At 46.7% G+C, this 144,179-nt stretch overlaps 1 protein-coding gene across 3 annotated transcripts; it reads right to left on the reverse strand.

Moving 5' to 3' along the window:
* Positions 1-11,397: 11,397 nt before the first annotated feature.
* On the reverse strand, positions 11,398-115,042 carry MRM1 (mitochondrial rRNA methyltransferase 1). Of its 3 annotated transcripts, none has more exons than XM_069614692.1 (7): positions 114,988-115,036; positions 57,211-57,354; positions 43,692-44,569; positions 34,471-34,564; positions 14,276-14,396; positions 12,306-12,425; positions 11,398-12,209 (listed from the first exon to the last, which is right to left on the reverse strand). In XM_069614692.1, the coding sequence occupies exons 3-7, from the start codon at positions 44,543-44,545 to the stop codon at positions 12,169-12,171; spliced, it is 1,230 nt and encodes a 409-aa protein (XP_069470793.1). In that variant the 5' UTR covers positions 44,546-44,569; positions 57,211-57,354; positions 114,988-115,036; the 3' UTR covers positions 11,398-12,168. The 3 variants fall into 3 exon arrangements, with proteins under 3 accessions (XP_069470793.1, XP_069470792.1, XP_069470794.1); XM_069614691.1 differs by having other exon boundaries at positions 114,883-115,011; XM_069614693.1 differs by lacking the exons at positions 11,398-12,209; positions 12,306-12,425 and adding an exon at positions 13,507-13,735 and having other exon boundaries at positions 114,988-115,042.
* Between the last annotated feature and the right edge of the window lie 29,137 nt (positions 115,043-144,179).

Here is a 144,179-nt window from a genome sequence, read left to right on the forward strand (position 1 = left end):
AGGTGATGTTGAGATGATCGAGGACTTGTTCAGGAGAACGCGCCCTGATCAGCCAATAGTACAGGTAGGGGTAGACGTGAATACCCTCCTCTCCCGAGACTCGCTGCCACCATCAGTTTGGTGAAAACCCTCGGGCGGAGGTCAGCCGAATGGCAGAACTCAAAACTGATCATGAGAACCACCAACGGCAAGCCTCAGAGACTTCCTGTGCTGGAGATGGATTGGCACATGAAAATAAGCATCCTGGCTGTCCAATTACACCATCCAATCCTGGAGTTGGAGGGATCTGAGAAAGCGTTACCATCTTGAATTTGTCCTTCCTGAGGAACTTGTTCAAGTATCTCAAGTCCAAGATCGATCTCAGACCTCCATCCTTCTTGGGAATAGGAAATTTGGAGAGTACCATCATTTGTTCCTCTCTGCTACAGGTAACGGCTCTATAGCACCTTTCTCTAGAAGGGTCAACATTTCCTGCACAAGGAGCGGATCTGAAACCTTCAAATAACAGCTCCCTGGTGGATAGTTGGTCTTTAAATAAAGGAAAGGCAGTAACCTTGGGCTATGGTTTTTAATGCCCAAGCATCTGAAGTAATGTCTTGCCATTCTTTCAGCTACTGAGACAGTCTGCCTCCCACCGTGGTGTCGTGATTCAAGACCTCGGAGGTTTTGGGGTGGCTGGCGCAGTGGCTCTTGGTAAAGATGACCCTGCTTGAGTGGGCTTTGCACCTCTCCCTCGTCCAGCACAAGGAAATCTTTGGCCTCTTTGACTAGTCATTCCGCTCGCTCTTCCAACTGAGGAGTGTCGAAAAAGATCTACCCCTCCAAGAAGGGCCACTGGGGCGAAGGGCAGAGGCTGCCTAATGGCAGCACCCAAAGATTTGGCTGCCACCTTGGAGGTCTGAAGCTTCAAATCCTTTGTCAGCCTTGCTGCCGAAAAGATGAGACCCGTCAAAAGGCATGTTAAGGAGCCTAAACTGCACTGCTGCAAATCCAGATTTCCTTGACCACGCAAATCTGCGAATTACAGAGCTTGCCACCATGGCTCTGCTGATGCTGTTAGGAGAATCCAGACCGACTCGCAAATGGCTTCCTTGCCGTCCCCAACAGTGGCCAAGAAACCGTATCATTCCTCCCCTTCGGCAATATGCTCAGCCACCATAAAAACGCAGTGCCATAGAGGGGATGAAAACTTTGCTAAGGCACATGTGGAGTTGTCTTGACTTCCCGCAGAAAATACTTTCCTTGACCATGCATCTACCCTTTTGTCATCCCTATCTGGTGAGATGGTTGGATAAGCTGCTTGTCTTGAGGTTGCAGTTGTTGCCTGCACCACCAGACATTCTGCAGTGGGTGTTTTGCTAAGTAGTTGGGGTCACTACTAGATGGGCAGTATTTCCTTGTCAAGTTCTTGTTCACTGCCGAACTTGACTCCGGTGTCTCACAATTGGCACTCACCCTTTTTTGAAGAGCAATGTGGAAAGGTAAATGGGATCCTTTTGTGGACCTTTACCAAGTATGTCTGTTAGATCATCCTGCTCAAAGAGGAGGGCAGGTCTGCTCCATCCCAGGTAATCTACTACCGTAGACATCAATTGCCTGTATGAGGCATCTGCATGTTCATCGGACTCAGGCTAACCAAATTCTAATTCTAGTAAAGTGTCCACTCCACTGGCTGATTGCAGATTTTCATAAAGGTCCTTTAGCCTGGCCTCCCCAGATATAAAAATCAGGGACATTTGGTGTCCCATACTGTAAACCAAATGGCGCAACATTATCAGATGGCTCATAGTCCTCCTAAATAGGAGGCTAGTGACTCAAATGAATCCTTTCTTGGTAAAGGAGTGAATGTTTTCTCTGGTAAGGGCATCAAAGGTTTCACAAATTCTGAGCTCAAGGAGTTGATGTCTTCGATGAAGACGTTTGAATTAGATGGCACAAAGGGTTTCGATGGCACCATTGGTGTCGATGACGACCTCGCTTTTTGACTTGTGATTCGAAGGCTCCTTCAATAAAGACTCGTAGTATCGAGGCCTCGACAGCTCTCAATATAGATCTGGCCTTCGTCCCGAGCTCGAGGGTGCGCAGGATTTGGCTCAAGCCCTTTCCTTACTGGCTTTAGAATGCACGGTAGGAACATGGATTGACGAGGGTGTTTGTTTTTCAAAGGTGTTGAGCATTTCTAACCTGAATGCTTCCCATTCAGCAGGCGTGGAGGCCTTAGTGGGAAAGGAGAAGAGTCAGACGACGTTGAAGTGGGCAACTTATGGTGCCTCTTCTTCGACTTCCTCAATGACGAGGCATGGTGGGAGCCACTCCTTGACCTGGACCTTTTCGCCTTCTTTCTGTGAGGAGACTCGCCTCTCACATCGACAGAAGGTTTCTTCGATGGGGTGGTCAATGGGAATATTTTAGGGTGTCTACCTGCCGCCAACTTCCCCTTACGCTCCTTCAGAGCTTTTCCGGTCATTGATTGAGATTTCAAGCAGGCCGAGGTCTTGTGCTCCATACAGAGACACCACAAACGTACCCGATGCGGATCGGTTAACGACATCTTGAAGCCGCAGTCTTGACACTTCTTAAACCCGGTATTCGGGGTAGACGTTGTGGACATTTTAGCATTATTTGCTTAGGAAGGAACAAGTTACTTACCTTTAACTATTGTTCTCCAGCATGGGTCTGGCATGGATTCACATGCTCATGAATATTCCTGGTCGTCAGGCCAGGAATCCTCGGTAAAAGTTTCACTTACAAACTGTATTTCTCCTCTAAACCAATCACTGGCCTGTGGGTCATACTTCCCGCATACAATGATATGATCGTTTATTTATACAGCGCCTATACACAATGTGTTTCAAAGCGATTCAAGGCAAGGGAGGGAAGAAGGGAAAATACAATGACATTCTTAATGGCCATGAACAGAAAGGATGTGAAAATAACTATCGTACTCGGCCTGATGACATTTCAGATAGTGCAAGAGCTAAGACAGAGATGAGGAAGGGAGGGGGAGAGTGGGAAGGAAATGGAAACAGACAAGCCACTACCGTACTAGGCCGGAAGACATTTCTGGTAGAGCCGGAGAAAAAAAATAAAAAAATAAATAAAAAATAAAAAAAAAAGGTGAGGGAGAGGTGTGCATAAAGGAGGGGAGGAAAAAAACAAGCAACTTATCGTACTAGGCCTGACGACATTTACGATAGTGCTGGGGGGGAGGTGGGGACACAAGTCACAAGTGAGGGGGGGAGAGGAGGAGAGGGGGAGGAGACAGACGAGGTTGCCATCATACTAGGTCCAGGGACAATTCTGATAAAGTGCATAGAAGAAAGTAAGGGGAGGAGATAGGAAAAGGGAGAAAGGGATAGGAGGAGAGAACAGAGTGTAAGCGGTCAAAAAGAGTAGAGAAGCAAGAGGGGAGAGGGAATACAACTGCAGAAATCAGTAGTAACACATAATGTTGCAAGCCTGGATACAAGATGAAGATGGGAACAGCATGATTCAGGGCCACCATGAGAAAGGGAGACGCACCGTGAAGCAATGAAGTCCATAAAAGACAAATCCAGCATTGGCCACATGGTGAAACCATAATGTATCAGGACAGACTCCTGCAGAAGTAGGCAGGGGGGATGGGGGTGCAATGGGAGGGGAAGCAGGGTCGAAGAATCAAGCAACACCTGTGGGCGAGAAGGGGGCACAAGCGAACATCACAGGGGACCAGAGGGGCGGGGATGGCAATCCTCTCCCTGAGCCTCTCCTATGGCAGCCATCTCCAGATTTCGTAAGCACGTAAAGTGGCACTATGACCAAGAAGAGCTGTAGAGGTAAAGGAGGGAGGGTTTGCATGTGAATCCATGCCAGATCCATGCTGGAGAACAATAGTTACAGGTAACTTGTTCCTTCTCCAGCATTGGTCTGGCATGGATTCACATGCTCATGAATAACGAAAACATAGCAGTACAACATTACACAACCACGGGAGGGGTCAAGGCTGCACAGAAGCAATTATTCTTACCTCTGGAATAGACTACGCTCAAGAGAACAAGTTGCATAGCACTGCTTGGATGACTCTGAACTCCTCTCTGGAATCCCGGTTGATGCAGTAGAACTTTGTGAAGATGTGCATGGACCTCCACGTAGCAGCCCTGCAGATGTCCAGCACAGGCACACCAGACAGGAACACTGTTGTCGCAGCCATCGCTATGGTGGAGTGGGCTCTCGGACGGCCCAGCAGCGGTCGGGTCGCTAACCGATGACAGTGCATGATGCAGCTGAAGAGCCACCTGGAGATCGAAGCCTTGCACAGAGCCTTCCCATGGTTCACAGGACCAAAGTTCATGAACAGTTGAGAAGTCTTCTGAAAACTCTTCATGCATGTCACGTAGAACTTCAGGGTACGAGCAACGTCCAGTGAGTGCGAGGCCCTTTGAGCCATTGACGAAGGCTTCGGGAAAAACACAGGTTACACCAAAGGCGTGTTCGAGGTGGAAATCCGACGGTACCTTCGGCATGAAAGAGGGGTGCGTCCGCAGCACCACCCTCGACTCGTGGAAAGTTAGATATGGCTGCAGGATAGAGCCTGGATCTCACCCACACTCCTGGTAGCGATGACGGGCACAAGGAAAGCAGTTTTCACAAGAGGAACTTGAGCGGGACCGGATGCATAGGCCACCTCCCCATCCCCCATGAGCCTCATCAGCCCCACATTGAGTTTCCACGCAGGAGCCTTCACTGGCAGGAAAGAGTGAAACAGTCCTTTGAGGAACTCCTTGACAAGACGATGAGAGCAAAGAGAAGATATTCCTGGAGACCTGGTGTAGCGGGAGATAGCCCCCAGGTGCACCCGGATAGAGGCGTGCGGCAGTCCGGCCATGGCCAAGGACAAGTATAGAAGCATCTGCGGGGATGTGACCCTCAGAGGGATGATCTTCTTTGACCGGTACCACGTAGCAAAACGCTTCCACTTGTGCCCGTAGAACTTCAAAGTCAGCAACGCTTGGCAAGGACCTCCCTTCAGTCCGCTGGCAACTCGTATCATCCAAACTCTAGGACTGCAGGAGCCAAGCCATCAGGTTCAGCGATCCTGGATCATGGTGCAGGATTGCAGCTCCTTCTCTGGTGAGAAGATACGGGACTACTGGCAGTTTGACCGGAGGCGATGCTGAGAGGTTGAGACAGTCCGGGTACCAAATCTGCCTCGGCCATGCCGGGGCAATGAGTATCATCCTGCATCGGCAAAGTGAGCGTGTAGATGACTCTTAGCAGGAGAGGCAACGGCGGAACACGTACATAAATGGGCCTTCTCACGGGAAGGAGAATGCGTCCTCCAGTCTCCTCGGTTGGTGGAATCTGCTGGCAAACCTCTGGCATTTGCTGCCATTGCAAACAGATCGATCTGGGGCCTGCCACACTTGATGAAGATGCAGTCCACCTGGTCCTGCTGAAGTTCCCATTTGTGGCAGGAACACAACTCCCTGCTGAGTTGGTGATGGTGTTCTTTACTGCCGTCACATGAAAGGTGGCGAGGAACATCTCTTTTCTGACGGCACAGTGGCACAAGTCCTGCCTATCTTTGGAAAGTGCTGGAGATAAAGTGCCCCCCCCCCCACTTCTTAATGTAGAACACATTATGGTAGTGTTGTCCATGAAGATCCTCACCACCTTGCCCTTCAGAGATGGGAAGAATTACTTTAGGGCTCAGACCACTGCCCGCAGCTACAGAATATTGATGTGAAGATCCTTCTCCTCTGTCAGCAACAGGCCTCTGGCATGCAGCCATCCAGTGTGGGCTCCGCAGCCTTCCAGGGTCTGTAGTGACTGCTTACTGGGGGTTTCGAAACCCTGTGCCCCGGGCGTAATGAATGCCCCACCACCTTATTGCCAGATGGAACTCCTTGTCCAGCGTGATCGTCCGCTAACCTTCCGGACACCTGTATCCAGTGAGCATCCAGGAACTCTTGAAGAAGTTGCATCCGCAACCTGCAGAGCTGGATAAGGTAGATGCAAGCCGACATCCTGCCAAGCAGCGACTTGATCCGCACTGTGGCGGTCTTCAGTGACAGCCGTTGCACTTTCCCCAGAATGGCTGCTAACCCCTCTCCTCAGAGGGCAACGCTAGGCAGGAAACCGTAATTGAGACTGGCTCCTAGGAACAGCGTGTTCTGCGATGGTGTCAAGCAGGCCTTCGGATAATTGATGGAGAATCCCAGATCCGTCAGCAGCCGGACTGTCGTAGCCATGTGTCTGACAGCCAACTCTCGTGAACTGGCTCCGATGAGCCAGTCGTCGAGGTATTGGTACATGTGTATCCCCATGGATGCAGATGGCCCACCACTGGTGCCAAGCACTTCGTGAACACCCTGGGGGCTGACTTCAGGCTGTAGAGGAGGGCCTTGAAGTGGTAGTGCCAACCTTGTACAACGAAGCGTAGGAACATTTCCGTGATTTTTGTGAATGGGGGTGTGGAAGTAGGCGTCCTCCAGGTCCAGGAAGGTTAGGTCTCCTTCTTCCAGTTGGCCGAGCAAGTGCTGCAACCTGAATTTTTGAGGTACTTATTGAGATGCAGGTCTAGAATGGGCTTCCAGCCCCCCGGTTTTCTTTTTGACTAAAAAAAAAAAAGTGTCTGGAGTAGACTCCACAGCCCCGGAGTCATCATGGCACTAGCTCCATCACACCCCTTTTCGTAGCATGGCCAGCACCTCCTTCAAGAGTTGAGTGATGTGCTGCTCCTACAGCACCACCGGAGGACTCCGCAGACACATGTGCTGAAACTCCAGGGTATGTCCGTGGGCGAGAGCATCCAGCACCCATCTGTCGGTGGTGATCTACTTTCACTTGCTGACAAATCCTGTCAACCGGCCTCCCACTGGGGTACACGGGTGGGGCTTGACGTCCTTGCCGGTTCAGGCCTGCTTCGGTGCTGGCAGCGCTGACTACCCCCCCCCCTCCACCATAGGCCTGGGAACGGCCCTCTGTAGGCCTCCTAGGTTGTCCATATGGAGGGCTTGCGGTACGAGAAGAAACCTTTTGCTGAGCTGCTTGACTTCCCTCTCGGGAAGCGAAAGGAAGAGTGATGTTGCTGGAGTGTGTCCAGGGCACGGGCTGTCTCTGTATCCACCTTGATGGCCTGTAGAGACTCATCAAGGACCTTCCAAAAAGGTCATCTCTGTCGAAGAGCATGTCCAGTAACATCGCCTGGACCTCCTGGTGGAAATTCGTGGCCTTCAGCCAGATTTGACGACTAAGGCAGACACTGTTCCCCCATCTCCCGGAACCCTGTGTCTACGATGTCCAGTGCCACCGTGATGGCATGGTCCAAAGCCACCTCTCCGTCCTGAAAGAGAGCGATCGCCTCCATTCTCTTGTCGGGAGGAACTCCAGAATCAGGTCCAGCTTGTACCACAGCTCTCTGACGTACATGGGCAGGATCGCCAGTGCGTTGGACGCCTTGATGGTGGGCACAGCGGTGTAGATAACTTTCCTTCTCATGGCGCCCAACTTCTTCCCCTTGCTGTCCAAAGGGACTGAAGATGATGAGGAAGGGTTCGCCGACCGTTTCTTCACGGTCACAAACACCACCGAGTCCAGCAATGGCTGCGACCATAGGCACCATGGGTGCGTCCTCCGGCACCCAGTACTTCTTCTGCAGTCCATCCCGTTCTGGCTGGAGCCATGCACAGGTTCTTCAAGAGGGCCAGGCCCTCTTCCCACACGTCGCCCAGCAGGGGTACAGCCATGATGGTCTTCCTTTTGGCCTACCGCCTCCTGGTACAGGAAACCCTCGTTCTTGGTCTCCTCGGGCATAAGCTGCAAAGGTTTGGAGGCTTTGACGACCATGGAATGGAACAAACCCACCTCATCTGATGGGGATGCCCTAAACTGTGGAGACCCACCTGCCATGACGTTGTCAGTAGTCGTCGTGCATGTATCAGTCCCAGTGTCCTGGTCCACCAGTGGGGTGGGTGGGGCAACACGCGGATGTGGAGGCTGAAACTGGGGCATTGGGTGGCGTTTCCGCTTTGCCAGAGGCTGATCAGGGGTCTGGAGAGCCGTAGGGACTGTGGCCTGTGGCATCCTCTTCTGGATCTCTGACACCAAAGTGTGTAGGGTCGACAGGATGTCCACAGATACATCTCTCAGCTCAGCTGGCGTGATCGGGCACTAGGCCCCGCACAGTCATCATAGCTGCTGTCGTCCTCCTCTTCCACATCCTCGTGGACCGTATGTAAGGACTCCAGGACCTCGTAATCCTTGGATGAAACTTCCATGGCCTGAGGCACGGCCTGGGGTTGGACCAGGGGCCTCCTTGCCCCCCCCCCCTTTTTCCATCTTGAGGGGGAGAGGCCGGGCTTAGAGATGGCATCCTCTTCTCTGGCGTGCCAGCAGACTTCGCCAAAGTCACTACAGTGGAATCTCACCTCGGAGGCAGGGACACCTGTGCAGTGAGGACTACCTTTATGGGGTCAGCCCCTTGTGCCCTTGTGAGAGCACCCGCCACCAGCTCTATCACTGATGAAGACCTCGCTCCTGAGTCGCCTGGGCCTTCTTGGGCAGGTTGGCCGCCTTCTCCTCTATCCTTTGCTTCTCAGGCTTCACCCACAGCTTAGCCAGGTTGGACATTTCCTTTGAGGAGGAGCTCGATTGCTGTCTGGAGATGGAGGAGGATGTAGATTACACCTGGTCCATCACGGGACCCGCTTGTGCAGTGACCACAGTGGAACTTGACTTGCAGTGCTTCACCTGGTCTTGGACCAGGGAGGGGGAGGCACCCTCAAAAGGACTGAGAAGCCCGCTCCTCAAACCGGCCAGTCCTGGGTGAGACAGGACCCTGCTCGAAGCACGGGGCAGAGGCCTTGGCGTTCAGCCACGCTGCCAGTCTACTGTGTTGATCCTTCATCTTCTTGGAGAAACAGAGGCAGGTCTTGCATTCTCCTTCTTTGTGGTCCGGATGAAGACCGTAGAGGCATTGAAGGTGCTTGTCCTCCACAAACACGTTCCGTAGCCTGCACGTGGTGCAAGGGCCTGAAGAGGGCTCTTCTCAGTCATGGCCGGAGGTGGGGTGTAGGCCAGATGGCCTTCTGGAAACTTTGACGATCCTGGCCCTTGAGGGGTGCTGAAATTCACCGACAAACTGATCCCTGCTGTTAGCAGATGAAGAGAAGAGCACAAAGGCTCTTTCTGAACAAAAATAGAAACCTTTTCCGTTGTAAAAAGAAGTTAGAAGTGGCTCATGGAGTAAAACTCAAGGACTCCCAACACTGAAACATGCTGTAAAAATCTGACGATGACTGCCAGAGGAGGGGCTTAGGGAGAGGACTGTCATTGAATGGGGGCAGTGTGACCCATAGGACAGGGATTGGTTTAGAGAAGAAACACAGTTTGTAAGTGAAAGTGAAACCTTTTTCTTTTATCGAGGATTTCTGGCCTGACGACGGGGAATATTCATGAGCATGTAAATCCATGACAGACCCCCTGCTGTTGAAAACCTGAAGTGTGCCATAGTTCTCGAAGCGTAAGCTTACTCAGAAAAACAGAACTGAAGCCAACAGGCGCTGTGTGTGCTATATATGCCTTCGATGACATCATCCTCAAGACGCAGCTCCTCGAGGGACATCGAGTCAGTGCTTTGCCGGCAGCGCCCTCTGCCGAAAAAACAATTTATGAAGCAGCTGAAGCTGGATATTGAACATCAAAGATGAGGAATACGTGGAAGGACACAATCCATTTGAATATGTTATATTGTACTTGCCATGTATTTATAAGATGCGTGTTTATTCAGCTGCTGCATCGCAATACAGTTATTTCTTCACTTAACAGTCATGCTTTGATCTCGCCTGCAATTAGAAAGGCTGTTCCCAACTACTATCCAATGAATCATGTACAGGTTTAGTTGGGTGAAAGTTCATATACTTGAAAATAAAACATCAGGTAAAACACCTCTGCACTGTTTACATTGACAAAGCTTGTCAGATGTTGGCAGTAATTGGATTGAAATATCATTTACATTTTCTCATCCTTTTTTAACACACTCCACTTCTACTGAAAATAAATCCATATTAACAAGATCCTCTTTGTCCCCATTCCACGCTTGCCCTTGCAGTTAAACTCTGATCAGGTTTTTAGCCCCAAAGTGGAGTTCCCCAACGCCCCCCACTATCCTCACCAAACAATGTTTGGCCACATTTTCTTTTAGAAGTACTTACACCTGTTAGAAAAACATGTGTTTTGCAGAACAGACTGCTGCGTAAACAAAAGCCATGTTTTTTTTAGCACAATCGTATGTAATGCAATTTCTTTAACAGGGAAACATGTACATGCAGTACCTTACAAGCAGAACAGACCAAGCGGACTAGAATCAGGAATCAAAATAAAGATTTTATGAGCAAGCATTAAAAGCAAGTCATGGGTGAAGTAGGCGCTAGTTCCTTGGAATGAGCATAAATTAGAGGCGCGATCTGTTCTGCACAAGAAATGCAAACTAACTTTGTCTGATACATATGGCCCAAAAAGGCTTTAAATGCCTTCTAGATGTGTCCGAGTGCTTCTTTGTGCACATTCTTGAACAGAGTTATATGGACGTGTATATATAGCGCCAGTTTGCGTGGAGTCTAATGTAGGGCCTTGCTGCTGTTTGCGTCAAGCTAAACAGACTCTTGGGACACAAGCTTGAGCTACACAGCTGGTCTGTAATTTGGAAAGAATAAGGAGATCAACTTCGGGACTACGAGACCAGACAAGGGGTTTGAAATTAACCGACGAGATTATGGGCCTTCGAGGTGATCAAGGTAAAGAGTGACCATGTGGTTTCACCACCAACTATTTATACGTTTGAAATCCACAGGAATGATCAAATGGCGATTTTTTTTTCCCCGATTTATTATGACATTTGGGGACATTTCACTAAAATATAGGAGTTGGGTGGGCTAAGGGTAATAGTTAAGGTCGGAGGGAAGGGGCCTCCGCTTCCCCCCCTGACCCCAACCCCAGCCCCCTCCCCCCCCCATACCCTCTGAATAAGATTTTTGTTTTTTTTTAAATCGATCATTTCTTCATTCGGTTATTTTACAGTAATCCTTAATGTTTGTCAATTTTTAAAAAAAATTTATTAAGTGGGGGTTTGGGAGAGCTCTCAATTCCCCAGTCCAACGCCACATCTAACCTACCCCATCACATCACCCTGCCACCCACCAAACAGACAAAACATGTATTTTAAAAAAAAGAAAAAGAAATTTTTGAACTACGCTAGCGAAAACACCACATTTAAAAGGCAAACATGTAAATAGTTGGCAGCGAAAACACGCCATACATGCAAAGAGGTGTGCAGCAAAGGATATAAAGATGGAAGTAAAAAAAATGAAAATAAAGTCAAGGGGGAATACCAGGCTTCATACATGTGAATGAAAGATGTTATAACAAGCATATTAAGTTTATTGGTTTTTTCAGTGTCGCAAAGAAGAGCAAACATCAAAATGTAAACTAAACACATTTTGGGACGATCATTCACATACATTTCCTTGCTTTGAGCACACCTCCAAGCACCATTATTTATGTTGCTCGAATTTAAATCAAGGGTGATTTTTTAAAGTCCAGGGGTAATCGTGAACCGTTTCTGCCTCCCAAGAAATGTGTTTTTTGCAAGGCACAAGCTCGTGTGCAATCATTACCCCAGAATAATTCTGGAGCTGTAACAGTGCCAAGATTCACTTTTGCCCCCCCATGTTAACTGAAGACAAGACAAGATGATGCGCTTCTTGGTGTAATTCTTCAGTGTTCCTTCTTCTGCCCAAGTAAAGTTTTTATCCGGTCTACTTTGGAATTCAAAGAGACCGCTCGGATAGGTCCGCTCATATTCTTGTAGTCAAAGGATAATCAACAATCGAGCAGAAGAACTTGCTTCAGGAATGTATAAGCGAATGCAAAGGAATCCATCAACAACCCAATTCAACTAATTAGCACACTTACTCTCAATGCCAAACTGTTCGAAGTTCTTCACTAAAGTTTCAGGTGTTTTAGACAAATTAATCCTAGAACGCGGGGTCAAGCATCCCTCAGCTGCCATTCAAGGCCATATTCCCCCATGCCAATAAAAACGTAAAAGGAAATGTATGACAACAGGGAGTGGTAGGACTGCTCAAAATGAGCAAAGTGGCCTTCAAGGTTCTGGGCAAAGCAGGCTCATTACATTGTCCGCTTGCTGCATAAATTATGTAAGATGATGCCTGAAAAAAAGAATTAGAAACTCTGTTAAGAAAAAAAAAGTCAAGGGAGCTTTTTCACAAAAAGTGGGGTAATTAGTTTCTTGCAAGGAATCTTACCAGCAGCGACAGAAACATTTAAGGATTCAATGCCAGGATGTAGAATTCTTCCAGCTGGGACAGTGAGCATTACCTGGCACAGGCTTCGGATCTCCTCAGAGAGGCCGTAACCTTCATTTCCTGCAAGGATAACACATTAGAGACCTCCTGGGCAGGAACTTCACATTTAATTGGACTGCACTGAAAGCATACCAGCACCTACACACGATACATTGCATACATGCATAGGCTGGAGTCCCACAGCCAGCTAAATGGCACCAAAGAAACTTGAACATCACTGTAAATTGTGTTTGCTTAGAAGCTGGTCAGTAGGTACTACAATGACCTCGGGAACATCATTTACCTGGAATTCAAGTTCCATACACAAAGTTGTTGGGAAAAGTTTTTGTGACGCTTCACCTTCCACTTCGATGGGACTCTATGCTTATGTCCTGGTTGTGGGCCTGACCCGATTTTTGCGATGCAGTCTTTTTAAACCTTCACTGGCTCATTTCATTTCGATTTGGGGGACTGGTCAGTGATCAAGGCAATCCATACAGAGGAACCTGACCCCCACCCCACGCCCCAAATCAAGTCGGTCGGAGCACTACACTACCTCCATTAAAGAAGGTAGTGTAGGGACATCTTGTTTTCCTATCCTTTTGGGGGGTATAGGTATTTGTCCTGCAACCCCACACAATACTCATGTTATACGCCAAAGCAGGAAACAAAGCAACGTTGGTCTGCTAGGTATCATTCTTGTTACACTCAAGTCACACCTTTCTGGAGCAGGCACTGACACAAAAGGCCCTGTACCCCACCAGCTCAATTCATAATTACATATGTATTATGCACAATCAGAATATACTGTGCAACCATCTGCACCTTATTGTGAATGACATGTGTTGCAATGAGGAACACTTAGTTTTTCAACCAATCACGGTTACCAAGTTCAAAGAGGGCATCGGTCATAACCATGGCATGTGCCTCTATTTTTGGTCAGAATTCAGATTGTAGCACGTACTTGAATAGGAAAAATGAATACGAGCTACCAGACCCAACAGCAACATCAAAAGCTATGCGGCAGCTTTGTGGGATACACTCGAATCATGAAGGATGCACACTACTAACATGCAAACATTTTCAAATTCAGACAAGACCCATGACCAAAAATAAACTACTACACCCATTTCCCTGATGCAGGGAGGAACCCCATTTTCCCCGTCACCCGCTCAGCTTTCCTAGTAAGCGCTACAAGACAGAGGACCTTGCAATGTGCACAACTTCTAAATAGAGCAGAGCATCAAAAGCTGTTGTCACCTTGTGCGACTGCAGGCACTCATTTGTCCCCGGGAATTAGAAAGTCTTCTCTTGGTGTGAAGAGTCCCAAGGCTCACCACAGTAGCTGCCGTTATGTTCTATGTGGGAATTTACAGGGAATGCCAGGGTTACTGGGAATGTCAAAGTAGGAGGGAGAGTCAAACTGGGAACGTAATGAGAATGTCAAACATACTGCAAATGTGAAATATAAAACTGAGCTTACTGTGAACAGAGGGTACTGTAGTGGCATGCAAAGAGATATATATATATGAGAAAAAAGAAAAAAGGAGGAAAAGAGAAAAAGGAAAGGGCTAAAGAGAGAAAGAGCAAAAGAGACAAAAAGAGAAAGAAAAAGAGAAAAGGAGAGAAAGAGAAAGAAAGAGCAAACGAGCGAGATCGTTTATTCGGAGAACTCGGCCATCTCTAATAGGGCATAGCCTAAACTGGTAATGATATGCTAGTGGGGTTTTCTGGAAAACAGCAACAATGTGGTAATGATACACTAGTGACATTCAAAACAAAGGAACAGAACACTACTTATTCATCACATTTCTGACACTTTATGTAGGCGTAGCTATTTTGTTTAGGCCAAGGCGCAGTGTTTTCATGCAGCAGAGTACTTGATTCACATGAATCGCTTTGTCCAATCACAAGATCGCATAAATACATACCCAACACCAATAGGGTTGGTTTGGACCACTGGAATTCAGATGGGTTGATGACCGGAACATTATCAGCGGCTTCCGTTTTTCCAGCAGTGCCCGCTACCTGCCATCCTTGTCCTACCTTGGCCTGCACAGATCAAAAAAGACTAAGTAAATATCATTCCAAATGTTCAACTTTTGAAAAGTTCCCAAGCAGTGGCGGTCACAGGCGTCCTGCTCCTTTTACTATTCTGCACCTGCAAACCTCGTAATGACAGCGGCATAAAGTCTGAAGCAGCGAAAATAATGGTTTCCCCTAAAAATGCTTTACAGGCTGGCAATAAAAGGCAACAATTCAATCTAGAAGCAATGTAAATCCATGTCGGAAATGAAGGCGGCGGCCAATAAGTCATTGGCTCCCAGAACAGGAAAGGATCAGATGCTGCTCAAAGCAGGCACAGAATTACATAAGCAAAGCCTCTAAACCCGGTCAACGTCAAGACAGTGCAGGCATCCACCCCTGCCCTCCCCCCCCCCCCCCCGAATAGGAGCACGTCACTGTTTGCAGCAGGACAGCAGAAGGCCAGCAATCGTATACAGGATGACCACTCTGCCCGCCCCAGATGGTTTCTAGCTGGATTGACCTGAACATTGGCAACGCAATGCATGCAAAAATAAAGTAACATTTGTGACCTTGTATGTCATTACAGCAGCGCACATCATTGTGACTAGAAACACCAGGTGCTCCCGAGTAAGCAGCCTTGTACGCCACCGAACCCAGAAACGTTCAAAGGAGACATACAAAACCAACTCCAAGCATCCATGAGATCAACGGAGGGAACATTGGGAAGTAGCAGGAAGTGCTGCTTGAAAGGGAAGGCTTGTGCAAGTTTCCATACACATCCTTCCCAACCTCTGCAATGTGCAGACATCGCAGAGTTTCGGTGGAATTAAAGTCAGGTCCTGGGGCCACTCTTCTGTGCAGTCCCAATACACTTATGCGTGGAAGGAGGACCCTCGCCATCCCGGTTTGCCTTAGACTTATCAATCCCCTTTGGGCGAGGAGCTTAAGAGGGTGCATGTGTGCCACACGTCGGTTCCAAAGGGAGACCTGTAAAGTTTCCCAAAATGGCCCTTCGTGGATGCTGGTTGGCTATATATAAAAAGGAAGAATCCATAAATCAAGGTAATAACTGCGCACCTGTATCTTCTCCGTCAAAAAAATTAAAAAAGCTCTCTCAGCCAATCCCTACATTTTCTAGGGATGCCCTTCAAATCATTGGTCCAAGCAGCATTTCTACACTCCTTCCTCTTATACAAAGTACAACTTTGCAATAAAAAGGAGTTTGAGCGACGGCTGTGAACCTATAATGCATACATACATGATTTTAATATGTAATCTTACTTCCATTCTGGCCGATTGATTCCTCCTAATTTCTTGAATTGCCCTCAGCCCCACTTCTCACAAGCCAATTCATAGGCTACACTCCACTCTGTCCACCACCACCATTTTCTCCACATTGCAAATCATATGGGGACTGTGATGAATGTAGTATAGTCACCCCTTCTCCCAGGGGGACAGACACCCCATTTGAAGCTAGGGAGGTGAGACACCCCCGCCCTTCCCGCCCCAAGAAAGGCCCTCTCTAGGGGTTTGGGCAAGTGGGACCTCACTGGGAGTGACTCCACTTGTGGGGACAAGGACTCCCATTCCGATAAGGAACGCCTGGTCCAGAGAACATTATCTGCCTACATGGAAATGTGAAAAACGGTTTACTTCTGATTAGAATACTTCGGTTCTGAATCCACCTCAAATAGGAAGACATATCCCTTTCAGGTGACATACAAATCAAAGAGAAACTTTGAATCAGGAAGCGAGAACCTTACACAAGGGAGAACCTCAGATGCAAGTACGTCCTTAATAGGTGGAGCGCCGCAGAGCCAGCTGTGGCCCGAGAGCGAGAGAATGCCCGAAGAGTGGAGCAACTGCTGCAGGAACGGCGTCACAGAGACAGGAAGCGGTGGTGGGGCTGGGGCCCACAAAACAGTGCTGAGACTAGCCGAACATGGAGAAACAAAACCTCCCATCTGCCGACACGTGCAGAGTCTACCGAAACGAAAAGACACCAAGAGCGAGTCAGCGGTAGACTCGAGAAAACAGAACGAGAGAAAGTGAAGCCGCCATAGCCCGACACCAAGCCCTGTGAACTAGCCCAACCGATCAGTTCAGAAAAGGGGAAGGCAACTGGGACTGAATTAACTGTATTGAGTTACAATACGGATTATGGGAAATTGGGAAACCCAAAATGTGCGTCTTGGGAGTCGCCAGCAGCGTTGTTGAATATAACGGTTGATGAGCATTAGCAGTGCTCTACGAGAGACATTAAGTAACCAATTGGATGCTGGGTACAGGAGCCTGAGTAACCCAAAGTATAAGCCTTTGGAGAGCCTACAAGAGTGGTTGTGTCAATAGACTCAAAGGGTCCAGAACACCCTATCAAAGAGTCTAGAGGAGATGAAACGAGGAAGAGAAGAAGATTTTAAAAAAATCACAACCAAAAGGGGGTGTAAGAATGATAAAAGAAGGTTCCATAACCACATAATCCGTAAACCTACATCAAGAGCTACAGAGTCTTAGAAAAGACCATCAAGGAAACTTGAGAAACCTTCTGTACTGACTTTTAACCATTTTCCAGAACTCCAAGAACTTAGTTTTCATGGAATAACCCTGAGAAGAAACGCAGGAAGTCCGGCTAAAGGGAAGTAACCAGAAGCTGAACATTCTGGTGTTCTTTCGTTATGGTGGTGGGGTCCGTTTCAAGTAGGTTTTCTACGGAGGACGTTTTCTTTGAACTTTTACGATAGACGAGCACCCTTAGGGCCAGATTCACAGAAGTGAATTATAATGGCACAATCCCATAGGAAAACGCGGTGTGAATCAGGCCCTCAGTGTAATTTCATTAAGTAGGGAATATCCTTGTAGCGATGGGGAGAATTAGGCCTTTCTTTCATTATTGGTGAATTTCTTTTTAGAAAAATGTCCTCAGTGTTTAAGACGCCATCTAGTCTGCCACAAGAATCATGAACTTGTACCCTTAGCTTTTATAATCTTCCCAGGAACTGCGGATGAGAAACTACCATCCGCTCCTGTTCCTTAGCCATGCACGCGTGACAAAAACCAGCCCTTGTACACCACCTCTTTGCCCCTAACGGATGTCACCCATGATGTGTTATTCCACTTCCATGATGGCATTCCCCAGCCAGCTGCGACTCAAAATGGTTCCTCGTTCCCTTCCTTCCCTGCCCTCTAGAGTCACAAATGTTGATACTTTAACTACAGACAGTGGCCTGGTGCGCCACCCCAAGACTGTGGGTTTAAGAACCTACCTCCAGGAAACGTTGCTACACATTTAATTTTTATATTCTGTTAGAGCATTTAATTAACTCACTGGCTTTTGTAAGATAAAGCATAAAGGGGCCGCTCTACTTATAGACTTCACCTTTTCCACATTTCACGCAGGAACCATCAAGCCTCTCCTCTGCAGTGTCTATACCAGACCACAAAAAGACCTGTTGCACTCTTATCTCAGTCAGGTTTGTGACGGCCTAGATTACTTTCATGGGCCAACTGAACAATGGCGTCTTAGGGTCTCCAGGGGCACTATTCTTAATCACACAATTCAACCTTCGCTGCATGCCAAGTGCAACATACCCTCTCCAAAGCAGCCTTACTTAGCCACACAAGCCTACAAAAAGCTGCCATCCAAAAAATGTGCCAGCACCACAATTGCTCCAAGCCATATATCGGGAGGCGGAAAAAGGCCATTGGAGGCAGCGTTCTAAACCCCAGGGAGAGAGCATCCAATCCATAGCTCTGTACCTCCTATAGAGACCTTGTGATCTTAAGAGGCCTAGGTGGCCACCCTTCTTTCCCCACAAAAAGTCTCCATTCCTTCTGAATTCCCTGGGGTGAAAGCAAATACATGTTCACCATTCACTTTCACCTGCCCTAGACTGGCCCCCAAACTAGGTCTCTGGGCATCCTCAGTCAACCTGGTTTTACCAGATTTTGAATCTCCTCTAAGTGAACACATTGCTATATCGTCCAAACATACTAATCACACTCGGACTCCACTTCTTAAGTAAAGCCCGGACACAAACCCTATAACAGACTTCCACTACTTAGCTACTCTTATGAATGTCCACAGCTGATGCTTGCTTCGGAGCTGTGTGGCTAACTTGATGGATTGCAGCAAGCTCGTCCCCAGCATAAAGCTCTCTACAGACAAGATGTGTCCCAGGTCAACCACGTCACATTTTCCAATTCTGCATATTTTAGACCGAAGGGTTAGATCCTCCGTCGCTCGGTGTAGCCTCATACACCTCCTTGTGATGCCGATGCACCAGCGCATTCAATTTCTTTGCCACACTGGAATTATCCTCTGCAAACCACCACACCTCCTTCGTCGTCCCCCCGTGCCCCATTTGGTATGCATCACTGCCAGAGGATGCCCTTCGGACAAGCGTGCGTGGTCTTCCAGAAGGTGATTTAGCATCTGCTGAAGTGAGAACCAGGGGTGCTGGTCTACCAAGTATATGGTAAAGGCAAGGAAGAACACAATAGGCGCAAGAGCTCTCCAGATCATTAGTGAGAAAGGCTCAACCACAGAATGGAGTACACGGGAATTCAGGATGTTGGAGTATTTGAGGCATTTCATTGTGGGTGCAGCATAGAGAACAAAGACAGAAGCAATGCAGGTCGTGAAGGGCGCCCTGTCACCTACGACTAGCAATGAGGTGTAGTGCTTCTTAGATTTAGCATAACTGTATAGCAACATTGTTAATTGCACTGAAATAATGCAGCCGTTGAGGGAGTCGACTAAGAAAGGAATATCTTTTCTGTGAAACGAGGGAGAGTACACCTTAAAGGCCATTAAGGCTGGAATTTGTAGCCCGTCCATTTTGAGTGGGTTTCTCCACGCAACTTCCCTCCGTCAACACTAGATGTCAGCACAAAGGGCTTGGAGGCAGTGGGTAAATCAGGCATATGCCAGGTCTCGAAGGCTGCATCTAAAGAGGAGGACCTATTAAGCGTGCATTTGGGGTGTATAATACTAGCGGAAGTATTATTGGGGATGATGGATCATGGTTCATGCACATCAAACCCTTGGAAGGATAGACTGTACGAGTGCTGGCGAGAGCCATCCCTCCCATTGGGCACGTCTCCTTGCAAGTAATGTAGTAGAATTATCATATTGAATATGTGCCAGGTGTTCAGAATACAAGTCGCCGACTTCTTGTCTTTAATGCCATAACACGTTTTGGGCAACGGGTACCAAAGTGAGGACGAGTGTGTTGGCTTGCCCTACGCAAGTTGACCAAGTTATTTTGAGGGAAGCGTGGATTGAGAACTGGAGCGAGACGAGGCATGATCCCCGGTTTCCTCAGCATATGCAAGTTAACCGGTTGGATGAAAACCAGATTGCAAGGGAATGGGCAGCCTTTTGGGAAGTGAAGGAGGAACTGTCAGCAGACACGGGTTTGTCATTTAGGAGCCGCAACTTGGTGCCGCATGAAGAGTTATGGTAAAGATGGATGACATGCAAGCATGATGGCCAGCCTGCCGTCACCAATCCCAAGAGGAAGATCGGGGGAAAAGACTGCTGACCTGGTGTATATTGGTTCCTGAAGGTTCCTCAGGGTCAGCGAGGACTAATATTCGCGGTGGCAGGAGGTGAACTGCGTGGGCAGTCAGGATGTCACTGATTTTTTTATAGGGTATCTAATAGAGAAAGGTATCCTTACAGGAGTATGAGCGAGATGACAGGAGTATGAGCGAGATGACAGGAGTATGAGCGAGAATGGTCCGCAATTTAGATCTATGGATGAAGTCGCAGTTATCATGCAGAAATATACTTCAGCGCATCAGCCAGCAGACAACGGCCTCAGGGGAACATACAACCAGGTCATCGCGTGGAGCAACGAACGGAAAGTCAGGAATGATCTTGATACGATGACCGTGCTTTCCGCAATGCTGAGGAAAGAGACGTAGTCTCCCAATGGGGTCTCGCCATTACGCCATATGAGGGCAGACGGTCAATATCCTGCTCAAGACAGTTTGGGCAACACCCAGATCCCTGCTCAAGAGGTGGCTGGATGCAGCTGGTGAGTGAGTGAGTGACAAAAGCTCAGGCCAGGAACCTTGCAATGTTAAGGGAGCCAGGGATTGTCGTTTGGCACGGGCAATGTCCACCTTTGCCTGCAGAGGGACAATCAGATTGTATCAAACGATCTGATGGCCCCTTGCCTGTTCGTTACCCGGCTGACAAAGACTCACCTGTGGGTCTCGCTTCGCTCGGGTTTATAACTCTCGCCCTGGGGGCAAAACCCAACCGGTAATGCCCCCTCCACCCCCACACCCCCGGCCTCCCTCGGGCTCTATTGCTTTAATAAATAGGACTTGCCTCTCTTCAAACATCTAATTCGCCTCTTTCTAATAAGGAAAGGCAGGGGGGGGGGGACAGCGGGCGATGGTAAGGGGGAAAGCTTTCCCGAGAGGAGCCCCGTGCCGAATTTAGCTTCATGGTTGAGATGCACATTTAAAAGATATTTCTGCTACTAGTAAATAAAGCTCCTTTAGATAGTGCTAAAGCTCTGTTCTCTTAAGGTGGCGGGGGGGAGGGGGGGGGGGGGGTGCAGACTAAAACATTTACATGGAGGGAAGATTTTGTCGTCATGACCTCCACAGTGCACCTACCAAGCTCAAGAAACGTGCAATAATAGGCGCATGGCAGCAACCTAAAGACAGGGCATTAATACAAATAGGTTTATTTTTTTTCACATTGCGTACAGTCCTCTCCTTTAAAAAACGTACAAACATTTTTTTGGACATCCCAAAAGCTGCAGACGATTCAAGATTCTTACAACCTTTTAAAAGCAACGTCTTATATAAAACAATACTGCAACCTCCAAAAGAGATTAAACATAAAATATAAAGAAACAAAAAGATGAAAAGAAAAAACCGACAGAAAGACCACGGCGAAACAGATATTTAAAGCAGCATGCTTCCAAAAGAAAACGATTTGCAAGCATTCCCCCATTCCTGAAAGAAGCACCTTCCTGCCCGTCTCCGGAGGCTTTTGTGCCAAGGGTTTCAATCATTGAATCAGTTTGCAGTGTTTGATGAAGCGGATATAAAATATTCACGCCACGCATACATACAGTGCAATGCTGCCCTCATGTGGTCTAACTGACGTAAAACACTGGAGAACGTCTTAGAGGCATTTCTCTGCCAAGAAACATACAATTTGTGCATCAGGAGACTGTCAATCTAGGGTTTGTGTGCTTCTTTTAAAAACAAATGATGAATCGGACATGAATGTCAAATTTTAAAAATAAACAAAACGATGATTAGTGACCCAATATTGAATTAGCTGGCTGGGGAACCCTTTCCAGACAAAAACAAATCCATTGCAATTCGGTGTGCTGATAAACGAGTTTGCAGTGGCCCACATTTTCAAGTTAATTTTAGGTTTATTCCCAATTCGAGTACTCTTTGCGTGCAAAAGCTATGCCCACCACACAAACTACTACTGCCTGGACAGTACCCGGGTACTTCCGGAATGCACGTATGAATACAGCCAGTGATGGAAATGTATAAAATGTAAAGGGGGATCCACCACGGGGCAGTGTGGGGGCGGAGTTTGGAAGAGGGGGCAGAGTTGGCATTTGAACTCGGCTCAAAGGACATTTTCAAAATAATAGTTTAAACATGGGGCAATTTCGATCCAAGATGGCCGCTATGCACGGAGGACATGGTTTGTTTGAGCTCCGTGCCCAGTTTGTGAGCTTGAATTCCGGAATATGCTTTGAAGGCTTGATAAAGGATTGGACTACCCCAGAGTGTGTGGGCGACTCGCTGCGAGGCAGATTTTGGTGCTAGGGCTGACTCCGGAGCGTCATAGAGGAGCCGCAAGTCGGAAGTGGCGACAATCGAGAGGCGGAGCCGGACTCCGGGGGGTGATCCATAGTCTGGCGCGTGCCTGCAGAGGGCGGTCGGAGCCGCAGAGAACGACCTTGCATCGCCGGTACTGCAGAGAGGAGTCTTGCGTAGTGAAGGGGAACTCGGGGAACTCCCGACGGGACGCTACAGAGGGACAACGCCAAGACACCGCCCAAGCTTTCAGAGAGCCCTGCAGGAGCAAATAGGACACGCTGAGGCCCAACAATATGTAACTGCACTGAGTGAGCGACACTGAGGTGCTGCAGAGCCCCCCAAGCCCCCACTCCACCCCTCCCGGTACCCAGCAAGCTATAGCGAGCCCAGCAGAGATCTAACTTTGCACGCTTCCCGACAGACCCCCCCCCCCCCCCCTTCTGCCTACTGGCGAGTTTGCGTGCTCTCAGTATTGGGATTTTGAAGCGCAGGCGGCAACGAGGGATAAAACAGCTTCCCTGGGAAAGATAGCGTTGAAAAATTGCAGAAGGAAAAGAGTTTGACTTCCAGAGTGTTATATATTCCAGAAGCGATGTAGCCTAAGCGGTTTGGACTACAGGGGGTTGAAAAAGATTAAAGCAATCCCGGCACCCCATTTGCCTAAATTCTACAAACTCTCACAGGAGATACACACTTCCTCCAACATTGTCTGGATGATAAGAAACATGGCTCTTAGGTGGGCAAGCGGTGGGCCACCGATAACTCATCTAGTTACTAGGGGAGAGCTGTCTGCAGTACCAATCAGTACAGATATCTTCAGGAAAGCTACAAGCTCAGAATGAGTTTGGAAACGAAAGGGAAAAAGGTTAACCAGTATTAATAACAGGGAAAACTCAGCACAGCACTTGGTCAATGTCAGGACCTAGGGGGAAAAGGTCGCACCTCCTCGCTCCCATCTACTACTAAAAAGAATCCAATAAGAAGCTGTTGCCTTAGGCCTGGTGGGGCCCAAAAATACTTGAGAGCCGGTTGAGGTGCAACAGGGCAGTACAGATTCTAACATGGCGGCCTCGAAAGAGGATGTTTAACGTTGCTTTCAAGTTTTCCAGGACAAACGTGCTGCCTCATTGCAACTGCAATTTGACAATTTTGCTGCAGAATTCAAATTTGCCCCATCAGACATATGAAAGGATATTGACTCTCTTCAGGAAACGGATAGCAACGAGCAGGCTCTACAAGATTTGGCCCAGGAATCTACGCAATCGGAGGTCCTCCTTGAACAGCTAGCAAGGACAACATAGAATGTGGAGCAGCAATGTGAAGACCTGGAAGACAGATCAAGGAGGTCCAATATTCACATCATTCCGGAATCGGTGACTGACTCAGCCTTGAGAGAGGAAGTCACACAAGTCTTTAAATGCATATTGAACACATACAAGGAGGTAACAATTCCCATTGATAGGATTCATAGAGTTGGTCCAAAACATTAGGATCTGGGTGCCCGCCCCAGGGACTCATTGGTGGCAATGGCTAGATACTACCAGAAGGAACACATTATTAGGGAAGCTAGGAAAGCGACTCAGATCACACTTAATGGGAATGAAATTCAACTGCATCAGGAACTCTCTCCAAAGATGCTACAAAAACAGAAGATATGCACGAGATCCTGCAGCATTTACAAAACCAGAAGATACCTTACAGTTGGTCTTATTTACATGGAAGGGTAAGCAGCATCGAGTCACAACAATGGAGGAAGGGGCTGAATCTTGCGAGTAGACCTGGGGGACCAACCGGGCCCCAATACGGGGATGCGACCCTACGCTCCCCGGGGACCGAGACACTGGGACTGGACAACCGACTCACTCAAGAAATCAAAAAGGCTCTCTACCAGCAGAGAAACCCCTTGGGGATCGAGTATATACCCGCGTAGCCATCTCATGGTGAAATACGGTACTTTTCTGCAGGATAAAAATGTTATGGGGTAAAGTCGGGGCACAGTAGAAGCACATTTTGGAACTTAATGACAAAAATGGGGGGGGGTTAGGATACCCTACACTTATCTCTAGTTTAAGTGGTAGGCCATCTCTGAGGACGGAGTTCAAAGAGAGTAGCAAGGATGGTCTACACCAGGGAGAAGGAGAAGTTGTTGGTAAAATGTTGGGGGGTCGGGAGTCTAGGTAGGGGATGGAGTGGGAATGTTTGGCGGGGCAAGGGGTTGTTCACAGGATCGAAGACCAAGATAAAAAGAGGTGTTTAGAATGGTATATACAAAGTAGCAGCTTTGCAAAGTGGATTTACCTTCCACTGTCTGACTGTTAGGGGGCTTAACATCCCCGTAAAAAGGAGGAAATGTGAACGATTACTTAACATACATCAGCCTGATATTGTAGCTTTACAGGAAATGCATATTTAATACCAGGATCGACATAAGTTGAAATTAAAACAATACCCGATAATTAAGCAGGCGAATGCAAAGGGGAATACAGCAGGGTACTAACCACTTTTAAGACAAATATTCATGCTTATATTATGAAGGTGCAGGCTGACAAAATGGCTATTTCCTCTAAATTGTAGTGCAGATAGGACTGATGACCTTAACCTTGGCTTCTCTATGCCCCAAACACTGGTCAGGATTTTATTTTTTTAAGTCAGCACTATCTAATTTTGAACAGTTTGGTCAGGGTGAAATAATTTTGATGGGGGATCTGAATATTGCATGGGACCCTTTACATGATAGAAGTTCTACCACCTCATATGCTCACCCCTTCCCCTCAGTAGCCCTTATACAGAAATTCGCACAGTTGACACTTCGAGACGTTTGGCCTACACTGAAAGGAGAGGAAAGGGCATATACATACCATTCCCATGTGCACAAATCCTTCTCCAGGATAGATTATTTTTGGGCCTCGAACAGGCCGATAGGGTCTGTGACACAAATTCAAACTCACACAATTACCATCTCAGATAATGCCCCTTTGACTATTGACCTTAATATCCCCAAAGTTCTCCCCACGCTCTGGAGTTGGAAGTTCCCGAAAGGATTATTTTTAGGCCCTTTGTTTGCGATGAGAGGGAAAAATTGAGTAATACTTTAATTCTAACCCGAATGGAAAAGTGAGCTTAGATGTCGTTTGGGATGCATTTAAAGCGGTCCTTCGGGGGGACCTCATCGCAAAACAGGCACAAAGGGGGAACATTGGGCTCATCCCGGAGCCTTCAAAGGCAATATCGGAATGCTAGGGGCAAACCGGATCGAAGACAAAATAAACAGGCAGAAAAAAAAAGTCTACTGTATTTAAAGCAGAGAATATATGTTAAAGCAAACAAAGCAGATAGAATGTTAGCTAGACAATGAAAACAGAAACTAGCATCCCAACAATTCAAGGGGTGGAAGATATATCGGGGAATAAAGTAACAAATAAATTATAGCCCAGTTTCATGCATTTTACTCCGCTCTACATAAGTCAGATACTCCAGATCAGATAGCACAAGAAAGATATTTGCAAACAATCCAGTTTGAGAAACTTTCAGAAGCGCATAGGCCAAATTTAAACAAAGATACTACTCGAGAAGAGGTCCCATCTGTTATAGCGAACCTTCCAATCAATAAAACGCAGAGTCCAGCCAAGTACATTGCTTCCTTTTATAAAAGGTTTTGAGCAACTTTAGCGCCAAAGCTAACTGACCTCTTTAATTTTTATAACGAGTGGCAGAATAACAGCTTTAATGGAAGAGGCTAAAATAATCTTAATTCCGAAGCCAGGGAAAGATCCAGCTAAATGTGGCTCGTATCGCCCAATTGCGCTCATCAATACTGATGCAAAAATATATTTAAAAATTCCTGCGAACCACCTTGAGGGCCTTATGCCCAGTCTTATCCATCCTGACCAGACGGGATTTGTAAAAGAGCAACATACCCATGACAAATCTGTCATCCAATTGCAAAAGTAACTAAAAAAGGAGGATGATGCGGTTTTAGTATCAATAGATGTAGAAAAAGCATTTGATCGCGTGGCGTGGTCTTTCCTATTCCATACCTTACAAGCTGTCAGTTTTGGTCCCAAATATTTAGCGATGGTAAAGGCTTATTATGTGCATACATTTGCCAGATTGCTTATTAACTGACAGCTATCCACTCAGGTCTCCCTTTGTAGAGGTACAAAACAGGGCTGCCCCCTTTCTCCTCTTCTTTAGGCATTACATCTAGAACCATTGCAAACACGAATCAGAAAATTGGATCAAAATAGAAGGCATATCTTTTGGCATATCTTTTGGGGAGACATTCATAAGCTGATGGCATACGCAGATGATATGCTCTAACCAGAGTATCTCATTACCTATGGCAATGGTCAAATGGAATAGTTTGGCAGAGTGGCCGGCCTTAAAATAAATATTACAAAGTCTGAAATGTTGAACTTTGGGTTTAAACAGGCCGAACTATCTAAAGTAAAGGAAGAGACACATCTTTGCTGGATGCCAAAGAGCATTTGGGTGCTTGGAGTAAACATTAAATGGTCACTTGGGGCACTATATTCTGCCAACTTCTGCCCTTTATTAACCAAAATATAGAAGCCGATCCAGTTCTGGAGACCTTTAATGGTTTCTTGGCTCGGATGGATTCATTCAATTAAAATGGTGATCTTACCGAAGGTGTTATACTTGTTTCAGGCCCTCGCGATTCGAATCCCGGTTTACTTTTTCTGTACGCTGCATAAAATAATATCAAAGTTTATATGGAAAAATAACCCTCCCCCCTCCATACAGCATTGAAAATACTAATGCTTCCCTCGAACAGAGGGGCGAGTTGGCCTTCCTAACTTTAAAGACTGCGAGTCATAAAGGATTGGTTCAGGGAAGATATAAAGAAAAGGTGCAAACAGTTGTGGAAAGGTCTATAGTGGGTCCTAGAATTGGAGAGAAATAATGTCTGCCTAGATCAAATAGACCCCGGAACATACATCAGAGTGATCACGGGGGTGGTGGAGGATATTTGGGATCAAGCTATCCGTCAACACGGCTTCACTTCCTTTCCCTCCCCCTTTACCCCTCTATTTGCAAATCCCCAGTTTACCCAGGAGTCTGCTAGTTCCTTCCCTGAATGGAGACAGGAGGGATGTACTAAGTTCATGATATGTTTCAGGGACAAGAGATCAAGTCTTTTGCTTTATGCAAGGAGGAGTCGGCTCTCCGGGAGAGTCACCGCTTCTAGCATTCAAGTTCGCCATTAGTTGGTGGCCGACCCAACAAGTCAGCGGCTATTGGGTCACTTACACCATTTGAACAATTTGTGACTTCTAGCTCAGGGAACGAACACTTAATTTCCAGATTATACAAGTTCTTGACTGATGAGGCTCCGTCAAATGTCCCTACGTTTCAATTGGTGTGGGCAAAGACTCTGGAATGTATGCCTCGAGAGAAATCATGGTGCCGTTTATGGGCAGATATCCCTGAGATTGACAAGATCCATACAAGTCAGGGAATTTTGGTTTAAAATAATGCATCAGTGGCATTATACCCCTGAACCGTTACACAAAATTGTTAGATTAGTTTCGGACTCTTGTTGGAGGGGGTGCAGACAGAAAGGAAATTGGATGCATGTATGGTGGGCATGTCCTAGCCGGTCTCAATTCTGGGAGAAAGTGCAAGAAAATATTAGGGTAAGGTTTGCTTTTAGGACGAAAAGCTCTCTTGGGGAAAGTCTTTTGGGGCTTGCACAACATAACCAACTGTGGCCAAAATATGAGAGGAGGGCATTTTATACTCAATTGGCAGCCGTCTTGGCAATAGCCCAGAAATGGAAATCTACGGATCCTCCACACAAAGTCTGGAACGTTGTGTCTTTGGAGTGGGTCACTTATGCGATTCAAGGCGAGCAGGATAAGTTCTCGGAATGGGCGTAGATTTTGAACTTTCTCCATCGGGACTTTACCGAACCACACTGTCCACAGAACTTAAATATTGAATATACTTTAAGTCAGGCATAATCTTGTAATCCTGTGTACTGGGGGATGGGAGGGTACAGGTAATGGGGTGGGGAGAGGTGTTAGAGGGTTTTGGGGAGGAGGGTAAGGGGAGTTGTGTTTATCTTGATTTTGTTCTATGTTATGTACACTTGGAAACCAAATAAAAAAAGAAAAAAAAAGCAATTTCTTGCATGCTGCTTCTTTCCAGACTTCACTTGAAATCACTTTCATGACAGTGGTGTACTCAAAATACTGTTGGTAATGGGGATTTTTAGTACATTAAAGGATCCATAGACACGCTCTACAGTAGAAGACTACCAGGGTAGCTCAGCAGTTTCAGAGGCCATTGCCGCAATGTTATATATTAAAAACTGGGTGTTAATCGTGTGACTTTTTGCAATTCCTTATTAAAAAAAAAAGTGCTATAAAATGTATTTGGCCAGAGCATGGGTTGGGTTGGTCGCGTGCTTATATCAGGGTGGAGGCGAGGGTATTTCTGCCTCTGAAGTGAAAATCAAAAGTTGGCACCCATGAACCCACATTTTAATTTCCTAATCGCTGCTGGCAGCACAACAGGAGCATTTATTTGTGATTATGCAGTTTGACAGGCATGGAACATCTTTATAAATACAGAAAGAAAAACAAGGGACCAATTGCGCTACACCCCCATATATTATGAACCAATTCATCACTATGAATTGTGTTTTTACAAAATAAAAACAAAGCTCTACAAATTGTTTGTGCGTAATCTTCTTTACCGGTATGCCGCCAACACATGTTTCGACCAACACATCTTCAAGGCTTAGTACTATGACCAAGGGCATTTCCAGGTGGCCACTTCGAGCTGATCACCTACCCTACTGCTAGTTTTTCTTTATCCTTATTTATTTTTTTCTGCGAGTGTGCAAGATGCACATTTGGAAAACAACGGTGTGCCCAGCATGTAAAAAGCCTGCTTTTAACAGTGACGGCCCTCCACCCCAGTGATAGCCATGGCACATTCATTCCAGTGATGTCCCTTTCAGACCAGAAGAAAACGAGTGAATGACGGCAGGAAAAAGGAGGACAGCAGATAGTATCACTGAGCCCCCAGCTTCCCTCTGCAAAGCTGGGGCTCAGTAAAGCCTGGTCAGGACTGAGGCAGGCCAGGTCGGAGATCCGGCCAAACATCCGATGCAGGGACTCGGACCTGGCAAGAGCCGGCCCATTGACCAGCTCTGATACAGCAACAAAATTAGCTTGCATCTTCTCTTCCCCAGTAACCTTACCCACCCCCACCCATCAGATCCAGATAAGTGCCTCCAGCCCAGCAGTGTACGGTTTAAATCCCAGAAATACATCATCTCTGCCGTGTTGAGGCACTATGAAAATTAAGCCAACAAAGACGGTATGCCATTGGGAGCACCACGTTATTGCCTTAAGCATCTTCCAAATTAGTCCTCACATTTCTATGGACAACCAAATAAAGCAATAGGATTTGTACAGGTCCATGTTGACATTTCCCGATCCGTTTCGTAAATCATGTAACTGGTAATTAACCAATGGTAAATTAAGCCTTGAAGATGGAGCACCACAGGTTCTGCAGGATGAACATATTTCGTTGAGGGACATTAGTCTGCAATGTTAAAGTGAAAATAATCCGAATAGGCCTGGGGTCTTTCAGTAAGCCATCTTCACTAGGACATGCCAGTAGAACGGTTGTAAGCAAATCTTCTCTGATGGGATTTCACTATGGACGCCTTGACGGTATTCTGGGACGTGTTATCGGATAACACAAGTGGCAATGGGTGTGTAGCGTCACTTGGAAAGTGTGCCCACTGATACGAAGCGCTCCGTCACTACAGAGTTAAGGTTAAACGTCGTTGCATTGAATCATTTCATATTCAGGTGAATCGGTGGCTTGGGTAATGTCTTTGTGATGGCGGGGATTCTTAGAATCAGGAGAACACTTTGATTTTTCCCCTGGTACAAGACTGCCACAAAGCATTGGTTTCAACCAATATTGTTACAATACAAGCAGGGTGGGATGCAGGGCTACGGTGGCATCTCACCACTAAATTACTTAAGGCAGCCGTCAGGAAGATCCTCTCTCCCGGTTGGGACAGTGGGTCGATAGGGTAAGACTGACCCTCATCTAGCCAACAGCGTTTCCTGCAGCTTTCACTAGCTCAGATAGTGTCAGTCGCGGTTGAACAGTCCATAGCAACTTTAAGGAGAGCCAAGAGCTTGCAACACACCCATGTAACACTCACATTCAATAAGAGTTTGTCCACAAAGAGAGGTTATGAAAATAAGACTACCTTCTGTGGCAGTAGACATTTTTCAGATGGGAATGGATGGGATGAAATCCAATTGCCCACCACCCCAACACACAACAAAATGTTAGAGATGGGACTCAATCGCTTAGGCTGGAGTTCACAACAGACCAATAAAGCCAGTAAAATGAGAGGCCCTTTGGAGAAGGCGCTGAACCACAGGAAAGGGGAATGCTGTTTATAGTCTGTACGTTACTGGTACCCGACCGATGCAATTGTCAGAGCAATCACAGCTCAAGTAAACCAGCAGGCCCCTCAGGCAGGCAACAAAACATGAAGAGTTCTTCTGCAACAATAGCCTTTGTCTGGCCGTTAACAGTCCTTCCACCTCTGACCTGCAAAGAGAGGAGGATGAGCAGCAAGGCTTTTTCTGTGAATAGGGAATCCTTGAGACTTGCAACCCAGCTATTCCCACTGGTTTAGGGGAAGTGAGAGATGATCAGTCTATTCCCTTTGATCCCTTGAGAAGACTGGTATACTCAACCCCGACAGAGCTTCGCCATTAGATTTGGCTCGCTTTCATGCACTGGGACTAGTCCCAGGGTTAGAATATTGAGAGCAGAGTGTGAACATTACTTCCAAATGGCAGTGGTCACCACATTCAAACTTTCCAAGGATACTTTGCGGGCAAACAAGATGTGGATTCTGCTAAGGAATATCACGCATCAGTCAAGTATCTGACCTGATCTGGTCTCATCTACCCAGCACTCATTCTTCTGAGGCAAGCAGAAGCCATGACCATATATGGCTTCAAAGGTTTCCTTGCGTACAAGAGAACATTGTGCTGCTTAGAAGATACTAGATTCCTAAAAAAAAATGGATAACCTGTTGGGCATCACTACAGTACTGTTGCCACCAACCATACAAGTCACTACCAACTGTGTGAAAAGACGACAGGGTAGCTTGGGGACAGCCCAACCCTGAGAGGCATACCAGATGATGCCGCAGATTCAGAGTCATTCTGGAAAAAGGTTTAGTCAACCACTCCGGAAATAGCAACAAGTGTGGTGTGTCTTGCAAACCTTGACCCTCACAACTGCATCAAGGATTCAAGATGGATTGAAAATCATTCATATTGGAGGCAAGGCTGTAGGAGTAAAGGAGTGTGTAATTCCAAGTGGGTAGGTTTTCTTTAAGAGAATGTTTATTTCCTTTTTTGTGTGCGGTTTATGAAGAATTTGTATGGTTTCCGCCGAAATGAACATCAAATTCACTGGCATGAACACAGCCAGATCTTTAAAGGTTATTAAAGCCCCAAGAACGCAGATTATTAGCAGTAGCAAAGCATGTCAAATATCCAATCACCAGCAGAATGAACAAGCAGAACATGGTAAAGGACAACAGTTAATATGGCATTAACCTGCGGAAAAGATGGAATGTTTTAAGCAGATTGCCCCTCACCAGAAGCAGCAAGAATACGAGCCTGCATACGGTCTGAGAGGCCAGCCCAGCAGGAAAAGAAAACTAACAAAAGCAAAGCTGTTCTTGCTGGAGGTCCTCTAAGAAGTGGCTACACAAACGCTTCAGTGTGGGAGGTGCAGGGGGTGGGGGGCACAATTCATGATTATTATCATAAATAAAAATGAGGGCATCTATGACGACGACTCAACAATACCGGTAACTCACGTAGCTAAGAAGTCATCCACACATTGAACGCTGACGGGCCAGAAACATCCCATATGTCAGCGACGACAATCAGATGCAAACTAGGGCAGGGCCTCAAAGGTACAACCACAGCCAACTGTAGTACCCCCCCCACACTATTTGTTCTTCTTTGCTAGCTCACTTGTTTCTTCCATCCATCTTTCTCCTTTTGTGTAGCATACTTCAGTTTTACCCTGCATTTTCTTCTTCGCCACCACGTCTTCGTGCACCTGAGGGTTTTAAAACCGTGTACATTTACATGTTAGCCCTTGTGTATGTGTATTATGCATGATATTGTATTTTTAGGTTATTCCATCTTTAGAAAAGGTGCCAGGCCAAAAGCAATGAAATAAGCTACTAAGGGGAAATTGTTATGAAGGAACGCTCTGGCACACTTTGGATAACGGTTGGCTGGCAACATAGGCCTATCTTTCAACTGACGCGCTTTGTCCAAAACGAGGAGTGAACCTTCCATAGGTTTCCACACGTGGAGATGCCATTTACACACCTTTTGGGATGTCGCATGCCAATATGTTAATCATCCCTCAAGAAGTCTCCTGCTCAGAAATTGCAGGTCAGTCAGTCGTCATGGTGATATGCAGGTGCGTGACATTATGTGGTGTTCCCACACTGGCTCAGGGGTAGCAGTATCTTGGGTGGGCGTCTGTAAACAGTGGCCCATAATTCTTTCCAAGCACAGGAGCAATACCAGCAAAAGTCATGGTTATGTACTGTTACTACACAGAGTCCCTCAGAATTTGCATTCAACTCTCCAGTTTAAGGACTACTGCACACCAATGATCCAACCACTGCCCAATCGGTACCGTCAAATGCAAAGGTCCCTTTCCTTATCGCACTGAACCAGGCATCGAGTTCCTGTTCAAAGAGCATATGAGGAAATGAATTAAACCCTTCATTGAATTCCCAGTGCACTTACACCAACACTCCTGGCTTGCTTGCTCAGTCTTCATAATTTAGTTTTGAGTCGGATACTCCATTTCCTTCAGAACTTGGGCAGCAGACCTTAGCAATTATGGGTGGAGTAGAGGGCAGGGTCACTGATCCTGATAAATAATCATAGCTATGTGTCTCTTCAAATTCATGAATAAAGCAAAGTTTCTACACACTAGCCCTGAAGTTCAAGCACACCTACCTGTGACCCGGGGGCGACCTAGGACTACACAGTTTATTTGTGGCATCTCATCAACTTCCGTGCCCCCTGCATTAGCAAAACACATCAATCATGGATCTTAAGGAGATGGTTGTCCAAAACCTTAAATATTGCTTCTGTCACTCTGGTCTCAGCACCAAGGCCTTGCTCAAATTAGCCCTTTTTGGACATCAAGAAAACTGGCGAATTATCCAAATGTCACCGAAGGACAGAGTTCACCACCAGCCTACATTTTATATAGCAAAGGAAGTTACAAATTCTTGCTCTAACAATTTTTATAAGTTTTTCCACAATGTAGTAAACATGGATTCCTCCTACTTGTTTTGAAAGTGTTACCCAAATTGACCTTTTACAGTTGACCTTTTGCACAATTTACCTAATTATAGTGGTCCTAATTGACCTTCTGCACAATTGACCTTTATATTATTTTAGTTATTTTATATATGTATTGCGTTGTTTTTGGATTATAAATAAGGGGATTGGGTGGGGGCTTGCGGGGGGTTTTGATGGGGTGGGAGGCTGCGGGGGGTTGCCCCCCGCATATATGTCCTAATCGACCTTCTAAATTAGGTCAATTCTCCCAAGGTCAATTCTCCCGAGGTCAATTGTGAAAAGGTCAATTAGTATACAACCGTTTTTAACACATCAGGCTCACATCCTACCTTCTAGAAATGCATTCACTCATTAACCCAGTTCTGCCCCAATGCCACTCCCATGTTTTGCTGCATGTCACTCACTGCCCCTGTTCATGCGACATGTAGCTCCAGCGTGTATATTGCTTGTTGTACCTACAGACAGGCAACGTTGGGTGGCGTGGTTAATCAGATCACATACCATTAAGTTGACTGGAGAGAACTGTGCACGATCGCAGTGATCGCCCCTGTATAAAATGGGGGGGGGGGGGGGGGCAGCTCCCCATTGCCCTTTAGACAAATCACCACAGATGCCAGCATTAACAAAATGCAAGGCACAGATAGTTTTGACAGTAAACATTATACAAATAGGAAAACACATAACAAATCGCTAGGCAAACACAGCCAATGAACAGGTGGCGGGATCTTCAAGGATATTGAACGCTTCAGCCTCCCATGTAATCCTCTTACCTAGAAATAAATCAGTCACTTTGGGGCAAAGAAATCATGTTATAGCTAAACAGTGTCAAACAATTAAAAACGGGGAAAAAAAGATAGCACCTGAAGGAATGCAGGGAGATCATTTGTTCCATACACTTCCAGAAGCTCCATCGTGCCGGCACTCGCTTTACTGACTACTGGAGTAAGGGGGCAGCTGCACCAGACAAAAAGAAGAATAAGCAATTACTCAAGTAATGAACAAGTAAGTAAATGTGCTGATCACCCTCAATACAAACTGGCACATGAGAAAAATCCATCTGTGATTAACAATGAAAAGAACACTTATTTAACACTGCCTGAGAGATGCAGTCTTTGCAGGTCGGGACAACCAGCCCTACAGATAAGAGATGCATCAGCCACGTGCATTCCATAAAAGTAGGCAAATAACTCTCAAAAAAAGAAAAATGGGAGTAAAAATACTCCCAACAACAAATAGGAAACATACCGAGGTGCATGTCCCCTTGCTTTCCCCCACACATCCCCATGGATAGGTTTGCATCAGTAGCCCCTAGAGTCACCGGAAGAAAATCTACTATTATCACTGGCTGCTCTAAAGAGGTAACAATGGGTCTGATGTGCATGGGCTGTTACAAAAACCTTTGGGTTACAGTTTAAACAAATGTTGGCTCGCTTATAAAAAAAATACTCCCATATGGAATGGTTTTTTTTTCTTTTCTTCCCAAGAAATCATTTTACTCCCAACTTAAAAAAAAAGAAAATAGCACCACTTGAGGAGCACTGGGGACAACACCTCTGTTTGGAAAACAAAGCCCACCCGTAATGTGCTGAAACCATCCCGCTGGACTGGAAATATACCTGTACTAGCAGGATTTGAAAGGTCGCTAATGACATGATTGGCTGAACGCTGTGTTGTCCTAGAGCAGGGGTGCACAACTGATTTTGACAGAGGGCCGAAAGTACCTTACATTAGGGCTATAGTGGGCCGAAAAATAAATGTGGATGGGGCGGTGGGCGGGGCGTGGCAGGAGACTTTTTAAACCCCCAATTTGTATTAAACACCTGGAAAAAGAATATGTTTTTGAGGGGTAACGATTTTTATTTGCATTTCAAACTTACATTTTGTACTACACATTTTCCATTGTTATAATTTATTTCTATTAAGTTATTGTATCCCGTCTGTTTAATTAACATATATATTTTATTGACCCTAGATTGGACATTCCGTTATTTTGGACTGCTATAGTTTGCTGTTTGGGTTGCCCAAGAGGAGTATGGCCTTCGTTGAGTCAGGTTTCCTCAAAAAGCAAAGGATGTACATCTCCTAACTGTGCCTGTTTTAGCTTTATTATTGGGTTCACTCTTGGAGTGCAACACTATGCCCCATGGCTCCCACCCCCCAACCAAACACTATGCCCCATGGCTCCCACCCCCAACCAAACACTATGCCCCATGGCTCCCTCAACCAAACACTATGCCCCATGGCACCCCCACCCCTCAACCAAACACTATGCCCCATAGCCCCCCTCACAAACATGCACCCATACAGACCCGAACCCCCCACCCCCCCCCAACTCCGAACCCCCCCAAATCAGCACACTCTCAAACAAGCACCCATACAGACCCGAACTCCCCACCCCCCCCCAACTCCGAACCCCCCTAAATCAGCACACTCTCAAACAAGCACCCATACAGACCCGAACCCCCCACCCCCCAACTCCGAACCCCCAACCCCCCCAAATCAGCACACTCTCAAACATGCACCCATACAGACCAGAACCCCTCCCACCCCCCAAATCAGCATACAAACTAGCAAGCATGCACACATACAGACTCTGCATCTCAACATACACAGCACTTACACTCCAAAACAAACATTCATGCACACCCGACACCCCCCCACCCCCGCATCTCAACATACACACACAAAACATTAAAATCCAAATATTCATACACATCCGACACCCCCCCACCCCCGCATCTCAACATACACACACAAACATACAGCAAAACAGACCCGACACAAAAACACAAACAGACCACTTACCGGAGACGTGCTCGAAGGCAGGTAAGCTGGAAGTCGCTGGAATCGTACTGCGGCTGGCGTGATCCAAGGCTGAAATGCCTTCCGGCATTAAGCCTTATGGACACGCCAGCCGTAGTGCTGGCCCTCCATTGGTTGCGCACACATGCACTACGTGGCTCATAGGAGCAACGTGGTGCATGTGTGCTGAGCCAATTAGGGCCAGTGTTTTGTCCGGCCCGGAAGACAACAAAGACTTTCCTAATGGAGGGCGGCCGATGCCACTTGCGGGCCGCCCTCCATTAGGAAAGTCTTTGTGCCTCACGGGCCGGACAAAAGAGCATGGCGGGCCGCAACTGGCCCGCGGGCCTCATGTTGTGCACCCATGTCCTAGAGGATCCGCCTGCCTTCTTGCATTTGCACGAGCTAGAGACACTGAAGGCTCAAACTCGGGTCAGAACTCCAGTGACCACCTGCGGCTGTTGACAATGCTTAGCAGTACCCCCAGAACATTTCTGTGTGCTTTTGGTGTACAGTTTCCAGCAGCCTGTTGCCTACAGCTACCTGCAAAGCGCAAAGGTTGCCAAGTAGGGGCTTTTATTGACCACTCTGCAAGCTCCAGAGATTCATTTTTTCCTCCTTCAGCAGATTTTCCCTCCCGCATTGCCCCCTCCACTCAAAAGCGACGTTCCATGTCCAGTTCCATTGATCGGTTGGCCTTCCCCTCAACCACCCCAAGATCACCACTTTTTGCCCGATTACTTAAATTATTTTAGATGGTTGAAAGTGTATAGAGCATGACTTAGAACATGGAATCAGAAAGTTCAAGGTGACCGTGTGCAGAGCATGTTGGGAGCATGCATACAGTGTGACTTGGCATGTTAAGGTCAGTACGTTGGCTGTGCAGAGCAAGAGCAACACTGAGAAGGGCAAGATGGGCTGAGGACCAACATAGGTGTGCAGGCAGCAGGTAAAAATAGTCGGGGGCATAAATCATTTTCTGCACCATAAAACGGTGGTCCCACAGTTGATGTGGATCCTGCAAGCACTGCTAAAAGGAGCCCAGTGGTTGGCCAGAAAATGATGAGTTTTCACCAGAGAATCCAGTCGATTACACTCACAGGGGAACCTCCAGGTCTTCACTTTCCTGAAAGCTTGATCACTCTTCAAGGATCCACCGGACAGCAGGATGCAGCAACCACAAGCAACTCAAAACTGCAGCCTCATGAAAACCTGTGAATCTCTTCCATGCCACAGACCACCAAAAAATGACCGCAATTCAAAGTTTGGTGTTCAGCGATTTTTCCTAGATCAAAACGGTAAGACATTACTATTTCCATCACCAATAAAATGCTGTTAAAATTAACATTTGATCAAGTCCATCAACCACACCATCCTCATCTTGGTTGATCTCTCTTCTGCCTTTGACACAGTCAACCATGCCATCCTGCTTAACCGGCTGTGATAACCTGGGTATCACTGGTCAGGCTCTGGTGTGGCTGACTTCTTTCCTCTCTGACTGACCCTCCCAGGTCCAACTTGGGTCCTTCCTCTCCGCTATCTTTTTCTTTACCTGTGGTGTCCCCCAGGGGTCTAAGCTCTCTCCTGGCTGTTCAACCAACACCTGGCACTCCTTGCCCACCGCATCGCTGTTCTATGTCCTAACTTTCAGTGCTATGCAGATGACACCCAGCTCATTCATTTTCAGGCTACCCTCGGCCTCCTCCTCTCCTTCGCTCATCTCTGACTATCTGCTATCCAGGAGTGGTGTGCGGCCAATGACATCTGCTTAATGACAGTAATTCTGAGATCCTCCTCATCGGCACACCCGCTCCCTCCTTCCCTGTAGCTCTCTGGCCGGCCTCTTGGCCCTCTTCCTGCTTCCACCTGTGAGGCTAAAAACCTCGGGGTCATCTTCGACTCCACACTCTTCTTCTCTCTCCTCACATCTCTGGAGGTCTCTAAGAAGTCACACTACCAGCTGCACCTCCTCAGAGGTATTCTTCCTTTCCTCTCCTTCCCCCAGAAGCTCATTGTCTCCAGAGCTCTGGTTATCTGTAGGCTGGACTATTGTAACTGCCTCTTTCTAAATCTGCCTGCTTCTACTCTACGCCCTCTGCAATTTATCCAGGACTGCGAGACTTGTCCTTGGCCTCAAGCCCAGGGATCGTATCTCTCTAGGACTGAAATCTCTGCACTGGCTCCCAGTAGCTGCGAGGATTAAGTTCAAAACCCTCTGCATCGTTAACAAGGCCTTCTTTGGCCTCAATACCTTCAACTCTCTCTTCCTAAATATCTTCCTTCTCGAGCTCTTCACTCATCCGCCTCCAACTCCCTCAAGGTCAGTCGCTTCTCCAAGCAACAAGTTGGTGGTAGATCTCTCTCTTCAGCTGGTGCCTCCCTCTGGAACAGCCTCCGTGCCTCCCTTAAACTTGAGGAGAACCATCTCCGGAAGTACCTCAAAACCTTTCTCTTTGCTTCTGCCTTTTCTCCTCCTCTCCTGACCTGGCTGAAACCGGAACTGCACTGGCTACATGGACACTCTGATCTCGGGCCCAGGTCCTTCCCCCAACAGCGTCACACACCTGCATTGCCCTCCTGGCAACCCCCGCACTTGGGGACTAGTTCTGTATCCCTACAGTCCCCCTACCAGCCCTTTACACCCGACGCCCGCACTTACCCATGCACTTGCCACATGCTGGCCGTTTACTTATTGTTTTCATATTTCCCCCCATGTACTGCACTGTCCCTTGCCCCCTTCCCATGCACTTGCGCGATCTGAATGACACCTGGGCTAGTAGGATCGTTGTCCGTCCTCCCTCTGTTCCCCTCCCTTGCCCCGTCGTACCTTGCAACACTTGTGTATAGGCACGTTATGAATGCCATATCATATCACTCAGGAAAAAAGATGGATTTTGCATAGGTGTGGCACTTCTTAGACTCTTGTCTGCAACTCTTGTCTCGGGAGGAGAGCTCAGGGGCAACGTGCTTGCCTTGGAAGCAAGACGACACGGGGTAACACAGGTTCGATCCCTGGGGCCGCGCCTAGAAGCTTCTGGGTATTAAGCGCATTATAAATAACCTATCATATCATAACACGGTGGTCATGACTAGATATAAGCGCATGGACAACACCCTGCTAAAAAGGATGCTGGAGTGAGAAAGTGTACACCAGAAGGAATTAAGTGCCGACGGACAAAAAATCATTGTAGATGTCAGACCACTGAGTAACACAAACTATACGATTAACAGAAGTATAAAGCTGGGTTTGCTGAGGTAAGGCTAAAACCAGAAAATTGGATTTGCCAAGTACAATTCCAATTTCGAAAAAGATTTTCTGTACACGATTATAAATCAACTATGTCCACTCCCCTTTGATTAGCCAAAGAGTTTAGACTGGAGGAGAAGTTTTTATACCGGTCACAGAAGTTTACATTACAAATAAGTACCAAGGAACAGACTACCATCCAAGATAGTTTGCTGCCTATGCAAATGTTCACTGGGCCAGGTTCTATGAGCTCCTATGTAGGCATAGTTTTGAAGCCTTAGTAAAAATGGCCACTCTGTGATCCCGGTACTCTTTGAGCATTCTCCTCGTCCTTCACAAGTATTGGTTACCTCCTGCAGTTGCAGGCAGCACAGGAAAGCTTCTTTCAAAGATGCTGCCACTTTAAAAATGTGGGCGTCAATCTTCCAGTACAGGCAGCTCGCCGTGTGCAGAGTCCCCGACCCCCCCACGTGGCATCGCTTCTCAGTTTCACAAAAAAAGAGAACTAGAGAAAATTCTAGTCCAAGGTATGCTCACGCCATGCTCTTATAGAAAGCCGCTACTGATATTACTATTCACTTATCGGAGGTACTTCAGATCTCAGAACATGAGGTTTGTGAAGCTTTCAGGTTTTTTTTGTTTTTTTTTTGTTTTTTTTTTTTTAAATTGCATGAGAAGGCAAAAATGCATCCAGATAACAATTTAGTATACCAAAGCATTTCGGACCGACTCCTTCAGCCGAGCCTCATCAATTCGGTGCGCGTTCTCACACAATTTAGGTGAACACTTCGAACGCTTCATGGGTGAATACCCCTTTCCAGATATGCCTTAAGGCTACCTAGCCAGTGTCATATTACTGAGTGTCTTAGCCCTGAAGACGGGCTCGGTCCGAAATGCATTGGCATAATAAATTGTGGCATTTGATATCTGGATGCATTTTTGCCTTCTCATGAAATCAAACAAAACTGGAAAACTTTACAAACCTCATGTTCTGATATCTGAAGTACAGTAGATAAGTGAATGCAAATATCAGTAGCAGCTTTCTATTAGAGCACGGCGTGAGCATACCTTGAACTAATTTTCTCTAGTTCTTTTTTCTGTGATTTATGCAACCTTGTGCCAAGCCCCTAAAATATGCTTCGATCATCTAAATTACCTGTCTGATAAACACACCCGATCTGAAAGTGGTGCCCACCCTGTCAGTTTACAACATGCAAGGACATAGCACAGAAAGAGCATTAGAATCACCATGAAGGCAATGTTTCGTTACTATAGTCGTCCATTATGGGAATTAGATTGACTAGAGCAAGAAGTTAGGCACAGGATGCAGCATATGCCCAGACAAGGGTTCAAACAAACTAGTTTTCCAGTTGAAAGGTCATCATCTAAGGATGCAAACATCTCAGAGGATTAGTCTGTAACAAAACAACTAGACTTAGGTTCCATACAAAAAAGACCCTTAAATCCAAGAACGGGTGTAGTAAGCCATATACATGTGTTGAACCATCCTACTTCTGAGGGGGAAAAGCATTCAACTTCACTATTCATGCAAGCTGAAATAGAGAGGTAGCATTTACAGGACTGCACCAGGGTACGCGGACTACATCCAAGGAGGCTCTTCTACTGCTCACAGTTTCCTAATCACATACACCATGGAAGTGGTCTCTTGGGCTACTAATACAGCATGTTAATAGTATTTTCTGATGTGATACTAAACTGAAGTAATAGTGAACATTATGTTGGTTTTATGTAATGTGTGCAATGGTAAACACATTATTGAATTTTAGAGTGTAGTTTTTATAAATGTATTTTTAGTAAGTTATAGGATCACTATTGTGAATGAACTGTGGTAATATATTTTGTAATAAAATTGACAAATATTATTGATGTGTGGTGTGGCGGGAAGTCTTATTTGCTTTAGACTACCCATAGTCCACTCATGAGGAGTATTTTGACACATTAATACACCTTCCTTTAGTTGTGTAATATATAAAATAATTAGTAGGAAGGTTGGTTACCCCACAGACCAAGTGGGTCCGGTCGTAGTGAGATAGAAGTGGTCTCTTCAGGCATGCGATGCAGAAGGAGGTAAAGAAGGATAAAATAGGCCAACTGGGGGTCGGAGATAAGAAGGTTGCCCCTTCAAGGAAGCAAGACACCAAAAGAAAGGTACCCCCAAACAAGTACCTACCCAGTGTCCTACTATTAAGCAGAAAAACTGGGGTGGGGGAGTGATTAACGCATGGGCGACAGCAGGGCCTCTGCATGCAGAAAATTTTGCACTGTACAAAAATCAGACTTTGACAGCATCCATTCAAAAATCTTTCTGGGGCTGCCTTCAGCTGCAGGTAATCACAACCAGTGACCAGTTGGGAAGGAGGGACAGCAGGATGGCAGACTACAAGGAGCTTTCTATAAAACGATCAGCAGATGTTCCACCTCAAAGAATCGTAGGCTCTCAATACAATGCTCTAGAATTGTGTATTAACTGGAGCTTTACACCAATGTGTGGTACAACATGACATGTTCACTCCAAGTAGGTACTGCATATCCAGGTATCTAATATTTTAAAGAGGGTTCCCTTTATCCAGCAAATATTGAATACCAATACCTTAATTTCCATAAAACCTTCCACCTTTGCATTTATGAAAAAAACAGGCCACAGATACCAAGCATATTAAATCAAAACCTTTTTCTTTTGTTTAACCACCAGCTTCTGCGCCAAAATGTTAAATGGTGCCCCAAACTAGTTCTAGGGGCATCATAGCTTGATCAATCCCCCACTAGAGGAATAAGTGAGGTGTGAAGATCATTAGGGTGTGTACCGCACATTGCTGCCTTTGCATGGTCTCCCAGTGCTCTGGGTAATCTGGAGGAGAACTGGGTGGGTTGGGAACAGAGGGAAAGGCGAGATTGTAGTGCTTTGTGTGGAGTTTTCAGATCAAAGTACCCCAAAGTCTTTGTACTTGCATGCTTGCTAGGTGCGAAATACAGGAGAAATCAAACTCTTTGTGTTAAGAGGGGCGGCCTCATGCCTGTAGTACATTCGGATGTTCAAAGTCTGCAAGAGGGATTCTCTGTGTGGTAAGTAAGGTGGAGAGAAACTGTAGGTAAGTCGAAAGTGGGGAGTGTTCTTGGGGTTCCCATGAAGCTTTCAAGTTACTGGTCTTGCTGGTGGTATGGTACAGGGAGTATTCGGCTATAGCGTTTGATGTGTGTAATATCATACATTATTTAACATCCTTAGCCTCTTGGGCGCAACAAGATTATGCCCACTTGTTTGATCAACAAATAAAGCAAGAACACGAATTACCCATTAACATTCAATACATACCCTACATTTCCATGCTCTGTGAAAAACCAGAATAGGGCTGTATTCGGTTTGCATGAATACACATCACCTAAGGCTCTAATGCAGGAGTCTGCAACCTACGCCTCTCCAGATGTTTGGACGTACTCCTGATACCCAACTATTGGCTATGCTGATGGGAGCTGTGGTCCAAACACGTGGAGAGCCAAAGGTTACAGACCGCCACGTAGTGTAACAGACTGACATTACTTTTATTGTGAAAGAACTCTTCTCGTCCCAAATCTCAAGCGATACATTTTGTCGAATTTGAATTAATGACATCAATCAAATCCCTACATGTCCTGCGTGAGCAATGTACCTAAACATACTCCCAACCCCTGACAAACAGATAAAGCCCTGGCACATGGGAGGGGATGAACTGTTGTCTTCTTTCAACCATACCACATACGAATAACTAATATAAATGGGCTATTCGGTGATCCGTTTCTAGGGCAAGATGTGCCACATTAGGAGCTTCAAATAGAACCTGGGAAAGAGCAGACCCAACATCTTCATCCCCAACACACTTCCCTGTATTCATGCGACTATTATTCTACCTTATTAAATATTACCCTTTCAGCAGAGTGTGACCTTCCCAATATGCAATTTACTTTGCAAAGATAGTCTGAATTAGCCTCGAGACAGCACCACCCCTCTATATATGTATCATAAGGTAAACATACCTGTTTGTTTGACTTGTCACCACTTTATCAACTCCGAGAAAGTAGGCAGTGCGGAGGATCGCGCCCATGTTCATCGGATCATGAATCCCCTGCAGCACCAGCCACAAGAGTGGCTTATCTAGGCATTCGGTGCCACTCTCCGCCAAATCTTCAGCTGTGTCGTCCACACTTGTATAGTGGAGAGGACTCACCTCCATGCACACTCCCTGGTGGACCCGGCCCTGGCAGAGGGAGCTCAGCAAGTGCCCTTTCACATGGTGCATGGGCAGCCCACGGGCCAGAGCCTGAGCACATATGTCTTGAATTTCAGGCCTCTGTGTTTTGAGAGTTGATTTTATAAATAAGTTTGTAAAGTTCCGCCGGGACTGGGAAAGAGCCAAGTGGCAGGGAGCCACCCCAAACAGGATTTCTGACCCCTCACTTATCTCGAAAGCGTATTGCCGATCTTGTGGCTTTTTATTTACTTGTAAGTTGTCATCTCTCAGTCTCTCAAATTCTGAAGTTTTCTCTCTCTCAACTTGCAACGGAGCCCTTCGGTTGACTCGCATCCTGGATGCCCCTGGGGCATTAACCCTCATCCTGGGAGAAAAGTTCTCAGTCTCCTTCTCAACATCATAGTCTTGCATCCGCTGTTGATATAGAGGTTCCTGCGGGTGAGGTCCCTCAAACCCATTTCTGCTTTTACTCCTCTCAATCTTTTTATCTCCGGATGACCATGGTGGTGCAGGCGGCTTCACTTTCATCGAAAAATATTGGACACTGTCAAATTGGCGACTGAAATGACAAGCAATAGATGTTCTAGCCGCCCGCCAAGGAATACGGCTGAAAGAGCACAATTTGCCAGAGACCATCATTTCCCCAGTCTTCTGTTCTTCACCCTGTAAAATTACATGAGAGTTGCATTAGTACCGAACAAGTAGTTTATTGGTGGAGCAGTCTACTTCTATTTCATGACCGCTCTGCCATACTCGGTGCTTAGAAATTGTCAAAAGTAAACCAAGCGCTTAAACATGGTTTCAAATACACAGATCGGTAGTACAGAAGAGGGGAAACCAAGATACCCGAATTATTGGCAATCATTTAAGCAGGGACTGTGAAAAACCTTAAAGAGTGTGCCTAACCTATAAATTCAAGTCGCTGCATGCGCTTCTACCTGCTGTATTTAAAAGAGACCAACAGCCACCTTGATAATATAAGATCACTCCTTTGCAGGCTCACTTTAATTAGAAATACACAACAGGCCATAAAACATGTTTTAAGGCACCCAGATCTGGAGCGCAAGTCATGTCTAAAGCGCACAAAACTATGTAAAATGGATCATCCCACTATGGCATTGATTTCCAGCACCTTCCGCCCTCTAGGCTGTATGTGTAATAACCCTTACACTGGTTAAGCAGAGGAAATTTGGGAAGTTGAAGCAGAGACACTAAATGGGAGAACGCCCTGGTTGCCATACAAAAGATTTACAATGGGGTAATTCACTAGCAAATTTCTGTCCTATTTAAATAGTCATATTTCTACAGAACTATATTAACATAAATACCTTATTTTGCACAGCTTTTATTTTTGAGCAGCCTTTAAATACCAAGATGCTTCTGTTCCTGTGGCTGTTATGGAACAGTCATCAGGATGTACCCGAATTCACATAGCACTTTATCTTTGAATGGTGCAACACTTCTGACCTTCCCTTTTGCCATTTAAAATGTTTTTTTTTTTAAAATGAAATATTGGTTCAATTATGCTCTGGTACATTTAATTTTCATATTGAGACATGTTGAACAATAATTTTTAAATTGCCCGAAACAGAATTCTCTTTATTAGGTGAGTGATCTTTCTAGATAGGTTTCCCTTTTTTGGAGGTTCCAAGTTGTTCTGCAATAGAAATAATGCAGACTGAAATAACCCTTACTCCGAGACAAAATTCCCAACCACACAACTTTCAGTTTTAAGTTCTACAATAGTGGTTATATCATTTTTCCAGCATGTATCTTGCTTTGAATTATCAGCTTCCTCCATTTGTGGATGAACACATCAATTAATCTTTTATAACGCACTTCAAACCGGAGACCAGTGTCTGTGCCTGGGACCTGGGTTTCCATCCTGTGTTGCTCTGCTTTGTCTTGCTTCCAAGACAAATATGTTGCCCCCGAGCTCTCCTCCATTCCCTATGGATATATCATTTTCACATTTATGTTGCAGGCCTTTTTACCCTCTGACTGTTTTAAAGAGAATTATGTGCACCACTTATTTAATGGCCACTTCATCTAATGCAACGGTTATTCTGTTCATGCAGGATTTCTAAAACCTCACTCCATTTTAGTGCTGGGACTTTTGAAAGAATGATGGCTTATTCGCCATTTTGCAATGGATCTGTGTCTTGCCACTCCGTTTTGTTTATCCTCCTACTTCTTCATCCAACAGCTGGTAACAATTGAGTGTCCAATTCAAGCAGGTCAATAAATCCCAGCTCATCAGAATGCACAGAACATGCAGACCATCAGACTGGCAGTAACATTTGCATGCTCAAATCGGTCGCTTGCAGGATCGCTGATTGAGTGTGATTTTGTCCAATCCGAACGTCTGGGGCCAACCAAACTTTTGCACTGTGGAGCTTCAGAGGGTGGGAAATAGGACCACGATAGAAGCTACCCTCTCTTGATAGTTTTACACCTAGTCATAAATAGAAAGCATTATGCGACAGAGGTTAGATGTGATTATTAACTGTTAAAATTACCTTTAGCTTGGATTCCAAGATGGCCGCCGGAGCGAGAACACCATGAAGGTGCTCTCCGACCCCACATGCATAAAAAGCCGCTCTTGAAGCCAAAAAAAACCCTGGCCGGGCGATAACTGGCACACAGACTAAGCCGAATCATGGTTCTGACTAGGCTGAACCGGTTGTCGACCTGGGAACGCAACCGTCGAATGAACAAGGAAACCCCCGGCAGAGCACCACGGAAGGGAGAGGCGCCTCCGGACCAGGCAAGCAGCGAGCTAATGGCACGGTCTGAAGGCCGCCCACCCACATAGAATCACAACTACAACAGAGGGAGTCAGCAACCTCACACTGAACACAGGAGGCGGCAGCAGCAGTGCCTCCAATTGATCCAGGCACCCCAGAGTGGAAGACCACTCAGGGCCAGCGTAGCCCAACGAAGAGCAGGATAAGCCAAATGGAGCCAGAAGGTGAAAGCCGGTTGCAAAAATTTGGCTGAGGCCTGCAGCGAAAATGGTAAGATTCTACTTTCCCCCACCCCCAGCGCCCACGACAGATCCATGCGACAGAATTGAAAGAGCGGAAAGGGTGCCAAGCCCCCGCCGAGGGAGGCGGAGACCCCGCACCCTAAGTTACTGCCTCCTGCACAGCTGTGCACACGGGAGGCGGGCGAGCCTCGATCTTTTGGGGTCAATAAGAGACCAGGACGACAAGGGCGGAGAAGAGCAGCCACGAAGATCTGGGGAGAAAAGTAAATAGAACTCCTGGAAAGCATCTAAACAGTGGCACAGGAGCAAGCCCAAACAGACATTGACACTGACAGCAGGGCACAGGACAAGACTAAGAGGCCCTTCCAGAAGAAATAAAGGGAAAAGGCTGTGCAGCTACACTGACGCTTCAAAAGAGGCTGAGGCCAGGCCGATAAAGGCGGATCAGTCGCCGCAAGGGAAGAAAGGGGGTCTGGAGCGGGGACCATGGACATTGCCGGCAGAGCTTTTATACTCTGGTGCCCTACCACTAACCACAACCATAGGAAGCGAAACACATACGGAACTTCGGAAGGGGCCCACTCTCCCAACCCATCCCACAACGACTGACCAAGGCAATAAGTCAAAAAACAGAGGGAAACACTGCCAAAATGCCACGAAAGGGAATAAAAAGAACCATGAGGGGGTGATACAGAAAATGTGGAGGAAGGGCAGGGGGGCACAGTCCGAGGCCGAACAAGAAGCGGACACGGACAAAGAGGAGGCCCCTCAAGAAGAGATGCCAGAGGAGCGAATGGTCACACAAAAGATCCTCGAACAATGCTTCCAGAACTGGAGATAGGATGGCAAACACTATCCAATCCTAACTGGATAAAATGAGAGAAGACTTGGCGGGGGCATTACAGGAAGTGAAAGGAGAACTACACACACACAAAGCGAGAGTGGATATAAATGAGAAAGCCCTGCAAGAGATGGCCGATGACTCACAAAGTGCAGGACCTGATGGAGTACCTAGCTAGGGCGACAAAAACACATCAAGGAGTGTGAATATTAGAATCAAAGCAATACCTGAAACGGTGGGAGACGTGGAGCTACCCCAGAAAATAAGACATTTCACAGACCGGGTGGACGCGGCAGACCCGGCTGAGATCATGATTGACCGGGTTCATAGAGTGGGGCCAAAAAGAAACTAACCTGGCGCAAGACCGAGAGATGTCCTGGTAGCCATGCATGAATACACGCACAGAAAGAGAAGGTCCTGGATGCTGCAAGACGACAGAAAGAGCTCACTTTTAATGGCTCCACTATTCAGGACCTCTCCCAGGTCACGCTTACTAAAAAGAAGGTTGATGGCTGAATCATGCAGAATGAAAAGAGGAATCAAATATAGATGGACCTTCCCCATCCGCCACTAATTCGAGCTTGAAGGTAGGCAAAGGAGAAACACGTCGACAGAGGAAGGAGCAAACATCCTGGGAGAGGTCGATTTAACAAGCTGTAATACCCAGGGCCCAACGAAAGACCAGTCGAATATGAAGGCGTGGGAATGGACCACCCAATAGTCAAAGAAGAAAGCAAGGGAAAAAGAGAAGGGGACAGAGGGGCCCAGGGCATACGCAACAGAAGACCCTGCAGGGAAACAACTCCACTTTGCAGGGACTCCTCCACTTTAAAGTCTGTAGGTAGAAAAACAGACCGAAAAACACCCGGGCAGGGGGTACACAATAGAATTACGGTGTGGGGAGGGGGGAGTGGGGGATTCTTCGAATCAAGATATGGGTTGGGGGGGGGGGGTGACCTGCCAAAAGGGAACACTGGGAGAGGAAGGTAGCGCAACCCCGAAGAGGAAGGTCGGGAGGGGCTACAGGCCGGTTGAGCCACCCCAGTGAGCGGGGGAGGGCTGGAGGGGATATACAGGAGGGACTAAAGGGGGGTGGGTAGGGTTGAAGTCCAGGCAAGAGATTAGCACATATGTAGAGACACACCAGGGAGGGAAGGACGAGGACGGTAATGGAATAGGGGAGGGGACCAGGTCCAAGGCCAGTCAAGTACACTCGCAAAAAAGGCTCGCATTTAGAAAACCCTTAAATAATGGCCAAGGACACAACACTAAAAGTCATCACTAAATATTAAATCTCTAAACTCGCCACTGAAAAGAAAAAAACCTTTTTTCTTCAGTGGGTTTTCTTTCTGCCGAGAGAAAACTCAGATCTGATCCCCTTAGAAGAACCCCACATTCAAGGTAAAGATAAACATGATTGCTAGGGGTTACAGCCAGATCCAACAATCAAATCGGGTGAAAAAAAGTGGAGGGGGAGGTCCTAAAAGCAGTGAGGAATAACTCAGACCTCAGGACAATAGATGTAAACAGAGATACTAAAGGGAGGTATGTTGCCATAATTCTCCGGAGGGTGTGGGAGACTATCACACTGGCCACCATCTATGCACCTAACAGGACAAGACCGATTTCTACAAATGACACTACAAAGCCTGGGATTCGCAAAGGGGAGAATACTCACAGGCAACTTCAACCTAGCATGGGACCCAGAAAGGGACAAGAGCGCTATAATCTCATACTCCCATAACAAACCCTCGAAAGAATAGCAGGAAAAAAAATGTATATCACTAGTCGACGCCTAGAGGGAAACTAGGGGCTTTACCTATGACTCACAAGTACACATGTCAGCATCAAGAATAGACTACATTTGGGTCTCAAGATCCCTGCTAGGGCTAGTAGCGGAAATAGATGTAGAAGCAATAACACTATCTGACCATGCCCCCATCACACTAAAAATTAAAAGGAAACTAAACCCCCGGGGGTATGGAGATGGAAATATCCAGCATACGTTTTCAAAGGCGAGATCCTGAAAGAGGGGAGTTACAGGAGGGGATAGAGAATGTCTTTCAAATTAACGATAGTCAGGAGGTAAACCCACTCACGATCTCAGATGCATTCAAAGCCACGATACAGGGAAAGATGAAAGCGATCAAGGCCAGAGGGACAGAGAGCGTAGACTCCTGGAGGAGGACCTAGAAGCTAAACTAAAAATAGTTATGCTAAAGATGGCATCAGGGACAAGTGGGGAAATCGGAAGGGATTACAGGGCAATTAGGGGACAACTCGAAATCATACAAACTAGTAGAGTGGAGCACTCCTTAATGCATGTTAAACAGAGATACTACATGAGAGCGAATAAAGCAGACAAGCTCTTGGCAAGGATGTTGAGAAAAGAGGAAAAAGATAGGACCATCCTAAAGATCAGGACACGAGCGGGGAGAAAGCAACCATCACGAGGGAATTCACAAAATACTACTCAAACCTATATAAATCAGACGAACCCGAAGAGCCAGACCCAACTAAAATACCTGAAAGACTGCAGCTTACCAAAAATATCGGACCAAGAGAGGGCATAACTCGAGAAAGACATCACCCTAGGAGGAGGTTCACAAAACCATCTCAACACTCCCATTCAACAAAGCACCGTGCCCAGACGGCTTTACGAAGAACTTCTACAAACTATTCAGGGAAGATCTGGCTCCCTCGCCTAACCTCCTTTTTCAACCGTTATAGGATAGTGGGAGGGATTATAGGATAGTGGGAGGGATGTCACCCTCAATTGAGGAAGCGAAAGTCGTACTGTTAACCAAACCTGGTAAAGATGCGACAAAACGCGGTTCATACAGGCCGATAGTAAAAATCTTGGCATCAGTGTTGATGAGCGCTAAGATCCTAGCAAACCGCCTGGAGAACCTTCTTCCCAAGTTGATAGACACTGTGCAGACAGGCTTCATACAGGGCAGACAGACACACAATAATACCCAAAGAATCGCCCACCTCGTCGAAAAAATCAATACAACTTGCACACCAGTCCTGATCGTCACATTGGATGGGGAAAAGCATTTGATAGGGTGGAGTGGCAATTTTTATTCCACACCATGAACAAAATGGGTTTTGGGGAAGCCTTTATGGCCACAATAGCTGCCAATTACTGCAATCCCTCTCTACTCCTGCTAATTAACAGAGACCTGTCAAACCCTGTAGCAGTAACGAGAGGAACGAAACATGGCTGCCCCCTGTCCCCACTCCTATACGCCATCTACCTAGAGCAATTATAAGCAACATGAAAGATAGAGGGAGTTCTCTTCGGAGGTAGGGAACACAAGGTGGTAGCATTCTTCGACATGTTATTAACGATAACTAACCCGGGAAAATCACTGTATGCAATAGATAAAGATTTAGTCCAACTCGGAGAGGTCGCAAGCCTAAAGATGAACAGAAACTAGTCTGAAATATTGAACGTGTCTACACCACTGAAAAAGGAAAAGGAACTGAAATCCAGCTTCCCATAAACATGGGCCCCCAATACTATAAAATACTTGAGAATCCAAATCACTAAAACTATAGGCCAACTATTCACTGCTAATTATCCCCTATACTGGCATCCATTAGGAACATCTTACATAGCTTGGGCCCATTAACCATTTCCTGGATGAGAAGAATCAATGTTCTGAAAATGGTCCTCCTACTAAAGCTACTATATGTATTTTTGGCCCTCCCCATAAGAATCCCCATGTCATACTTTCAGGCTATTCGGAAACTGACAAAGGCCTTTATCTCGGAACGCAAGAAACCAAGAATCTTGAATCGAGTGATGTTGTTACATAGCAACAAGGGGTTAATGGGGGAGCCAGACCTTAAAGCATACTACAACACAACACAGATCAAAGTCATCAGGTCAAATGGTCAAAGGACGATTGCGAGAAGGAGAGTTATGGACAGGGCAGTGGTGGGGGAGCACCTAAGAGAGGTCCTTTGGATACCTAGTGAAGATAGACCACATACCATGTATTGCAGCGAAAGTGAAACCCTGGTGGGGAATTCATGGGACGCAGTGGTAAAGAGGTCCAATGTTACCACCTTCCGTCACCCCTCACTCCAGTTTTCAGGCACCCACAATTCACACCAGACTGTCTGGAAACGGATTTGGGAATTGGCAGGACTGGGGGTGCCATAAAATCCAGGACATGGTCGAGGGCGGGTAGATAAAAGCCTTCCCCCAGTGCAAACTGGACTTTGGAGTAGGAGAAGGGGAAAGATTCCACTATGCCCAATTGAGACACTGGCTTCAGGACCCCAAAGTAAAGAGGCATCTACGAGACCTAACCCCATTCAAGAAATGTATCACCTCCAACGCAGGTGACATACATATAGTGGGGGCAATATATGGCCTAATTAAAGAAGGAGAAGGCGAAGGGGAAAGGCGCTAAAATGGCAAACTGGGAAAGGATAGCGGAATAAAAAATAGACAACAAACAGTGGGTAGGGGAAAATATCCCCAAAGTCGCAAAGTCATTACAGATACAGGAGATCTGGATGAGGATGTGTACCAATGTCAACTTATCCCTGCTAAACTGTCTACAATCTATCGAACAACCTCCAGCTCTGTTGGAGGGAATGCAGTGGAGTGGGGAACTGGAGGCACATCTGGTGGCAATGCCTGAAAGTCCAACCGCTTTGGTCAATGATCCAAGAAGCAGTGAAAGAAATATTAGGGGTGGAGGCGAAGGGTAACCTTGGCTTGTTCATTATGGGCTTGTATGGGGAGCTGGAGAACCTGCCCACGAGAGCCCAATGCAAAGTTGACAAGATTCTGGTAATGCTGGGGCCCTGGTAGTAGCCCGCAAGTGGAAATCAAGGAAAGCACCTAAGGAGTACGAATGGGTGTGAAAGGTATGGGACTTTGTTGCCATGGAATGGGTATCATTCTCTCTGTGGGGAACACCAGAGATTCCTTCTGGACTGGGACCTAGTGATGACATTTCTCATCAGGGACTCCCAAAACACATGGTGCCCAAGGAGGAAGAAACTAGTGGGAGTGATCTGAGTCGTCAACCCTACCTGGGAAACAGACCTGCCAATATGTCAGAGGAAGAGGCTAACATGGGGAGGTGGGAAGGGTGATTGTGATCCACATGCGCAGGACAAGAGAAGTGGGGGCTCAATTGTAGTAATACGACTAACAATCAAGACCTGGGAAGGGAGACGATTTTACTTCATGTGTTTGATTTCCTTTTTTCTGATTAGTTTGAACAAAATGTCAATAAAAACATGAAAAAAAAAAATTACCTTTTCCCCTGTCCTAACCCCTCAATTCAGTCAGGATGAGAACTTGAATGAAAAAGCAGCACATTCATTCTGAAACATCAAACCAGAATGATCGCTGAACAGCACAACAAAGAGGTTTCAAGGTGATCATCAAAAGGTGGACAAGTGTGATAAGTAGGCAAAACAGATTGCTCATTAGTATTTACAAAATACATTTGGATATTTGAAATGTATTGGCTTCCGCACTGACAGGCCCAACATTTCCACAATAAACAGCCATACTAAGGCCTTCATTTACAAGTTTGAATAAGGAAAACATAAGCCTCAAAAAATGTGTTATTTGGTATTTTTTTTTTTTTACAAACTGAATGCTCCAATTAATTAAATAAATAATCTTTTAGAAGTAAAGTTATGTAATGTCATGTCCGCATTAAGGGACATGTTGGATTTTGAGAAACAGCAAGAAAGTACAAGGTTTTAAAAAAGCTAGAGGAATTTATTTTGTATTAAATATAGGGAACCAACATGAATTTTGGTACCAAATAAATAGTGCAATCAGAGAGGGCTCAAAGAAATAGGTAGAGCCGGCAATTTAGTAATAAGAAGGGATTGTTCTTACACAAGACAAATCCTGCAATCAAAAAAGCAGTCTTGGGTTTTGTTAGGCAGAAAATGCAAACACCCCCAGCCCCCGCACTTTTTGCTGGCTTTACCAGGTTGGGCTCGTTTTTCCTTTCATCGAAGCTTAATCTAAAGCCTAGTGAGTGTGTGACTGTTTTATGTGCTCTGCTTTAAGTGTCCTTGTAGCTCCTAAAACAGGGATGCCCCAATAAAGACACTCTTTAGTCCCACAGAGAAAGTACCCCCTCTGTTAAGTCATGTAGCTAGGCTGGTGGTAGTCTTTCAGCAGCTCCACAGGGTGGATTTAATTTTACCTGTCTGGATACATTCTGGTTTATCAAAATCCGTTTCTCTTGTGGTGTTTCTAAGATGAACCCATCCTCAGAAGCAGATCATGTCCCAAGGACGACATGGGAACCCTGCATTACTGACAACCACAGCAGATTCACCTTTATGCTTCTCTGGCAACGACAACGGACTTCATAATCACTGAATCAAGAATATTAGCTCTTGCCATAGGTCTTAGGTCTCAGCTCCCCCCTCCTCCCATCCCCCCATCCCCTGCACCAGTGCATCATTGCAGAGTCCTCAATGGTTAGTGAGCAACATGCACACAAACACTGCTCTAAACCACCAACCACATCCTGCATTACTGCTTTTTCAGAACCAGGGTATTGCTCTCCCTTCGGAGTTCGGTTCCATACATTTCTTCATCCTTGGGCCTCTTCATCTTCAAGGAACTCAGGGAATTCCCCCAAACAGAACTCTTGAACTTGCCAGCCTAGCTAGAAAAGGCTTTACATAGCGGCCTTTTTCTTCCCGAGAAAGACTCTCCACTGACTCAAAAGAACTCTTATTTAAAACTGTTACTTGCCTGATAAATCGTGGCATCCTTTGTTTCACAGGGATACTTATCTGCGAGTGCACTGCATCCTCTCTTCGCCTTTTCTTATATCGAGATTATATTCATATTACCTGAGAGTTAGACAAGGGCTCCTCTGCCAGGGCTACCACTTTGCCAGAGACTCACCAGGCTGTCCATCACTAGCAGTGCCCAAGTCAGGAAGAGAACATGGCTCAGAGCCCAAGGAAAATATCCCTAAAAGGCTTAAAAAATAAATTGATTTTGGGCTCCAATTATTTCATGGTACAAGTATGACAACTGTGGAATCTGACATGAGAGACAACAATTCCTAAATAAAAAAAACAGGTCAAGGTTTGGGGAAGGTATCTTTTGTGCCCAAACGCACCCAAACACATGGCTTCACAAACATACTTCTATTTATCCATTTCAGGCAAGTGTTATTTCCAGCCACATGAAGAGCTGGGTGTGGCTTTCTAAGCGGTCTTGCAAAAAACATTTTTAGACTTACTCCTTCCAAAATAGTGTTATTGTTGGACCCCCTGCTCCCGCCCCCCACACAGATATTAAATGAGGGAGCTCAACATGCACCTTGCTTCACTGAGAAGTCCAAGAAAGCTCTTGGGACTTTACATAGTGGGTTGGTGCCCAGGTGATCCAAGCCACAACTCACTACCCAACCTCTTTTAGGACACCACTCAGAGTAGGCACTTCTGAATCACCTGACATACCGCAACACCTCTTCCACTAGCATACAGCGACTACCACCCGAAAGGAACCCGGTATAGCTGGCCTCACATAGACTCTCTCAACAATAGCAATCTATCTCCAACCCTCAACAGCACCCACACGTGTCTGACCTCCTTGGGCTGCTTAGTGGAGCCTTGCCAGCCATACAAGTCTTAGAACGGCAACATGTACACATGCATCTCCTAAACTTAACCCCCTTGAATCTTCAACCACATCGACTACTGTCACCGAGGGCATTCAACCTAGAAAAAAGCACATTGAGGCCACACAAGTGGGGAATGAGCGCTATATAAATAACCAAATACAATACAGTGCTGATCAGATCCCCTCTCCATAGCACAGATTTACTAAAGCATCTATCCTCCAATCCATTCTTGGGACAAAGGGAGTAGGAGCTTACGTCTTCATGATGGCAGGATCCGATGGGTACAACCGCTGTGGCGGCACCTACATCTGGATTGATTAGGTAGCACTGCAGGCCACAATATTTTTCAAAAAGACATTGGCAAGGGACAATCCACTTTTGGCAAGTAGAAAATGTGTGCTCTGTGTGGCTGTAAATAGTAGCATGCATGCCAGAGAGTAATTTATGGCTGGCTAGTAACTTGAATTTTTACCATGATCAGGTTATAACAATGAAAGCTTCCAAGCACTGTTCCATTAACAGCACATATTTTATGACACAGTCTCCATGTATTAAAACAGAAAAGTTCACAGTTGCCTCTCTAACAAAAACTAAATTCTGGTTGAAAAATAGACAAAACCAGCAAATTGCCCAAGTCAAACTAATACCATACATTCCAGAGTCAGGTGCAAACCTGTCCCTATATGTTCATCAGAAACAAAGGGTGCTTTGTCCAGGTGCACGTCAAATACCCAGGTATGAAGTATCAAGTGCTTAGTCATCTGCAGATCCACATGTTGTCCATTCTTCTGAGCTACAGGCACAATACACAGTCACTAAAGACATGAGAGCCTAGACCAGACATCAATGAAGAAATGTTCTAGTGGAGGGACCTCTTCTGAACTAAAAAGAAAAGGTGTATTTCAGTGTTTTTTCTGCCTTCGCTGTTCAACGATTAATCAGAATCATGAAGCACATCTCTTACGGTCAACACATCCATTGCATACACATGCTACACATCTCACCTTGACAACCACTAAACATACACTCATAACATATACAGTCAGGGCACTTGCCATTACCATCAGCCAATAGCTACCCTGTAAGGTTCAAATATACTCTGCCTTAGTCACAGACTACAGGGAATTAAACAGTGAATAAAAGATTCACACCTTAATTCCTGAGCTAATAACAGTCACACTTTCCCATCAAATGCCTTTTGTGTTACAAGAATTTCCAGAAAGGCTGCATCTCAGGGGAGGCATAATACCTCTGGAAATCTCAAGAGCAGGAACTGAGAGCAGACAAAAGGCAGGAACACAGGTGAAGAACGGCGGTCGACCGGGGATGGGGGGGGTGTAAATCCAGAGGCCAGGTCGGTGGGAATTGTGGGTGACTAGAAGCCAGAGTGGAGAGGGAGTGTATGACCAGAGGCCCAAATCGATGCATTAACCTCAGAATATTTAACTAGATTAGGTCTAATGATCATGAAATTAATTTTACTTTAAGATATCCCTTTGTTTAATTTGAAACTACCTGGGATGAATCAGTAGTGATTTCTCTCCCCGTCCCCTGCCCCCCCCCCACCCCCAACCAAAAAAACCTCAGCCTGGGACCTTCCTCATGTGGCCAGTGAAACGCAGACACTTCCTGATCCTGACCCTAAAACAAACTCTTGTTGAATCCAACTCATGGCTTTTTCATAAGGCAACCAATTTCTCCAAAAGTACAAAGACTGTAGAGCAAGTTAAGCATTTGCACGAGACATCTGTGTACAACACCTGGTTGTAGGAATTAATTGGGGTAAAGACAGGTGCAGGAAGACGGTACCCCTCTTGACACTGCAACTCACCTTTGCCTGCCTGTCTCGTCTCTCGTTGATCCCACTGGTCCTAGGTTTTCAGACTACCCATGGATTTTTCTGAGCGGTAGACAGATGGTACGTGCAGGAAGGCAGGTTAGCAGACTGGCAGGCTAAGGTAGATTTTCCCAATTCCTTTAAAGTAGGGAAAAAATAAATATTAGCATATTATTTACACAGTAACACTGACTCAAAGACAGACCTAGTTCGATCTAGTGTACTGTTCTTCAGTAATCAGCAACAGGATCACCAGCTTTGCTCCAAAAGGTGTAACGGGGACAAGCAGCCTTTTAACCAGTTTTTGTACACTTTTTACACTTTTACCATTTATCAACCACAACACCACAAGTGAGCACGAGAGTGTAGTCTAAGGCATAACCATTTCTAGAAGATTAAATCTATTAAAAACCCTAACCTACCAAGGTGTTGTAAAAAAACAGTGCACACTTTATAAAGCAGTAAATATTAAAATGGCAGCTTACTATTTCTCCAAACATTAGAAGCTTGGCCTGTGCGGCACAGATGTTCAGATCTAAATAATCACTCTTGGCAGTGGATCGACAGAGCAGGACGCTTAGTCCCGGCCATTTGGGTGCCGGACGTTCTGGCGCAGCAGTTGTGCCGCAGCCAGGGACCGGCAAAACAGGGACCTTTAGAAGAGAGCATGTTTTGGCATATACTGGTGTGTATTTGCCCACCGCAGGGGACTTTGTCCCCACCCCCTCTTTATTCACATGCTGTGCATGGTGTAATTAAGATCGTTTCCACTTGGTAAATGAAGTAGTTACTTAATCAGATCGGCCCCTGGAAGCCAAGAGATAGCTTTGGGAGGATAGCAAGGTTTACTCGTTCAAAATACAAATAGCAGCAAAGAACTCTGCTGCTCGAGAGCGCTCTATCAAACATGGGGTTACAAGCACAAAAAGCATCATCGCTATGTGAGACATTTTGGTGCTCCAGATTGGAGGCACCCTACACATGGGCTTGCTCCATAGGGGATGTCAAGCACTAATTGGCTTGCTCTTCGCAGTGGATCTGGCTACATGTGGGTCAGCTGGGCCCATCCTCGCAGTGAAATGCAGGGCAGACAAACTATGTTATTTCCTAGCTAAGATAAACAACTAAGATGGATTATTCATTATGGCAGGCACCTGGGCGGCACAGGAAAGGTGTGCCAAGGAGAGGGGATGATAAGATACAGTTGTGCGGACCCGTACATTCAGGGCTCCATTGATCCCACATTCCATGCACCTAGTAACTCCCCTCTGGGGATTGATTACCCTTCTCTGTATCTCATGTTACTTGGGGCATGTGTTGCTGCTAGGGAGAAATACAGTCATGTGGGCTTTAGATCTTTGGTGGGCGCTCTATGGAGGTTAGGACCTGGGGGTTGGGTGCTTATCAGAGAGCCAGGGGAGTGGGGTCAGGTTAGTGATGTGCGGCAGACACCAGACTGGCTGGATGGGGGGGGGGGGGGCGGGGGGAGGAGTCAGAGGATCGATGGCAGTTTAGTGGGGATGAATCGACACATCCCGAGGCCTAGTACTGTCTCACACTCTGTGTCGGACACAGGCGATACTGAGTATTCATAACTATGCAGGGACAAGAGGGAAATGGACTTCTGTGGGAACAAGGCTTCAGCGGACCCAGCATACTGTGTAAAAACAGGGCTATTTGAACAGGGACCATGGGCAGCCTATGCCTGAGGCCTGTTTCATTTTAGGGCCCATTGCAAAATGGCGTCAAAGAGTGTGAGCATTTCTAGTGTTATACAAACGCTTCTGTGCGCTATGAGGTTTCTATATGTGGACAGTTCCGCCATTGTAGAATAGATGCCTCGTATGGGTTTTGCCTTATGTAAAAGCACCTAAGGGGATGGGATAGGCTCATTTCCATCCCTACAACGTCTTCATTTAAATTTTAAAAAAGTCCTTCTCAGATGAGTCTTGTGATACCAAGGGATTAAATGCACTGATTTTGCATGAGGCTATTTAGACGCAGCCGACATTGCAGCCGCGTCTAAACGACCCTCACGCCAAATCACTGGTGCCGAACTTTCTTTCGCGAAACAGCCGGCGCCCAAAACGTGGCTGCAGGGCTGGCAGCCATGGAGTACGCAGCAAGAAGAGCCCTGGATTGGTTGGGAAGCCTCTGGCTTACACAGCTTCAACATAGTGGATTTAACCGAGAAGCAAGCCAAACATTGGAAGACAGTAGCTTCGCCTGGGGCTACTCATGCCAGGAGCAGCACAGGCAACAAGCAAAACATCCATCAAGCCCCGGCTCACATATGGCAGAGGAACCCGGTGGAAAAAAGGAACAGGGAGGCGGGCCACGTAAATGTCAGAAGCAGCCCGGTGCAGAGCAGCAGTGAGCAACAGTGAGGCGGCATTAAAGTGCGGGAGTGGGCAGTGCCTACAATGATTTCATGTGGGAATTCAGCATGAACATACACGCCCTTAGCACTTAAGGGGTTTTAAGGTCTGCAGTCCCCACCCAGTATGCTGGAAGCAGCACAGGAAGTTGTGGCGCAGGGAACGGCATAGACATGCTTTTCCCGGCATGGGCTAAGGGGGGGCCGGCGGCAAAAAAGAAAAAGCCTCATTCGAACACATGGGGACTTTCACGCAATGTACTATTCCTAGGAGGGACCCGGGTACCCCCGGCATACTCCGAGCCCCTGGGAGGGACTATGGGGGAAAGGGGTGGTTGAGGGGCCAGAGGATAGTGACCAGCAGTGTGCTCACACAGGCACAATGGGCACCAAAGGAGGCCAAGTCACTGGCAAAGTTCAACAGGTACTTCACCCCATAGCAAGGGCCCGCAGTAGGGGCCAGAGGGGGTCTCAGTAAAACAAAGCAGCAATGCCCTCCAGGCAGGAATGTCAGGCTGCAGCAGTTTCCTTTATCCAGACACACTAGTTTGTTTTTCAAAGTGTTCACAAGCATCCCATGAGCCACAGGGGCAAAACCACCCTGTATTAGGCTGGGGCAGAAAATGCCCCCTTTTCATCTCATAACATATTTAAGTATAAATATACTTACATTGGACACATACTGTACATGTAATGCTATGTTACGAAGGGGTACAAACATGTCACAGTTCGGAATCACAGCAGGGCAAACTGAGCACTTCACTCATTAAATTGGGAAATAAACCCTTCATTAAACTGTTATGAAACAATTTGTATGCAACCCGACAACTGTACCCATTAATAAGATTGTCAGCTAGTGTTCTAATCTGTCTGCATTAACCACCTAATAGTGGGGGGCATGGACAAGAGACACATTGTGGCATCATCTGAAACATATATGGGTTTGCACTGCAGTTGGAATTCTGAGACTAAAGCAGCAAGGGCATGCCAGTAGCAAAAGAACTAGTTACTTACCCCTGGAAACGTTCTTTCGACTGGATGATCCCAAGTCTGCTTCCAGCTTGCTTCAGAAAGTTTCTTCATAGGATCGTGCAGCATCGAATCTTGGTCCTCCACGGCCTTATAGCGTCCTTCGTGACGTCAATGCGGATTATATATTGGCACGCGCGCTGACAGTTGCGTCAGTTCTTAATTTTTTTTCCCGGTCCTTAAGTAGCACGCTGTGTTCCAGGAGGAGATAGTCTTGACGTTGCGAGAAAGGAAGGTGCAAGACACGGAAATTCTAAGCAAGAAGGGATGGATGGAAGGAAAACGTGTGAGGAACATCCAGTCAAAAGAACGTTACCAGGGGTAAGTAACTTGTTCTTCGAATGGATTGTGTCCTCCCACGTACGTATTCCTCATCTTTGATCGACTCCCAAAGCAGTTTGAGTTTGGCAAAGGGTTCCAAGAATTTATTTTACTTGTTAATGTTGTGGAGGTCAGCTTTTCCAAATTTGGCTTCCTCACCTGAAAAATAATCTACACAGTAGAATCTACTAAAGTATGCAGGGACTTCCATGTTGCCGCTCTGCAAATGTCCCTCACTGGTGCACTTCTTTCAAGAGCCGATGAAGCAGCCACTCCTCTAGTAGAATGCGCTCTTAGACCTTCAGGTGAATCCTTGCCAGCCAATGAGTAACATTCATTTATGCACATCACAATCCATCTAGAGATGGTTTGTTTTGTGACAGCCAATCCTAACCTATGACCAGCATAACCAACAAAAAGCTGATAATCCTGGTGAATATTTGCAGTCCTTGTGATATAGAAACTTAGAACCCTTAGATGGATAAGGAGGAGGATAAAAAGATGGCAGTGTAATACATTGTGCCAACTAGAATTTGGCACAACCTTCGGCAAGAACGATTACTTATTTTTTATTTATTGCTTTCATTATACGCCCAGACCTTGAGGTATCACGGCATACGTTACATGATTACTTACAAACTTAACTGTTATACAATAGACTTACAAGAATATAGGTTGCATGGAAGATGTGCTTAGAGAATGGTTACATAGATAATTACAAGAGGATTGGTTCTACATTTGACATGGACATACAAAGGTTTGGTGTTGAAGGCCTAGAGGGTTGGCGGATGTGCACCTTCCCTACCATGCGGTTCGAATTTGTTAAAGAGCCAGGATTTTTGAAATTTCTTGAATTGTGGGTGGGAGGGTTCATTACAAATGTTGGGAGGGAGTGAATACCAGATTCTAAGGGAAGCTAGTGCTGCCTGTTCAGTTAAACTTGAATCAGGGGACGAGTAGGTGCGTGTTGGTGTTTGATCCAAGTGTTCTGGTTGCAGATTTACTTGTGAGGCATTGGTGAGAGAGATGGGTGCATTAGAGGCGGTCACACATTTGTGTGTGATGGTGAGCGTTTTATGTAGTATTCTGGCTTAAATAGGCAGCCATTGTGCCGCTCTCCTGTGCTGTGATATGTGTTCCTTTCAGTTTATACCTAGCGCTGCTCTCAGGGCCTTGTTCTGTAATAGTTGCATTTTATTTATGCTTTTCTTTGAGGTCCCTGGGAGGAGTATATTGCAGTCGTCTATCTTGGCCAGAATGAGGGCTCTTGCAAGGTGGTGCAAGTTTGGGGTGTGAGGAAAGGTCGGCTCAGGGCAATAGGTTTGCCTGTGTATGCAGTGGATGGAGCAAGAGCACTGATGTGTTTACACACGGTGAGTCTGAAATCGAGGTATACACCTAAAGTTTTGACTTGGTTCGAGATGGTAATTGGGGTGCCATCTATAACTATGGATGTGTAATCTGGATGTAGCTTGTTTAGGCAGGCGGGAGCGCCAACTATGAAAATCTGTTTTTTCTGTAATTAAGGCAAAGGCTGTTCTGGATGAGTGAGTAGATATTGTTTCTGCAGATAGTGTCATGTTCAAGTTTGCCTGTGATTGGGATGAGTATCTGTGTATCATCGGCAAAATTGGTCTATTACTCCCATAGCATATATATTACTCCCATAGCATGGAAGGCGAAGAGAAGTTTGGTATAAGCATTGCAAAGAGTGGAGGAGAAGCAGGATCCTTGTGGGACGCCCAATGGGACGTTATGGGATCCGCAGCTTCATCACCAATGGCTACTCTGGAAGTGTGATCTGACAAGAATGATTTGATCCAGGTGGTTGCTTCCTTTGAGAAATTAAATTGTTTGCTAGAGTTAGGCATAGTTTATTATGATCCACTAAATAAAATGCCGCGGACAAATCAAGTAATAGTAGGATACAAAGGTTCCCCGATTAGGGCTGTCTCAGTGCTATGCCTGAGACAGAAACCCGATTGTCTATCCCCTAGCAGGTGGTTGTTTTCAAGGTGGGATTGAATTTGGGTATCGGCAATTTTGTCTATGATTTTGAAGGAAGGGAACTATGGTGATTGGTCTATAATTGGTGGGAGTATTGGGTCTAGGGAGGGTTTTTTGGGGAGGGGTATAACACAGGCTTCTTTGATATTGGCTGGAATGGAATTGGAGCTGAACGAGGCATTAATGAAATTGGTGATAGTGGGAGCTAGGGAGGCGGCACAGGCCTCAACTAATTTTGTAGGAAAGCTGTCGCCTTTACAATTGGAAGGTTTCAAGGAGGCTATAGTCCTGAGAACCTGGGTGGTGGTCACAGCCGTGAAATGATATAGCGGTATGATCGCAGTAGTGTCCGTCAATCGTGTAGGGGTACGCTCCACAGTATGTGCTAGCTTTCTTTGCAAGGTGATTTTGTTTTGGAGGGCGTTTACTTTGGATGCTAGTGCATCCTGAATGGTGGTGCACCACGCTTTGCTCGCGGTGGCTGGGTTGGGTGGTGGGAATGGGCGTTTCTAGTTCTCTAATGATGGAGAATAGTTCTTTGTTATTAGAGGCCACATTGATAATGCATTGGTTGAGAGAATTTGCTTTATGGGTAATCTGCGAGTTTGTAAGTTTTCAATATTAGGAGTTCTTTTCTGGTTTCACTGATAGGGATTTTTCAGAATAGGTGTCCTAAGGCTCTTTTTTTCCCCCTCCAAGTTCAATAAGGTCATCGTTAAATCAAGGATTGCTGCATTTGTGAAATTTCGGTCTGAGGGGCTACTTCATCGATGGCTGTTATGAGGCAGGTATGGTAGTGCAGGGAGATGCTGTCAGGGTTATCGTCGACTGAGAGTTGTACATCAAGTAATTTGTTCAGGATGGGGGTTAGGTTTTTAGGGGCGAGTTTGTGTGCGTTTCTCACCATGATGGGGATGGGCGGGTAGTGGATCTGACTGGGTCATTGGTCAAGATTATGTTGAAACTAATTAGGAAGTGATCAGTCCAAGATATCTTTAGGATGTCTTCTAGGGGTGATGGAATTAGCATTGTGCAAGAACTATTTCGAGTTCAATGAACCTTTTTTTCAGACGAAAGGCACTGCGATGGGCGCAGCTTTTGCGCCCATCTTGGCTATTTTATTTATGTCCAAGTTTGAAACTGAACATATTTTGTGCGAATCCAAACCTTTCCATAAATCTATTTTGAATTGGAAGCACTACATAGACGACATTTTCATGTGGGAAGGAACTGAAAATAGCTTTGAGTTCTTTTCCTGGCTCAACCGGATTGATACCAACATCCAATTTACACTTGAACACTCTAAGAATCAAGTAATTTTTTGGGACCTTGTCATCAAGCATCAAGACGGGGAACTAAAATGTTGTCTACACCGCAAAACTAGTGCTAGGAATTCATTATTGCATTATACGAGTGATCACCCCCGACATTTAAAAGACAATCTTCCGTACGGGCAATATTTACGAATCAGGAGAAACTGTACCGACATTCATGATTTCAACCAACAAGCGGATGAGTTAGATACCAGATTAAAAGAGAGAGGATATCCCAAAACACTAATTAAAAGGTCACGCAAGCGGGCGCGCTTTACGGACCGAGACTCTCTACTTGCTATTAAAACCCAACATCATCAAATTGGATCTACCGGAGGAGCCCCCACCACGTTTTGCTTTTAAAAGGGCTTTAAACATTCGGGATACATTAATACACTTGAGTTTCCGGAAAGACACATCGAAAACTGCTCTATGGGATCTGCGCTCGGTTAAGGGTCACTACCCATGTGGTTCCTGTAGTACATGTACCTTCACCAGGAAGATCAAGGATTTCAAAATAGGGGGAACGGGTTTGGACCTTGTCCCACCTCACCAATTGCAAAACCAAAAATGTAGTTTACTGCATCGAGTGTCCCTGCGGACAAAGATACATCGGACAAACAAGTAGAGCAGCACATATCAGAATTGCGGAACATCGATCCCGCATTAGATGCATAACATTGACGGCACCCCTTGTCAACCGTGACTTTGAAACACTCACCAAATTATATGTTATGGTGGGTAATGGAAACGGTAAAAAACTCGATCAATACACATAAAAGCTTGCTAGATAAAGAGGCACATTGGATTTTTCGATTAAGCACACACATTCGTGGACTAAACAAGGAATTCATTCCACCTTTGTAACTTTGCTATACTTTAAATGTACATTGCCGTAAGATGGCAGTCTTAGATGGCTTCCGCTAGTCCATTTTCTGATTTTTCATTTTTTGTTTTTGAGCTCACAGCCACTACTGTTGCATACATTTGCTTCCGTTTGCTGTGTAATTGTTAACTCACATTTATTGTTTTGCCTTTGTGGATAGTACGACAAAATTTCACAAATGCCTCTAGTATTCCAGTAGGTTCACATTCACATGACAGCACATATTCTGCCATTTTGATCAACACTCCCGTTCAGGTGCTGAATCATGGCTTTACTTGTTTTAATTGGGTCTTTTACGTCCATTTTCTCTCCACAGTAATTACTTTCCCCGTACCCGAGGGAGCCTGCTGTCTCAGCTGCCCTCGTGGACGGGTTTTCGTTTTTCCCTTTTCTGTGTCTCCAAGTCCTCATTTCAAGCGAGCTTGTACTGTTCGGGTAGTGGACACTCCCCTTTTCTAAAGATGTGTCACGGCCATCTCTTCGAGGGTTGGCTACGTCCTGCGAGCAATTACGCAAGGGGTGTGTGGGGCTTTGTCCTATGCGGCCGCATAGCAACGGTTTCCAACCACGGAGCTTTGTTCTTGGGCAGGGTGTCATCGCGCCTTCCCCATTATATTAACACGGAGTAACCCAAACAGACTTCTGCTGCCAGACATTCGTGTGCACTCATTCAGACAGGCTGCAGCGCTCTATGCGCAGCTTCAACTCCATTGTTCAGGGTAAGTGCATCACTATCTGTCCAAGGGTTGGAACAGATTTTTACTTTCGTTAGATAGCTATTTATTTCAGTGCATATATATGCACTCGTAACATTAGCTGTTCGAGCATCACCAGCTTTTATGGAAAGGGCTTATCGCACGTTTCTTAGTAGATTCAGAACTTGTATGCATGCACCCGTGAAACTGCACTTCATTGTACACAAGTACTATTAGCCCTAACTGAATGGGTTTTTTTGGGTTTTTTTCGGCAGGTTTGTGTTCCCTTGATTGGAACTAACTATTGGTTACCTATGGGGAACATGTATTTTTGCACTTGAACAAAGCATTTCTGGGCATCCATTTTCCAGCGAAGAATTAAAAAGCTTGACCCAAGTAAGCATGGTTTTGCGTTTGAAACGGATATATATATTTTCCATTCCGCCTTAATTATAATTAATTATATTTTTCATCAGCAGGTATCACCCTCTTTGGATGTATTCGGCACCCTAAACTTCAGGACTTTATTTTCTTCCAGAGTGGAAGACTATGTCCTTAACCAGGTAAGCACAGGCCTAATTGTTAGGGAGTTGAATTATTTATCCACACAATCTGATTTATGGGTTTTCTGACTTTGAGTGTGTGTCTCTGGTCCCCTACCAGATACTGCTGCCCATGTTTAAGACCTAGGTGACTCTGATGTCTAGAAACCCTGTCTTGAAGAATTTCCCCCCACATTTATTTTGGGTAAGGTTCCTCTTCAGGGCAGTATTATTGAGTAGTCTTTAGTAAATAATTTTTTCAAGGAATAACTGTTTAGCTAACTTGGCAATCTGAGATATTCATTTAAGAAGTATATAGAAAGTTATATTTATTTTTTATATTGACTTTAAATGTTTTGTCTGCTTCCCTGCAGGGATTATCATTACTTACTAGGAAGGCGTTTTCTTTAACATCAGTGGCCTTACAGGTGGCCCGCCGAAACGTAAAAGTGGGCTCTCTCTTTTTTGCTAGAACATTAATTTAGTTTCCAGCTTCATTTCTTCGAGTCCCTGTCTTTTCAATTTGAACATTGTAAAAAGTTTACGTTGGCAGACCTGTATAAGTGAATTCACACTTTTGTATATAAAAAAACTGAATTGAATGTTTTTGTTATATTATGTATGGAATGTCTATTCCTCACTGTAAATTTCATGTCAGTTTAGTATTACAATTTTCCTTTTCTGTGAAATAAAAAAAAGATTTTTTTGGAAATGTTTTTTCAATTTGGTTTCATCTTGTACTAGATTTCTATCTGATTATCTCAGTTTGCTTTAAGGAAGAATACGTTGCATATCTTTCTTTGGATACCATGTGAATTAGAATTTGAGTTTATTAATTTATTTCTTACAGCTTTTGAATTTCTTTGTGCGACTATTTGAGACCCCCTCAATAGCTGTACCACTTTGTTGGGGCAATCCCCTATATTGTAATTTTCTCGGGTGACTGTGGCATTCAGCGTTACGATCCAATCTAGGATTCTGCCTTTTGAGTGGGTTGAGGCATGGTCTATGTGTGTCAATTGTATTTCTAGAAACGCATGATGAAAGGCAGTGCCTTTGTGACCCGATACATCGTTCTAGCACAGATTAATATCTCCTAGGAGAATGAATTTGGTTTTGGGTTTGAGGAGAGGGGTGATAAGTAGTGGTAGTTCAATGTCTCGGTTGTTAGCTGAATTAGGGGGTCAGTACACTATTAGGAAGTTGATGGTAGTATTGGGATCGGTAGCTAATTTGAGAAGTAGGAGTTTGTAATCTGTTAAGGTCTCCATTTTACATTCTCTAAACTTAAGGGCGGATTTAGTGTTGATGGCTACACCTCCGGCGGTATCATGGCGGTCAGCTCTGAGGATAGTATATTCAGGTGGTATGGCTAGTGTTAGTAGTGGACCTGAGGCTGGGTGGAGCCACGTTTAGGTCATTACTAGGAATGACAATTGAGATTCTACGATGAGGTCATGCACGTCAATGGTGTGTGCGCCTAAGGATCTTACATTCACTAGGGCGACTAAGTGGTACTTTGGATGGTGGGAAATGTGTAGTTTGGGCTGATGGCGTCAGTGGCTGAGCAATGGTGTAGCATTCCGTTTTCTGGGGCTTGGGACGGGGTGGAGTAGTGGTGATGGAGGGCTTGTGGGTGCAGGGTGACTGGTGTAGGTGTGTGTTGCTGGTGGAAGGAGGGATACTATGAATTTTGGTAGTTAAGGGATGTTGGTGGGTGCGGGAGGAGAGTCTAGCTCTCCTTGTGGATCCTAGTATGGGTCTTGTGAGTGTGCGTGTGGTGTATGTTCTTGAGGAGAGACGTGCAAGGCGTGAGGCACCCAGGTGAGGTGCAGTGGGTTGTGATTTGAAGGTGTTGAATGGTGTGGGTAGGAAGGCTGCTGTGTTGGGCAGAAATTGAGTGGGACACGGTAGTAGGTGATGTCTGGGGCAGTAGATGCATGCTACACCTGAACCTAGGTGAATGAAGGCTCCCTTGGAGCATGCTGAGGTATTAGCGGGTCTGCTATCCTGTTGTGAGGACATCATTGATTGGTGGGAGTGAGCAGCTTCGCCACTGATACTGGTGAGAAAGATACGTGTTGGCGGTAATGTATAAGTATGAGGGTGGCTAGGACGGCAGATAGCCCTGGGTAGTGTGGTTTAGAGCCTTTGGAATACATTTGGCAGAAGCTATGTCCAATGGTATTGTAGGCGAGAGGCGATAATGTGGGGGTACCAATGTAAGCAGATTGTCACATTGTGAAGCTGCCTAAGGCAGGGTCTGCCATGTGACGATGGCTAATGTCGGGTTGTGGTGTTTTTTGTGGGGCAAGCGTGCATCAGCAATCGATAAGATGATGGACGATTACGTGGCTATTGTTTGTGTGCCGACACATGCAGTATATAATACTTATACTAAACAGGTAATCTAAGCAAAGCAACCAAACAGAGATGGCAAACAGCTAACAAGTAACTAAACATGTTACAGTGAGCGCGGTCATATTAATGATGTGTTCCGAAACAAAAACATGTACAATCATACGATGAATATCGACATTTCAGGAATGGCATGCGGCTGGGATGAATCCCAGTCACTGTTTCATGAACAGGAGACACGCTGCGTGATGCGCATGTGGGAACAAAACAATGGGAATTGTTGTAGGAAACAGGAAAAAGTCGTTTGACAGGTGTCTTGCAGTAATCTGTGGTTTGGCGTTCTAACACTGGATAGCAGATCGGGCACTGGATAGGCAGAGCAGCACTGGTAGAGTGGTAGATGAGGGACAGGGCGTGAATTTGGTAGGGAATCCTGACGTAGGCGTCTGGTCATCATGGGACAGGCACAGGACAGATGCCTTATTTGGGTAGCTTCATTGGGGGCTGGCTAAAGCCTGCCGGTGCCCCGCAATTGGTTAAGGCAGGAAGCCGGGCCAATCAGGAAGCAAGGCGCAATCACAATGCTGGTGAAGCTGAATCTAGAAGGCAGCGGCCATCTTTGGAGGTGCAAGCCTCATGGTTAGCATCCACGGGACAACAGGTGGTGGGCATGAAATATGCACTGTACGTCCTTGTAACAGAGCGTCTTTCACTATTTCAGGATAACAGCAATTAATACGGTGATGAGATTATGCATCGAAGCATGAGGCAGCTCCGGTGCACTTCCAGCACAATAAGCCTCACAGGCTTACCTTTTGGCGTTCGCTGTGGGGAAGGAGTGAGTGAGCTGCTCCTGCAGCCCTTGGGGGACAGGAGCTCCTGCTCCAGCCGACGAACCCTCAAAACTACCTTATCCTTGGAGAAGGTTTTGAAAGGTTGTTTAGAAAAAAAAGAGCCTTAAGCTCATGGGCAGATGTGATGGCCACTAAAAAGGCAGTTTTTATTGTGAGCATCCTTATAGGGCATGTATTTAAGGGCTCAAAGGGAGCTCCAACAAGACCTCTTCGTACCAGGTTTAGATCCCATGATGGCACGATGAAGGGATTAGGCAGGAACAAATTTGTCAAGCCTTTCAGAAATGGTGTCACAAACGGTACTTTGAAATATGATCCCTCATCTGGAGTGCTTTTGAAAATTGAAAGGGCCGCTAAATAGCCCTTCACTGTGGCTACTGGCAACCCAGAATGCGTCAACTGAAGTAGGAAAGACAAAACCTGGGGAAGTTTACATGAGAAAGGATTTCGTTTCTTTTCGATGCACCAGCTGCAAAATAGATCGCGCCGAAAGCAACACTTCCATTACGTCTTCCGGAAGGTCCCAATCTCACCCTTTCAGATGCCAGGTGTGAAGGTTAAGAGTCCTGATCTCTGGGTGAAGAATGACCTCCCTCTTGCGAGAGTTGGTCCTCTCTTTGGGGAAGACGAATTGGAGGGTGGATGGCCATTTCCAGAAGGTCCGGGTACCACAGTCTCCTGGCCCAATCCGGGGGAAATTAGGTTCATGGCTTTCCTGAACTTCCTCAACCTCTGTATTACATGAGGAATGACGGGGGCTGGCAGAAACTCGTACAGGAGTGGAAATTCCCAGTCCAGTGCAAACGCGTCTCCTAGAGCTCCTCTTTGGGGAAATTCCTTGGAGCAGAACAGCTCGCACTTCTGGTTGACACTACTCACAAACAGATCCACTTGAGGGGTTCCCCAAAGGGCGAAGATATCTTGAAGCACTTCCTGAGCTAGTTCCCACTCATGGGAGATCATGCTCTGCCTGCTCGGAGCGTCCACCGCCGTGTCCTTTTCTCTGGCTAGATGAACTGCCAGAAGAGGTATTCCTTCTTTTAGTGCCCAGAACCAGAGCTGCATTGCCTCTCTGCACAGGGGTAGTGACCCTACACCCCCTCTTGTTGAGGTAATGCATGGCCACTGTGTTGTCTGTCATTATCAGGACACTTTTTCCCCCGTAACGAAGGCAGGAAGGCCATCAGCACTAGTCGGATTGCCCTTAGCTCCAAAAGGTTGATATGGAGTTTGGACTCCGACTGAGACCAGTGCCCGCTTATTGAAAGCTCCCTCATGTGTGCTCCCCATCCTGAGAAGGAGGCATCTGTCACAACCGTCGTCTCTGGCCACGATTGCCAACATTGTTACGTTATGTATTTGTTTATAACGTGCCGATAGCCTGCAGGCATCAGGGCGCAGGAGTGTCCGGGGTAATTCAGTGCGCATAAGTAACATGTTACTTACCTGTAACTGTTGTTCTCCAGCATGGGTCTGACATGGATTCACATGCTCATAAATATTCCCCATCGTCAGGCTGGGAATCCTCGTTAAAGAAAAAATCAGTATCAGTTTCGTTTCTGATCAGTCTTTCTTAGTAGTAACTAATCACTGGTCTCTGGGTCATACTGCCCCCAGCCAATGACTACCCTCTCCCTAAGGCCCTCGCCTGGCAGCCATCCTCAGATTTGGTAGCACGTAAAGTGGCAGTATGACCAAGTAAAGAGCCACAGAGGGGTAGGAGGGAGGGTTCACATGTGAATCCATGCCACACCCATGCTGGAGAACGGTGTCCAGTTAAAGTACCTAATACAAAAGGATTGAATGCCAAAGGGTGGACTCAATTTGACCTAAAACCAAAGGGTCGAATGTTTTTTTTTTTTTAAATACATTTTTTTTTTTTTGAGTTTCCGTTTTTGAAAATAAGTGGTTTTACTACAAAAACAGGGATTTAGGGGTGACCCTTTGGTTTTAGGTCCTTTTGATTCGACCCTTTTGGCATTCGATCCTATGCATTCGAAACTATTACCTATAACCCTGGAGAACAACAGTTACAGGTAAGTAACTTGTTCCTTCTCCAGCATGGGTTCACATGTTCATGAATATAAGAATACACAGCAGTACACACATGCACAACCACAGGTGGTGGCAAGGCTCAACATTAAGTATTACATAAACTCAACATTATGCAACTCTTACCTCCTCACCAGGCCACCTTCAGGCGAACAGGTTGCACAGCTCTGCTTGGCCGACCCTGGACTCCTCCCTGGAATCCTGGTCGACGCAGTAGAATCTCGTGAAGGTGTGTCGACCTCCACCTAGCAGCCCTGCAGATGTCCAGCAGGGGTACACCAGACAAGAACGCCGTGGTAGCAGCGATCGCTCTGGTTGAATGGGCTCTCGGACGGCCGGGCAACGCCGGTTTGCCAACCGGCGACAGTGCATGATGCAGCCAGAGAGCCATCTGGAAATGGAAGCCTTCGAGAGGGCCTTCCCTTGGTTCACAGGTCCAAAGTTCACAAACAGTTGTGATGTCTTCCGAAAACTCTGTGCAGTCCACGTAGAACTTCAGTGCTCTAGCTACATCCAGTGAGTGCAAAGTCCTCTCGGCCAGCGACGGGAAGAAAACTGGTAACACCAAGGGCTCATTGAGATGGAAGTCCGAGGGCACCTTGGGCATGATGGAGGGGTGCGTCCTCAGCACCACCCTTGTCTTGTGAAAAGTCAAGTGTGGAGGCTTGCAGGATAGGGCCTGGATCTCTCCCACTCGTCGTGCAGAGGTGATGGCCACAATAAATGCTGTTTTCCACGAAAGGAACTTCAAAGGTGCCGAATGCAGAGGCTCGAAAGGCGCCCCCATGAGCCTGGTCAGCACCACGTTCAGCCCCCACGCCGGGGCCAGAGCCTTCACCGACGGGAATGAACGGAATAGTCCCTTCATAAACTCCTTCACCAGGCGATGAGACCACAGGGATGATTGTCCCGTAGTTCTGGTGTAGCGGGAGATCGTTGCCAGATGCATTTTGATGGAGGCATGAGCCTGCCCCGCCTTGGCCAGCGACAGCAGGTACGGCAGCACTTGAGGGGACGTAATTCGCAGAGGGTTAATCTTCTGTGCACGGCACCAGAAAGAGAACCTCTTCCATTTGTGTCCATAGCACGAGAATTGGGGACACCCTGGCCTTTGCAAGCACCTCCTTGCAGTCCGCTGGGATATCGTACCCTCCAGACTCTAGTGCCACAGGAGCCAGGCCTGCAAGTTCAGTGACCACGGGTCGTGTTGGAGGATGGCGCCTCCTTCTCTGGAGAGAAGATCATCGTCCGTCGATAGTTTGACTGGGTGGGGACGCTGACAAGTCCAGAAGGTCCGGGAACACAATCTGTCTCGGACAAGCCGGTCGACGAGGATCATCCTGCACCGGTACCTCTTGAGTTGGTTGGTGAGTCGCAGTAGCAACGGCAACGGAGGGAACGCATACAGGAACAGGCCGTCCCAGGGGAACGAGAAAGCATCGCCCATGCTCCTCGGCTGGGGAAACATGCTGGCGAACCTCTGGCACTTGGGAGTTCGCCGCCGTCACGAACAGGTCGATCTGGGGTTTGCCCCATCGTCGAAAAAGCCGATCCACTTGGTCCTGACGCAGTTTCCATTCGTGGCATGAGCGCAGCTCCCTGCTCATCGAGTCGGCGATGGTGTTCTTTATCCCGGCTAGGTGGAAGGGCACCAGAAACATCCCCTGGGCAACGGCCCAATGCCACAGATCCTGGGCCTCCTTGGATAGGGCAGGGGACCTGGTTCCTCCCCGCTTCCGGATGTAGAACATTGTGGTGGTGTTATCGGTGAAGATCCTTAACACCTTGCCATTGAGGGACGGGAGAAACGACCTGAGCACCCAGAACACTGCTCGGAGCTCCAGGATGTTGATGTGGAGTGACCTCTCCTCCGGGAGCCAAAGGCCTCTCGCGTGAAGATGTCCGGTGTGCGCCCCCCAACCCTCCAGGGAGGGATCCGTTGTCACTGTCTCCTGGTGTGCTGGGATCTGAAAGTCCGTCCCTGCCGCAAGATGCCCGCGGGTGCCCCACCACCGAATAGCTTGGCGGAAGATCTCGTTGAGCGGGATCTGGTCTTCGAAGCTGCCCGCCGCTTGCATCCAACGGGCGTCGAGGAACTCCTGTAGAGGACACATCCGCAGCCTGCATAGGCGCACCAGGTAGATGCAAGAGGACATCATGCCGAGAAGTGACTTGATGGACCTCACCCTGGCCACGTCTGTGGCCAGCAGGCACTGCACCTTGCCCAGGATGGCCTTCGTCCTTTCCTCCGACGGGGAAGCCAATTGTGCCACTGTATCGAGCTTGGCTCCCAGAAACAGTGCGACCTGCGACGGAACCAGGTGGGATTTTGGGAAGTTGATTGAGAATCCAAGGTCCATGAGCAGTTGGACGGTCGTGGCTGCGTGCTCGACGGCGAGCTCCCTTGTCCTTGCTCGGATGAGCCAATCGTCCAGGTAGGGGTAAACGTGGATCCCTTGCAGGCGCAGCTGCGCCGCCACTGGCGCTAGGCACTTGGTAAATACCCTGGGCACCGACTTCAATCCGAAAGGCAGGGCCTTGAATTGGTAGTGCCGTCCTTGAACTACGAATCTGAGAAACTTTCAGTGTCCTTTTAGAATGGGGATGTGGAAGTAAGCATCCTCCAAGGCCAGCGGCGATAGGAAGTCGCTTGCCTCCAGCTGTCCCAGCACGTGCTGGAGGGTGACCATCCGGAACTTCTGGGCCTTGATGTATTTGTTTAACCGACGCAGGTCCAGGATGGGGCGCCAACCGCCTGTCTTCTTTCTGACGAGGAAGTATCTTGAGTATACTCCGGAGCCCCAGAGCCTCTTCGGGATGAGCTCGATGGCCCTTTCTTGAGCATCGCCCTTACCTCTAACAGCAGTTGTGGGATGTGATTTTCCTTCCTGGCCACGGGAGGAATTCGGGGGCACTTCCTTAGAAATTCTAGAGTGTGCCCGTGGGCCAGGGCATCCAGCACCCAACAGTCAGTGGAGCTGGACTCCCACACGCTGATGAACTTCGCCAGCCGGCCTCCCACCAGGGTGCTTAGGTGGGGGCCCGACGCTACAGCCGGTTCAGTCCTGCTTGGAGGCGGCCTTGCCGCCCTGGCCTCCTTGGCGACGGTGACAGGGTCCTCCTGACTTGTGACGAGGAGCGGGCTGCCTGGCGGCACCTCGAGGAGCCACCGCCGAATCCTTTGGGGGCACCTTGCTTGCCTCCGGAGTTCCGAAAGGGCGGCTGTCGTTGCTGCAAAACTCCCAAGGCCCGAGCCATCTCGGTGTCTGTCTTGATGGCCTGAAGTGACTCATCTACTGTCTTTCCAAAAAAGTTGTTCCCGTCGAAGGGCATGTCCAGAACTCTGGTTTGCATGTCCTGGCGGAAATCTGTTGCCTTGAGCCATCCCTGCCGTCAAAGGCAAACACTGTTCCCCAACTGGCAGAACCCTGTGTCCACCGTTATGGCATGGTCCGACACCACCTCACCTTCCTGTAGGATTCCCCAGGGCCTGCGCCCTCTTGTCGCCCGGTAGGAAGTCCAGCAGGGGGGGCGATCTTGTACCACAACTCCCTGTCGTAGCATGCCACAATCGCTAGGGCATTGGTCGCCTTAATTGTCGTCGCCACAGACGAGATGACTCGTCGTCCCATGGCATCCAGTCTCTTTCCATCGCCGTCAGGTGGGGAGGTTGAAGTTGAAGCCGTCGCCCCTGCCACTTTCTTCTTGGCCGATGCCGAGACAACCGAATCTGGGGTCGGCTGCGACCTAAGGCACAAAGGGGCGGAATCTGGGACCTGGTACTAGTTCTCGTACCAATCCCTCTTGGCAGGCGTAGTGGACGGGTTCTTCAGAAGACCAAGTCCCTCATCTCAGATGTCGTCAAGCAACGGCACCGAGAAGACAGTCTTCCTCTTGGCCTCGTGCCGTTGATAGAGGAAGCCTTCCTTGTTCTGTTCTTCGGTGCACAGCTGGAAGAGCTCGATTCCCTGGAAATCATGGCGTGGAAGGAGCCAATTTCGTCAGGCGAGCAGGTCCGAGGGGGTGGTGATGGAAGGCCCATCCCGTCGTCACCACTGTCATCCGTCCCCGTCGTGGCCGTATCTGTTCCCGTGTCATCCCTAGGATCCGGGAAAGGAGATGAAGGCTGAGCAGGCCGTGCGGGCTGGAAAGGCAGGGGGGCGGGGGGAGATGAACTCTCCTCCGCTTGTTTGGAGGGCTTCCCGACGGGCCCGGATCTGCTGGGTCGTCCGTTGGGTAGAGGCAATCTCGTCCTTCTCTCCATGCATAAGGTTTGGATTGCCATCAAAATGGCTGCCGAGTTGTCCGGCAACGGCTGCGACGGGTGCGATGGTTGCTGCTCCTCCTCGGGAACCTCGTCAGCGCCATTGTCGCTTTATTCGTTCGCCTCTGCGCGGTTCCTCCCGTGGGACCGGACCTCCTCAAACCTCTTGTTGAGGCCTTGTACGACTTCAACCCGCTCCTCTTCAGAGGCTGTATCCGTGTCCGTGATGGCCACCACCCCACCCTCTTTTTCCACTGGGGTTTTCATGGGGGTCTTATCGATGGGCTGAAAAGAGGATTCCCTCCGCGGTGGCAGGGAAACACTGGGTCCAAAGGTAGTCTCCACTTGGGTGACCTCCACAGGCTTCACCAGGGCCGTCACGACTCCCTCGATAGAGGCCATAGCTGGGTGAATCAGGGCCTTCACGACTTTTGGCGTGCTTGAGGCCTTCACCTTGGGGGGGAGGTGGAGGGGGGGGAGAACACACCGCCTCGCTCCCCCTCGGCTGTCTCCATCGGGATCGACTGGGGCTTCTCCAGAAGCTTACCCGGGATCTCGTGGTTGATGGCGTCGGTGAAAGTGCGCCCTGCCTGGCAGCCGAGGAGCCTGACCGTTTGGCGCTCCCAGGGAGCACACAGACTCGCGGTGCTTAGCTTTCTGTTGGGCCCCCGAAGCCGGAGCGCCCTCAAAGGACTTAGACGACCGCTCGGACCGCTTCTTCTCACATACTGCTGGTCTCTTTCCTTCCAGCCAGTTGGTGAGGCGGATCCGTCGATCCCTCATGGTCCGTTCCAACATGTTCTTGCAAAACGCACATTCCTTCTCCACATGCGTTTTGTCTTCGGGAAGGCAGTAGAGGCATCTAGAATGCTCGTCCTCCTTGAACACATTCTGTAATCCGCATCCAGGGCAGTTCCTGAACAACTTGGATCCGGGCGTCGAGCTTCCCTTGTCCTGGGCCATGTCCACGAGGTAGGCCTCAAGGTCTTCTGGAATCCTCCAAGAAGCGTACTCGACAAAAACTTCGCCCTTGAGGGGCGTAGAAAATTCCAAAACGGGTCCCCGCTGATCGGAAGTGGAAACAGTAGAGCTTGAGGCTCGATTGACCGGAAAATGAGATTACACTCTTTGAAAGAAAAAAAAAAAAAAAACGCAGTAAATGCTCGAGAGCTATAGCACGAGGACTCCCTGCACTTGAACGTGTGGTAAAAATCTGAGGATGGCTGCCAGGGGAGGGGTTTAGGGAGAGGGCAGTCATTGGCTGGTGGCAGTATGACCCAGAGACCAGTGATTGGTTACTACTAAGAAAGACAGATCAGAAACGAAACATACTGATTTTTTCTTTACCGAGGATTCTCAGCCTGACGATGTGGAATATTCATGAGCATGTGAATCCATGCCAGACCCCATGCTGGAGAATATGTGCTCTAGAGGGCAGTCTGCAGAAAGATAATGAGGTTATCATTGGAAGAGGTGGGTTTTCAACGATTTCCTGAAACTCTGGTAGTTCTCTTCTAGTCGTAGAGTTAGTGGCAATTTGTTCCAGCATTTTGCTGCCTTCACTGGGAAAGATTTCCCCTGCCCTTGCACACGTTTAGCTCTAGGAATAATCAGATAAGCCTTATCCTCTGATCTAAGGTCTCTGAGGCAGGCACAAAGGAAATTGCTTCTCAAAATATCTCGGTGCTTCTCCATACAGACATCTGTGAACTATGGTCATCACCTTAAAGAGTACATTGTTCTCTCACCACATTCTCTCGGCTGGTTCACCAAAGGAGCTCCTGGGCGACCTTGGTCAGGACCTGGAGAAGGTCCGTCATTCTGCCGGAGAATTGAGACCACTGGGATCTGAGAGCACACTGAAGGGATCTCATTCTCGGACGGGCTTCTGGCACCAAAAAAATATAGGATGCCATGAGGCCGAGCAACATTAGGAAGTCGTAGGCCGGAAGATGTTGGGCACTCCGAAATCTTTGGACCTTCTGCAAAAGATGTTGAGCCCTTAACTGGGGTGGAAAAGCTTGCCCCCCCTAGAGGTTGAATCCAGGACTGCTCCAATAAATTGAAGCTTCTGAGAGGGTGTCAAGTGGGACTTCCTGATGTTCAGGGAGAAGCCCAACTCGTGGAGGAGGCTTCAGATCTGACTGAGAAGATCCAGACAGTGTTCCGGAGAAACAGCTCTGATCAGCCAGGTAGGAGTAGATGTGAATCCCCCCCCCCCTTCAGACTTGCTGCCACCACTGCCATAAGCTTGGTGAAAACCTTTGGGGTAGAGGTGCGCCTGAATGGCAGAAATCAAAACTGATAATGAGAACCGCCAACCGCGAACCTCAGGTACTTTCTGTGCTTCTGATGTATCAGCACATTAAAGTAAGCATCCTGAAAGTCCAGTGACACCAACCAATCCTGGAGTCGAAGGGCCCGAAGGATCTGCGAAAGCGTTACCATCTTGAACTTGTCCTTCCTGAGGAATTTGTTTAAACATCTCAAGTACAAGAGGGGTCACACTACTCCGCCCTTCTTTGGGATTAGAAAGTAAAGAGTACCAACCTTGGTTCCTCTCTGCTAGAGGTAGCAATTCTATTGCACCTTTCTCCAAAAGGATACAAATCTCCTGTTTGAGGAGCGTGTCTGGAACCAAGGTTGATCTTTCTCTTGGGGGCAATCGGGAGATCTTTTCAGGAATGGTAGGCAGTATCCATCTGCTACTCTTTGTAGGACCCATGCATCCGAAGTTATGCTACGCCAACTCTGGACATGGTAAAACTGTGCCCCCGCCCACAGTTGTGGTTGAAGCAGTCATTTTTCTGTTCCACCTCCAGCTGAGGGTAACTCTGCAGGTGCATAAAGTGAGTCCTTCCTCCTCTACCTCTCCACGATGGGGTCTTCTTTGACCTCTTTGTGAAAACTGGCCTCTTGCTCTAGATATGGAAGAAGAGAAACAAAAAGAACGACCTCTCCATCCTTGACGCGTAGATTGAGGTGGTCTTATCGCCGACCCCAAAACGTTTGCTGCAGCTCTAGAGGCTTGCAGTTTTTCTAGACTACCATCAGCCTTCTCCCCAAAAAGGGAAGTACAGTGAAACGGCATGTCTAACAGCCAGGACATGCATCTAAGTACCGTGCTGGCAGCCATGGCTGTACTGGTCGAGTCCACTGTATGTAAACTAGATTGCAGGGATTGTCTCATGGCCGCTTTGTCATCAAGTATCAGGCTTAAAAAGCCTTCTCTCTTCTCCCTCTGGTATGTGCTCTGTTGCTAGAGCAGCCACACCCCAAAGCATATGGAGGTAGTTTGCTAATGCACAGGTAGCATTGGCAGATTTGAATGCCATACTTCCTGCAATAAAATAGTCCCCAAAAATTGCTCATGAACCAGGGCCCTTTAGTCCCCATAAGTATCAGCCAGAACGTTTTAATATGTGCACTGCCAAGTTGTGTACCGATTACATGAAAGTACACAAGTAGTAATGGACTCAATCCCAAAAGGCAAGGTTGTGCAAAAGTGTAGATCTGTTTCTGATTTTCAGATATTTTACTATTATGGTGTTATCACAAAAGAAATACTAGCACTGCTTGTGTGGGTTATGTATAAGGTTGGCCGGTTTGAGTAACTGACAGTTCCGAAACATAAATGTTTGTGGCAATTCTTATGTTCCAAATGCACTTTGACTTCATACAAAAAGCAGGTATGATTTAGTATGTTTCCCCCCATCCCCTTCCCCAAGATGTACGGGGGATCCATGGGGCCCCATTTCAAAATGCTATTTGGGCACTTCTGTGCTCATCATTTATACTTTATTTTGGCTAGCAGCCATAAAAGCATCAAATACATTTTACAATAAATGTACACACCCTAAAAATACATCATTAATACAACTTCATATTATGCAACATCAAGATTTAAATTCATTAGTTTACAGTTATTCTATGTATAAAACTATAGTGATTCTTTTGTCCTGCTAGCAATATCAGAATATGTAAGATCCTTTAGATTAAATAAATAAAACCATCTTACACTGTTAAATTCATATACAATAAAATGTAAGACCATCTTAAACAAGGAGCGAGATTGTACACTTCCTAAAAATAGTATCACTAAGCAAGCCTCATTAATTACTTCTATAATGTATTACCCAACTAGCTTTAGAAATCTTTAGCGCCTGCTCCAAGCATAGCGTGGAAAGTAAATTCATATACAATAAAAAGTAAAACCATCTTAATAAGGAGGGAAGATTGTACATGAGAATCAGAAAATAGAGTAGGAAGCTACCCCTCTTGTGTGCAGGCCTCATACTCTCTCTATAGATAATACTGGCGTTGAATAAATGCTGCACTATAGATCACTCACCCTTTGTGCTAAAAAAGCTTAAAAGATGTATTGAACACATTTCCGATTTAAACACATTACAGATAAAGACAACTCAAAAAGTATACAAAGATTTAAAATAACACTTAAATAGTGTGGGTGTCAGGAATAGGGTGTGGGGCAAGCCCAGGAGACAGTATAGGAGAAATTAAGGTAAAGACTACTGTTCCCAGCATGCTTAGGGGCGAATTGTAGTCACTGAAGTTTGCACCGTGAGACAGCTGAAGCCGATCACGGGAGTATTTAGCCGTTGACCGCCCGTGCACAGGTGCTGATAATTGATGTTGTGCAGCACGGGCGGTTATGACGGCGTGTATGGGGCACTGGACGAACTGATGGCGATCTGGGTGAGCAGGCAATCACGGCGGCGAGCGGGGGCTGCAGGCAATCACGGCGGTGAGAGAGCGTTGTCGGCCCGAGTCTGTTGATCCTTGCGGGCAACGGCAGTGACTCTTGGAGGCAACGCGGGTGGTTGTAGGTCAAATGGTCGAATCTAAATGGTTGACAGGACAAATGGTCGACACCAAAAAGTCGACAGGTCAAATGATCGAATTTGTTTTTTTTGTTTTTTCACATTTTCTTTTTTGGGGGGTCCCCCCCTCAACCCCCTTTTTTTGCTAAAAACCCCTTTTTTCCCCTAAACGAAAACCTAAAAAAATATATAACAAAAAAAAAAAAATCGATCATTTGACCTGTCGACCAAATTGTGTCGACCATTTGTCTGTCGACCATTTGCCTAGACACCAACGCGGGTCACTCGGCAGCTTTCCCCAGCTGCAGCAGTGAACCTTCCATACTGCTGCTTTGAGCTCCAGACTATGCACGATAGTGGCTCAGGCTACTGCGCTCCAACAGAAGCATGTCCTAATGTCCGGGTGTACTCTCGAGTCACCCGGACCCTAAAATAAGTACATTCAAGTATTTACGTTAATGCCTCGAGCATGGTGTTTAAGTGCTAAATTCTGAGCAATTTTCATGAGCTACTGGCGTTGGGTCAGCAGGTTGTTGGTAACTTTGTTTATACCCGGCGTATGAGGCAATACTCGCAGTAAAGAGGAATCTTTACTAATTGGAAGGGGCCAAGTCTTCAGGCATACAACTACAGACAAGTCATGATCTATGTTTTCGCTTATGTTTGCTCACGTTCAATGTCAGTCCACGGCGCCATGTTGTATTCATGTAGGGAAAATTCTCTTGTGTGTGCCATACAGTTTATGTTGCTTCATGTTTGCAATGTGTTATACACGTTATACACACACGTACATGGTCATGGGTATGGTATAGTATAATTAAGAACCCTAGGTGCTACATAAGTATATTCAGAGTTGAATAGGATAGGCAGCGTCAAGCATGGAGTGCAGGATTATGAAGTTTCAGTATCAAGTGCTGTGTTAAGAAATGCATGTTTTCTCTTCCCTACCTTCCCTTTGTCATTCCACACCCTTTCCCTAACTCCTCCTTCCCACCCATTGGCTGACACGTGGTTATCTGCATTTACATTCAGACGCCCGGCCAACCACGGTGGGAGGGTCGATCTATTCGGCTTCTGTGGTTTCGGGAGAGGGGGTTGAGACCCTTTCATCCCTCATTTGACTTGACAGTGGGGTTAGTAAGGGTGTTTACTCGATATCTAAAGAACGCATTAGACAGATTTCACATAGTAGTGCTGTATGGGAATGCAAGACCACTTTACCAATACATCCAAAAAGATTAACTTCATTCATATATTTGTAAAATATGTTTCAAAAACGTGAATACTACAATAAATTGCCCTACGAATAACACACAAAAGGCTCTATTCTCCGCTTTAGGATGTTTTCTTGTCGACACTGGGTGTTTCGCCCTCATGCTGATCCGCGCATCCAAGCGATCATCTCTCCAGATGTTCTATTGGGCCTTCATCAGGACAGTAGGTTGTTAAATCACCGACCTAAATCGTATGTCTAACCCTTTTAAATAAGTAGCATCTGTAACACAAACAAAAACACAGTAAGGAGGTATGAGAAAGGAGGGGGCTTTTTCTTTAGATTTATATGCAAAGTCAAATGTCAAGCCCAATGAGAGGAAACTACTGACCTGAATCATGACACATGGGGCAGTACAAGTCATACAAGTTGTACTGAAGGACATACATTTCCATGGGGCTTCCTAGATGAACGAGAGGACCTATGGCGATACAGAATATATATATTTCTGATTATACCAGCTAAAAAAATGATAAACTAGTTAAGTATGGTCAATAAAGCACCCGATGGTGCTTATTACTGACCTCTGTGATTGGTGCTGCAATACCCGTGGGGTATGTTCTGTAATTATCTCTGCTCTTGCTACATCTGGGGTTCAGGATACATCCCAGTCTTACCCCCATTCCACCAGAAAGTGTTTTGTAAGCTCTCCCCTATGCCCCACCTAACCATAGCTGTTGAATCGGTATATAGCAACATGGGGGCTTTCAGCAAAGCAGGTGGCCTCTTTTTCTCCAGTAAATCGCTCCAAAGTGTTGCCCTTTGGATTCCATCAAAGGCAGCCTTGCGATCGAGTATGCCCCCCCCCTCTTCAGGGTGATGCATTTATCCAATATTAAGGATAACCAGAATATTTGGTCAAAGGTGGAAAACTCCCTCAACAAAACTAGCTTGAAGATGGCTCAGGTACCCTCAGTGGAAAATCCATCCCTCAGCCCTAATGAATAGCAAATGTTGCCCATATAGTTTAACTGGGAAATCAGGCAATAGTTACTTGGATTGTTTCGTCCACTTTGTCTATAGAGACAATATCTGCTCTTTTTCAGGATTCAGGGCCTCTACTAACACTTAGAACAGTGTTGGTGAGCAGGGGACAAGGTATGCCACCCAGACCATCCAAGGCAGTTGTGGGCTACATAGATAAATCTCAAATGGGTGCTTTGCCCCACCTTCAAATGTATTATTCATCAAGCATATTCCCTGCCCCACACCAAAGTGCTGAAAGCAAGGTATAACAGATCAGTGATAAGTTAACACCTTTTGAAGAGGTCAGACTTTAGCCAGCGAAAGCACATTTAAAGTGACACAGCCTTCAGTTTGAGAAGACTGGAGCTTCCCTGGGAGTGTGTGCATACCATCAGCCCCACCTTACTGCTTCATACTGTGGAAATAATCATAAATATAGCAATGTAGGGAAGGGGTTAGTGGACGACTATCATAGGGCAGGTTTATTGGCCTTTGCAGAGTAGGGCAAAGAAAAACAGCCAGCAGGGGAGCTGAATCCCCAGATGAGCACTTAAAAAGCTATTAAGCACACTGGGCCTCAATCATATATTTGCAGAATGAAGGCGTTTTACTCACTAAATGAATTGTTTATATGCAGACCTTTATTTCATGAGGTATTGTTTGGAGCAGTCGGCTGGTGCCTTAGCAACTTGACCCTCCTTTAGGCCACTCAAACTTTCACTATGCCCTTTCCAGAGGCCCCCCTATATTTTGCCAGAGCAGGTGGGGAGCACATGGCAGTATCAGAACCAGCATCACGCTCAGCTCATCAGAAGACAGTCCATCCCACAGAGCTGTCAAGTTTCCCATGGCCATGCACAAGAAGGCGATCCAGTCCAGTTTTGGATTCCGTTTTTTATTTCTCATTTGAAAAACTACAAGTTCCAGAATTTCTAGCGAAAACAAAACTGGAGGCCGCCAGGGGGTGTATGGCAGACGGCTAACTGTCCCATCAACTCCCCGAGCCCGGACGTAAAGGGGTACTGAGCCTCCCACTTTAGTCCTTGCGCCCCCCCCCTCCCAAGCAATAAGGATAATTGTCTGCCATTGTTGATAGGCTGAGGTACCTCTGCTCCAAGTCTGGGGCGGATCTGCAGTAAAACTGCAGAGTTAGCTGTGTGAAGAGCCCTGCAGAGGAGGTGGCTCACAGGCCACGAAAAGAGCAGGAGACGCGGACAGAGGAGTCCGGGTTGGCCTTTTCTGGAGTAGGCCTTGGCGGCAGTGCACAGCGTCTGAATGCTGCCCCTCAAAGGGGACTGTGCGGCACATCGGAGACCCCCACCCTGAGGAAGCAGAGAGAGCGGGAGGAACAGCAAGGAGGCACAGGTGTCTGCTGCGGTCTGGGCAGTCCCGAAGAGTGAGCTGTGCACCCCGCCTGGGGGGTGTGAAGACGGGAGTGTGTGTAGCAGCCCAGAGGCCCTACAGGAAGAGATCGAGCCCCCAAGGGGAAGGAGCACACAGTCAGGCAGGAGAGTCCACCCGAGAGGCCTGGAGCCCAGGAGAAGCCGCTGGTGAGACTTGGAGTGAGGTAGGACTCGGGGGCTGGGGGGTCCTGTGGGCCTGCACACCGTGGTTTTGGGGGCGTGGAGAGCAGGGGGAGAGGCGAAGTAGAGGGACATCAGAGCCCCCCTCCCCCATTATTAGGGGGTGAGTCAAGCTTGGTGGATCTGGCAAGGCCCACGTGGAGGGTGGGGGGTGGCCAGGAGAGGTTGGGCCTGCTGGGGACAGCCAGGCCCTGTGCTCCACGGAAGGAGTGGCGATGGGACTGGGATCAGGTGGGGAGATGTGGGCCCCCTCAGCTGGAAGAGGGGCATGTGCCCGCCTTCGTCACAACACCTGGAACTGCAACAGGAGTGTACCGGTGGACCATGAGGGGCTACGCTCATGTAGTTAAAGTGAATGGGTGGAGAAATATTAACAAGGAACCCCGAGGGATAGTCAGAGCCCCCTGAGAGCAGGGGAGTGGAGGGGGGGACAACCAGCAACTACAAAGGAGAAGGGGGCCCTGTCCAGACCCCCCCGGCCACAGCTTGCCTCCCCGACAGGCGCGGGAATCGTGTGGACGGTGGACACGGCCGTGCACCACTGCGACCAAACAACCTGGAAAAATACAGCCAGGGCCTACACAGGAGGGGCAGTTGGGAGCTAGGAGGTAAATGGGCTGGAGGACAGCCAGAGAGATTTCAATTCCAGGCCCCCGACCCAGTGTTCCCTTGACCATACCCACCCAAGGACATTGCGGTGCTGATGGAGGCAATAAGGGGAATGCGCTCTGCACTGGGCCTCCGGTTGGACAAGATGGATCAGAGAATGGACGCCATCGATGAGAGGGTTCAATGCCTGGAGAGTAATCAAACATTGTGCGATACATTTGTTAACACAAATGGATATGAGGTTATCAGAACAGGAAAGGAGTGAGTCTGAAGCCAAGCTAAAGATGGAGGATTTCAAGAACAGGGAATGAAGGAACAACCTTGGGTTCCCAGAAAGGGAGGGAGAGTTTAGTGTGCATTTCTTAGAAGGTTGAGTGTGATGATTGAAAGTTGGTTTGGAGGCAGGTGGGGTCTGGGGATGGAGGCCCATCGATAAGATTGTCTCGGGGATGGCGTGAGTTGTGTGGTTTAAACAGCCAAATGATGCCCGGCCTGTTTGAAATGTGCATTGGCTGCCTCAAAGCACAAGGCCTCAACTCGCCAAATAAGAGTTCCATGGGGCTCCGTGAATTCAAGAGGGCTCAATTGGACCGGATGTGCCTCCAGGAGACACACTGGCTGAGGGGTAAGGAACCCAGATTACGTTCCTGGGAGGTGGGGGACATGTTTCTAGCATCTGATTTGAGGAAAAGGACGGGGTGGCAATCCTGGTTTCAGCCTGGGTGGGATTCTTGATGGAATCGGTCCTGGCTGATCCGAATGGGAGATACATGTTTGTTAAGGGTCAGCTACAGAGATCCAGACTCACCCTGGGTTCTGTCTATGCCTTTAACGTGAGCCAATGCAAATTTTGGGAGGGGGTGAGGGATACTCTGATTACCTTTGTGGAGGGCCAGCTGGTAGTGGGAGGGGATTTCAATATGGTCTTGTACCCGGTGAAGGACTGTAAGAGGCAGGAGAAGGGGGCAGCCCCAAGGCGGGGGCAGAGACTCAGTACGGTTTGGACAAGTGAACACATTTTGGGGCCTGGTTGACTCCCTCTTCCCCACCCCGGCCCCCTCGAAGGGGGATAGGGCATTCACCGACTTCTCAGCGGTACATGATTCATTTTCTCGTATAGACTTGATTTTGGTAGACAACCCTGAAGACGCAGGTTGACTCGCAGGTCTTCACAATCCCAATGTCGGACCACGATATGGTGAGGATTACGGTGGGCATGAGACAGACTTCTGGCCAAGGTGGGGGCTGGAGGTGTTATGATTTCCTGCTTAAGTATAGGGAGGTGCAACAGGAACTGATCTCAGGGATCAAGGACTATTTCCGTTTCAAGGACACTGGGAAGTGAGAATCCAATCCCTATTGGGGGGGGGCTTTAAGGCAACAATCCAGGGGTTATTGATTACGATGGGATCGTAAAAGAAGCGGGAGGGGGGAGAGGGAAAACACCTTCCGTAGAAGTGTAGCGCAGCTACAACTGGTAGCGCCAAAAGGAAATGCAGTTCTCCAGCGGAAGCAAAAATACTTCAATGAAATAAAACCCAATTAAAGGTCGTCCTAACTAAGGATACAGAAAAGAAACTTCTGTTCTTGAAACAGAAATACCACGAAAAGGGAGATAAGGCAGACAAGATTCTTGCATGGAGACTGAGGGAGGAGAGGAAGCGGAGAATGATTAGAGGGATAGTGTTTGGGGAGGGCGTGTCCATCATAGACCCCAAAGGTATTGGGGAGGAGTTTGTAAAATACTATAGCAACCTCTATGCTACGGAATGGAAGAGTGACATAGCACAGATCGAGGGTAATTCCTGGACGGGCTTACCATCCTGGGCTAGCCCAGGAGATAGTGGAGAACCTAGAGTGCCTAATTATGACTGAAGAGATCCTGCAGGTCATAAAGGGCATGAAGTCAGGAACCTTATCCACTGTGCTCAGATGACCTCATCTTGACACCTGTCTTGATGCCCATTTGGTATCCCTAGACTCAGAAAGCATTTGACAGAGTTGAATGGCCCTTCATAATAAAGGTCCATTCAAAGATGGGGCTGCAACCAATCTAGGGCTAAGTTGTGTTACGAGGGGCACAAGATACTTCTCTATGCCCCGATGATGGAGACATTAGTGACCGCAATTCGAACAAATGGCCAGATTCGGGGCATAACATGAGGGGCAGATAGAGTTTAAGCTCTTGCTATTCGCGGAAGACATATTGGGGTACCTCACCAACATTCAGTCCCCACTCCCGGTGCTTCTGGCACAGATCTCAGAATGGCAGCCTCTCGGGGCTGAAGATTAATGTTGAGAAATCATGCATTATGCCAATAAATCGGGATTAGCGCCCTCCTAGACGAGGAGATGGTAGGAGAGTAGAGAAAAAGGGCATACATTACCTAGAGACTTAGATGAGCTGGTCTCAGCAAGCGATGACCCCTTTCACGCGCAACTAACAGCTGACCTAAAACGGCAGGACCCCCAGGTACTGACCTGGGACAAAGGATGACCTCCATCAAAATGAATATGCTCCCTCGTTTATGTCTATTTGAGGCTATCGCAAAGTAACTCCTGGAGAAGTTCTTCTTAGAATAGGAGAACTCTGCAGATTCATATGGCAAAATAAATAAAACTCCAATAATTAAAAATGGTGACACTGAAACTGACACTCCTGAGGGATAAGGGGGGGATTTGGGTACAAGGCAGTCCAACTGAGGGTGATGCTCGAGCACATAAGGGACAACCCGAGGACCTACAAGGAAGATTTGACAGCCCATCCTTTGAAGGCAAGGGACTATTTTTGGTCCCTTCAGGTCCACCCCCGAACGCCTCAGGTCACACCCCACCATGGGGGCGTTTGGTCCTTCTGGCGCGACACCCGAGGGTAATCAAACTCTCTGCATCGCCCTCCCCCTTTGCATCAGTATAGGGACCCCCAACCGACTTTACGCTTCAAGGGCTAGCTTTCTCGCAGAAGTGGTCGGACATGGGTCTTGAGCGGGCAGGATAATTATTCAAAGACAGGGTTTTCCTAGTCCTGGAAGCCGTATGGAAGGTGCTGGGGAGGGATTTGGTCTCAGTCTTAGTATCTCTGCATCAAGGGCATAATGACCGACCAAGCATGGTGAGGAAAAGTGGCAAGGGAATTAACGATGGTCGAGAAGGTTCTTGATGTCTCAACCACACGAAGGGGCATTTGGTCCAAAATGTACAAAGCCTTGAATGAGTCTTGCTGGGTGGGGGGGGTGGTGGGGGGGGGGGGAGACGGAGCTATTAGGTGGAGTTGGCAGGGAAGGAAATCACGGAGGAATACTGGGTGCAGATCTATAAAGTCACCTTTCAGGGTAACTTGTTCACCTCCACAAGAGAGGTAATTTTAAGGTACTAATAGGATGGCCTAGGGATGCCTAGAAATTGTCCAGGATGTTTGTGGGGACCTCACCTATGTGTTCCAAGGGTTGTGGTCAGAGGGGATCCCTAGCCCATATGTGGTGGGCCCAGCTGTTCTGTGTTCTGGTCGGAACACAGAACACAGAACTGCTCCTGGTCCTGCTGAAAGCATACTGCTAACAGGCACCCCGCTCAGAACCACATTGTCCAGACTGCTTGTGGTTCTCGCGCCTTAGAAATTTGCAAATCGGGCCCGGGAGCGCTGGTACGAGAACCCAAGAGCTCTGTGGCGTTCTGTGAAGGGCTTGAAGGTAGGAAGCGCTGGCTCCTTCTACATCACCCCTCATGGGTATTGCAGAAGTCTTAGTCGCTATTACGGCTGCAAGAAACATTTTTAGTCATAGTCAAAGGGCTGACCCCCGTAGTATGGTGAGTCGATTGACAGATAGTAATGTGAACACCACTTCTGACAATGTTATCTCAACATCGCTGCATTGCTGTTTACAAGACTCGGGTGCTGACTTGCCTTACAGGCGTATTATTGCTCACAACGCCCATTTCCCCCCCATTAACATAATTGAGTCACAAGTTGTTTTGGACTCTAATGGCATCCAGGATTGTACCCCTATTGTACCCACGAGCCTAGGAGATCACGCCAAGGGTGTGGGAGGGGCGGGGGCACTCCTTCCCCTGCTGAATCACCTATCATTCAGAGGATTGATGGCCCTGTTTCGGAGGGGTCGGGGGGTTTTCCCAGTCACCAGAAGCAGGATAACTCCTGTTGGATATATAAAGTTTGTGATGTTAAACACTACGTCTCTGGTGAAACACTTGGTCGAAGTGGCCACGTACATTGAGGAACACGAAATTGATGTGTGTGCTATTACAGAGACCTGGGGTCATAGTGCTGCGGGTCCCTCTTTGAATTTAGCCATCCCAGAAGTGTACTGCATGCTTCGACAGGATAGGATGGATGGAAGGGGGTGGAGGTTGCATTTATCCTCAGATCCTTGCTTAAGGTGTGGGAAATCAAAGGACAACTTTCGGAAGGGATAGAGTCCAAATGTATTAAAATAGAACTCAATGCCGAGTATACCATCAATGTTCTTTTGATGTATAGGCCCCCCGCTCTGCAGCAGAGGACTTTGCAACTGCACTTTTGAACTTCCTTCTGCCTTTTTTTAAACTTAGTACTAGTTTTCTTTTACTGGGGGATTTCAATTTTTGGCTGGGGCAAGATTAAGATAATTTGGCTTCTCAGTTGGAGATGGCCTGATCCAATCTGAGCTTTGTTCAAAGGATCCACATCCCTATTCACTGTAAGGGGCATACCCTGGATAGGGTATCCACTCTTAATATTGTGTCCAAGAATCTTCGAGTGTTGCCCGGTCCTTGGTCAGACCACCATTTCATGCTTTTTACAGTGCAGGCAGATTTTCCGTTAAAAATGAAAGGTGGGAAGTCCCAACAGTTTATTGCTAGAAACCTGAAGAATCTCACATTGGAGCATATTGAACCCATGCTCAGTGCTGATATTGTGAACTTGTCTAGCACTAATACTTCTGAGGAGCTGGCACAGCTTCTTTCTTCCTCTCTGGTTGACATCTCTAATATATTGACACCTCTAAAAAAGAGATCGCGTAAGGTAGTGCATCAAAGCAACGCCTGGTTCTGCCCAGAACTCAGACTCAAAGTATCTACTCTCAAACACTTATATGAGTGGAAACATAATCCTACCTCTTCAACTTGGTAGCCTACAGGTGTGGCCAAAGAATATAAATTGACTATTGTAGATGCTAAAAAAAACAAAAAAAACTCCTTCAATACTAGAATACAGAGCGCTCACTCGGATTTGTAGGAGCTTTTTAAGATTATCAAGGACCAAGAAACTACGGACTCTCACGAGTCGGGCCTGCTAGTTAAGGATGCAGCCAGGTGCTCTGCAGTTCTGGAAGCCATGCAGGGCAATGGAATTAAGGCGGATATTGGTAAGAAAAAAAGAGACAACTTAAGGTATATCAGGAGTGGAAGTGACTGGGGATTTCTTGAGATGTCCTCATATCCCTCAATTTAGCTTCTCTCTCATAACCGTGTCAGAACTCGCTACTATAGTGGAGCAGCTTAAAGCCACTAGATGTAAAGACGATCCCTGCTCGGCTGTTCTTATCAAAACTTTTCCACCCATCCTGCTGAATGCCATCTGCAAATTTGTTAACGCCGCCTTTGTTGGAGGGATCAGTGCCACTGAGGACTGAAAAAAAGGCTTGGACAACTCCTAGCCTTAAAAAAAATAGGTTTACCCGCAGATATGCTGCTCAACCACAGACCTAATACCAACACCCTGTTCCTGCTTAAAATCAGGTAGCGCATGTCCAAATCTCTGATCACCTTAATAAATTCCGTATCGTTAATGCCATCAATCTGGATTTAGGCAGGGATTTGGGACAGAGACTGTGCTGTTGGAATTAAAGGCCAGGTATATGGAACGTATAGATAACGGTAAAGTATCTATGTTGATGCTGTTAGATCTGTCAGCGGCCTTCGACTTGGTGGACCCCCCCATCCTGGTCACCAGGTTGAAGGACGTAGCAAATTTTTCATCTGCAGCGGCCCAGTGGACATCCTTGTTCCTAAGCAATTGGGACTGTAGAGTTTTCCATGAGGAGGCTATGGCACCGTCCTTAACCTTGAAATCTGGTGTCTCAGGGGTCATGTATCTCACCCTGCCTGTATAACATCTTTACAGCACCCTTCTTTGCTATTTTGGAGCAGGAAGGGGTGGTGTTTAGGAATGATGCGGATGACACGCAATGTGTCATCCGTATGTCGGGGATACATGAAACTAATGAAGTACAGCTGAGTAAGGTTTACACCATTGAGGGTTGGATGGTTTAGAATAACTTGCCTCTGAATAGAGACAAGACTGAGCTGATTGTTGGTACTTCTATTATGCTACAGAAATGGGGTCATGTTTATGAAAGTTTTCATATCAAGGATTCAAAACTAATTGTTCAAAAGAAGGTTAAGTCGTTAGCTGTTATTTTGGACCAACATTTTAACCATGAAGGCACATGTTGGTAGCCTGGTGTCTTCATCAGCTTATTATGTTAGGCTCTTGGCAAACCTTAATCCCTTTATATCCCAAGCTAACACTGAGACTACTGCTAGAGCAATTGTGGGTGCCAAGATCGATTACTGTTGAAGTCTTTTCTATGGCATTAACAAAACAGATTGCAACAGGTTACAGGTTATACAGAACGGGGCAGTGCGATTGGTTATGGGTATCACCCATAGAGAACACGTCTCAGCGGCAAGATGCGCTCTGTATTGGCTCCCTGTTGAATAAAGGCACCTTTTTCGCCTGCTAGTTATGTCGACAAGGCAAGATGCTGGTATATCCTCAGGCTCTCTTGAAAGAGAAAACCTATACGCGAACCCTCAAATCGAGTAACTCAGATCAGCTAGCTATCCCTAGGTGTAGGACTATGAAGGCTTCTAAGGGAGCCTTCCAGATTGTAGCTCCAAAAGTTTGGAATGACCTGCCACTGGAACTTTGGTGTCTTACTTCCACTGAACTGTTTGCTTGAACCTTGATCAATGATATCTGATGACTCTGACCTGAATGCTTCTTTTTTGCCGTATTTTGTTTCATTGTTGTTGGGCCCTTAAGCCTACGGGTCCATGGTTTGCGCAATATAAAATATTAAAAGTAAAGTAAAGGAAGTGCTGGATTGGATGGAGGAAATCAGGTGAGTCAAGGTCAGCCTGGACCCACTGCAGATTCTCTTGGGGTTCTGGAGAAAAACAGGGAGGAATATAGAGTCTCCAGGATGTGGAAATCCATGCCGAGAGCGGGGAGGCTGGCCTTAGCCCCAGGTTCGAAAAGTGGAGCTCTCTCACGGAAGGAAATGCAGGAAAGGAAAGTGCATGATATGATGTCATGGATAGGCTTACGGCTGTAGAATGATGGGCTGACCGGGTTTCATGCAGACTGGGGTGTGCGGCTTTTAAAACAGCGACTGACAAGGAGACCTCGGCAGGCCCGGCAGACACGCGAGGGGAGCGAGGGCAGAGCAAAGGGGACCTCGGATGGAGCGGAAATAGAACAGTAACGTTGTTTTATATTAAAAACTGACCCCGCGAGACATGGTTAAATGGACATCGGCACATGTGGATGAGTTTTTTGACAAGGGGTTAAGGGGAAGGGCGAGGGGTTAAGGTGATTTATTGGACGGAGTTAAAGGTTTTTTGGAGTATTTTGGGGATGGGGAGGACTGGGTAATGCTGGGGGAGTGGGACTTTCTTGTAGAATGGAGTTTGAGTGACCCCAACGATCAGGGTCGCGATGCAAGGAAGCTCCAAGGAACACTCTGAACCAGACCTGCCTAGTCTCTGGGATTAGCCCTGAGGCTCTAGGTTTTTACGCTCTTCTTCCAGGGTTCCCTAGGGATGAGCATAACAACTCCGGGATTCCTGTGTACTGAGTGACAGCCGGGGATGAATAGCTGTCAAAGGGCCCCTGAATCACGGGTGTAACCTGCAATTTACAGAAGCCTTTAAACTGGAGAATTGGGCCTCTGAAGAGCTTACTTTGGATAATCGTTTCAATAATTAACATCACAAGAGCTCACTGCTGCCCATGGGCACAACAAAACCTACATTTCGGGGTGGGGGCTAACTGGTGAAGGGAGAGGCCACTTCAGAAAGTGGGTGGGGCAGACCTGGACGATTCAATACCCCCCAGTTCTACCCCAAGGGTTGTCTGGCGTGCCCTCCCCCCAGTATCAAATGGTAGCAGCCCAGCATTACACCAAAGTAGTACACACACACACAACTAACATGCAACACCTTTAACACTGCTAGTTTCAGAAAAGGTTTCCCTCGCCTCTCTGCCCAACAAAAAGCGTGTGCACATCAGCCCCTTCCCCTCGGATGCGAAAGAACACATAACGTTATATGTTCGCTCGCATCCGTGGGGGAGGAGCAGCTGCTGCCTTTGAGAGGTAAGGGAAAACTTTCTTTAAACTAGCAGCTTTAAAGTTTTGTGCACGAACATAACACTTTAAAGCCAGCAGTTCCAGGAAAGGCTTCTCTTCCCCTCTCGGACTAAAAAAAGCTATGTGCGGAAGCCCCGCCCCTCAGCTCATATTTCAGGTGAGGCTGAAGCCTGTTTAGCTCAATGGCGTTGCGTGCCTGCTGCTGCACTGTATGGCACAGCATGCAGGGAAGAGATTTGGAAACAAATGCAATGCAGATTTAAAAAGAGGCATGAAATATTGAACAGTGCCAAACATTTCTGATAAGCTCCTCCTTTGCCATGCCCAAGATATACTTCTTAATTATTCTTTTGCTGCAGACAAAAAAAAAAAGCAATCCTAAATGGTTGTTATGGGATGACATGCAGTTATAAAATGTAGGGAAATCTGGCAGATATACCTTAGCATGTTTCGCTCAATTTATATGCAGGGTCTCAAAACGAATATCTGAAGTATTAACATAGACTCAGATGGTTCTGCATTTGCTCCCACTCTAGCTGAAATTTCAAATACCTGTGCTAGTTGCCACATAGCTGTTAACCTTACAAAGAAATAATTTCAGGACTTGGATAGGGAAATCCTAGTGCCAGGGCTACCCTTGTGGGAACTTTTGACTAAGTTAAACAAGGATGCAAACATATTTTGGGGTGCAGCAAGAATTCAAGAAGTTCACATGACTCCAATGTTTATCAGGCAAACCATGCGTTTTTCTGTAATGTATAGATGGATATGTGGTATGTTTTACTATAAAATAATGTAATAAGCCTGGGGGCATTTTTTAGGGATGTATACTTGCTCATATGCTGGCCATGTATCTGGCATTTTGGGCATATGCTGGCTGTTTACCTGGCATTTGGGGAATAGCTGTACATTTTGGAAATGTTAGGAGTGCGAAGAGGCAAAGAGGAAAGCTGATAATGAGCACAATATCCTCACTCACAAGAGCATGGTATAGATCACTCAGCAGCTTTGGATGTTTCATTTTTACATATGTGGAGGAGCCATAAGCAAATTTGGGCAGTGTATCTGTTGGCACCACGTGACAAATCTCACATCTTTTGATTTTCAAATGTAGGCAGGTCTGTTCCGAACATGTTTTACTCACTTGTAAATGGCACGAAAATTGTACAAAATAAAACACATTACAAGAGGGGTCCTGGGAGTCTCTCTGCCAGGCATTAGTCCTGGTAACAAGAGCCTTACCCAGAGTCTTTAGCTCACTATCTTTCACAGAGGAGAAATATCCAAAACATATCAGTCTTTGTCCTGCCCTGGGGCAGTCCAGCACCGAAATGCTAGGCAATTCTCCTCTGAACAAGAGTACCAAAAGCAACCCCAGACGGTCTGGTTGGACCTCATCAGTAGGGTGGAGCTGTGCCTCTCTAAGGGGTGCATGTCTGGATTCCCCTAGTAACTTAGGGCGAGACCCAAAGTTACTTAAAATATGCAAACAACAAGGGGGGTCCTGGGAGTCTCTCTGCCAGACATTAGTCCTGGTTACTACTGTTTCGGTCTAGTTACTGGTAACCAGACCGAAACATGTGTCAAACAACATTCCCAATAGACATACCACTACATGCCAACAGCCAGTAGGGGTGGAACATCTTTTTTTTTTAAATTACCCAAAAATAAATATTTCTGGATTTTTAAAAAGGTGAAAATCACTCTCTAAACAGGGGAAGTTATAGACATGCAGATTTGAGTACTACTACCATGGATGTTGCTGCAATCTCGCCGATCAAACACCTTTCCCGTTACAAACAAATATATTTAAGCTGTGCTTTTGGCTCATTGTCTGGAGAAGTCTTGCGAGATTCCAGCAGCCGTCGGAACTCGCAAGATAAGAGTGCGCCTGTGCCAACACCAGCATGCGCAAAAAGTGACAGTGACACTAGCAAAGGGAGAGAAGCAGGGCTCCACGGCACTCCTCCCGATATAGATACTAGGACTTTGAAAGGATATATAATCACTCTTGTTACAGCAGTGCATTTAACTGCTGTGTAATATCCAGAGTCATTCAGCCCATATAACACTGCCATACCCTTGATGAACAAAAAGAATGAAGCCTTACAGTCATAACCAGTGTCCATATATAGTTTAATCTCTACATTAGTCTTTCTAGAATTGTAAACCTACTATGAAAACTATGCGTGAAGATGTAGCATACCTTTCATTCAACAGTATTTTTTATGATAACTAGCACTATATTTGGGGAGGGGAGCCCCGGTCTAAAAGGATGACTTGAAAAACCATCCTGGGGTCATCTGATGATTATAGAACTACGCTAGAAGTTATTCCCTCATCGTCAGATGTCATGACGCTGCTAATGTCATCAGCGAATGTCTCAGAATGGTGGGTGATGATTTGGGGGGCGAGCCTAGGATGACTTAATGACTATGCTAACATCCTCCCTATTTTAGAAAACTTTGTTCCTGATGCTTTTAGGATGACTCTGCTGATCACTTCAAGAGATTGCACGTGTGTCCCCCATGAAACATGTTTGTTCTTGATGAGTTGGGGATGACTTACTGATTACTTCAGAACAGAGTTTATAGGATGATATGCGGACAAATACAGATTGTCTTTCCGCTTTTGCTTAGTTGCACTTGTACTGTATGATCCACAATGTGGAAAGGGTAAAGCTTGAGGCTATGTTGGGTCAAAGTGGAAGCCAGAGGCCTAAACATAGCATGCACCCCCTGGGCAAGAATCCTTTGCCAACCCAGTCAAAAGCAGGAACCCAGCACCCTCACAATCCCCAATGTGGAAAGGGTAAAGCTTGAGACTTTGTTCGGCCAAAGTGGAAGCCAGAGGCCTAAACATAGCATGCACCCCCTGGGCAAGAATCCTTTGCCAACCCAGTCAAAAGCAGGAACCCAGCACCCTCACAATCCCCAATGTGGAAAGGGTAAAGCTTGAGACTATATGGGTCAAAGTGGAAGCCAGAGGCCTAAACATAGCAGGCACCCCCTGGGTCAGAATCCTTTGCCAACCCAGTCAAAAGCAGGTACCCAGCACCATCACAATCAATACATTTATATGCTGACTGCACCAATATATGCCAGTATTCATATGGATAATTCACACAGTATTCATGTTTGCTTTGCACATAATCCAACAATAAATTCAACAGCCATAACCAAAATGGCCTACAGGATTAAACAACAACAAAAGAAAATAGGATTAAAAAAAAGCGATAAACAAAGAAAATCACGAAGTCCCATCAACCGAGGTCCCAATACCCACAACCTACCAAATACAAGCATCAACAAACCACAAACAGCAAACAGCAAATGCTAAACTCAAAAGACCAGGAAACACATCCCAAAACGGTCTCCAACATGGACAATACTCCAACAAGAACAAGGAAGAAGTAGGAATCCATCACACTCTACACCCCCTACATCACCAAGACTGGAACAACAGAGGGCTAGCTACCCTATATACCACCCAGAATGAACCAGAACTAACCAAAGCCACCATAAACCTTAAAGGTTGACTCGACAAAGAGACTGACCAACAAAGAACCACTCCAACCAACAGACTCAACTGGGGAAAACCCAACTGGAAAGGAAACCCAACCAACACCACACAGGTCAGAACATACAATACTAACAAACCAAACAGGAAATCAAGCAAACTACACTGCAGACTCCTCAACGTTAGATCCATTGCAAAACACAAAAATCCATGACCTAAGCGAAGGAGGCACAGACATGCTCTTCCTTACAGAAACCCATCGCGAATGAAGCAATACCCGACAATTATAAATGAATACACGCCAACAAAGAAAACTGAGGCGGAATTGTAATTATACACAAAGAACACGCCCGAGCATCTCAAATGATCACAACCAATGCAGAAGACTATCAATCCCTCCTCATCAAGATAGAACTCAACAATCAATCCAACATGGTATTCCTCCTGATCTACAGACCTACTTAAAACCACAACTTTGCAACAAAACTAGCAGACAAGGTCACCATGCTATCACCACACCACGACAACCTAGTCATATTGGGAGATTTGAAAATATGGTTAGAAAAATAAAACTAGCACACAGCAAACTCACTCTGCGCACTCCTGGAAACCTGCACTTCAAGCAAATAGTAAATGGATCCAGCCACAACATCTGACACACCCTGGATGCAATTTCCTGCAGGGAAGAACTATGCGCCCACCTACAGCAATGGTATAGAGTGACCACTACTTGATACCACTATCACACACCAAACCCGCCTACCGGCCAGGAAGGAACAACGCCACACCAGCAAGAAAAGAAACTAAGAACCTAGATGCAACCGTCCCAAGCGAAAGAGATCCCACCAATACAAACAGATACAACAGGAGACACTCAAAATTGGATCACCAATTTGCACCAGCTAAAACATTCAAAGCAACACCAACAATACTGGCAGCAAAATGGTTCACAGAAGAACTGAAAAAACTCAAACAATTGCAAAATGAAGAGAATACACCAGAAAAGACCAAATAAAATACCAAATACAACTCAAACTGTACAAAGCAACCATCCTCAAATTAAAAAAAACCCTACTACGCCACAAGAATAAAATCGGCAAAAAAATCCACAGAAAAAATAAAAAAGAAACTTCCTGCAAAAATGCCATCACCCCTACACAAACACTGACAAAATCACCAACCATCTGAGAGCAAAAACAGACAATACAGGAGACAACCAACCTAGCCAGGGCAAATACAATCGCAACCACTGGACCACAGACACCAGAAGAAACAGATTACAACAAAACTCATATGCCTAGAACCAATCAGAGAGGAAACTTTTGCCACACTGATCAAAGACACCAACCTTGCAGGATCTCCAAGGACCCCAGCACCCGGACGTCTTCAAAGTAACCACAGAACCCCAGTGATGCGCTTCCGGAACCTAATGAATCTATCACTCAAAAGAGGAATAGTACAGTCCTCCTTCAAATTAGCAAACATCAAACCACTGATAAAAAAAGGTCAGAAAGTGCACAAGACCCAAGCAACTACAGACCGATATTCGACCTGCCCTACCTAGCGAAGATCCTGGAGAACAACATCTACAAAATCCACCCTAAACACGTTGAAACAAACATAATACTCGACCAAGTACAAGTTGGCTTCAGACCGATAAGAAAACAGAATCGGCACTTCTATCGATATGGGACGAACTGAAAATAGATGCAGGTGACGACACCCAATAGGCCCTCCTGCTATTGGACATATCAGCAGCTTTTGACACAATCGGCCATGCAACGCTAATGAAAAGATTGATGCGATTTGGCATACGGGAATACGCATTAGACTTACCTCATTCCTAACAAACCAAAATAACCTACCCATCACTGTACACCTCAAACACCAAAAATATATCCTGCAGAGTCCCATAGGGTTCCAGCCTCTCCCCTCTACTTTTCAACATCTACATATGCCCACTGATGAAAATCATTCGATCCTACGAACTTATCGTCTGATTGTGAAAACAGAACACAGGAACAAAATAACCTCAACAACTACCTGACAGACACATACAACTGGATGGCAACAAAACCTCAACCTGAACCTGGCAAAAAACGAAATAATGCTCTCACCCGCAGGATTCGACGGAGGGAACCCACAACTGTATTGGCCAATCGGCATGGGAACGCAACCAGAGACTACCAATGTAAGAAAAACTCACCAAGAAATCCCAAAGGCTACAAAATACAGCAGCCAGGATCCTACTAAGACGAAACAGAAGAGACTAGCAACTAGCACTGAAAACCCGCCACTGGTTACCAATTCAAAAGCACTCTGCATCGCCCACAAAGCTTGCACAGACAAGGAGTGGAATTCGTCCAAGACAAGATTAGCCGGTATCACCCGGGAAGGGAACTAAGATCCAGCAACGACCTACAAATAGAGGCAAAACACAACGAAAAAAGGAATCGGCAGAACAGCGTTCTCACATCTAATTGCTAACACCTGGAACAACATGCACAAAGTATTTAGAACCACAGAAGACCACATCACCTTCAGGAAACTGCTCCAAACCTATCTATTCAGCAGACAATGACAACCTAGAAGGGACACCGGCAACCACGACACCGCAGACAAACTAGAGAGGAGACGAGAGGGGCCAAAGAACCACAAACAAGAACCTGGCTAGATACCATCAAGCAGCATCCAAAGGGCTGCCCCAGAGACACCACAACGAACTGACTGACTTTACTAACCCTCTTCCCTTCCTGCTAATCCTACATAACCATCTTGGACAAGCCCCACTCAAACATACAGAGAACCATTACTATGCCGAAATCCAGAGTGAACCACCCACATACTCCAATACCATCTAAAATGCAACACCACACCAATGCCGGACTACCTGACAGCTACGACCACCTGTGACTCTGAATCCCCTATGGACACTATTTAACCAGTGCACACGACCAACCCATCATAAGCACACTACACTTAACACCAACACAAAACACTACCACACACCAGAAGCATGGAATCTTACCCATCCAGTTACAATGTGCAAGGCCGCTCACAAATAACCACATCACTCACAGACACCAGGTCCTCCTGGTTCTGAACCTATACGCTCACCCTTTTCCCCACTAACTCCCCCTTTATTTGCAGAGCCACGTGAGCGCCTGGAGACTGCCCCTTGGTGGTAGTGGTGCGCAATACAAATCAAATTAACATAATGCCAGTAACAATACTACAAGAAAACATGTCCAAACTGGCTGCACAATGCAGGCGGTCTAGATGCGCAATAATGCTTTTGTTTGCTTTACCCTTGATGCCCAGTGAGAAAAGCCACGCCACAGCAAAGAATGGCTGGACTGGGTGCCCCAAAATGTGCAGCCACATAAAAGCACAGATCATCCTTTCTAAAACTTTTTTTTAAAAAGCATTTTGTACTGGCATGCATCTATGATGGATACCCATTAAAAAGTGCACCATGATTAGGGTTCCAAGATGGCCGCCGAGGGGAGAGCAGCGTGATCGTAGAGCTCTCACCCCCTGGGGCCATAGACAATAAAGATTAAAAGAGCCTTCCCCAGGCAAGGATTTATTAATATAGGCTGCAGTGGTGGCGTGCAGAAGCTTGGATCGCTGGGGAATTTGGCAGAGGCGAGTGTGCAGCCTTCGTCTCTGCGGTGCAGAGGCACTATGCCCAGTGCAGGGCAAGCTGAGAGACACGCTCGCAGACCCCGAGCAAGAACGAGCACTCATGGAGACTCAAGGCAGCCAAGGACCCAGTGCGGCTGGGAGGCGGGGTGGTGGAAAGCAGCCGCTGTCAAACAGCGGAAAGCAGAGGAACCATTCAGGAAGGAGCTGCCTGTGATATTGGATACCCACCAAGGCTGGATTCGTGGAGCGGGGGCTGCCCTGCTGGTGAGCACGAGCCGAAGATTTCGGCTGGGACGAGCCTCCCCCACTGCGGAAAAGCAGCATCTCATCGGGGATCAGGAGGATCCAGGGGCCATACCCATAGTCCACTGCTGAGAGCTGCGCAGCGGAGAAGAGCACCCAGAGCGGCCAAGAGGCCGGGGAGGAACCGCACAGCGGAAGTCAAGAGGCAAGAAGGAGGCGAGCCAGAGAGGCTCGACTTCCCCTCCCCCCTCCTTATGGGGAGAACCATCACAGGTCAGCGTGTGCCCTGGCCCAAGGAAAGGGTGCAAGCAGGCAGAGGCTGGCCAGGGCAGGCAGTGATCAGCAGGAAGTGATCACCAGCTTTGAGAAGAGATACAGTGAGGAGTGGCGGAGCGTGCTTTGAAGCTAGCACTTTGCAGAGAAGACCACGGGAGGCCCTCTGGTGTTATAGCCACGGCTGGGGCCCATTTGAGGTCAATTTTGGGCCTGTATATAGTGCCTCAGCTAGCGCACCCCCATCCAGAAGCACAGCAAGGGAGACAAGGGAGCAAGAGGCGCAACACGCATAGGAGACAGTGACCGGTGGGGCCCTGGCCTCCCCCCACCAATCCTGAAGCTGACTAGAGGGCTAAATAGTCCATCTACATCTGTGGTGGGCAAGAATACGGGAGCAGCCATTTGGTCGGACTCAGGGCAGAGTGATCCTGGCACCAAGGCCAGTAGGGTCATTTGAAACTCGAGGAGGAGGACAAACAATGGCTCACCTGTACACAGTCAGAGGTGGAGTTAAACCCCCCCCCCTGCGGTCAAGGGCAGACCCACAAAGTGGCAGAGGGAGGAGGTTCATAGGGTGCCAGACAATATCAGGAAGGAGGGAATCAAGGTTCCCCCCCCCCCCCCATCAATCAGACCTGCCTACACACTATTTCCAAAAACAAGGGGAAGGACATGCAAGCTGCCCTCAAGTCGGTGAAGAAACCACAGGAGGGCAATCTGCAGAGGCTATGGCGCAGATACAGCGAGGTACCGGCTGGGGGAGATCAGGGGCCCGGGGCAGGAGAGGATTTCGGGAGGATAGCTCAGGGGCAACGTGCTCACTTTGGAAGCAAGACCATAGAGCAACACAGGTTCGATCCCCGAGTCCATGCTTAGAAACCTCTGGGTATTAAGCGCTTTATGAATAACCAATCATGTCATATATCATTTGGGGATGCTGGCAGGCTCAGCAAATGTTGTCACACAGGAGGTCCTTCGCCAATGCTTTTAGGATTTTGGGGACAAGATAGTGAATACCATTCAATCGCAGTGGAGTATGATGCGAGCTGAACTGTCCCAATCGATGCAAGAGGTGAAGGGGGACATAACGAAACTATAGGAGCGGACCGATGCAGCAGAAAGCACCATACAAGAGGTTGCCGAGGACACAAGGAAGGTCGACAAGCTGGAAGAGCAATTAGCAAGGGTCACGCAGAACCTTGAGACCCAGAGCGAAGACCTTGAAAACCGCTTAAGAAGATCTAACCTCAGAATAAAGGGCCTTGCTGAGGCGGTGGCGGACAAGGATATATGCAGGATGGCGCAGCAAGTGTTTGCGTACCTGCTGGAGGTGGAAGAGTGGTCAGGGATGGAGCTGGACTGCATACACAGAGTGGGGCCAAAGAGGGGAGAGCCAGGGGCCAGTCCTAGAGATGTAGTGGTGGCCTTACACGAGTAAGGGCAGAAGGAGAAGGTACTGAAGGGTGCCAAGAGGGCCAGATCAATCTGCTACAATGGCTCGAACGTCAGCTATTTCCATCATATAAAGGAGACAGAAAATACATTCCCCACTCAACACTGATCTTTACATATCGTGTGATGCTGAAAGACCCTCTTTATACCAATAGTCTTGAAAAAATAGACCTAGTACTTATTTGTTTTTTTATAATATCAAAAATAGTTTATTTTAATAGGTTGAATCACAACCCAACTTGTTCTTTTATAAAACTAACTCTAAAACAGTATTTTCAGTAAAAAGGACCCCACAACACAACATACAGTGGATACATTTACAATACAAATTACTAGTTTCACTCACATCCATTCCTATAACATGACAATACAATACATCAACATATAAAATTTATATAATGATTTAAACATTTCCAATCACTGAGTGTTATTAACTCAGAATAAACAGTCCCGACATGTTTCAGTTCCTCGTGGCACTAAATGCATGAACCTTCTTCAGGGGAAGAACACTTTTAATTTTTTCTCCACCATGTAATCCAGGGCCCCAACAGTACTCTTCAAACCGTACTCCTCACAAGTAGGATTACTGCAGTGTAGGTGTGCCACAGTGCACCCGAATGCCCTCCGACCACTTTCAATAAGTCTGATACTGTTCTCTAAATGGTTCTTTGGTAACCAGGAACCTGATTTCAGCTGATAAATAGAGCACGTGGCGCTGGCGTGTGCCAAGAGTTGTGGCTGGTTATGTCATTTTGTCATCTAATTTCTGCGAGACTTCCATGCAGTATATTGGATTTGACTAAAGATTACTGCCGTCTGGCCGGTAGCAGCCTTGTGGAATGTGTGGCGAACGTCAGCTATTCCAGGACCTAGCACAGAAACCCTGGTGAAGCGTGGGATGGGCCCGGTAGTGGGCGTCCTAATGCGAGCGGACATACGCTATGAATGGACCTTTCCCTTTGGATTACTTTTCAAATAACAGCATCGGGTCACCACCTGCGAGGAAGGTACAAGGGTACTGAAGATTGAAGATGAATGGTCAACAAAGCAAGAACAAAGACTGGCGAAAGAACCGCTCAAGAGGTAAATGTGGGAGTAGACAAAGTTTTCGAGAAGGGGCTAAAATAAACAGGGCCTAAGGGGCCCGGTTTAACCCCCCAATGAGGGGGCAGGAGGGGAAGGTGCCCACACACACATCGACACAGGAGCACCAGGCTGAGGGGTAAAGGGGCGTTACATGAAGAATGTTGTAGCCTGCCTGGGGGAGGTAGTAAGGGGGGGGTGAGGTACCGGGGGGGGATGGGTGGTACAGGACGTCTTGGTTTATCTACAGGGGCACCCGCACCGGTTTACCCTTGGTTGTTACAAGGGCTAAATTCCAGCGATGATGGGTCGGGGGAGCGAGAGGCTGGTTGAGCCTGCCAGAGGGGCGGGTTGTGGGAGGGTGAAGGGAGAGGGGTATTTGCGGGTGGGGCGGGGAGGGAAGAGGTCCCCAGTGGCAGCCACTCATTAGTGTGAGCCGCTCGGTAAGAAGAGCAGAACCAGAACCATAAATTACTACACTGTGAGCCCAAATGCACTCCTCAGGGAACCTATGTCCCAATTTTAAGTCACTATTATTCTCATGTCTTTTGGCCCTAGGGGCTACCATGTAAGTCAAAAAAACACTAACTTTGGTTAATTTCAATTGATATATTCTTCAACACGTGACATTCAACAAGTTCATTAATTGAATCCCACTACACTACCAAACCACAAATCAAATTTATAATTTTGATTTGTGAACAAAAAAAACATTAAGTTTTTAATTGTCAGAATCAGGATCCAACATCACACAGTTAATATCAGACTGATCTAAGTTCATCAATACAATGTGCAGCAAACACATAAGTTACAAACACATACAATGCCTCATGTAATGTGTAGAACAACTTCAGTGTTTACCAACTTTCAAAACATCAGTCTCTTTATATAACATATATCTCCAAAAAAGCCCCTTCTGGGTTAAACAAGTAACCGACGCATTTCGGATCATAGATCCATCTTCAAGGTTAGGGGTTCAATGGTCCTAATCACAGTTAGAATTTCAAAGTTCATATTCAGAATCACTTTCTCTATGTGAACCCTGTGGGGTAATGAAAATAAACATCTATTTTAGTAATGGCCTTCAGTAAAGTGAATTCGAGACAGGAAGGAGATTGAAACACTGACCTCTCCAAGGTCGCAAAGGGGGGGGTCCATCAATTGACCCAACAAGGACATAGGGACATACACAGTGTCAGAACCTTATAGTGTATGCGAATACAATTCGAAATAGCATCAGTGAGGAAGCACTGATCAACTCAGTCTTTCTTGAATTGGTCCTCAAAGGCTGAGCCACGGCAACTGGCGGATAGAGACAATCCTATAATAGGCAAGATAACTAGATTGACGTATATGTATAAATGGAGGTTCACCAGAGTTAACCTTCAGTGGCCCCTTTTAATACATCAAGAGTCGATTATCTGCTAATCATGGTGGTAAGCAATAGGCATTAATTTGTCATAGGTTCAAGTAGTCAAATATAATCAGATCCATGATCTAGAGTGGGACTGCATCAATAGAATATTCATGAATTAAAAGTTACATAGACCAGGCCCTTTGTTTAATAAAATAACATGAAAGTTCTGAAATAACTATAATGCCGCCATTCATTAAACACGGCACAGAGCAGTGTGAACTACTCACCGAGTGATACAAGTTTTCCTCTCGCTCCAACCGCGACCAAACATGCAGTGCAGGTGAGGAAAACATAAGACAGTCGTCCTGGCAACCCCGTGGACGGTGGCCATCTTTGTGTGGGCACACCGCCACTGCGTCATTGTCAAGGCAACAGTGAGTGGATCCTCTGTTTCACTAGGTGCGCCGTCTATGCTGCCGATCAGCAGAGACCGGCGCTGATGTTAGGGACATATGTTAAACAGAAGGCCTCGAAGGGCCGGAGTAGAGGTCTCACTACCAGTGCATAGAACACCATAAGAAGGTAAGAGGGCGACTACCAGAAGGCAGCAGGCGACGCGCATGGGGGCACAACTGCGGTTCAATTAGAATCTGCGGGGTGCCCCCATGATGCGTCATATTTTCAAAAGAGCTCAAGATTAAGTAAATTAAAATGCCTAAATCATGTTATAGGGTCAAAACTACCTCAAATCAGATTAGCATAGACCATGTCACCCAATGTTCTGATTTCTAATTACATGAACGCCCAATTTTCCTTCAGTTAACCATTGGAATTCGGACTCTAAAGTCCATCACAGTTCAAATTGAATGTTTCTCGCAAGGAATATGGGCATACTCAATTGAGGGGAGCCTTTCAGTAAAAAAAGTAAACAACTACCATTATTATTTTGAGTGTAAATCCTCTTTGTGACCATTCGGTCAAGGTACCCCCACTCCTAGAATATTTGGCTATAGACCACATCTAATTCGTTCCGAATTGGAATAGAAGAGAAAACAAACTTGACATGAGATACAAAAAGGTACATATTGTAAATTCGCAAGATACAAAATCATATCGAAAACAAGTTGAATGACCTCAAGTCAACAAGAACCAACCTCCATTATGTCATTGACTTATATACCATCCCCTATGATTAAAGCATTTATATAAAGCACAGGGTGTGTCTAAAGTCATTCGCTGGAGACCAGAGTATATACTAAGCAGACCAACAATCTACGATTTTCCATCCTAAGAGAACCATTGACAGCGTACCGCTTAGTCAATTCTTACTCTACAGAAGGAACATCTCAGATTACACAGAGTATGAATGCCAATCCTCGCTACTGGAGGCAAAATGTACATCAAGAGGCTACAATCCTTCAATGATCAGCGATGTGGCGAAGAAAGTAAGGGAGATTGATCGAGAAACATTACTAGCACCCAAATCAATTAAGTCTGGGGAACCACTGGTATATGTCGCGACTTATTCAATGCAGAGCATGAAAATTAAAAGAGTGATACAAAAGAACAGGCCAATGCTTGGAATGGACCCACACCTACAACAACTATTTCAGACACTCCCACATTTGCATATAGAAACAGTAGGTCTCTCAGTATGAGCTTGGTCAAAGCCGAGATTCCATTCCTCCAAAAACAGGGTCAATTCAAGGGTACAATTCCATGCCACAACTGTCAGCACTGTGGCAATGTTATTAAAAGATAACATACCACACCCTCACTCCGGGAAACCCATCATGCTGAGACACTCATGTACTTGTGATGCTCAGAATGTAGTCTATGCACTGAAATGTCCATGCAGACTCTATGTTGGGATGACAACCAGAAAAGTGAAAACGAGATGGACTGAACAGAAGTCCAATATTCGCACTAAGAATCAGAAGTCCCCAGTAGCAGTACATTTTGAGGAAGCACGACGTACCACTGCACAATTGAAATGCGTCATCTTGGAGCAAGTTACGACTGGCAGCAGAGGGGGGATATGCAGCGCAAATTGCTACAACGAGAAATCCTATGGATTGAACTTTTGGACTCACTGAGCCCTCGAGGCATGAACACTGAATTCGACTTGATGTGCTTTGTGTGAAATGATCTAGTTTGCCCGAGAGTGGCGAATGACTTAAGACACCCTGTGCTTTACATAAATGCTTTAATCATAGGGGATGGTATATATGTCAATGACATAATGGAGGTTGGTTCTCGTTGACTTGAGGTCATTCAACTTGTTTTCAATGTGATTTTGTATCTTGCGAATTTACAATATGTACCTTTGTATCTCATGTCGAAGTTTATTAATTCTTTTCTCTTCTATTCCAATTTGGAACAAATTAGATGTGGTCTATAGCCAAATATTATACGAGCGGGGTACCTTGGCCAAATGGTCACAAAGTGGATTTACACTCACAATAATAATAGTAGTCATATACTTTTTTACTTAAAGGCTCCCCTCAATTGAGTATGCCCATATTCCTTGGGAGAAACATTCAATTTGAACTGTGATGGACTTTAGAGTCCGAATTCCAATGGTTAATATTTAATAAGCATTGAGGCACTGAAGGAAAATTGGGCGTTCATGTAATTAGAAATCAGAACATTGGGTGATGTAGTCTATGCTCGTCATCTGATTTGAGGTGGTTTTGACCCTATAACATGATTTAGGCATTTTAATTTACTTAATCTTGAGCTCTTTTGAAAATATGACGCATCATGGGGGCACCCTGCGGATTCTAATTGAACCGCGGTTGTGCCCCCATGCGCGTCGCCCGCTGCCTTCTGATAGTCGTCCTCTTACCTTCTTATGGTGTTCTATGCACTGGTAGCCCTTTGAGGCCTTCTGTTTAACATATGTCCCTAACATCAGCACTGGTCTCTGCTGATCGGCAGCATAGACGGCGCACCTAGTGAAACAGAGGATCCACTCACTGTTGCCTTGACGACGCGGTGGCGGTGTGCCCACACAAAGATGGCCACCGTCCGGGCGCCCTGTGCACATGCGCGGGGTTGCCAGGACGACGTCTTATGTTTTCCTCACTCGCACTGCGAGTTTGGTCGCGGTTGGAGCGAGAAGAAAACTCTTATCACTCGGTGAGTAGTTCACACTGCTCTGTGCAGTGTTTAATGAATGGCGGTATTATAGTTATTTCAGAACTTTCATGTTATCTTATAAAAAAGGGCCTGGTCTATGTAACTTTTAATTAATGAATATTCTATGGATGCAGTCCCACTCTAGATCAAGGATCTGATTAAATTGGACTACTTGAACCTATGACGAATTACTGCCTATTGATTACCACCGTGATTATCAGATAATCGACTCATGATGTATTAAAAAGGGGCCACTGAAGGTTATTGCCGGTGAGCCACCATTTATACATATACATCAATCTAGTTATCTTGCCCATTATAGGATTGTCTCTAAGCGCCAGTTGCCGTGGCTCAGCCTTTGAGGGCCAATTCAAGAAGACTGAGTGAGTTGATCAATGCTTCCTCACTGATGCTATTTCGAATTGTATTCGCATATACTATAAGGTTCTGACACTGTATTTCCCTATAACCTTGTTAGGTCAATTGATGGACCCCCTGTGCAACCTTGGAGAGGTCAGTGTTGTTTCAATCTCCTTCCTGTCTCGAATTCACTTTACTGAAGGCAATTACTAAAATATGTTTATTTTCATTACCCCACAGGGTTCACATAGAGAAAGTGATTCTGAAGATGAACTTTGAAATTCTAACTGTGATTAGGAACATTGAAGCCCTAACCTTGAAGATGGATCTATGATCCGAAACGCGTCGGTTATTTGTTAATCCCAGAAGGGGCTTTTTTGGAGATATAGGTTCTATAAAGTGACTGATGTTGTGAAAGTTGGTAAACACTGAAGTTGTTCTACACATTACATGAGGCATTGTATGTGTTTGTAACTTATGTGTTTGCTGCACATTGTATTGATGAACTAAGATCAGTCTGATGATATTAACTGTTATGTTGGATCCTGACAATTAAAAACTTTTTTTTTTGTTCACAAATCAAATTTATAATTTTGTATATGTTTCGTAGTGTGGTGGGATTCAATTAATTAACTTGTTGAATGTCACGTGTTTAAGAATATACCAATTGAAAGTAACCAAAGTTAGTGGTTTTTTTTACTTACATGGTAGCCCCTACGGCCAAAAGACATAAGAATAATAGTGATTTACAATTGGGATATTTGGGCTCACTTGGTTCTGGTTCTGCTAGATTGTTCTGTCCCAACTGGCCTTGTGACGTCAGCCCGTTTGCACCTGAAATAACATTACATATTGATTGAACTCAGTAGGGATATACCATTGAAAGAACATATATAGAGTAAAAACTTTTCACTAGACAACTCTGTGCACCCCTACCTTCTACCTTCCGCTCGGTAAGATGACCATGGGAAAGAGGGAAGTGCTTCAGGTGACCTCCCTAAACGTCAGGGGGCTTAATTCCCCAGTTAAGAGAAGAAAGGTGAAACAGTTCTTGGGGCAGGGGAAGTCAGGAATTGTAGCCCTCCAAGATACGCACGTTCGGAAGAAAGACAGGCATAAACTGAAAATCAAGGGGTACCACCATCTGTTCCATTCCAACGCCCCAGGGAAGACAATGGGGACGGGGGGTGTTAAACGCTATTCAGGACATCACCGACTTCCAGGGCATAGCTACAGAGGGGGGCACAGGGTAGGTATCTGGCTGCCTCTTTCCAATGGAAGAGGGGGACATGTACAGTGGCAGCAATCTACGCCCCCAATACGGGGCAAGATGGATTATTGCGGGCGACACTCACCAAATTGGAGACTTTTCCCAAAGGGTGTTCCACACCAGGTGGCGCCATCTGGCTTCTTGAATGAACACAAAGCCCAATTGGCGTGGTTAGATGGCTGGAGGGAACTGGGGGGGGCACCACATTTTATTCCCACATTCATAGATCCTTCTCAAGGACAGATTACTTTTGGATTTCAAGGTCACTATTGGGTAGGGTCGCAGTGATAGAGCTAGGAGTGATCGCCCTATCAGACCATGCACAAGTAACGATTACCTTAAATAAGGAGCACAACGAACCAGGCCTATGGCGGTGGAAGTTCCCTAGCCACATCCTTAAGGATGGAGTCCTATGTGAGGACAAAGAATACAATCTTGGATTATTTTGCACTTAATGCAACAGAGGATGTACGCGACCGGATGGTGTGGGACGCGTTTATGGCTACATTGAGGGGGAGCTCACCATGATGAAGTGCCAGAGGGGCAAACAACTAGGTCTCTTACAGGAGGAATTGGAAGCTAAACTTAAACAAATAATGGCTCTAATGGCAAACAACGCAGGGAGTACACTGCAAAGGGAATATTGGCTGATTAGGGGGCAATTAGATCTTTTGAAGACTAGAGCTGCAGAGTGCTCATTGCTCTACCTCCAACAGAGGTATTATGTCAAAGCCAATAAAGCGGATTGCCTGTTAGCGAGGCTGATTAGGAAAAAAGAAGCGTTGAGGACAATCCTTAAAATAAAGGCGGGGGACAAGAAAGCACTGCTCTACCTGACAATTTCAGTCTTCACAAAATATTATTCACCCATGTACACATCAGCCTGAAGAGGCAGCCCAAAGGGAATACCTGTCCCGGTGCCCTCTCCCTAAAATCACTCCTCGGGAAGAACAGGAGGGAGACATTACTCACAAATTAGTAAGGTCTGCTATAGCTGCCTTGCCATCAGGAAAGGCCCCGGGCCCAGACGGCTTTCAAGCATGTGAGAGGCACTGATACTTTGTAGTCCAGTTCATCAACTCTTTTGGGGGGGCAGGGTAACCCCAACAATGGAAGAAGCCAAGGTTGTGCTGCTCCAAAAGCCTGGTAAGGATGTCATTCGGTGCTGTTCGGACCGGCCGATTGACCTTATTGATCTACACACAGATCTACACCAAGGATCTGGATAAGCTCCTCGCCAAACTGATTGATCCCGACCAATCGGGATTTATTAGCCATAGGCAGACCTTGAATAACATTCGGCGGGTCTGTCATCCGATTGAAAAAGTAAATAAATCTAGTACACCTGCACATATACTAGCGTTGGAAGGCGAGAAGGCCTTCGTCCGGGTCGAATGGCCATTCCTCTTCCATACCATGAGGTTATGGAATTTGGTTCTAATTTCCTGTCAATGATAAGGGCAACCTACCGGACTCCCTCCTTGCGCCTGGCAATCAACGGGCAACTCCCAGAGGATCATGGTCTCACAGGGCACTAAGCAGTGTTGGCCGCTCTCCGCGCTCTTATATGCCATCCACCTGGAGCTGCTCTTGGCCAGCATTAGGGCCTCACCAGATATTAGGGGGATTCCCTTTGGGGGTGAGGAGCATAGAGTCGCAGTGTTTGCTGATGACATGCTCCTCTTGATCACAGAACCAGAAACCTAGTTTCCAGGGATCTTGTGGGAACTTCTTCTCAGGGGAGGTGGCAGGGTTAAAAATAAATGCCCACAGGTCAGTTATGAAGCGTGTCCACCCCTCAGAAAAGGTTCAGGAATTGCAGGGTACCATATAGAGGGGCGCAAACCGGCATTAGATATTTGGGGGTCCAGATTACTGGTTTTCTGGGTGATCTTTACCGTGCTAACTACCCGCCTTTAGAGGAAAAGCTGAACCGGCTGCTGGCAGAATGAGTGCCCTTATCAATATACCAGATGGGGAGGATAAATGACCTTAAAAATTGTGATTTTGCCAAAAATCCTGTGCTATTTCATGGCCCTGCCGGGGGGGGCGAGTTCCCCCAAAGTTTCTTCGGGTCCCTTTAAAAACATATCAGGTCATTTATTTGGAGCAGCAAGAGGCCCAGGGGAGCTATGCAGATAATGTCTCCCAGAAGCAAGGGAGGGCTGTGAGCAGCAAACTTCCGCCTCCATTTCCTTGCAGCTGAAACCAGAGTGATCCGGGATTGGTTCAGGGGCGATCGTGGGAAGGTCTGGTGTCGAATGGACAAAGCGGTGGTGGGCTAACTACGAGACGAACTCGGTGGGGCCCCAAGCAGGATAGACCTGCAAAGATGTACCGTAGCAGGATAGGGGACCTAGCGGGGGACTCATGGGATGAGCTGGTGTGGAGGGTGAACATGACCACCTTCCCCTCCCCCTCCCAGTTGACGTCGCTGCTTAGGAATCCGCAGTTCACACTCAGTATGCAAAGGGGTGTCTTCAATGAGCGGGAGGCGGCAGGGTGCCGCAAATTACGTGGCATGTTCTCAGGCCGGGACATTAAATCCTTTTCACAGTGCAGGCAGGACTTCGGGGGAGAGGAATCGTTACTCTCAACTGATGCACTGGCTTATGAACCCAATGGTCAGGTCAGCAGCCACCAGGGATCTCGCAACCTTTGAATGGTTCGTAACGATGGCCACGGGGACATGCATTTGGTAGGAGCGTTATATGGGATTATAGCAGAAGGGGCAAGGAGCCAGTCATGGCACTATATTGAGCAGTGGGAAACTGCAGTGGGGCAGCCGCTGAAGGGGGAACTTTGGACTCAGTTTTGAGCAGATATCCCCAAGCTCACGCAGGCCATCCAGATTCAGGAGATGTGGGTTACGGTAAGGGTCCAATGGCATCTTACCCCAGAAGAAATACATGCATTCTACCCAACTGCGTCAGCGCTCTGCTGCAGGGGATGTGGGGAACTGGGATTTCGGAAGCATATCCGGTGGGAATGCCCAGCCATACCATCTTATTGGGACATGATCCGTGCAACGATGAATAGTATTTGGGGGAGTCAGATTCCAAACAACATAGGGATGGCCATCCTGGGAATGGGCAAGAGTTCTGGAAAATCTACCCTCGAAAAGCTCAAAGAAAGACATGCGTCATCCTGATAGTGGTGGCAACGCTTGTGGTGGCATAAAAATGGAAACAAAAAGCTGAAATGGGTTAGTAAAATCTGGAACTTTGTGGCACTGGAATGGGTGACCTATTCGATTCAAGGGTATCACCAAAGGTTTCTGAGACTAGGACATTGTCCTGCATCACCTGCAGCGGGACTTGCGGGCCGCATTGTGCCCGAGGAAAATGAGATTGCTGGTGTGAATACTCGCTCCACTTGGGCAGGGCGCCTTCACATGAATCTGGGAGGAGATATGGCTGAAGTTTCGAGGTGAGGGGGGGTCTCTAATGATGCAAGAGTCCGTACAGCGGCTGGTGAGAGTTGGCCACTCACAGAAACTTGCGACCGGGAGCCATCTACAGAGTTTATGGACTCAGGGGAGGGGGGACAGGGCTGGGTGCATTGTTGGTTACATGTGTTCTTACGGTTGAAAATGCCAATAAAATAAAAACATTTAAAAGTGCATTGTTACTGTACTTCCCTCACAAGCCAAAATCAGCTCCCTGGCCCAGCACAAACACACCCACATTCTTTGACTCAACATTCACTCGCTTATTCACACACAGCATTCACCCAATCATTTCATGAGCGGACCAGAAGTGACCTTTCCATACATTTTATATCCCTCTGCACCTGTTCTAAATAGTCACAGGGAAAAGTCTTTTTCCCTGTACCTTGAAAAGTGCAACTCTTTTGAAAATCTGGATTTACTTGAAAATGCCCAGAACACCCTTTCCACCCACTGCCAGAGCACCTCAATGTGCATAACTATGATGCACACATTTAAATGTCCTTTGAGCACAGCTCACCACCTCTTTGGCACAAGTGAATGAGCATCCCATCGGTTGCACCAAAAACGTTTTGAAAATCGTGCACAATGGTTTATCCCTACTGATCACTTCTTTACTCTGTAGGTTCATTTCAGAGAGTGCGTTGGTCAAGATGTCAGAGGGGAATTAGGAATGGTAAACGACACACAAGAAGGAAAGGGTGCATGGGGTTTTTACTGATTCTGCAGTCATTAACCCCAGATTTGCTCATGAGCTGGTATTGTGTTAAATGCCATTATACTGCGACTGGAATCATTAGCCCCAGAATACGTACTGTGCATGCCATCATTCAGGTATTCTGTCATATGTAACAGATTAGCAGGTACTGTATCAAACGTCATTGGAATCAGTATCCCAGATTCAGCACTGCGTCTGTAATTATTTGCCCGAAGGCAGGTATTGTCAGACGTAGCTGATGAGCGGGCACTTACTGTATTGGAAGTAATTAGCTCCAAAGCGGGTATTGTGTCTGCACTCATTCGCTCCAGCCAGAGGAGAATGTAATGGGCCTTTACCATTAGCACTAGAGAAGGTAGTGTCGGAAATGTTCATCGGGGTGTTCTTTCTGTGTCGCCATTAGACCTAGAACAGACACTGTCCCTGCAGTTATCCACAGAAGGGTCATTAGACCCAGAGAAAGCAGAGGAGCTGCAACTTTTAGCCCTGGGGAATCACTCGGTTCAGAGTAGGCACTGGAACTGGAGACAGTACACGTCTGCAGTCACTAGCAGGCGCAGGTATATGTCAATTACACCAGAGCACGGTCTGTGCAGTAGCTGTACATCAGTTACAGCGTCTGCGAGCATTCCAGAGCCTGCATTGTACCGTAACTGAGCTTTGGAGCAGCTATGGAGTCTACCATACCAACAAAAGGCTGCCCTGTGTAATTGCAAAACCAGATGATTATAAAGTCACGTAATTACAATTTTTAATTTTAACACGTGATAAGTGCAATACAACGAATAGCAGCGTCAGCCTCTTACCATGAATTTCCAGAGGTTGCAAAGGGGTGAGGACGATCTTAGTTAATGGATGCTAAAAGAAATGCACATCAAATTCACTACACGGGCTGAATCGCATGCACTCACCTAAACCAGCATGGAAACTAAAATGGAGTGTTTCTTTAAGGGAGGCTTTATGTTACTTTCATTTTCAATTGAAACACATATTTAAAGTCCCTATGAGATCCGATAGCATTGTATGTTTGTTTAAAAGTTTGCCGATATTTTCTAAAATGCCTTTACAGTGTCATCACGTATTTACGTAATTCTAAAATGCTTTTAAGTCGTTGTGACGTTCCACGTAGGACGTGTACGTGCTTAGGAAGAGAATCATGGGGTAGTGTCTAGTTCCCATCCGAGAAACGGACCATAGCAAGTTAGCAACGCCTACTCTTTTTGGTGTGTGTCTGAGGGACCGGGTAGTGGTGTCTGGCTGAGTAGAGGGAGGGATGGTGGCATCTTGGTGCGATCTGCAATGGATGGGGGCACATTGGTGTTGGGCTGGAACAGGTATGGGGCATATGTTGGTCTGTGGGATGGCATGGGCCATCTAGGTGTGGGTTAGGAGGATGGGATGGGGACATCTGTGCATCTGGAGGGTGGGATGGGGGAATCTTGGTGTGGGTCTGGAGGGAGGGGAGCACATTGGTGTGGGATTAATGTGGGTTTGATGGGAGGGATGGTAGCACATTGGTGTGGGTTTGATGGGAGGGATGGGGCACCTTGGTGTGGGTCTGGGGGAGGGATGGGGCACATTGGTGTGGGTCTGGAGGGAGAGATGGGGCATGGTGGGTCTGGAGGACGGGATAAGTCATCTAAGTGTGAGTCTAGAGGGTAGGATGGGGTCATCTTGGTGGGGTCTGCAATGGATAGTTGGGGCACATTGCTGTTGGTCTGGAACAGGTATGGGTTGTTTGTCAGTCTGGAGGGTGCCATGGGTCATCTAGGTGTGGGGTGGAGACATCTGTGTGCATCTGGAGTGTGGGATGGGGCATTTGAGAATCTGTGTGCTCTGGGCTGGCTGAGATTAAGGTGGGCATTTTCTTCGGGATACCAGGAAAGTTCCTGCAAGACACCAGATGAGATGGGGGAATGGAAAGGAACCGGAATCTGTGTGCACTTCGCTAGCTGAGATTAAGGTGGGTATTTTCTTTGGGATGCCGGGAACATTTCTGCAAGACACCAGATGGAGATGGGGGAGCAGAAAGCAACCGGACTATGCTGGCTCTTGGCTGACTGAGGTTAAGGTGGGCATGTTCTTCGAGATACTGGTACCAGGAACGTTTCTGCAAGACCAAATAAAGATGACGGAGTGGAAAGCAACCAGAATCTGTGTGCTCTTCGCTAGCTGAGATTAAGGTGGGCATTATATTCGGGATGCCGGCAAAGTTTCTGCAAGACACTAGATGGAGATGGGTTAGTTGAAATGAACTGGAATCTTCGTGCTCTTTGCTGGCAGAGATTAAGGTGGGCATTTTCTTTGAAATATCGGGAAAGTTCCTGCAAGACACCAGATGAAGATGGTGGGGGGGTAGAAAGCAACCGGAATGTGCGTGCTTTTGGATTTCTGAATTTAAGGTGGACATTTTTTTTCAGGATACCAGGAACGTTTCTGCAAGACCAAATGGAGATAGGGTACTAGAAAGCAACCAGAATCTGCATGCTCTGGCTGGCTGAGGTCAAGGTGGGCATTTTATTGGTGATACCGGCAACATTTCTGCAAGACACCAGATGGAGTGTGAGACTTTGTCTTGTCCCTCCTCATGATTTTCGTGAGCGGGAACCGGGAAGGCTCTGGCTGCCAGGCTACAAGAGCAGCAGGAATCTGTGTGTTCTTGGCTGGCTGAGATTACAATTGGCATTTTCTTCGGGATAACATGAAAGTTCCCGCAAGACACCAGATTGAGACGGTGGAGTGGAAAATTACATTTATTTTAAAAATCATGTTCATCTATTCAATGTGAAAGGTATCGAGGGCTAAGAAAAGGAATAGTGAAGGGACAGTGGATGGGTGGTGTTTAACTGATCAAAGTGGACTAATCAGAGAATTAAATGTTTGATGAGAGTGGTTACATGTCTTTATATCGAGATATTATATAAAGAATGATTATATATCAACTTTTATAACTAAACATTTTATAGTGAAGGTACATATTTTTTTCTTATTTTTGGGTACCCCCCAAAAACCCATTTCTGACCCCTAAAAACCCAGCCCAACCATTTCTCAACAATATTTCACCCTGTACCCCGCCCCTAAATGCATTCACTATACCCTTGTTCGATATATGCTCTTTCAATATAAAATATTCAATATAAACACTGCATACCGATGAGTGTGTGTTCGGGATGGGTGGTGTTAGAGGGGGTCGGCTATGGCTATCTGCGTGTGATTTGGGAGAGGCACATGGCTTCTTGCTGTGGGTCTGCAAGGGGTACGGGCATCTTGCTATGTGGAGGGAGGATGGGGCATTATGGTATTGGTCTAAAGGGAGGATGGAGCATCTTGGTGGGGTCTGAATGGTTGGATAGGGGCCCGCTGCAGGGTTCAAATTTGAGACTTGATGAGCAGGAGCTGGGTGTTGGCATCACCCTGTAGGTAGGAGCTACCGCAGGGGAACCAGGAGCTACCAGCGATGCTCGATTTTATATGAACCATTGTGTTTAAATGTGTGATAGATGTGTTCTAATTGTTTTATTTGTGGTTAGTCAGCAAGCGACTTTTCACAATTCATAAGCATTCATGTCAATTCATAACAACAAAAACTCCTTCAATTTAGTTACATATATACAAAATAGGGGGTGTGGGGGGGAACAAAGCATTTACATGAAGAAAAAATACATTAATTTCTTCCATTTTTGCCAGAACTACTAAACATTTACACCCTGATAATTAATTCTATTTTGGCTAAAAACCTTAAAACTTCTAAGGATAAAAAGGTGTCCCTTCCTGCTGACAATCGATTCCAAAATTCCTCAGAATATAACCATTCAACATTGTGAACAAAATGAGAACAATTATCAACCCTTCTGTCTTATTGTCAAGGAGTTCCCCCCCCCCCCTTCTCACCTGAGTTTGATATTTGTTGGATTTCTTGATCAATGCCTTCTTGTGGACGGATCGAGTCTTGAATAAGGCTGCACAAGTCTCTTGCGACTCCAGCGTGCGTTCAAAGTTCCGGGATGCAAAGATCCAGGAATCCGGGACATTTACAGAGTGCGCTACTAGCACACAAGTCCAGGAATCAAGAAAGGAAGGAAAGGGACTAGGAATGGGGTTGGCTGGAAAGAAGCAAGGAAAACAATACCGCAAGCTAGGGAGCACACGTCTGGTCGCTACTTTGCAATAGCATTGATACGCGCAGAGCCGCAGTCTATTAATAGAACACGCTACATCCAAGGTGTAGAGCGAGGAAGGTGTTTCACAGTGGACGGCCATGTTGGGAGTACAAAGGAGTGTAAGCCCCGTTGAAACAAGGACCAGGAAGTTCAAAAGGGGCATATTCTGTAGTTCATGACACTTATGGCTACGCATGATATAAGTAAATGTTTGACATTTTGTTGCTCCCCCAAGTTACCGAGATTACAAGTTCCATCCACCAAATTTCCTTTGTTCCTCATTCGCTGTAATTCACGTGTGTTCTATAAATTCATGCAAAAACTTAGGAAATCCGCCCTCCACTTAGCATTCGTAAATCTCCTAAAATAATAAGGTAACCCAGAGCCTACGATATATCCTTTACAGGGAAGCTCTTCTAAAATTTCATATCGATAAAGGAGGCCCTTGTTAAAATCCAATCATTCTGACCAATTACTTTTTTACCTTCAGTGAGTTATCGATCAAGTCTTTTTCTGACAAATGACATTTCAATAATAAGACAGTTACGTCCTGTTTTAACCCCATGAGGAAATCATGAATACCCTTTTCTAGCAAGGAACCAATGTCTACATACAGAGAATTCTTCTGGGGGCTTATGATACATCTATAGAGCATGGTCTTTTTTCCATTCGACATACGACTGTAGAGATTGTAATCCTAATTCAAACCGTAGCCTGGCCATAGGTAGTGAGCTTGGCAAGTTTAGAACCTTTTTTCAAGATCAAACCTTCAATATATACCCAATTGATCTTTAGAGCCATTTTCACAATTTCAATTCCGTACATTAAAATCTGAATCACCTTACCCTTATAGAATTTGATAAGTGGAAGTAGAGTAAATCTACAGTAAACGTGAAGTATTTTTTTCATCTGGCAAATGAGCTGACTCAACTTTTTCTCTAGGCCTGCTGCTAGGAAGGCCGTAGTAGAACTTGATCTAATCATAAAACCCAGGTACTTGATTTCTTTCACAACCGGCAGACTCTGTTTGGCAGGTTTACCCTTGAAACTTACAATCTTTTTAATTGGGTGATTATAAGACATAACAAAAGTCTTGGTGGGGTTGATTAATGAGATGATTTGAAAGTGCATAGTTTTCGAATGCTGTAATCAAACGCTGAAGCCCTACCGGCGTGTGGTCCATTAAGACCACGTCATCCGCGTAGGCCAACCCATTAATTCTAATAGTGCCATTCAAAGGAACGGCTAGGGAATGAGGTGCTAACTTACTCCAATGATCAGCCAAGAAGAGGTTAAAGAGGCAGGGAGCAACAATGCATCCCTGCCTTAAGCCCTTCTCAGTTGGAGTGAGAGATGATAGATGACCTTGTGAGTCCAATCTCACCTTTATCACTGTGTTACTATGTAGGTGGATTAGGAACGCTAGGAGGCCCTCTGGAATGACCCCACCAGAGTTTGCCTCTTTTTATTGTATCGAAGGCCCTTGAAATGTCTATCCACACTCCATAGATTGGAGGATCATTATGCTGCTTTGTATTCACGATGTTTAGCACCAGGCCGTTCAAAGTCTTGGACACTCCCTTCCGGAAGCTTATCTGGCATTTAGAGAGGATATTTACCTTGACTGCCCAATCTTCTAGTTCCTTGAGGATAATTCTCAAGAAGATTTTACTCTCGATGTCCATCAGAGCGATTGGGTGGTAATGGCAGGGTCTTTCCGATCTCCTTTCTTATATATGGGTATCAATATGGCTTTGCTCCAGGAGTCTGGGCACTTCCTCGTTCTTATGATGTTAGAGGTGAAACAAGATGGAAGTCCATGAGCTTACTGAGGAGCGCAACATTTTCTTTCTATGGCCACTGGGACCAGCTGCACTGGATCTCGAGGAGCTACGTATTCGACCTTCGATTCCATCTTCATCGAAGTGGACATCCCACTTCACGTCCGGTCCCAATCCGCATCTCTGTGGATTATTTTCCTCCAAAAATCCCTCAGAGATACTCTGGCCACAATAATTCAGTGATCATATTTGATTGGATTACATCTTGCTCTGGACACTGTGGATTGATGATTCCCCAGAAGTTTCGAGAATTGCCCTCTGTCACTGCTTTCAACATAGATAAACCATCCTGGCAACTTCTTTCAAACATTTTGTTCCGGGACCAATTTCTATATTGATTACAAAGGGACATCTTTTCATGAAGGAATACCTCTACTTGTAAACCTTCTATTGCTAACAATCGGATATCTCTGTGAAGTGCTTGCTTCCGATCCCTGGTTTCTGAATCAAAACTATGGACGTGAGACTTATACATGGGGCCTGGTTTGGTCCCTGGTATATCGAGATCCCATAGAAAATCAACAAAAGTCATAGGATTATATAGGTTTAATGCTCTCAGGTTGACGGCCTCTAGCAAATCTTCAAGTTTGCAGTTAAAGTCTATCTCTTCATTTCAACCTAGCCTAGCGATTTCTTGCCGGGTTTACTGATAACATTGCAGCATAGAACGGCTTATAGTGTCCTAATGTACTGAGCCTAAACATTGCCGATAGGGGTATATGATCAATAGTTCCGATTTCCTCAAACCTCAACTCCACACAATCCTCAAAAAGATTTGCTGAGAGTACTAAATAGTCAATGGTGGAAGACGATGACCCGCTTCTCCAAGTTCTCGCAGGGGGAATATCCCCAACCGCGTTACAATTGGCAATGTTTAAATTCCAATCTTTGAAGAAGTTTGCAAATCTTCGACCATTCACAGAAGATCTTACGTTATAGTACCCTTGGCACTCCCCCACAGGCAGTGGGACTTCAAATCTCCAGCAACCAATATGTTATCTTCTGGGAAAGAGATCTTAACAGTTGTCAATATATCTGCCCGATCCTACAAGAAGCTTTCCAAGTTGGAATGGGCCGGGCTCCACTAGAGATTGATCAGAACCATCACTTTTGAGTAAGTTAGCTGTGGGAGGGAAATCCTAACCGGCAAAATACCCAATCTCTGCGAGAGAAGTTGCTCACTACTTCTCACCCAGTGGTTTCGAACTGCGACCAGGAGACCCCTAACCCCCCATTTTATATTGGTTGCGGCTTAATTGTAGATTGTGAAGCTGTCAAATTTAAAGGACTCCCTCAACCATGCTCCTGTAGTAGAATCCGGTTGTGGTCCTGGAAGATATACTTTCTCATTGCCTCACCTTTAAAAGAACTGGAGCCTTGCGTATTCCAACTGACAAACCTCAACTGTTTGCTGACTAGAGCGACTCCTCCAGGCCGTTCAACTTCTGAAGACCTGAGTGAGGAACTCTGGAAGCCTTGCCCAGATCTTATTTTTATCACCTCCCTGTTTCTAGATCTTACCCGGTACTCATGACCATCTCTTTCCGGTGACCACCCTCTTCCCTTCAAATTGCCTCGAGTAGACACATTTTTTGCTGGTGGGGACCTTGCGGCAGAGTAGAAAAAACCTCTAAACCCAGTTTACTTTTTAAATCCCTCCCAGAATGAAGCATGGCTTTAGCACCCATTTGAGATATCATCACAACCTCCACTATGTTCGTTACTTGATCATGCGGGAAACTTATGCGGTCAATGTCATAGGAAGAGAGGAAATAGAGGTCCGGAATTTGTCTTGTTATTGCTAAGATGGTTCCCCGGTTCAGGCTACCTTGGTCCTTAATTGGGTCGATTCTCTTCAGCCATACTGTAGGTAAGGAAAAGGGGCTTATTTCCTTCATATGCGTTGTCTCATCACTTTCGACCTCAGCCCGTTCCTATGAGGCACGAGCTGCACCCCAGATTTCTGAGACGTTGAAGGAGCCTGAACTTCCTCAACCTCCATGGATGTGACTCCTTCCCCATTTGGCCCTCTCAGACAGCATCTGCTAGTTGCATCAACCGTAGTTAGAACTGGACCTGAGCTCTTTTTGTTAGTCTTTTCCTGATCTTCCTCCCGCTTGGCTATATCTTTAACGAGATTGGCGCCAAGCGTAGTGGTTCTATAAGCATGTTTATGGGGTATGATGTTTGTTGTCCCACACTGACTTTGCTGAAACAAGTTCTGGACTGACTTTTATGCAGTTGAAGTATTACACTTCCTGTGGAAATTCCAACATCTTGATTCACTTGACTCATATCAACTTGCTGAGCGAGAGATCGATTAGGCAGTCTCCCTATTGATGGCCTTATTTAAAGCATTGAAAAATTGTCTTTGCCCAGATTTCCTTTGTTTTCACATGTTTTCTGTTCTTAGATTTTTGAATCCATGCCGGAATGACTGCCTTGCATGTTCCATTTCTTAATTGAGGGTCGTTTGGTTTCTTTCTTTTTCGGGGGGTGGGGGGGGTTTGGTCCCTCACTGCTACCTATTTATGCAGCGGGTTTGACTAGTGTTTCACTGCTCGTTCCTTGGTACCTTCATTATTCGTACTTTAACATCCTTGTCGGTCCCTGGGTCGCCCAGGACCTGACCTCCCTTCTTCCCATTTTAGGCAGTCTCTGGGAGGGTCTCCTCGGTCTGTGCCAACCTAAAGAATTCTTCCAGTGCCGACTGTGACAATAGGGTATCATCCAATGGGATATTCTTAGAAACATCTCCCCTGGGAGACGGCTTGACCACATTTCCATCCACCTGTAGGCTTTGTAGCTCAAGTCTCATTGACTGCAGTTCGTGATGTAAGACAACCAAATTGGATAAGATGTCCTTACACATAACATATTGGTTTCTGCTTTCTTCTTTAAGGAATTCCAAGTCCAAGGATAGAGATGAATTTATCAAGGTACTCAGACCCACCATGGAAGACTCACAGGCCTGCACCTCCCTGGTCAGTTCTAGGAGTGTTTCCGCATATGATTGCACTTCTATCCTCAATAATCTAAAAATGCTGACCAACGAGTTTGAAACTAAACTCAGAGCCATAACAGTCGATTCTGATGCTAAACTTTTCTGAGCCGCGTCTGCTATCAACTACTGCTGGTCTTTAACACAGGGCCTAAACGACTGAGGCTCTAAGGATTATGTGGACGAGGACGCTTGATCAGAGATGCCACTTAATCCCTTCCCATTAACCAAGTGTCGGAGGTACCACCTCCTCCACACCCAGTCGTGCCTGTTCGACAAGTCTTCCATTTTTTAGTATACTGTCACTAAGGAACCTCCTTTTATTCACCATCCCCTTAGTTATGATCTGCTTCATTGAGGATGAGGATAATGTGTATTCCAAGTTATTCCTTAGTACAGTTTCCAAAGGATGTGGCACTGTAAGTGAGAGATGTTGTTTGGTCGCAGCAGGTTAAACTGGCCTCTTGCAGGGGACAGTCAAATGACTAGGGCATAAAAATTTCCCTATCTTGCTCCTGCAGCATGTTGTCTAATTCAGGAGCCTGCAAGTCGTCTCTCCAGCTAAGACTTGTGCTTCTTAAATTATAGAAATTGGGCATCCACCTGCTTCCTGACTTGTTCTGACTTTCCCCGTAAGTGTAGGGGAGCCTTTGATCAAATGAGCCCACACCCCGGCTTCCGTTGAGTGGATAAGAGCAGGGGGATGCTTAGAGTACACTTAGAAGTGGATTATTGAACCAAGATGGATTATCAGGTGACATTGGATCCCTGCTTTCCTTTACACCCACATTTTACCTGGTGTACCACTGCTAGACCACTACTACTCAAGATGTTATGTAATTGTGTACCCATGTTGTATGATGGACCAAAGTCGCAGACAATGAAGATAAGTTGTAGGCTAATAAGGCCCTTGGTATCTCTGCTGTCTTGGGCACTTGCGCTGATAACATACAGGGCGAGGTAGGACCAGGGGGGAGTTAATCGGTACCCACAGCACTTGTTACCTGATTACTTGGTTGCCGACAGCCGCAGTGGCAACCCAGGAGCCAGGGGCTCACACAGGCACACACTCTGCTCTGCACTCGCTCAGCTTCGCTCTTGAGCCAGCGTTTTCCTCTGCACTGGTCCACCTCCAACAATAGGCAAAAGAGAGACTCTCTCTAGCAAGTCGGCAGTATCCGCAATGTCCACACAGTAAAACACTCTGCTCCGCACTAGCCCCACTTCACTCTGGAGCTTGCGTTTTCCTCCGAACAGGTCTTTCTCCAACAATAGGCGAAAAAGAAAGACTCTACCACAGGTCAGCAGTATCCACAATGTCCACACGGTAACACATTCTGCTCCAGACTCGTCCGAAGCAAGCAAAAAAATCAAAATGTGTTCTAATTGTTATTTATTAACATTCTCAAATACTCAGTTAATGACACATATACATGTTTGGAAGGCACCAGTTGACCGTAGGAGCCAAAAGTAGCTCCTGGTTGCTGTTGGTTTCAAGCTAATCAGGCTCTACTATGCTAGAAGCAAGAGCTAAATATCTCCCAGCTCCCCTCAATTTCAAACCCTGCGCTGGTGAGGGTCTGGAGGAATGGGGGCACATTGCTCTGTGTCTGGGGAAGGAATGGGGGCACATTGCTCTGTGTCTGGGAGAGGAATGGGGGCACATTGTGGGTCTGGAGGGCAGGATGAGGGCATCTTGGTGTGGCTCTGGAGAGAGTGGATGGAGGCACATTGGTGTGGGTTTGATGGGAGGGATGGAGCACATTGGTGGGGGTTTATGGGAAGGATGGGGCACATTGGTGTGGGTCTGGGGGAGAGATGGGGGCACATTGGTGTGGGTCCGGGGGAGAGATGGGGGCACATTGGTGTGGGTCTGGGGGAGAGATGGGGGCACATTAGTGTGGGTCTGGAGGGAGGGATGGGAGCATGGTGTGGGTCTGGAGGGAGGGATGGGTCATATAGGTGTGGGTGGGCAGGGCAGGATGGCAGCATCTTGCTGTGTAGAGGGTGGGATGTTGGCATCCTGGTGGGGTCTGCAATGGATAGATGGGGGGAACATTGGTGTCAGTCTGAAACATTTATGGGGCATCTGTTGGTCTGGAGGGTGGCATGGGTGATAAAGGTGTGGGTTGGGAGGGTGGTATGGGGACATATGTGTGCATCTGGAGAGTGGGATGGGGCATCTTGGTGTATGTCTGATGGGAGGAGATAGGGGCACGTTGGTGTGGGTTTAATGGGAGAGATGGGGCATTTTGGTGTGGTTTGTGAGGGATGGGGCACATTGGTCTGGATGGAGGGATGGGTGCATATTGTAGTCTGAAATGGATGGATTGGGGCACATTGGTGTGAATCTGGAACAGATATGGGGCATCTGTTGGTCTGGAGGATGGCCTCAGTGGTCTAGGTGGGTTGGGAGGGTGGGATGTGGCATCTTGGTGTGGCTGGAGTGGGGACATCTGTGTGCATCTGGAGGGTGGGATTGGGCATCTGGGAATCAGCGGGCTCTGGGCTGGCTGGGATCGGGATACCGAGAAAGTTCTTGCAAGACACCAGCAGATGGAGATGAGGAAGTGGAAAAGTTCCTGCAAGACACCAGATGCACCGTCTGACTTCGTCTTGTCCCTCATTGTTATTTTCGTGAGCTGGAACCGGGAATGCTCTGGCTGCAAGAGCAGGAGGAGTCTGTGTGTTCTTGGCTGGCTGAGATTACAATTGCCATTTTCTTCGGGATACAGTGAAAGTTCCTGCAAGACACCAGATTGAGACAGGGGAGCAGAAAATTACATTTACTTTAAAAATCATGTTCATCTATTCAACGTGAAAGGTATGGAGGGACAGTGGATGGTGGTGTTTAACTGATCAAAGGAGGCTAATAGGGGAACTTAATGTTTGATGAGTGTGTGTTTGGGATGGATAGGATGAGTGGTTTTAGAGGTGGTTGGCTGGGGCTATCTGCTTGTGGTTCACGAGAGGCACATGGGCTTCTTGGTGTGGGTCTTTTAAAGGGGATGGTGCAGTTTGCTATGTGGAGTGAGGATGGGACATTTTGGTATTGGTCTAGAGGGAGGGATGGGACATGTTGGTGGGGTCTGAATGGTTGGATAGGGGCACGCTGGTGTGGGTCTGGAGGGATGGGGGCATATTAGTGTGGTTCTGGGACGAGGGATGTGGGCACATTGGTATGGTCTGGGGGGAGTTATGGGGGCATATTGGTGTGGATCTGGAGGGAGGGATGGGGCACACTGGTGTGGTTCTGGGAGGAGGGATGGGGGCACATTGGTATGGGTCTGGGGGGAGGTATGGGGGCATATTGGTGTGGATCTGGAGGGAGGTATTGGGGCACGTTGTGTGGGTCTGGAGGGAGGGATGGATCATCTAGGTGTGGGTCTAGAGGGCAGGATGGGGCATCTTGCTTTGTGAAGAGTGATGGTGGCATCTTGGTGGGGTCTGCAATGAATGGGGGCACATTGGTGTCAGTCAGTCTGGAACATGTATGGGTCATCTGATGGTCTGGAGGGTGGTGTGGGGCATCTAGGTGTGGGTTGGGAGGGTGAGATGGGGCATTGTGGTATCGGTCGGATGGGGACATCTTTGTGTGTCTGTAGAGAGGGATGGGGCATCTTGGTGTGGATCTGGAGGGAGGGGATAGTGGCACATTGGTGTGAGTTTGATGGGAGGGATGGGGCACATTGGTCTGGAGGGAAGGATGGGGCACGTTGGTGTGGGTCTGGAGGGAGGTATTGGGGTCCATGGGTGTGGGTCTGGAGGGAGTGATGGAGCACAGTGGGTCTGGAGGGCGGGATGGGTCATCTAGGTGTGATTCTGGATGGTAGGATGGGGGCATCTTAGTGGGGTCTGCAATGTATGGATAGGGGCACATTGGTGTTGGCCTGAAACAGGTATGTGGCATCTGTTAGTCTGGATTGTGGCATGGGACATCTTGGTCTGGGGAGGGATGGGGGCACATTGATGTGGGGGGAGGAATGGGTGAACATTTTTGTGGGTCTGGGGGGAGCGATGGGGCACATTGTTGTGGGCCTTGGCGGTGGAATGGGGGCATATTGGTGTGGGTCTGGAGGGAGGTATGGGGGCACAGTGTTGGTATGGATGGATCATCTAGGTGTGAGTCTGGAGGGCAGGATGGAGGCATCTTGCTGTGTGGAGGGAGTGATGGTGGCATCTTTTGGGGGAGTTTGCAATGGATGGGGCACATTGGTGTCGGCCTGGAACAGGTATGGGGCATCTGTTGTTCTGGAGGGTGGCATGGGTCATGTAGGTGTTGTTTGGGAGGGTGTGATGGGGCATCTTGGTGTGAGTCTGGAGGGAGGGTCATAGGGGCACATTGTTGTGGGTTTGATGGGAGGGATGGTGGCTTCTTGCTTTGTGGAGGGAGGATGGGGCATCATGGTATGGGTCTGGAGGAAGGGATGGGGCATCTTGGTGGAGTCCAGATCGGGGGTGTCATTGTGGATCTGGAATGGAGGGACAGGGCATATAATGGTGACATGTCAGGAAATTATGGCGCATTTGTGTCGGAATGAGAGCACTCTGGTGGGAAGGATGGGGGCATATGGGTGAGAATGGAGGAATGAGGTATGTATGTCTGGAGAGAGGGATATTGGTCTATGGGAGGGGTGGGAGCATGTGGATGTCGAAGGGATGGGGTAATACGGGTGAGGGTCTAGAGACAGGGCGCGTGGGGCCATCTGTGTGTGAGTCTGGAGGTAGAGGTGAAGCATCTGGGTGTGGCGATGGAGAGAGGGATGGAGCCTCTTGGTTTAGTTGTGGAGGGACGGATGTTGGTATCTTTGTGTGGGTTCGGAAGGAGGGATGGTGGCATTTGAATCTGGCTAAAGAAAACTGAAGGGAAATCAGGTATAACTGTAAGCTGCGGGGGAGCAAACCTGACCTATTATATCAAAAGCACAACAAAAACGGGGCTCCCACGCTTGGGGTGGATGTGGGCACACTATTAACTGGATCATTCGACAAATCACACTACACGGTGATTCCGAGACAATGGAGAATGGAAGTCAAAGGAAAATACAACCTGACTTCATGGTTCAATACAGTTAGTAATAACATTTTAATAAAAAGACATTTAATATTAAAACCAATTGCATATAAACTAACATATAAAATCTAACATATAAAAACTAGCAAGGTGACTAGTGCTTCCCAAGTTAAGTGCTAATTGTCGAATGGCTAGTAAAGTGCAGAGTGCATAATAAAACTGTATCTCTTGAGTACATTGGGAACTCCAAATGCATAAATACATATGAAAATAGTTATACAGTTTTCAACAAATTCAATCTTCAACTTCAAATAAACAAAAACCACACGAAGTGCATAAATTGAGACCTTCTTTGTTGGGTGTCTCTAAATCATGATGCTCTAGTCAAAGAGTACCTAAAGTGCATCAAAGCAGTACTGTTCCTACAATAAACACTTCATAGTAGTGTCTGTAAAAAAGCCGAACATGTTTCATTCCTGTCGTCCTTTGGGTTAGTAATAGGAACCTCTTCAGGGGTGGATGTGTGGGGGTCGGGGCGAATATTGCTCCCAGCCCAAGTTAAGATGGTAGCTGTCGGAGCTTGAAAAAACGAAGGTTGTCTCAAATAGTGTGGAGTCTAAATCAGTGATTCTTAATGGACAATTCATGGAGATATATGTCCATATTCTCTTGGAGTTACTACAAAAAAGTAGGCCCAGGCCACACCTGTACAAGTAAAGCAAAAGAAAACCATAACTAAGTTAGTGTGGTTACTCGATAGGTACATCAGTAATCGAATGTAATTAGAATATGTACTTGGAGTAGGTGCTTACCGTCTCTTAGTGTCGGTAAGCAATCCTTTAGGTACTGCAGAAAATCATAGTATCGCAGTCTCCAATGAAATCCCTATAGACATACAGAGACATAACACAACATCCTGTCGGAAATCATTATAGGGGGCTAACTATGGGAATAGCGGTGAGCTACTGGAAGACACTAGTCAAAGATTTATACAGGTCACGCAATAGAGAACACTTACTGGAACCTTTCATCACAATCCCGATGTTGCTATGTGAGTCGGAGAGTCAATTTTAATAACGTTTCCAAAGGCGGTCTGGATTAAAACCATGCTCTGTGAAGACAATAATTGTGTATCATGTCAGCTTCCAGACAATGAGAGGGAGTAAATCTGTCAGCCGAACATTAGTTAGCAGAAAAGTAATGGGGGACAGACTGAAGGTCTATGGGCTAAAGTGGCTGGTAGGAAACTTTAGAGTCGGCATAACAGAAAGTGGTTAGATACTGCTGTATTTCTAAGAGTAGCAGAATGGAGGCGGATGGGGGTGCTTGAGGCTAGTGCCCTCGAAATATCAACTCTGTGTTAGCGGCAATAGATGTTACTGTGCATGTGGCTCGATTATTACAGGTAGAGTGGACATAAATTATCAGATGACAAAGTACCGCGTGTCAGTAGTTACAGACAGAGTGCACATCAGTAATGAGATGGCGGAGCATAACGTGTCGCATTACCTTCAGAACTTGATGCTTGAGGGCGCCATCGTGAACAAGTCGTGACCATGTACTCCGTTGAAGCATAAATGCGTCTGTCCTCATGGTGGCCTTCTAAACAAACAGCCATACGTGAAGTGTGACTGCGCATGCGTCAAAGCGACTAGTGTTCGCAATGCGACATGTATTGAAAACGGGAATACTGGCCCAATTCAGGTAAAAAAAAAGTTTGGAGCCTGGTAAATTGTAAAATCCAGCAATGATAATGAGGCTTGCATACTGTTGGATCCTGACGTGCCTCTACTTTAAATCTGTTATGGCAAGCTCAAAGCCTGTGTCTTGGAGCGTAGAGGTACTGCACATGCGCAGTAAAGTAGATACTAGCCTAACTGAAGTGCTTCTCTATGGCGACAGATTGCGATGTCACTAATGTGTAATAAGTGGTAAGACTGTGAAAATTATAAGAATATTGGTTCTTAGTTGAAAAAAAAAAGGAAATATGTGTGAAAACCAGCGTAAGGTAGAGATGGAATATCATAATGCCCTTGTGTAGCAGGGAGCCGACAATAGAGGGCACACGCATGTGTGGGGGACAAATGCAGTTTTCAAAATGTACATCCGTGGTAGTGGATGTACATATATATATTGTTTGACGTCATTGTGATGCCTGTAGACCGAGCTCTATGGAATGAACAGGTATCAGGTCTTCCTTTTAACGAGTTACCCAAAGGTAAAAAAGAGAGGGATCATACATAATTTATGGTAATAAAGGAAAGAAATTGCAGCTATGTACATTAATTGGTTTAGGGTTGAGCTTCAATTGCTGGGTAGGTGACATGGGATCCCATATAGGTAAAGAAGTAACTGCTCTCAAAAGGTAGTCGAGACTACCTTATGCGGGTGTGTATATTGTTCCAAATTGAGTTGAAGAGAAATAAATCAACAGGTAGGGGAAAAGAAAATGCATTTTATCAATACACTCCAATCGATATTTTTATTGAGCCCTTGTGGATAACTTTTGGTCAGGAAGATCATTTTTTGTTCTTGTACAGTCAGAGCATGTTTATCTTTGTTAGGGTCTTGTGCTTGTCCGATTTTCAGAACCACTGACCATCTTAATTCTTACGGTTTGTGCCCTTGGCTCACAAAATGGCCTACCAGGGGTGCATTAATGGTGTTGTTCCTAATGCAGCTTTTGTGTTCGCCTATCCTGACTTTAACTTTTCTTTCAGTCTTGCCGATGTCGCATCTATTGCACGGGCACCAGATTGCATAAACTACCATCATAGAGTTACAATTTGTCCACACTCTTTGTTCCCATCTCTTATCGAGCCCTAAGTCGATATCTTTGGAACGGATGGTTTGTGTGCAGCAGTTACAATGGCCGCAAGGGCTGTGTCCTCCGGTTTTGGGTAGGCCCAAACTCTCAGTTAGGGTTTGTTGAGTATTTTTCTTTAGGGATACATCATTTCTTGTTATTAGTTCTTTAAGGTTTTTACTCCTTCGGAATGCACACTTAGGTACAGATAACGGACACTCGCCTTTTTCTAATATGTGGCAGTTGTATCTCACTATCTTCGTAATGGCATTGGAAAGTGGATTGAATGTGCTCACAAAAACAATATTGTCATTATTAGTCTTTTTCTGCCTGTATTCCAGGATGGCCTCTCTGATGTTGTTAGATGCTCTTTTGTGAGCTGTTTTTACAATTTATTTCGGGTAACCCCTCTGGATAAGATTTATTTTAAATTGTCCGCTTCTCTCACAAAATCTCTTCTGGTGCTGCTGTTGCGTTTCATACGCAGGAATTGGCCAAAGGTTAAGTTTTGTCTTGTATGTTTAGGATGGAAACTCGAATAAAGTAACATAGAATTCTTATCTGTTTCCTTATGGAAAGGTCTTACTTGAAGTATAGATAATTCTTTGTCTAAAAAGATAGGCAAGTCTGGAAAATCATCTGCGCTCAGTTTTAGTGAATTGCAAGAAGGGATTTTGTGAGTTCAGCCAAAGTATGAATAAATCAGTTAGACAAATCTCCCGTCCAAATTAGAAAAATATTGTCAATAAACTTTTTCCATAATTTGATGCATTAAGGTTATTCATGAGGATATGAACTTCAATGCTTTCTACATACAAATTGGCAAGTGTAGGTTATACTGTGGAACCCATGGCAGTGCCATGTATTTGTAAAATGAATTATTAAAAGAGAAATTTTTTCACATAATGCCATCTCTGTGCACCACAGAATAAAGGAGTTGGGTGTTCTGCCTGTCGTTCTCGAGGACAGTAGTTTTTCTTCTACCATGTTCAGTGTTGCTGCTTGGGGGATTTTAGTGTAGAGTGAAACCACCTCTAATGTCACTAGTAGGTTGTTGGTATTGACCTTCAGTCCTTCCACCAGTCTGATAACCTCTGTTGTGTCCTGAATGTAGGATGCCATTAATTTTACATAAGGGCTGAGAAACCGATCTGCAAATTTAGAGAGTGGTTCCAGAAGTGAATCACAACCCGATACTATTGGTCTCCCTGGTGGGTTATCCAGGGTTTGAATCTGGAACGTGTATTTGAAAGGAGAGATGGAGCATCTCGGTGTGAATGCGGACATGTAGGGTTGGGGTATCTGTTTGTGAATTGAGGCATGGAGGGGTGGGGCTTGCATGTCCACAGGGGAGGGATGGTGGTGGCTGGGCTTGGAGGGACGGATTTGGCACTTGGGCTTGGTGGGATGATTGGTGGCATGTGAACGTGCAGCATGTGTTTAAAGGGAAAGGAGGGATGGGACATCTGTGTATGGATAGATAAGGTGGGGAAGTATGCGGCATACAAGTCAATGTGGGATGGAGCATCTGGGTGTGAATGTGGGATTGGGCATTTGGGTGTAGATAGGAGCATGTAGGGCTGGGGGAATCTGCATAAATGGAGGGATGGGGCATGTAGGTCTGGGGAGAGGGATTGGGACATAAATATCGGGAGGGATGGGGCAAGTGAATCTGGAGCACCTCTGGAGCGAGGGATGGGGGCATGTGAATCGCAGGTGGAGGGTATGTTAATGGAAGCATGGAGTCTGGAGGAAAGGCGGCAGCATCTGGGTGTGAATAGAGGGATTGGGCATGTAGGGCTGGGATCATCTGCCTGTGGAGGGGGGGCTGGGGACCTTGGGTCTGGAGGGAGAGCTGGAGCACCTGTGCATTGGTCTGGGGGGAAGGGTTGGGGCATCTAGGTGTGAATGGAATGGTGGGGCATGTGAGCCTAGAGGGAAGGTTGGTTGCATGTGGGACTGAAGGGAAGGATGGGGCATGCGTTGGATAGAGGGCGAGTCTGTCTGGCGGTATGGTGCTTTGGGTCTAGGGCAGGGCTGAACAGCTGATTTTGCCGAGGACTGAATGTACGCCACATGCTGCTTATAGTGGGCTGAAAAGTAAATGCTGGAGAAGCGGTAGGCAGGGCAGTAGACCGGAGCGTGGCAGGTGTGTTTTTCAGCCCTCAATTTTGATTAAACACATGGAAAAATAATACATTTTTGGTGTACTGATCTTTATTTGTCTTTCAAACACATTTTCAATTTTTATCATTCACTTCTTTCATAAGGATTTATTGGCAATAGTGGACAAAGTAGACCAATCATTCAGGGAAAAAAACACTGCGCTCAACCATTTCACGCATTATGATATGATATATTTTATTTGTATCGCGCACGTACACAAGTCTTTCAGAGTGTGACTAGGCAAGGGAGGGGAACAGGGGAGAACACAACACAACAACAATCTTACTAGGCCCAGTGACATTGAGAACGCGCAAGTGCATGGGAAAGGGAAGAGGGGGAAAAAGTGCATGGAAGGGGGAGAACAAAAAGGGCAGAGCAGATAAATAACAATAAATAAAAATAAATGGAAAATGGAGGCAATAAATAGTGGTAGTGCAGCCAGCAAGTGGCGAGTGCTGTTATTAAGGCAGCAGACTGGGTAAGTCTGATAAGTGCAGAAAAAGAACAATGGAGGGGGGCTGTATGGGTACAGATACAGTCCCCAGTGCAAGGGGTGACAAGGAGGCAGTGCAGGAGTGTGGCGGGGTGAGCAGTTACCTGGACCAAGGGACAGAGGGTGGCCAGGTACACAGTGCCAAGAAAGAGCAAATCGGCAGGGAAGAGGGGGAGCGAAGGCAGAAACAAAGAGGAAGGTCTTGAGGTGTTCCGTAACCAGAGATGGTTCGCCTCAAGTTTTAGAGTGGCAGGGAGGCTGTTCCAGAGGGAGGCCCCAGCTGAAGATAGAGATATATCCCTTTATGCTGCTTTAGATTTGTAAGGCACACACTTGTTATTTTGGACCGCTATTTGGGCTGCTATTATTTGCTGTTTGAGTTGGCCATACCCTTGGAGGTATGGCCTTCGTTGAGTCGGGTTCCACAAAAGCAAAGGAGGTACATCTCTTAACTGTGCCTGATTTAGCTCTATGATTGGGTTTACTCTTAAGTGTGACACACTGCCCAATGGTCCCCAACCCCCATGTAACTATGACCCATTGTCTCCCCCTCCCCCAATCAAACACTATACCCTATGGTCCCCAACACGCAACTAAACACTGTGCCCCATGGTCCCCACCCCCCAACCAAAGACTATGCCCCATGGCTCTCACTCCCCAACCAAACACTATGCCCCATGGCCACAATCCTACAACCGAAAACAGTGCCCCATGGCCCGCACTCCCAAATTAGCCCCATGGCCACCACGGCCAACCAAACACTACGCCCCGCCCACCCCCAAACATATTGACCAGTGGCGCAAAAGCCTTTTCACCAAGACTTTGAGCTAAATAGCATTGGCATCAACAAATGAAACTGTCTGCATTCCGGTTTCACTACTACCCAAAGCGTCTGATCCTGGGCAAATCATTTATTCGCACTGTGCCTTATTTGTGGCTCTATACGTGATTCACTTCATAGTTTATATTAACATATGCTGTTATAAAAAACTAATCCTAATAACTATCGACTTGTTGCATATATAATAATAGTGCAATTTAGGTATTTTACACCACAAAGTTATTTGCCACTTGGCTTACTTATGGCAACTTATTCTAAAGTCACTTCCCTTCCATTGTACCTCCAATTAGCAAAAACTGATGATGCTCCTTGCAACGTCCTCTTCTGTGAAGTCACTTCTGTTGGTGCAATCCATATTTAAGTGTAGGTGTTAAAATGCCATCTGCCACTAATGTTACCAAATAAAGTAGATGGGGAGGAGGGGAGGGTGCGCGAATGAGGCTGTATGTGTAGAATTGCACACATTGCATTTGGGGGGGGGAGTCGCAGGGTCTTTTTCGCTTCTCACCCCGACCCACTCTTGCAATGCTGGATTCTCCCTTGCACACACCCCAACCCCCCCAGCACACACACACACACACACACACACCAAAAAGAACGTGAGAGCGCCCCCACCTAACCAGCATTGTGGGTGCCGTTGTGCGGGCGATGGTGGACACCATGGAGTTGTTGCTGGCAGGAGGGTGGGTCGTGGCATGCCCCGTGCAAGTAGTCCTGCTTGTTGAAGGCGGCTAGGCAGCGGAGCACCCTGACCTACCGGCGCGAGCACAGCAGCATTAAAATCAGGTGCTTACTCAATGTGCTGCAGCTGGCGTAGCAAGGCTGAAATGCCTTACGGCAACAAGCCATGCCCCGGCAACTGCAGTGCTGGTCCTATATTGGTGGAGCACATGCACTGCGTGACTCGGAAGAGTCACGTAGTAAATGCAGTCCACCAATAGAAGGTCAGCATTTTCACAGCCCAGCAAGTTGAAAAAAGACCTTCCTAATGGAGGGCAGCTGTAGCTGTTTGCGGGCCGCCCTCCGTTAGGAAAGTTTCATCCTGGTGGGCCTAGAAAAGCAACATGCCGGGCCGCGCTGTGGGCCGTATGTTGTGCACCCGTGGTCTAGAGGGACAGATCGGGGCTTCTGGGTGTGGCAAACCAAAAATACTTTTAAGTTCACCCCTTCTACTCCACTCATGGATGGCCCTCAAACAAAACTATTCCTTTCTCTGCACTTTTGATGCTAGGTCTAAGCCCTATGTGGTGGCCTACCATCACTCAGCGTGCGTTCCTGCTGGCACAATGATGTGTAAGGCTCAGGCTTCCGATAGTAGGAACCAACTGCACTTGATTTTGCACTCTCTCATTGCTGGCATAGAAGAGCTCTGAGGATGTAGCGCTAGGCGTTGTCACTTCTCCCCCTGAGGGGGAGCCGCTTCCTGTGAGACTGCTACCCGATAGTCCTCCTGGGTGTGGTATAATACAGGAGGATACAGGATGGAGAGCTCCACAAAACATAAACACAGGTGAGAAGGGAGGGATTACCAAAGGCACACTGCTATACAGTAATGGAGGACACAGGAATTGACAATTTATCCCAGCTTTAGGGAGAGTTAAGTGCAGAAGTCCATGCAGCTAGGTCTGAAACCAACTCTCTTAGGAGCGCACTGAGGAATTGGGTCGCCAATTGCTACAGTCACAAGCAGGACAAACACCACTTCCCAGTGGGGTTTCACAGGGTCAAATTTCCGCTCCCAGTCCTCCTCTACAAGTAGTTTTACCCGGGAACATTCCACTAACAGCCCCAGAGCGATTTACAGGGGACGCAAGGCATTTTGCAGTTTTTATGAACCAATGTAATTTACACTTATGTAGACCTCGGGTCTTTCCTTGAGATCAGGCCAAGGTGGCATTTGAGTTGCATTTGTGTTGTCATATGTGGGTGGGCATGCTGCGGACATACTGCTATACAGTAATTTCCCAGAAAATAGATATTATAGTACAGAAAGGGAATCCTAAAAGTGCCCACGTAACATCCACTGGCTGAAAAGGCATTGCGCTTCCGAGGAGTCCACAGGTAAGCGTTACATCAGGGCTGCCGAAAGGAGGAAGGAACACAAACGACAATTGGGAACACTGTCACAGAGCCGCAGAGGGCACAAGACGCAGCAGAAGCAGAATTGAATGCTGGCCGGCCCTGGTGATGTGCCGAGACCCCAGATGGGGTAAGGGGTGATGCAGAAGATCTGGAGGGAATGCTGGGCGGCTCAATAAGAGAATGCAAGCAGTTGTCCCACAGCCTCTGGGCAAGCACTATGCTTGGGTGGCACAGCAGGCATACAGATCCCCTCTTCATTGTCACTTTGGCCGAATAAATCCCGCTGACCTCCAGAGAAGGAGGGAAGACCCTGAGCATATTAAAGAGACCCAGGGAGGAAGAATCCCTTACGACAGTGGCAGAGAGGAGCCAACTGATAACCAAAGGAGGGTTAGATACCTTCACTAAGAGAAAGAATCTGTGAGGCAGAGTCCCTCATGACATTGGGTAGAGAGAAGCCCACTGATTGATTGTGTATATGCGCTATACAAATAATGTGTTTCAAAGCGCTTCAAGTAGGGAGGGAACATGGGAGAATACAATACATTCTTACAAGTCCTTGAAACAATTCAGAATGTGAGGAAAAAACTATCATAATCGGTATTGGCCGTTTTTCCCGCATCCAAAGGTTTGCATGAACCAAAAGTTATATAAATGCTACCACCAAAGGTTTGAACACCAAAAGTTCGAACCTTTGGTGGTAGCATTGTAAAAAAAAAAAAATGAAACTGGGGGGGGGGGGGGTGGGCTCTGTGCGTGTCCCCCCTCAACACCCCGTTCACTATACTGTGTGGTATAGTGAGCGGGGTGTTGTGGGGAGGACACCCCCGCAGCACACCCATGAAAACAAAAAAGGAAAAAAACGGGGGCTGTGTCCCCCGCAACACCCCACTCACTATACTTAACAGTATAGTCAGCAGGGGTTGGGGGGGAAACCCATGCAGCCCCCATAAAAGAAAAACATTTTAAAAAAAGAAAAGGACCCTGCTCAGCTGGTTCCTGATCACGGAAGTGAAAGTGAACTGGCGCAGCAGGGACTCGGCGTGAAGAAAAAGGTAAGTGGGATTTGTTTCTGTTGGGGGTGTGGGTGGGGGTGTGTTGATGGGGTGGGTGGGGGGTGTGCCATGGGTGTAGGTGGGGGGTGTAGGTATGTACGTGTGTTCGTATGAGAAAGGTGCAAACTTTTGGTGGTTTGCACCTTTCTCATGCGAACTTTCCGGCTGCGGGCAAATCGGCTGCGGTCGGATCACGTAGATCCTCATAATCAGCCTGGGTACATTTCTGATTCAATTAAGGAGAAGAGGGGAGGGGAAAAAAATGAGACAAACTAGCATTAAAATTAGTATGCCGACATCAATTGATGTAGTGCATGAATATATAGGAGGAGGGGGAGGGGTAAAGGGAGGGGTGGGGTGTGGAGTGAGGGAGAAGGAGAGGGACAAAACAATCGATTACTGTTAATAGGTCAGACGACGATTCAGAATAGTGCTGAGGGGGGGTGGGAGGAGAGGACAAGGAGGGAAGGGGGGGAGACAGACCAGCTGCTATCAAAGACCCCGGGACCAATGAAAGAGTAAGTGCTTATGGTCATAAAGAAGGTGGGGCGGGGGGCAAGGAGGCTCCGAAAGACAGACGGCTATGATTACTATGCCTTATGGCAATTGAGCTAGTGCCAGACGTTAGCTCGGAAAGTGGATGGGGGGTTAGACAAAGGAGGGTTAGACACCCTCCCTAAACTACGAGTTATCTTCCTCGTGGCAGTACTTTGCAGGAGAGTGAGCCAAGTCGGACAGAGAATAGAAAAAGAGAAGCAAGGGTCTGGAAACCAAAATAAGAGAGCACTCACTCTTCCTCATTGCAGTTCTTGGAAGGGAAGTATACCAAGAAAGGCAGGCCAGAGAAGGAGAGTAGCAAGGGTTGTGGACCCTCCAAAAGCTCAGAGTTTAAGAGTGAAGTTGAAGAAAAAGAAAACAATGGGAAGGGTGTCCTTCCCCCTAATTGGAACGGATACCAGGAGAATGGAGCCATTCTGTTAAAGACATTCACCCTGATAACATCTGAGACCCAAGACTGTGAAAATGGACCTTGACAAGCTATGGGACCCTAAACCCAGGAGAAGGAGTCATTCTTCTGGGACAAGAACACTTATTTTATAGTTTGTATTGTAAGAGATAGGAGTAAGGTTTTCTTGGCACAGGATGGTGGATACCTTTCATTTGACAGACACGCTGACCACCTTATATCTTTAGTTGAGGTAGGGAAGTGTCCCCCGCATCCTCCAAATATAGGGATAGTCAGGTTTTCTCATTCCGTTTACTTAAATAAAAGTCTTTAACCCCAATCGTGCCACCTTTTTGTCACCTCCTTCTTCTGCACCCTTACACCTGGCATCTCCCAACCCCCTACCCATCCTACTTTTCAATAACTGCATCTACTTTGACTGCATACCTGTTTCATGTCTTTGGTCAGTCGCATTTCCTGGGGCTGTTCCAGAAGTGAGCTAGTGACACAGGAAGCCGGGACTGCAGCCCCAAGAACATGGCTACCTGGTGATACCGGACCAACATCCCACACCATGTGGTTGCTTCCGCCTGATTACTGTGGTGCAAGGACAGTGCAAACACTGACTGGGGAAGCAGAATGTTCTTGTCAGATGATGATAGTAGAGGCTCTGAGTGCTGGTAGCAGGAATCCAACTGAAGCAGCAGCAGACATGCAACACTAAAGGATGTGGAAAGCAACTAGTACCAACAGGAAGCGGGGAAGGATACAGGACAAGGAAGGGGCAAGATCCAAGTGTGAGCAGGGTGGCAGGAGAGGAGGGAATAGAAGGAGACCAGGCAGGAATAAGGAAACGGGAAAGGACAAAAAGTAAGGCTGGAATTCACAAAGAAAAAGTCAGGACACTGCAGGCAACGAACTGGCTGAGCACATTAAGACGCAATGGGCAGAGGGAGAGAGGGTTTTAAATACCCCTTCCTCTCTGAAAACGAGGCCGGCAGCATGGTGTTGACATGCAGATCCCTTAGGTTGGCATACACCATGAATGCACGGGAGGTGGTTCACTGCTCATGTGCAGTGAAATTATCATGGGGGCACCCAGGAGAGAGCTGTGTCCATGGACGGCTAACCTCCTGGGCCTTGCTGGGTGCAGATGCCTGCGAGGATAAAGATATTAGGGCGGATGCCACAGGTAAGGTTTATTGAAGGTGTGTGTGTGTGTGTGTGACTGTGTGACTGGGCTGGGTTGAAAGTGGATGCATGTGTATTAGTATATGACCGGGTGCGTGTAGATCGGAATGGATATGTGTGGGAGTGTGTGACAGCACTGCCCTTCAGCTGCACGCCTAAATCACATGGTAATCGCATACAGAGCTTTGGGAACCAGTGGCTACCTTGCAGCACGTTTGACTCAACCACCACTCCTGGCAACTTCATTGTCAGTCGAGTCACTACGTATTTGTGAATCCGCTCCTATGACTTATGTTAACTTATTGAATACTATGTAAAGAAAAGTTACATAAGCATTCATAAAATAATAAATAACATCTCTTCCTGATATACAGGTGGACATTACAATCAGAGTTTATCGTGTGAAAAACAAATTTATCATGGCGCATCCATTCTATCAAGTAATGATGTATGTGTTTATTGCTTGCAAATGGCTTCATTGCCATTTGGTAGATGTGGCGTGGCAGCTGCCACAAATAACCACTCCAACACTGTCAGAGAGTCCAATGGTGTTTATTGGTGATTTATACAACGAATGAGGGTTCTTAAAATTGTCTTTCAGGTTTACCGGATTCTTAGGGTCTGTTTGGCGCTAGGGCCGTCCCTTTCTCGCGATTGCTTCTCCAGCCTTCTACCCACCTTACTAACCGAGTCTTGTAACCCACCTTCCGTACCAAATCTTGTAACTCCTTCAGTAGAGTTTTTGATTTACTCTCTTTTCCCTGGTCAATGGTCAAATGATCTCTTATTCTCTCTTATCCCTTGATCAAGACGGCTATGTCTTTTGGACTCCTGTGACATATACTTTCTTAAATTGGATAGAGTTGCTTGGTAATTAGCATTCTTCCTCTCCTGAGGTAGCTTACTTGACCTTTCTCTCATAAAGGCTCTAGTGGCCTTCACTTTGCATTCATATGTTTACCTTTCTGATTTGTTCCATGCTGCACTTATGGGATATTTTATCCTCTTCCCAGGTTATTTGTACCCAATGCTTATTTGATTCTTACAGGGTTACTCTGGATTCTCTTTCTCACATTGTTACAGTTCCATTTTATCACCTTTCTATTTCCCATCTAGTCAGTTTCATTGGGATTAGTTTTCCTGATGTATAACGATTCCCTGGTGGCCTGCCGGTTCTCTCGTCCTCCCTGTAACCTCTGGATCGGTTCGGGAACATCCTCAGGACAAGTGCTCGCTCAGGTTCTTCTCCCTGTCTGTGGTTTGCTCCCTCTTTAACCCTGCCAGCGCAGAACCCTCTCCTTCTCCTCAATCTGGTTTATCTACGGGCCACCGGATACTTTGCTGTTTCTCCAGTGGTGGTCGGTGTCATTAGACAGGCACACTGCCCAGTGCCCACCATGAAACTGTGGTGGTCCCGCCATCACCAGAATTTGGCTGCCCGTCTCCTCGGTTTTCCCGTGCTTGTGAAAAAATGGGCCTCCTGCAATTCAGTCTCGCATTTGGAATACTTCTGAAAGCCGCAGGCTCCTTGGCTCCACCTCTGTCAGCTGTGACGCTGTTAGGGAGCTTCCCTGCTCTGTCGGTTCCCCCCTTGTCGGCATGTTCCCCTTAAGAGACAGATCCTCTTTCTTGCTCATAGTGCCAAATTTGGGTTTGTCTTTAACCAAGTCTTTGGGTTCTATAATGTTCTTTATAGCTGACTGTCCCATTCATATTTGTCATTGAGGGGAATGTCCTAGGGAGTTCCTCACTGGAACGGGAGTCCTTGTCCCCAAAGGGGGAGTCTCTCCTGGTGGGGTCACAACGACTCCTAGGGAGGGTTTTAGGGAGCGGGCTCACCTCCATAGCCTCAGATGGGAGGGGGGGGGGGTCCCCCTTGGGCCGAAGGGACACATTCCATGGATTTGTCACTTCTCGCACACAAACACTCCACAGACCCCCCTCTCTTCAACAGCCTCCATACTCCTTTTGCATTCTCTGGTCTCACTGACATTCTCTTCCGCCTCCTTTTCTCACTTAGCGTACCCACAGTAAACCATTCACACACCACCGTAAATACCCCACACTCTCCCATGACTGGTTACTTCCCCTGGTGAATCACCTACCTTGCACCAGGGTGTGTGTTAGGGGAAAGGCTTGGTAAGGGCTGATGATGGCTTGTAAACTGCACCGCTCTTTCTCCAGGCAGTCTTACAGCATTTCAACCTGGACCATGTACTAGTCCTTGGGGAACCCCTATTTCCCCTTCCCCCCAAATAATATCCCTGCTGGCATAGTGGATCATCCTTGCCTATATGGAGGCGGTCATTTATAATTAATGTAAGTTCCCTGGTGGGCTACTGGAGGTTTCCATGAGGACGTTTTAAAGGCCTTTGTTTGTAAATCCCTGTTGATTTAGTGTGATCTATTACGCCTTTGATCCATAAAAATGACTCCCTGGTGGGTTAGTGGTTTGCTTTACCCGTTTGGGCTTCAGCGAACACTGTCAGCTGGAGGCACGCTTTCCTTTTCCCATCAGTGTCTAGTGCAGTTGCGCCCGCCACAGCCAAGCACGACCCTTGCCAGATACATTGCATCATGCAACGCCTCCCTCTGTCTCTGGGGTCCTTTGCAGTCTCCACAGAGGTCTTCTCTGGCAGGGAAGTAGTCACAGCGCTCCTGGGGTCGTCTGAGCCCGGCTGTGATCCTCTTCAGTGGTGTCAGGGCTCTGGCTCCTCATTGTGGCCGTGACGCCGCCATTTGTTCAGGTAAGCTGGGGCAGGTAGGGGGCCTGCCCACACCCAGACACCATGAATGGTTTGAAGAATAGCAGTTATTGTGTTTAGTAGACTATGCACAATTTTGACTGTCAGTCACCTTGTGCTGGGCAAAAATCTCAATTCATATTAGCAATCAATTATTACACACTTTGCTTTCCACGTTGAAATAAATGATAGAAGGAAGTCTGTTTACAATAGTTCAACTACTATTGGGTGATACATTTCTCTATTCTTCAAAGAATGTAATTGTCCTCTAGTGGACTTACTACCTCGACCAGACGCCCTTGCAGTTAATGCTTAGAAACCAAACCAACTATTGTGTACCCTTCACTCAGAATATCATGCTATTGCATACCACTGAACCTTTGTTCTCTGCTTTGAGGGAAGAGGGACTACTGTATTGGCCACGTTATGTGTGTCCTCTACTCAAAGAATGCCCTGCTTCTCCAAATCACTAAACCCCCTTTCTCCCCTTTGAGGAAAGGGGAGTACTGTAATGGCCAATGGATTAACAGAATACGCAAAGCTGGTTTCCTGATTTACTTGTGTGTTTTTATTTCTATCGCAGCAGAAACAAGGAAGGAGTAAGGCCTCTGGAGGTCTCTGTACGTAGTAGAATAAAGGTGGACTCAACTAAACAAACCATCGTAATAGTCTGGGAGTAAAATAAAAATAGTGATGTTTCTCTATTTTCTTATTGGCCACATTCTAGTACAGATCAGGTCTGTCGCCCTGTTTAGGTAAAATAGTCACAAATTCTGTGATGTTTAAAGTGTTTCCATTCACTTCTTTTATTTTTTTAGCCACTGAGATCTTTTTTTGTCGGGATGCCGCTGTGATCCTTCTTGGCCTCCTGAGATCTTTCATTGTCAAATTGATCCCCCCAGGATTTACTGCTTCATAGTACCACCCCCAAGGTGCCTTAGGTGGTCTTAGCCAGGCTCAGGCATCAGATTCTTAAATGTAGATGGAGCCTCTGAGGGTAGTATTTTGTTCACCTCCTCTCTGGGCTGCATTGCCCCCGAAGAGCCTTGGTGTGGGTGCTGTCAGTTCTTTAACACTGCTTTGAACAGATCTCTGCATCCTGTTTCCCTCCCTCGCGTTTCCTCCTTTATTTTCCTTCTGTGTTCTTTTCCCACCTGTTCTCTTTTACCACTCCATGTGTTCCGCCCACCTGTCCTGCTCCTCTTCTCCCCCAGGAAGTTTCGTGCATCCTCTCCTCACTTTGTCTCTCTTATGCCCCTTCCATGTATTTTCTTGTCTTTTTCCCTACTCCTTTAGATACTCTTCCCCCTTGCACTCTCGCCCTCATTTTAAGTGGTGTTCTCCCTCATCTACTCTCTCGCTCCCTGTTTTCAGCCTTCTTTCTCATGCCAGGTGTTCACCTTTCTCTTCTCACTCTTCTCCCTGTTTCCCTTTCTCTTCTCGTTTCACCTCCCTTCTTTCTCCTCTGCATGTTCTCCCTTCTCTCCCCTCTTTTGCACCACTCTGTCCTTTCTTTTCTATCTGGTTTGCCTTCACTCAGTTCTCGCTCTTCTGCCCTATTGCCAACTGTGAGAAACCTGAAGGTGTCTCACCCGCTAATCCCCGGGGATCTGTCATCCAGGTGGCCAGGACACGGCCATCGCTTTTGGATCCAGTTCCTGTGGTGGACCAGTACGGGAGGATCCCCGGTATGAGGGGTCTTCGGGGAATGGGACACCAGATAGGCGAGACACGGTATACCCTTCCCTGTATAAGACCTTTAC

The sequence above is a fragment of the Ambystoma mexicanum genome, chromosome 9 (genome assembly GCF_040938575.1).
Source record: "Ambystoma mexicanum isolate Mex_15411 chromosome 9, UKY_AmexF1_1, whole genome shotgun sequence".
NCBI classification, from domain to species: Eukaryota; Metazoa; Chordata; class Amphibia; order Caudata; family Ambystomatidae; genus Ambystoma; species Ambystoma mexicanum.

What these genes read in the sequence shown, in the direction of transcription:
- MRM1 (XM_069614692.1), bottom strand. Translation starts at nt 44,545, where the DNA reads ATGATGGTCTCTGGCAAATTGTGCTCTTTCAGCCGTATTCCTTGGCGG. An exon ending in ATCTCCCTGCATTCCTTCAG is followed by an intron (nt 14,397 to 34,470) that starts GTGCTATCTTTT and finishes TGATCTGTGCAG; the next exon opens with GCCAAGGTAGGACAAGGATG. An exon ending in ACCAACCCTATTGGTGTTGG is followed by an intron (nt 12,426 to 14,275) that starts GTATGTATTTAT and finishes TTATCCTTGCAG; the next exon opens with GAAATGAAGGTTACGGCCTC.